The 135698-nt window shown below is 38.6% G+C and overlaps 7 protein-coding genes across 8 annotated transcripts; 6 read left to right on the top strand and 1 right to left on the bottom strand.

The window, feature by feature from the left end:
- Nucleotides 1-18249: 18249 nt before the first annotated feature.
- On the top strand, nucleotides 18250-20463 carry LOC122036845 (U-box domain-containing protein 18-like). Its single transcript, XM_042596261.1, has one exon. The coding sequence runs from the start codon at nucleotides 18304-18306 to the stop codon at nucleotides 20272-20274; it is 1971 nt and encodes a 656-aa protein (XP_042452195.1). The 5' UTR covers nucleotides 18250-18303; the 3' UTR covers nucleotides 20275-20463.
- A 245-nt stretch (nucleotides 20464-20708) lies between these two features.
- Nucleotides 20709-26713, top strand: LOC122036880 (protein LSM12 homolog). The gene is made up of 5 exons (XM_042596312.1): nucleotides 20709-20876; nucleotides 20959-21121; nucleotides 21348-21428; nucleotides 26188-26311; nucleotides 26398-26713. The coding sequence occupies exons 1-5, from the start codon at nucleotides 20753-20755 to the stop codon at nucleotides 26446-26448; spliced, it is 543 nt and encodes a 180-aa protein (XP_042452246.1). The 5' UTR covers nucleotides 20709-20752; the 3' UTR covers nucleotides 26449-26713.
- A 9436-nt stretch (nucleotides 26714-36149) lies between these two features.
- Nucleotides 36150-40011, top strand: LOC122036871 (nucleobase-ascorbate transporter 6-like). 2 transcript variants are annotated; one of them, XM_042596300.1, is made up of 15 exons: nucleotides 36150-36324; nucleotides 36448-36608; nucleotides 36747-36844; nucleotides 36982-37158; nucleotides 37239-37339; nucleotides 37427-37502; nucleotides 37631-37690; nucleotides 37818-38002; nucleotides 38087-38183; nucleotides 38314-38400; nucleotides 38499-38557; nucleotides 38660-38751; nucleotides 39238-39315; nucleotides 39401-39561; nucleotides 39650-40011. In XM_042596300.1, exons 2-15 carry the CDS (start codon nucleotides 36497-36499, stop codon nucleotides 39866-39868), a joined length of 1602 nt encoding a protein of 533 aa, XP_042452234.1. In that variant the 5' UTR covers nucleotides 36150-36324; nucleotides 36448-36496; the 3' UTR covers nucleotides 39869-40011. The 2 variants fall into 2 exon arrangements, with proteins under 2 accessions (XP_042452234.1, XP_042452235.1); XM_042596301.1 differs by lacking the exon at nucleotides 39238-39315.
- A 1223-nt stretch (nucleotides 40012-41234) lies between these two features.
- LOC122036893 (uncharacterized protein YuxK-like) lies at nucleotides 41235-44377 on the top strand. Its single transcript, XM_042596326.1, has 3 exons — nucleotides 41235-41572; nucleotides 43132-43299; nucleotides 43870-44377. Exons 1-3 carry the CDS (start codon nucleotides 41323-41325, stop codon nucleotides 44097-44099), a joined length of 648 nt encoding a protein of 215 aa, XP_042452260.1. The 5' UTR covers nucleotides 41235-41322; the 3' UTR covers nucleotides 44100-44377.
- Nucleotides 44378-44747: 370 nt separating this feature from the next.
- Nucleotides 44748-115855, top strand: LOC122036829 (nuclear-pore anchor-like). The gene is made up of 48 exons (XM_042596249.1): nucleotides 44748-45197; nucleotides 45315-45461; nucleotides 46951-47049; nucleotides 55359-55487; nucleotides 55568-55660; nucleotides 55752-55817; nucleotides 81559-81648; nucleotides 81749-81826; nucleotides 82173-82297; nucleotides 83701-83812; nucleotides 83898-83990; nucleotides 84309-84357; nucleotides 87418-87521; nucleotides 87587-87655; nucleotides 87821-87946; nucleotides 88060-88164; nucleotides 88270-88383; nucleotides 88469-88547; nucleotides 89636-89679; nucleotides 89776-89849; nucleotides 91086-91188; nucleotides 94199-94333; nucleotides 94404-94502; nucleotides 94749-94790; nucleotides 94873-94926; nucleotides 95896-96075; nucleotides 96154-96201; nucleotides 97428-97478; nucleotides 97823-97906; nucleotides 97989-98063; nucleotides 98178-98362; nucleotides 98447-98549; nucleotides 99824-99940; nucleotides 100368-100460; nucleotides 104247-104399; nucleotides 104472-104525; nucleotides 110792-110905; nucleotides 111014-111091; nucleotides 111264-111413; nucleotides 111492-111563; nucleotides 112621-112776; nucleotides 112860-112913; nucleotides 113043-113130; nucleotides 113198-113262; nucleotides 113328-113435; nucleotides 114022-114081; nucleotides 114346-114517; nucleotides 114583-115855. Exons 1-48 carry the CDS (start codon nucleotides 44892-44894, stop codon nucleotides 115485-115487), a joined length of 5700 nt encoding a protein of 1899 aa, XP_042452183.1. The 5' UTR covers nucleotides 44748-44891; the 3' UTR covers nucleotides 115488-115855.
- Nucleotides 115855-118287, bottom strand: LOC122036830 (U-box domain-containing protein 41-like). The gene is made up of 2 exons (XM_042596250.1): nucleotides 116317-118287; nucleotides 115855-115988 (listed from the first exon to the last, which is right to left on the bottom strand). Exon 1 carries the CDS (start codon nucleotides 118199-118201, stop codon nucleotides 116321-116323), a length of 1881 nt encoding a protein of 626 aa, XP_042452184.1. The 5' UTR covers nucleotides 118202-118287; the 3' UTR covers nucleotides 115855-115988; nucleotides 116317-116320.
- A 5928-nt stretch (nucleotides 118288-124215) lies between these two features.
- Nucleotides 124216-125217, top strand: LOC122036831. The gene has a single exon (XM_042596251.1). It carries the CDS (start codon nucleotides 124216-124218, stop codon nucleotides 125215-125217), a length of 1002 nt encoding a protein of 333 aa, XP_042452185.1.
- The last annotated feature ends 10481 nt before the right edge of the window (nucleotides 125218-135698 follow it).

Below are 135698 nucleotides of genomic sequence, written 5' to 3'. Positions count from 1 at the left end.
ACTAATTATTGACTTAGTAACAAATCAATTCTTAACTTAATCCTAGAATAATTGATTATTGATTAATTTAAATAATCTTATTTTATTCAAACTTATATAAACAAGTATATAGAAATTCTTATATAAATAATACACTTGATGAACATAAATGTTACTAACACTAAAACCCGCTAAAAACATTTAGGTACAAAAATATGCCAAGGCCTTGAAATTTAACATATCCAAATCTCAGTGTTAGCTTAAGAAGGAGTGTTCACTTCAGGATGAGTGTTGACCTCAGGGGAGTAATAAATTCAGAGGGAGAATTACTATTCAACATATTTTGTAAAATTATGTTTAAATTTTTAACCTTTTCAAAAGTTCTTTTAAAATTAAAACAATAAGTTTTAAAAATAGCTTTAAAATATCAGTTTTTTTTAAGATTTAAAAATCATACTTAAAGTTTTACCATTCGATTTTTGAAAACTTTCCTTTATATTTTTTTTCAAAAATTCATCTTCAAAAAGGTTTCTAAAATTCTTTGAAAAGTTATAATTCAAAATATTATCATCTTATTTGTGAAAACTTTAATTTTTGAAAAGACATTTTTAAAGCATCTCCTATATCTTTTTCAATATTTTTTTCAAAATGTTTTTAAAAGTTAGATTCATTTTTCAAAATGTTTTCCATGAATATGTTGTTTTTTTTAATCTTCTAACTATGTTCTACCATTTTCAAAATTTTGGAAACCTAATGAAAAAATAGTAAATTATATGAAATTAGTATACTTTGAAAATTATTTCTAACTTCTTTAATGAAAATATTTACTTTTGAATAAGTTATTAACTTATTTTTTAAATTTCCCCCGTTATCAAATATTATTGTTGGTACAAAGTCTAATTAATAGAGAGTAACCTTTAAGTTCATATCTTTTTGTTGGTACAGTCGACTTCTAGGGTTTCGATGTTTGACAATATACCTAAGTTTGGTCAATTTGACCAAGGGTTAATCCAAACAGGACTTGGTGTTTAGAAGAAATAAGTCTAGTCAGGACTAGATGACTAGCAAAGGTAAGCCCTATCCAAAAGATAGGTAGTAGTGGAAGTCAAGCCCTAGTGAGTGAAGCTAGGTAGTGGAAGTCATGGTGAGTGAAGTCGGGCCCTAGTGAGTGAAGCTAGGTGGTGGAAGTTCTGGTGAGTGAAGTCGGGCCCTAGCGAGTGAAGCTAGGTGAAGGAAGTCCTGATGAGTGAATCCAGGTAATGAAGTCCTAGTGAGTGAAGCTAGGCACCCCTAGGGAGAGATAACCCTAGGTTATACTTGAATTCTATTTTACCTTACCATTTTATCTGTTGTGCTAACTCAGTATTGTAGGGAAGTCCATCTAGGTCAACGTGCCAATCGGATAGCTGGCACGAAGTCCAAACATGTCGACGGGCTGACCGGATATCTGACAGGTAAGTTAGGGTAAGTCACTGGAGGAGAGTGACTTGGTGAGGACGCGCTCCCCGTTCGAGGGAACAGTAGGTGTCGATCAAACTAAGAACCATTTCAGGAATCTAAGTTGAGATAATGACTAGATTCTAGTCTCAGTGAGATAGAATCTAATTACTACCTTTTTTACTCTAATTGTACTAACACTTTGTTTTGCAGGGTAGTATAACTTTTATTTTGCCTCGGACTAACATTTTCTTGCAGGAAATTGAGTTGCTAGAAAATTATGGTCCGGGCACCCGAAATGTAAAATTCTATCTCGACCCAACGTGGAGTGCACTGATTGGCTGGGCCGGCGTCACGCTCCAAGCGCCCGGAAGGGATCCGGGTGCCCGAAGCTTCCTATATAAGGAGGCCAACACCTGGAGCAAAGAACAACAAATTATTCTATGACTGCTCTATTGCGCACTGCTCCTGCGACGCTGCGAGGCTTCTTCGACAAACTATGACTCGAGTTTATTTTCCTGTTGTCGGTATTGTTTAAAGAGTTCTTGTACTTACATTTGTAATTATTCTTCAAACTGTTAGTGAATTGCCCAACGAAAGCACTCGACGAGTGTGAGCCTTGGAGTAGGAGTCAACAAATGCTCTGAACCAAGTAAAATTGGTTTGTGTTAATGTTGTACCTTTTAATTTTTTGTTGCATATTCAATTCAATTTTCAAATTCTCGATGACCGCTATTCACCCTCCTCCCCCTCTCTAGCGTTTTCACGTTCCAACACTTATAAGGTATGGTAGATAGAACTGTCTGTACATCTAGTAACACCCTATGTTAAGAGGTGATGGAATAATTCTCATATGCACTAGCAATGGGAAGTCTCATATATGCATAAGTTTATACTTGACCAGATATAGCGTTTATAGTGGGGATGCTAGGCAGATATGTTGATAACCTAGGACCGTCACACTAGAAAGTGGTTAAGAGAGTAATGTAGTATTTATAAAGAATTAAAGGACATATGCTCAAGTATCGGTGGTCAAATCACCAGGAGTGATTGGATATTCAAACTCTAATTTATTGAATTATTAGATAGCTAGAGGTCCACTTCAGATTATATTTTCATACTTTTTAAAGGAGCTATATCTTGGAAGAGCATGAAGTAGACGATAGTAGCCACTTCTACTATGGAAGCAGATTTGGTAGCATGCTACAAAGCATCCAATTATGGAATTTGGTTGCGAAACTTTATCACAGCATTACATATTGTTGATGGCATTGACAAACTACTGAGGATCTATTATGATAATAAGCATCAGAACTTTATGCCAAGAATAATTGCAACTCATCAAGTCTAAGCACATCGATATCAAGTTTCTAATAGTTAAAGAAAGAGTTCAGAGTCGTCAGGTCATGGTAGAGCATATCAGCACAAATTCTATGTTGGTCGATCCACTCACCAAAAGCTTAGTATCTAAGGTATTTCATGTGTATGTTGTGGATATGAGAGTCCTTCTTATGGAAAAACTTATTTAGTGGGAGTTTGTATTTATTTTACTACTCTATATTTGATAATAAAGACAAATATTTTTGTTTTGATTATTGTATATACTTAAATTTTAAAACCTTTATGAGATTTTATTCGTTTGTTGGACATTCTGAATTACAATATCATGATTTACTGTTGATGTTTAGCATTTAGTATTTGTAATTTGTAACTGTGATATAGATTCCTTTTAGAATCATAAAGTTTATATCGTAATTTACTCTTGCTATTTAGTATAAAGTATTTACAGATATAATATGACCTCTTTTGAGGTCACCTTAGGACCAATTGAAATAAAAAATAAAATCTTTCTTATCTTTTAAAGCTAAATTAAGAAACACTTACATAAAAAAGAAACTTAATTAAAGAAAGAAAGAGACAGATCGTTTACTTGGTTACAATCTAGGTGGTTGTTAATCCAAGACAAGTAAAACTCACTACAAGTCTCCTTCATGCGGAGAAGCCTCAAACAACAGTTGAAGCACTCAATTATAAAGCTAAACAGAAAGAGAATTGATTGCAAGTGTTTTTATTTAGCTTCTGGGATTAGATCTGTATTTATAGATCTAATTGGGGCACCTGGACGTGGATAGAATTTTATCCTTATTGATCCTGTCTGAGATCTGCGCAGATGAGTACTGACTTTGATGAATGATGATGACCTCTGATGAAGACGAACTTCAAAGATCTGAAGAAACTCCTCAACGCTCCCGCGCACAATGAGACGAGCCAACAAAGCGTTAGCGACCTAAGACCTGGGTGGGGATCCCTGGCTAGGTGATAACCATGATTTTATTATATTATTTTGATTCATACATGCATGGTTTGATGTGTTTTTCATAGATGAGACTTATATTTACATCATATTTCATGTATTACATTTATCTTGGACTTAATTACGAATTAGTTTATTTTCATGGTATTTGATGTTAATATTTTTTTATATTCTTTGTAGCGATTTAGACTGTTCATCGACGATTGGAGCAGGTCTAAGCCATCTACTGATGACCTAGCTTATCCAACCTAATGAAGAACATATCTCAGTCATTGATGAAGATTCGAAGCTTTTGAGCCAGATCTAAAGTCATCCAGCCGTTAGATGAGATCAGAGCATTCTCAGCCGTTGGATCAGATTGGGAGAGGTTTAAAACCTGAGAAGCTACAGTGTGTTCATTGAGCTCAGGCATTTGTTTCTTCCTCGCGACTTCGGTACTGTTCACCGTCTTCGATGCTTGATAACCATGATTTTACTATATTATTCTCATTCCTACAATCATGGTTTGATGTAGTTTTCATATATAGAACTCATATTTACACCACATTTTATACATTGTATCAATTTTGGAATTAATTGTAAATTATGTTATTACGGCTTTATTTGATGCTAATATTTGTTTGTTATTTTGTAGGCATCAAAAGGGTCATGGACCCGATCAGATCAGGCCGCATTCGGGCTCAAATCTAGGGCTAAACGGAGCGATCAAGCCTTGGATTGATTTGGGTCGTCCATTGAAGATTTAAGCAGATCATAGCCATCCATTGAAGATCCGACTCATCCAACCTAGTGAGAAGTAGATCTGGACCGTAGATGAAGATCAGGGACTTTGGATCGGATTTTAGACTATGTTCCACCGTTGATCAAGCCCGAGAAATCTGGACCGTCCGATTTAATCTGAGGAGTATTTAAACCCGAGAGAAGCTACAGTGAAGGTGGCTCGGTGTGTTCACAACATTTCCACAGTGCATCTTCTTCTTCCTTCTTCCGCGACGCCGAGTTCCATCTCCACATTCCCGATCCGCGAGCGAGATTTCTTCATCACCGGCGATCACTGGGCTCCGACATTCATCGTCCGAGGGTTTCAGAGAGTGGCAGAGGCGTTCCCAGTCCACGAGATTGAGTTCTGTCCCTTGTTCCCGTGATCCAAATTAATGGGCGTTCTCTAAATCTGCGATTTCCATCAATCAACTGGAGCTCGAGAGGCATTCCCAGTAGCTTCAGAATTCATTCCATCTTCATTTCATCTGCTGCACTTGAGTGGATCTGATCAATCGACCGAGTGACACATATTCCAGAATTCAGCCTCTGAACTTGAGCGATGAGGGTGCCAGTTAGTTCGTGAGCTCGAGAGACGTTCCTAGCAGCTGTGATCGTACGCTTGCATTAGTTTGGAGATCAGATCTTCGCTGGTGGTCACCCGAAGGGCGTTCTCAGAGGTGGCTCTATTTTTGGCGGATTGAAGAAGTTTTGGTCCGAGTTTGGATTTGTGGAATGTTTAGGGTTTAGTTTTCTTGATCCTTATCTTTGATTTGTTAATCATCTTTCTCAGATCTGAAGATCTAATAATATAGATTGCATTTTAATCTTTGTTTGCGTTTTCCATTTCAGATTTTGTATGAATTTACTTCTACAATCCCATTTCTGCATTTCCTTTGCAATTCTGTTCTTGATTGAGATCTATAATCCGAACTTTGTTTTAATTGTCTGCAATTTATGTTCATTTTAACTTGCAATTCTGATTATAGTAAGATTGTCTAGTTTCGAGCATTAGTTTAATTAAACCTTGGATCTATGCATCATGATAGTTGTTTAAGCTTGATTGTTCAAGTTGATTGCAAGTATGAATTAGATGCTACCTCTGTTTAACATCAATTGGCTTGAGTTTTTGATTTTAACGAGATCTATGAATGTAATTGAAATGGATTTACTGAATTTGATGATACATTAGTCACTAAACTTGTGAAACTTTATTTGTAGAGTTGAAGCAGATTATGTTTAGATGTAAACAACACTTCTTCGATTCCATTTTGAATTGATCTAATGAATTTTTGAGAATTATGTACAAGTTGAAATGAGAACCGAATAGAAGAGCTTAATAGAACTTGTTGATGTAAGAATTTGATTGGAACCAATTCTAGAATTTACATACACTCACTAGTTATCTTTGGAAAAAAATACGACTTGGGACTCCATACTACACGAGTTTACTTTAGTTAATTGAGTTTCCAATCTTTATCAATTTGGGGTGCCACGTGACATGCAAAGAGGCTAACACCAATGCTCCCTTCCCCATCTAGATCGTGAATTTAGATTCAAACTCCGGCAGCTAAGTTTGCATCAACTGGCGATCAGTAATCAAGGAACAAATCAGATCGATGGGTGTTCCCTAGATCTACGTTTTCTCTTCCACTCTTCACCACTGCAATAGAATTAAGGGTGTTCCCTAGATCTGCAGTTACAGGCATTCATAGAGGTCAGATGGGTGTTCCCTGAAGCTTCTAAATCAACCCACCTTCGCCTTCATTTGCAACGATGGAGTCGATCCAATCAATTGATTGAAGCTCAGCGATCCGTGTCATTGCTCTGTTCTCCTTGTACTCAGATCGCGAGCTAAAAGGGCGTTCCCAATAGCTTGACGCATCCAATCAACGAGCTAGAAGAACTGATTTCGCTGTTGAGAGCTCAATGGGTGTTCTCAAGAGCTCTTTTGCTTTGCGGCGAAGAGAAGGAATTGGATTCCTGATTTGAGTTTGTGGATGTTCTTTTACCTAGATTAGAGTTCTGATTTCCAGTATCCATGTTTTAATTTCTTTTCTCTTCAGAAAACCCCCAATCAGTTTTGAATTTCGTTATAGTTATTAACTGAGATGACGATCTCTGTTTCTTGATGTCTGTTGAGATTATACTTCAAAGTTTCATAGTTAATCTGCATTAGGATTTCAAGTTGCTTAGTTTCATTAGTGATTTAGGAAACTCAGAGTTAGACTTTATGTTCGTTACATTTTTATTAGCTTTTGTAAGTTAGTTTTTTAATTGTTTACATGATAATTCATTTGTCAATTTGAATTCTAGGTTTCGTTTCCCAATTCTGTTTCAACAGGTTCCTAATTTGATTGAGAATAGTTTCAACTGTTTAGGTCAGTTAAGTAGTTCTAGGAGTAGTTTAATTTGAATCAAGATTAATTTCATTTTCAAATTATGAATCTGATTTCTTATTACAGAAATTATGCAACAGTATCCGAGATTGCTATTTGATCACATTGATGCTAAATGTTGATGTCCATTCAATTCTCTAATTTGATGTTGTGTTGTTCGGAAATCTATGAGGGGAGTTGTGAGTGCAAATTTGGTGGGTTTTAAATCAGCCTTAGTTTTCCTTTTCGTGCTAGAAATTTCACTTTTGTGTGAGGATAGATTTCACTCAAATTGTTTACCCATTTGGTTGAATTCGATGAGCAAAGTTGATTGATAGATTTATTGCAAAACATTTAAGGGTATGTGAAGATGATCATCATATCATTAATCTAGAATTTTAATTTAAAGAGCTAAATTTCCATTCTTAATAGAAAAACCCCAAAAGAATTAGGGAATCAAATTTGAACACACACTTACTAGTTATCCGTGAAAAAAATATGACCTGGGACTCCTTACTACAACACGCATCTTAAGTTTAGTTGAGTTCCCAATCTTTATTAATTTGGAGCGCCTAGTGACATGTGAAAAAGGCGACTGCCAAACTTTGGCGTCGTTGCCAGGGAAACGACTAGTAGTGTGTGTCTATTTTGAATTGTGCTTTGATTGATTTTTTTTGTAGCATCTCTATAGATTTGATTGCTTATCTTTTTGTGATTTCATGTCGGCTTATTTCTGAATTGTCAAGTTCTTCTAATGTTCATATATTCATGTGTTTGAAACTTTATGCTCTTGAATCTTCTAACATTGATTGTTAGTGTGTAGTGTAAGAACAGGAGATTTCAGAAGCATGGATTCATATTTTCAGAATTTTGGAGGTGGAATGGAGAATCAGTATTTTCAGCCTGAGCATCAATTTTACCCAAACATGAATCAACAAAATAGGTATGAGTCATTTTCAAATGATTATAATGCTAATTGAGTGGATTATTCATGTTTCAGGTATGGAAATGCACAAGGATAATTTATTGAGCCATATCCATGCTATCAAAATTCATATGGGTTTTAAGAGGTTTCAACATCTTCTTTGCCACATTCGTTTCAACAGAATGATTCTCAAATTGAAGAGTCAACATGGAAAATCAAGAAGATTATGCAACAAATGAGAGAACATCAAGAGCAACAATTCTTAAGGATACAGAATATACAGAGTCAGTTAGACCAAATTGCGTCATCCATCAATCAGTTGCAAACGCAAAGCTCGAGTGGGAAGATGGAAAGTAGAGATTCTGTCAGGCCTGACCCTACTCCCATTTCTTCATAAAATTTTTCTAGTATTATTTGTGATGATGATGTAGTTGTTCAAATTTTCTGATTCTATTAATGTTGTTGCTTTAGATATTGTGAATGATGCAGATACAGATGCAGAAGATGATTTAAGTGTAGGGGATTGCTTACTGGAAGCATTACCTCAAGAATCACCAAGAATAGAGGATGTAAGTGTAGGGACTTGTGCTGTGGAGGCAAGGACCCAAGAATCATTACATGAGGTTGAGCATTCACCAGAACCAGAGTCTGAGCAATTATTTGATGAAAAGGAGGTAACAATCACCACTCTAGGTACCTTTCAACTTGACAAGGTTAGTATTTCTTATGATACATCAGAAAATTTCATAAAGGTACCAATTGTTGACTTTATTAGATGTGATTCATTGTTTGATACATTTTCTACTAAGACTAATATTCTCTTATTCTTTTCTCATCCTATATATGAGTGGGAGAGGTTGTCTTTTATTGATGTTGTAGGAGAATATAAACTTTCGGAGTGGATGCTTGAACTGAACCGCCTTCAACCTCCAGAAAGAATTTTGAAAGGAAAAATGATGAATAAAAAAGATTTGATTGGAACCACAATTATACCACTACTGGCATGGATACTTCTTTTAAATCTTCTTCAACCACCGGGAATTAAAGGGGAGTTGGTTCCAATTTCGCTTTATTTTGCATTTTAATTCATGCTTTGTTAATAAATTATTTTTGTGTGCATTTTTCCTTAGTTTCATATTTTCTTACATTTGCATTTTACTTCCACACTTTGCATTTGTTTAGTATATAGCATGTCATTTAGAATAAAGTCTCTATGGAATTGTTCAAGTAATATTTTTAAGATGATAAAAGTTTCTTAAATTTGATCATCAATTTTAAGCCATTTGACATGATTGGATGTTTTACTTACATGATATTGGTTAATATGGTGGTGAATGCTATTTTGATCAATTGAGTTTGATTGCATGAAAATTACCTAGTGAGAACCACTTTTAGCCTAGACTTCATTGCTTCCTTTTGTGTGACATGTACTCATGACAATCAAAAAGGACATTACCGAAGTCAATGCCCCAACAGGAAGAAACCAACCAAGGTCAAAGGAGGAAGCACAGGTCTAGGGGGAGCTTCCAAGGTAAAAGCCAAGGTATCATTTAACGAACCTATTCCTTTGACACATGATAAAAAGCATGCTAGAAATAATTCTTATTATTTTAATGCTATTTATCATGAGAATAGGAGGCATGATGACACTAAGGGTAAATATATTCCTCCTCATGCTAGATTTATCACACCTAAGGTTAGGGAAGTAGATAACATCTTAGGTAATAGTTCTAAGGATTATAGAGATATGCCTAGATATAGAAATGTTCATAGGAATCAAGAAAAATCCAAATCTATGGATTTAAGAGTAGAGAATTAAGTCTTAAGGTCAAGACTTGATAATTTAGAAAGGACTCTAGCAAGAATGGAAAATATGCTTAAGGGTCAAAATGAGCAAAATCTAGGGAGAATTAGGCAAGAGTCATTCAATGGTCATAGAGGTTTAGGATCATACAAACCCAAAGCCAAGAAGAGTGAGACTCAATACCATAGGGTTCCATATAGCTATGGGACCAACCCTAGGTTTAGAGGTCAAGTCAAAGATACTAGGGAAGTCATCCCTAAGAGTACTTTGCCAAGATCAATGTGACTAAGACTTCCAAGAAGTCTAACAAAATCACAAAGAAGGTCACAAGGGAGGTCATCCCTAAAGTTGACCTAGTAAAGGTGACTAAGGCTCCAAGAAGGCCAAATAACGTCACTAAGAAGGTTACAAGGGAAGTTATCCCTATAAGTGACCTAATAGAAGTGACCAAGGCTTCTAAGAAGCCTAGAAAGGTCCTTAAGAAGGTATATAGAGAAGTCATCCCTAGTGAGTACGTAGAGCATCCAAGGAACATCAATAGGTATTGGGTTCCTAGGAGCATATTATCTACACCCTAGATGGGTTTAGAGAGTGTCAACTCCAATTGGAAGGGTAGTTAACCCAACCTTGTTAAAGTTGACACTTGAAAGCATTTTCAAGGTTTCACTAACCTTTGAAATTGAAAAAGATTATTAGTGTTACTCTTCGAAAGAGTAGAATGTGTCAAAATTTGAGGAGTTAAATCTAATTTAGAATTGACGCACTTAAGAGAAGCAAAAGTAATGTCAAATGTGAAATTCGGCATTTTCTTATGGAATTAAGGGAAATGTAAACCATAATCCAAATTGTCACTCTTGGAAAGAGTAACATGTGTCAAATCTTAAGGAATTATGTGTGAATTAAATTGGCACAATTTGGAGAATCATATGAACTACCAAGTTAGGATTTTGGTATGTTCTTAGGGAGTCAAGGGCAAATCTGGGCTTAAAATATAAGGTGATTACTCCTTTGGAAGGATAAATATGCCAAAATTTAAGGAATGTGCTTAATTTTAATTAGGATAAATAAATCAAGAGATTAAAGAAATGCCAAGTTGGAGTTTGGCACTTTCTTAAAGAAATTGGGCGATCTAAGATTTAATTTTAAGATTAGCTAAGGTTTAAGGACACTTAGATAGGTAATCTAGGTATCTTAAGGCTGGAAAATTGGATCGGTCTGCTGACCGATCCAGTGAAACACTGGGTTATCTGATCAGTCTGTGGACCGATCAGTATCCACACAGAAACTTTCTGTGAGTAATCTGATCGGTCTGGTGACCGATCAGTAAGAAGGCTGATCGGTCCACAGACCGATCAGGGATCGCAGCCAACTCTCTGTGGGAGTTGGGATCGGTCTGGGGACCGATCAGCGTAGGGCCTGATCGGTCCCCTGACCGATCAGATCCACCCTGGACCGATCAGGGTGGACCCTGATCGGTCCAGGTCTAGCCGTTAAGTCACAATGGCTAGATTTCTTCTTTGTCTTCTTCGCAGGTTCATATAAGAAGGCCACTACAGGGAAGCTGACCAACTTCTTGGTTGTTGCTCTTGCTCCTTCTTGTTCCCTGCGATCAAAGCTTTGCTGAGCTCTCCATTACTGAAGCTTCGTGTGAGCTTCCCTCGGCTGAGTTTCCAACTGAACAGTTGCTGCTGTGCTGTGGTTGGCATCCGTGAAGTTGTTGCTTCATCAACAGTCGACAAGAAGGCAAGCAAACTAGTGTTTTTACATTCATATTGTTCTTGGCTTCTTGCTGTATTTCTTGTACACTGATCTTGCTGTTGCAAGAGAGATTGTGGCGAGGTTTCTCCACCCAGAAGGAGTTTTTATTAGCCGGTTCTCCGGGGTCTCATCCACCGACGAATTGATAGGATTCGTCCACCTTACGGACACACCGAGGAGTAGGAGTATCATCTCCGAACCTCGTTATATCGTCGCGTTTGAGGTTTGATCTTCTCCATTTTCGTTTCTATCTTTTATTTCCGCTGCGCTAACTCAAATTGTAGGAAGAAACAAGAATTTGGGGTCGGCTATTCACACCCCCCTCTCTAGCCGCTATCCGAAGGTCCTAACACTTATGTCATATTCCTCGCCTTGCCTTGGACGTCGTGTGGGCAATGATCCTCCAAGATGAATACCATCCATAAGAGCTTCTCCTCGTAATATTCGGCCACCACCACCACAATAGAAAAGAGAGCAAAGGGAGAAGAGAGGGAGAGAGGGGTCGGCCACCAAGAGAGTCTCCAAGCCAAAGAATAAGAGTTGTGTCTCATGAAGCCCCTCACCCCTTCTTTTATATTACTTGCCCAAGCCAAATAAGGAAAAACTTTTTACAAAAAATAAAATCATCCAAGAGTTTTTCCTTTTCCCTTTTAATTTTTCCTTTTCTTTCCTCTTGATTGAATCAATCACCAAATCAATGGTTGTGATCAATCCTATTTGGTTTAGGATTGAGTTTGACCGGCCCCTTGCTTGGGCACCAAGCAAGGTGGCCGGCCACCATGTTTAGGAAAGAAAAAATAATTTGTTTAATAAAATTTTACAAGAAGAACAAATTCTTATAAAATTTTACAAGCTCTCTTTAATAGAGTTAAAAAAGGAAAGTTTTAAAAATTAAAACCAAGTTTTAAAATTTAAAACTTCTCTTATAAAATTTCCTTTTTTAACATGATGATAGAAAATTTTAATTTTAAAACTTAGCTTCCTCCTTTTTTTCTTAAACCATGAGGATGGTTAAAAAATGAAAGTTTTAAAACTTTTAAAACTCTCTATTAAAACATATGACCAAATTCAAATAAGGAAAGTTTTTAAAATTAAAAACTCTCATTTAAAACTCATAGTTTTCTACAAAGAGAAGATTTTAAAAATTCAAAAACAACCCTCCTTGTTTGAATATTATGGTCGACCCCTACTAGATTGGTCACCAAGCAATAGGGCCGGCCCTTTAAGAGGAGATGTGGCCGGCCATTGCTTGGTTACCAAACAATGGACCGGCCCCTTTCTTGGACACCAAGATGGGCCTTTCTTTGGATGGACTTGAGGCTCTAATGAGGCTACAACAGGGACCTAGAGTAGAAATTGGTTTTGGCCTTCCGATGAGCTTGAGTATCCCGTGTTTGCCCCGAACACACAACTCAAGTTCATCGATAATAACTCATTCCACTAGAGAGTTATGATCACACTACCGCACTAATCCCAAATTACATTATAGGCTCCTTCTTATTATAAGTGTGTTAGTCTCCCTGTGTTTAAGATTACGAATGTCCACTAATTAAGTAAGTTACTGACAACTCACTTAATTAATATCTAGCTCCAAGAGTAATATCACTCAACTTTATTGTCATGTCGGACTAAGTCCACCTGCAGGGTTTAACATGACAATCCTTATGAGCTCCTCTTGGGGACATTCTCAACCTAGATAACTAGGACACAGATTCCTTCTATAATCAACAACACACTATAAGTAATATCATTTCCCAATTTATCGGGCATATTGATTTATCGAGCTAAACCTCACCCTTTGATAAGTCAAAGAAATAAATATTAAATATATGAGTTTGTTATTATATTAGGATTAAGAGCACACACTTCCAAAATAACTAAGGTATAGTTCTTTTACTAAGTCAGTAAAAAAGAACTTACCTAAATGGTTCTATTCAATACACTTAAAGTGTATCAGTGTAATTTATTAGTCAAGATAAACTAATACTTAATTACACTATGACTATTCTGATGGTTTGTTCCTTTCTATCTTAGTCGTGAGCAACTGTTTATAATTTATAGAGAATCGACAACATGATCTCCTGAGTGTGATACCACACTCCATGTTATCTACTTTATAAATTAAATGAATAATTATATTTAACAATAAATGCAGATATTGACCAATGTGATTTTTTATTTTAAAAATAAATGTTTACAAAAGCTAGGCTTTTAGTATATATTTTAACAGATATATGATCACTTTATTGTGTAAGTAAACTATAGTCTTGAGCACTTTACTCATAAAGACACTGGTAGAGAAGTGAAAGTCATCATACTTCTTACCATATCTTTTAGGATACGATTGCAACGTTCAACTGACCATTCAGTACTAGGCATGGTATACTGATGTATAATCTCACACTCAACAAGGTAATTTACAAAAGGTCCTGGACATTGTTCACCTAATCCATCATATCGATCATAATATTTATCTCCATGGTTGAATCAGATGACTTTAATTTTCTTACATAGTTGAAGTTCAATTTTAGCTTTGAAAATTTTGAACACATTCAAAGATTGTGACTTCTTACAAATAAGGTACACATAGTCAAATTTGGAATAGGCATCTATAAAGTTAATAAAATATGTGTGTCCATTCTAAGATCCCTTAGGGAATAGTCCATAAATGTTCGTATGTATTAGTTCCAAAATGTCACTACAACAATTAACCCCCTTATTCCTTTTATTGGTGGTCTTCCCCTTAACACACTCTATGCAAACATCATATTCTTGTTTATTTAGAATTGAAATTTTTAGTATTTTCTTTAATTCAATATTGGTTGACAATGATTCCGTAGTTGATAAGTTTTATAAATTGACATGTCAAAGGAATCAAGAATTTCATGTGACGGTAACCTTTCTAGGTATTCTTTGGATATATATCCTAAACGCTTATACTATAACATAGAAGAATTCTCATTAGTCAATTTGTGTTTTGTACCTATACTATACATTATTACGTTGTCAATAGGAATAAAGGTGTTCAATTTATAAAACTTATCAACTACGAAACCATTGCCAACCAACATTGAATTAAAGAAAATACTGAAAATTTCATTTCTAAATGAACAAGAATACCCTGATTTGTCCAAATAAGAAATTGAAATTCAATTTCGTTGAAAAGATAATACAATAAATGTATTTTCTAAATCACATTGGTTCCTAAATAAAGCCTTAAAACACTAATCGACTCGATTTTAGTCTTCTTTCCATTTCCTTTATAGATGTATCTTTCACCATCAAGTGGAAGTCGGCTCTAAGACAATCCTGTATAGTGACACTTATGTAAATAGTAGCACCGATATCTATCCACAAGTGTTAGTGGGAACATAGCTAAATTGACTTTTGAACTAACAAAATCGAGAATTTATCTTTCTTTACACGTCAATTGGTGTATTTGGGGCCGTCTTTCTTCATATGACTTTTCTTCTTGCAGAAGAAACAAGTAGACACCTTATCTTGTTTCTTTTGCATCTTATAGTCATAGCCTCTAAAATCTGCAGTTTTCTTTCTTTTTTCCTTTATTGGTCCATTTCCTCTTCTTGCTTGAACCTTGGGACCTAAATGTTAAGTAAGCACTTACAGGTATCTCCCTTATGTTTCCTTTGCCATTATATCGCATGGTTGCTAACTTCGAAAGAAGTGTGGTAGTCTCGACCTTTCCGTTTACTACGAAACGATCTGCTAATTGGCTGAGGAAAATCCTAACATCCTCTTCCACAGTTATTAAACCTTTAGTGGTGTTGGTATTGAAAGTCTCATGATACTCAAATACATGCGATTTGATTTATCTCACAGCTGAAATTCAACCTGCTCTATAATGCTAGCACTAGTACGATGAGATCTTATAAGACTCTCTGCCCAGACACTATACCCCGTTAGCGATCAGGACATACAACGGATCGATCGATCCAAATGATCATCTGGATAGGTTTAATAATGAAGTCATGCTGCACCAATATACAGATGGAGTGAAGTGTTGAGTCTTTCTCACTACCCTCTTCGGATTGGCGCAGCGCTGGTTCTGAAGATTACCGGACAGCTCAATACAGAGCTTCAAAGACTTCCGAACCATGTTCCAGCACCATTTCGCCAGCAGCCGACGCTATCAAAAGACGAGTATCAACCTCTTTGCCCTAAAGCAAGGGCCCAAGAAAGCGCTTCGAGCGTACATACAACGTTTCAATCCATAGTGTATCCATGGACATCCCTTTTGCCTTTTAATTTATATAAAAGATCAGCCTTTTATATTTGTCGAAGATGGCTCATATTTAGTTGACACGGGGAATGATTGAGTTAAGAGGCATGGCTAGGCCATGTCAGCCGCTGAGGGTATGAGGCACGATGGTGTTGTGAAGCACAGTTAGGCCGTGTCAAGCTCTGTGAGTTTTGACGAGCGCTTCGGAGAAGGTCTTCTCATGGTCATGCTGCAACACGCGACCAAGCTGTGTTGCAGGCACGATTGTGCCACCGAACATGGCTTAGCCGTGTTTGAGTTTGAGGAAATGAACACGCTCGTGTCACAGGCATGCCTAGGGACATGGCTTGGCCATGCCCCGTACTAGAAGCGTCGAGAGTTGCGAGATTTATCGTATTGTTGTACCTTGATTCGATCCTAAGATCCGTAATAAACAAACTGACACACCGTACTTGAGTTTTAGATATAGAATCATTATAAATCTAAACCTAATTCTAATTAAGAGTTATTGATTAGTTTATGAAGTAGGCATATCACTAAATCATAGTAAAATTTCTCTTCGTCTTCTTTGCTCTCTCGATTCTTCTTCTTCTTCTTTGATTTCTACGAATCTTCGATTTCTCCTTTTTACGATTCTTAGCTATTATTTGCTCTCTTGACTCTTCTTCTTTACTTCTTTTTATGATTCTTTGCTATTATTATGGCATGGGGTGTTATCATATTAGATCATAAGTTCAAAACTCGATGTATCCAATCATGTATTCCCTATATTTTAACCACTATACTAATGGCCAGTAACTAGTAACTACTCATGATTTATCTCCTCCGTATTGACTTAGGAACAAGTTGGCGGGGGTACTAAGGCAACTGAATCACCTTTTGTCACATTTGCTATTATTGTGGTGCGATGTCAACCATATTAATTTAACGGTAAATTGCCCTGACATCCCCATGCGAAGTTTCAACTTTATCATTAGTCCCAATGTCTTTCAACTCACTAATTCAATATCTATGCATAATCTTATACAATTATACCTAATTAAACTGTATATATACTTGATTTTAAATATTTTGTATCTAATAAAATAGATTATATATATATATATATATATATATATATATATATGTATGTATAATGCTCAATTGGATAAAAAATATGTTAAATTTTAGTTCAAAGATGCTGAATTTAAGAAGAATTATATCTCATTATGGATTTTTTTATTTATATTTTATCATGTATCTAAAAAATATATGCATAGGAATGATGCTTAATTTAGGAGAAATTATATTTCATTATGAACTTCTTACACTTATATTTTATCATGTATCTAAAAATTATATGTATAGATAGTGTACTAAATTTGAATTTAAATGATTCTAAATTTAAAAATGAATTATACCTCATTCTAAATAAATGATACCTATTTTTTAACTTTTGTGCCAATATTTTATAATCCTTGAAATATGCGTATAAATAATAAATTAGATGATTTAGTATAAATTAAGAAGTTAAAAATAAATATTCTCTGATAATGGCAAAATTAACATTTTGCATGGAAATTGTAAGACAATTTACCCTTAATCTGATGTATATCTCAATTTGGCCTCGAGAGAATTCTTGTTCAGTATCTTTGAAATTCGCACTATTTATCGTTTCAAAACAAAATCCAAATATTTGCTTTTGAAACAACGGTCAGACAAAATATAAAAGCTTCTGCATACAGCAACTTGCAGAAAAATGTTATACATGTTTATTATTTATGTATTTTGTCATTAATGACTACATCCGTTGATGGAGAGGTGAGCTGCCTCCTAATTATTTAACTATTAATTCTGCAAAATTATTAAGTGGTTTGTATTTTGTTTTGTGCAGCTTCTGGAGCCTTTCCCCACTTCCCTTCATCGACCGCAACAAGTAGAAAAAAAAAAGGTTTGGTCGGTGACTTAAAATCAAAATTAAATTAATCTTTCGTGGACGACCACCAATTTTGATATTTCATAAGTTTGACATTCAAAGAGAAATAACTCTGGAAATTCAACCAATAAGCTGTTCTCAATTATAAATTCGATTTACACGACAAGCAAAAACAGAAGTTGAAATTGTGGTTTGTGCTAATTAATCTCTTCGTCCCGCGTAGATAGCACTCCCCGTCCGCCACGTGTCTCAATTATTTCCAGTACTTTTGTTATCATATTTCCATGACAACGAGATTACCTTCCTAACTTCTGTATTAGGATCCGATGTCATCATTCAAACACAAAGTGTTTTGTCATTCTGAACCAATGTCTACACATGCTAATACATGGCACCTGTAAGTTTACCATTGGAAGCCAACGTGGTTGGTACTGTAGAGACAACAGCATGGGTTCGACACTGTCGGCCGCGATTTCAGAAACGCCAAACCAGGTATTGCCTTCTGACGGAAGAAGTCAGTCATCCAATACGCCACGTGTCCGGAGCCGTCCACGCTGACATTGGATCCTGTCGCTAGCCTAAAATATTTGTCGGCTCTACGGACACGTGTCCGTCTTCTTGTGATATCAGTGAGGTCGAGGCGCATGCTCCTACTTCGTCGACCGACACGTGTTTTTCCGCAGCCTCTTGCCTTATGCGTATATATATATATGAATCTCGAATGGCGAAGGGGGCTATTAGATTTGGAGAGCAGATCCTAGATTTGTTGATTCTAAGTCAATTTCAGCATCGCGATGTCAAATGCGACTACAGGCAGCCGTAAGATCTTCAGCCTTCCGGCGGTGACTCCCAGCACCTCCGTCAATTCCGTGTCTCTCATCCACGTTCTTTCCCTGCTCGCCGACGACGTCCTCGCCCTCCGCGGCGCCGCCTTCCCCGTACACCGCAAGTACGCCCGCGAGGCGCTCCGCCAGGTCGTCGTGATCCGCGAGTTCCTTGCCGACGTTGTCGCCGAGGCCCTCCCTGCCTCCGCCTTTGTCGGGCTAGCGGAGCTCCACGTCGCGCTGCAGAAGCTCGGGCATCTCCTTCGCGACCTCGCCCGCCCTGGTGCCCGTCTCTGGGTGCTGGTTAACTCGGATCGGGTGTCGAACAACTTCAGAGCGCTGTTCAGATCCGTGGCCACCGCCCTCGAAGTCCTTCCTCTCGGCGCCGCATCGCCGGAAGTGATGGAGCTGGTTCAACTCGTGGCCGAGCAAGCGTGGAAGGCGGAGGGCGGGACCTTGCCGTCCGACGCGCTCGCCGCGCGGATTGTGTGGTCCGCGCTCGCCCTTTTCGAGAACGGCATTGAGCCCGATCCGATCGATCTCAATGATCTCATGGAACACTTGCAAATCAGAAGCTGGTCGGATTGCAGTGAGGAGATCACCTTCCTCGAGGACTTATTCTTCGATTGCGAAGAAAATGAAGCAGCTTCAATAGGTAGCTTGGAGGCGCTCATGGCCTACTGCCGAGCAACTTTATTCGACGCCGACGACCACAATAAGAGAACCGGTGGAAACCAATTCAAGGCTCTACATCGACCAGTGAATCATGTGAACTTGGACGACCTCCGGTGCCCCATCTCTCTGGAGCTCATGCTCGACCCCGTGACGATCGCCACGGGGCAGACCTACGACCGCGCCTCCATATCCAAGTGGCTCAAGTCCGGCTGCCTTACCTGCCCCGTCACCGGCAAGAAGCTCACCGACACCACTTTTGTCTCCAATTACGCCGTCCAGCATTTGGTCGAACAGCTCTGCGCCAGCAAGAACCTCTCCTTCCCCGAACCCAATTCAAAGCAAAAGCGTGATGGGAGCAAAACTGCGACGCCGCCGAGCTCTGCCGCGGCTGGTGCAATGAAGATGGCGGCGGCATTCCTCGTCCGCAAGCTCGCGTTCCCGACGAGCCTGGAACAGAGGAGGGCCGCGTTCGAGGTCAGGAGGCTATCGAAATCCAACGTGTTCAACAGGGCTTGTTTGGTGGAGGCCGGCGCTGTGCCGTGGCTCCTCCATCTCTCCTCCTCGATGGACTCGTCAACGCAGGACAACGCGATGGCGGCGCTGCTGAATCTCTCGAAGCACCCAAGCGGCGCAAGGGCAATCGTCGAGGTCGGTGGACTCGGCCTCGTTGTGGACGTCATCAGACTAACTTTCAAGGTGGAGGCGCAGCAGAACGCCGTGGCCATCCTATTCTACCTCTCGTTGGTAGAGGAATACCGCGCCGCAATCGGGGATTTGCCAGAGGCGATTCCCTTGCTGGTGGAGTTGATGAGGGAAGGATCTTACCGTGGAAAGAAGAACGCCATCGTCACAATCTTCGGTCTCTCACTCTGTTCAAGCAACCAAGTAAAGATTTTGGAATCAGGGGCAGTCCCGGCGCTAATGGCTCTTCTCTCCGGCCAAGAAAAGGGGAACCTTGCTAACGACTCAATGGCGGTGCTCGCAAAGATCGCCGAGCATCCGGACGGAACGGCGAAGATCCTATGCTACGACGGGGCAATCTCTCGCCTAGTGGAGTTCTTCCGGTCTACGGGGACGTCGCGGTCGGGGAGGGAAAGCTGCGTATCGGCGTTGTTGTCGCTGTGCGTGAACGGCGGGGCGGAGGTGGTGGAATTGCTGCGGAGTATGCCGGTGGTGATGCCGCCGTTGTACTCACTGGTGACCGAGGGGTCGCCGCAGGCAGGGAAGAAGGCGAGATCGCTGCTCAACAGAATACACGAGGTGTGACGCCAATGGTTTTCACATTTTGGAGCATATATATTTTTGTTTTTCTTTAAATTAATCAGATTTAAATCACTGCTCGTATTTTAAAAGAGCTGTGAATTTGAGAGATTATATAATATTTATAAGTATATTAATTGTATAGATATTCTGTATTTATATACTTGATTGTAATTTGATGTATGATTTGAATGCAATAAAAGAGAAATTTTATGCATTTTCTCTTTAGTTTTGGCTACTTTTTAAAAGTATTTATTTTATTTCACTGAAAATAAAAATCAAAGAATAATTTATGGGAAAGAAGATCTTTCTCCCTCGATTAAAATGGAGCATCTTCTCTTCTCGCTAGGCATGCACGGCACATGATCTGTGAGGGCTTGAAATTAGGCCGACTCAACAATTAAATCAGGCCCAATAAGATTGACGTGGCGGTTTGTTTATTAGGGATCCTGCGATCGAATCGGGCTACACCAAGGCGAACCCCATGGAAGGAAGCGTCGGCGAGGAGCTTGCCGTGGGCTGCGTGCTTTCCCTCAGAACCACTCTCAACGACGAAATCGAAGGCCAAATCGTCGCCTACGATCGCCCCTCCAACATTCTCGTCATCCATATCCTCCTCCCGCCTTCATCTTTTACTTCTTCGAATTTGCTTTAGATTTGTATCCTTGACTGCTTGTTGGTGATGCGCACAAGAGGGAAGTTCTAAGGCGGGGGCTCGAAGGAACGTCCGGCTTCTTAAAGCCAACTATATCAAGGACTTCACGTTTCTGAAGAAGGCGGAGGATCCACTTGACGTCGACAAGTGCTTCATCGACCTCGCAGGCCTCCAGGCCAGGGAAGACGCCGCCTTGAGGTGCTATTTATTCCTCTTATATTTGTATTAATTTAGGTTCTTTTGTTTGAGTCTCTTCAACCTTTTGGTTGTCTGTCTGTTGAGGACTTAATTGTTCACAACGTCCAAAGCAAAATTTTGGACAAATTTTGTTAGGTAAATTTGTCAACGAATGAAGTTTTGTTTCCGGTTCAAGGTCATCGGTGTGCATTTTCTTAAGCATGATCTTCTGTGTGATGTGGCGCAGACAAGCAGAGATTGAAGCTGAGAGGATTGGAGTCGGGGTGACTAGTGAGGCACAGAGCATTTTTGATGCATTATCTAAGACGTAAGTAAAAAGTTTTTACTCATTCATCTCTTTAATTCCTGTATTTGCAAATTTGACTGTGAATGGATATCTAGACAGCATTTCATCAAAGAATGTCATAGGAGTAGGTTTTCAGACTAAGATTTGACGCCTGCTGGCCATTGGAACAATTCCATTTTCTTTTTAGTAGAAGTAAAACCTTGTTTTGCAATGTAAGCCATGATTATTGGTATAATGTTAAGAACCTCTAGCAATAGTGACCAAACATGGGTAGTATATTTAGAAGTTAATTGATTAATAAAACCGGGATAAACAGGGGAAGTAGGAGAACAGATGATTTAGAAGCTCACTTCTTAAACTTTTGACTCTCTCGGTCATTATGAGTTCATCTATTTATTTGTCTATGTCTTTGTCTTGTCTTTTAATGGTTTCTTTCTACTACCTTGAATTTAGTTTTTACTGGTTGACAAAGATTTATGCCACAACCAACTCTTGTATTTTTTTTTTGTGGCCACATAACCCATTTAAGCACTCTCAATCTGGTATTTAAGTTAAGGACTGGATCTAGGAGAACAAGACAAATCTGGAGCTTGGAGAACATGATGATTAAATCTAGGGTTAGTCGGTTGGATAACTAAGGTTTTACTGTCGCCTTCAAGTGAATCAATTGCTAAAAATATACTTTTTTTATTTCTAGTGAACTGTCTAGGCTGCCTGCACCCTAAGTGAACTAGGGTTTTACTGTTCTATTCAAGTAAACCAATTGCTAAAAAACTTCTGTTTTTCTAGGCTGCCTAGGTATGTCGTTTGAACTGTTCTTCAAAACAGACACAAAATAGTGAGTGCTTAAACAATAAATGAAGAGGTCTCTTTTCATTTCCTAGGCATAGACAGTCTTTAGAATAATGCTTTCTCAATAAATATGCAAATTGTTAGGAGGTGAATCTCTTTTTTATTTCTACTTGATTAATGGAATACCATCTCAAACTTTCAACTCTAAATCCTTTGCGGTGCTTCCAAAAGTGTTCCGGCATACATATTGTCATGTTCATCTGTCATCTTTTAGTAAGTTGAATCCTCACTTGTCTATTTTTGTTGGTAGTTCTTCTTGTTAAAATAATCAATGCGCTTTTATCCTCCAGGATAAAAAGCAATTGTCATTTTTATGTGCAATTTTTCCCCCATGGGACCTGATAATATTTTTTTTCCCTATCATGTTTCCTATTAATGCTGGTCTACAAGGGGAGATATATTGAAGTAATGATATTTCTCTAGTTAATATCGTAAGAGAGACAGAGTGAGTGCATGATGTTGATACCCTTCATATAATTGATGGTTACAGCCTTACAAGGGACAGATTGATTGATTTATGTTTTTCCAATTCATTTAGCTGATTGCCGTGAGGAGATTCTGCAGACACAACAATTCTTATAATTGATAGCCAGGAGGCATCAACATCCATGAGGCTTCTCTAGATGTTGGTGTTGAGAGGGCCTTTATGCATTCAAGATTCCCTTATCTTGAGTATTTTCTTTCAGTGGAGTTTTCTATATTTACATGCTAATTACCATGAAACTGATAGATATGACAAATGAGAGAAAATTTAAGCTAAGAATAAGACTTTGGATCTCAAACACTCTAGAAGGAGAACATTTTGTACCTAGCAAATGGGTGTACTTTAGAAGGAAAAGTGGATTTTGATGAAACATTTACCCCAGTTGCAAAAGCCAATTCTATAAGTCCCTGTTTCTTGTACAACCATCTTTAAGCTAAGAATCAGACTTTGGATCTCGAACACTCTAGAAGGAGAACATTTTGTATCTGGCAAATGGGTGTACTTTAGAAGGAAAAATGGGTTTTGATGAAACATTTACTCCAATTGCAAAAGCCAATTCTATAAGAGTTCCTGTTTCTTGTACAACCATGTTTAACCAGACACTAAAAGGAAATTAGATCCAAAGTAGGCATTTTCTTGGTGATTATATGAGGCAATTAGCATGGAAATTTCTGATGGATTTAATAGTGAAACAACAACCAGAAAAGTTTGTCATTTGAGACATGCATTATATGGGTCAAGAGTTGATCGATTTATGGAGATGTGAATTCCTAGCATCTACAAACATTTGATCACAGTTTTTCAAGCCTAATCAGGATACGATTGTTATCTTCAATTTATTATATGGATGATATCATTTGCAAAGGAAATGATAGAACAACAACCAAGTCTTATTTCACTAGGTGGGATTGGCTACGATCCTTCTACGCCATTGAGCTCTATCCCCTACTATATAATCATCTATACTTAAATAAATTTTATCTAATTAAGTTTTTTTTTGGTCAACCTTTTTCGCATTTGATGTGTGTATTTGTCATAGTTTTATATTGCGTAATTGAGCATTTATTGGTTGTTAGGTACATGTCCGTACCATCTTAAACATGTCTCTCGAAGTTTTTCCTCAATAGATGCAACTCCGACTTTCTCTCTTATGCTCTCATTTCTTATTTTGTCCATCCGCTTATGCCCACACATCTATCTTAACATCCTCATCTCTACAACTCTCATCTTCCGCTCATGTGCTCGAGTCATAGTTCAATATTCAGTATTGTATAACATAGGAAATCTAACTGACATGATGTAGAACTTTTCTTTAAATTTTAGAGGTAATTTACTTTCACATAAAACACCTGCACCATCCTATTTATATTCTATATTTGACATTTCTTTTAATCCCTCCATCATTTTATGAAAATAGTCTTAAATACTTAATGCTCTCAATTTCAAACAACTCGTCATCTCTTATCTTAACAATTGTCTTATTACGTATAATATTGCTACACTTAAATTTCATATATTGTCTTTACTCTACTAAACCTAAAACCTTTAACTTTTAGTTTTTTCTACCAAGATTCTAGTTTAACATTTACTTCTTCATGTGACTTATTTACCAAAACAATATCTACAAACAACATACACTATGGTATTGTGTCTTGAATGTGTGTTGTCTATGATTGAATGTGTCTTGTCTATGATTAGTGTAAAAAGATAGAGACTTAAAGTCGGTACTTGATGTAACCTATCTTTATTGGAAATGCTTCAGTCACTCTAGTCATTACATTCTCGTATATATCTTTAATTAGTTCAATATATGCTACGCTAACACTTCTCTTTTTTATAGTGTTGTAAATGGTGGTAGGCGGTGGCGGGGCAGTCAATGACCTCCTACTGCCTCGGCAACTGCCTAGGCGGTTGAATTTTTTTACTATTTTTATATACGTAATATTAAATAAATAAATAAATAAATATATATATATATATATATATATATATATATATATATATATATATATATATATATATATATATATAATATATCCCAACTATAGTTAGGAATTGATTAAAATTATTTACCTAAATTAATTTAATTAAACCATAATTTACAACTTACCCGCATATCCTGTTTCGGTCGAACGATGAGTTTGGCACATCACTAGGACCACGCGACGAATTCAGACTCGTCACCATGCCTGGGCGACACATCCAGGTCTGTCATTGGGTCCGAGCGACTCATTCACGCTTGTTGTCGGATTTGGGCGATGTGTTGGGCATGTCGCTGGTACTCGTTGTCGTGCCTAAGTGATGTGTACGCATCGCGATGGCACAGTGGTAGTTCCTGGCGCGACGGTGGCAGAAGAAGGTGAGTTACTGCCTAAAGCACCACCTTAGCTTGAGGCAGTGCGGTTGATGCCCGCCTCCCACCTAGGTGGCCTCCTTGATCGCCATTTAGAACAGTTTTTTTTAGAATTCTCCATATAATTTTTCTTGGATTTATCTTAAATTTTTTCTAAGTCAATGAATATTATTTGTAGATCTCGTTTTTGCTTTTGCTCTAATACTTTTCAATTAGTTGTCTGAGAAGATGTATAGCTTCTATTGTCAACCTTTATAAATCTAAATTGATTTCGGTCATCGTGATCTCCTTCCTTAATCCTCTTTCTATTACTCTTTTCTAAAGTTTTATAGTATGACTTATTAGTTTAATACCCATATAATTTGTATAATTTTATATGTTTTCCTTGTTTTTATATTAGGAAACTAGAGTATTTACCTTCCATTGTTCTCATATGATTTTTCGTTTTCAATATTGTGTTAATTAATTTTGTAAGTCATTTAATACCTTGTTTCTCTAGGCATTTTCATACCTTTATCATCCGAATATGATTTGGTCCAATGAATTTTTCATTTTGCATCCCATCCCATTTAAAGCCATTTTCAAAGGAAAGTTGATTTATCTTTTTACACTCGCCTTGATTTTGTTTCTGCTTTATGATAGGTAGGTACAATCATGCATGATCCTCACGAGGGTCGTATTGAAGCCACTTACACAATTTTGAGATATTGGAATAGTTGTCCGGGAAAAAGCCTTATTTTCTCTCAATATTATGGTTTGAATATAGAATGCTATTTTCTGATGCTAACTAACTGAGCAAGAATTTTTTTATTATTGTCCCTCTACCATTGGGTATTCGACCTTTGTTGGTGATAATTTGGTAACTTGGTGAAATGAGAAACTAGTAGTGCTTGCAAGTTCTAGTGGCATATTGTGGTTAAAATGTTTTTTTTTTTCTACTGAGGAAAAATTCCTTTCTAATTCATTGGATAAATAAGTTGAAATGAGAAATATGTTAGTTTCATTTTAATATGATTTCAGTATAGCTTATTTCCATTTATTTTTTCCTTCTTATCAAATCATTTACTGAATCAACTTTGGTTACATGTCAGGCTCCCTGTCCATTGGGATAAGACTGTTATTGTGGTTATGAATGAAGTTCGTGTTAGCAGCCCATACCTCCCCGAAAACGTCACTGGAGGAACACCAGCTGCCAATGATCGGGTGAAGAAAGTGGTATTTTTCTTACTTGGCCTTTGTGAAACCTTGGTGCTTTCGGAAAATATTTCTGTTGATCTTATCTCTTGTGTCTACCCTTATAGCTTGAGCTTGAAAGGAAAAGGTTACAAGCTCGCAATTCCAGCCAGGTCTGATTGCTTCAGCCTGTGTAGAGTTGGCTTCCTGAATCTGGTATCCTAGGTTTAAGACAATAGAAAAGAACTTGTTTATTCATCGTTGCGCTAAAAATGCACGTTCTGAGAAAAATTGCAAGCGCATAGTGTTTGTTTTACCTTGAAAAATTGTAAGCGCATAATACATTAAACCAAATAAACACTAGCAAGACTTCACTCCATTGTAACAATTCTCCTATGGTTCTGATTTTTGGATAACAAATCTACGTTTGAAATTGAGCCTTTATGTTTCATTTGTATCAGCTCAACTTTTCTGCATCTTTTTACCCCTAATCAATTCCCTAGAAAGGTCATAAGAAGGCTTCAAGCTTGATCCATTCATCATCATTCGCAATTCTTTGTTGATAAACCATTGTTTGAATTAATCATTAAGATAGCTGTGTATTTCATTGCAAGTATCAAAGCTTCTTCAACTCAATATGTATGCTCTAGATTTGGATTTTGTATCTGCTCGTCTCTCATAAAATACTCTTTATTTGATACTTCTTTTCCATGAAGATGCAAATCATGTCAATCAAAATTTGAAATTTCATGAGAATGTGAAGACTGATTCAGAAATGTCAAGATTACTCTACGGATTGCTAATTTGTCTATAGTCCTTGAACTAGCTCCACTTCCAACATCGCTTTCAGCCAAAGTAGTCAATTACTAGGGCATGGTTGCCGCTTTGGAACCTTCAAAAAAAAAAAACATTCCTTTACCGGTATCTTTTTCCATCAATCTTAAGTTGTCAACTCACAATCTTGAATTCTCTTACACAAAACCCTACATTCTCACAAGGCTTCTGATCTAGAAACTAATACAATATTCGTGTTCTAGCTAAATATAGCAACAGTTTATCTTTTGTTAGGCTATGCATTTGCTTCCAAGAAAATGATAATTTACGATGATAGAAGATAACTCAGGTACCCGCACAAGCTGTTCATCCTCTTTGGTCAAAATTTGTAGAGTTCAGATCTGATGGAGAATGGTGCCAAATATGCCATGAAGCTTCTCACAATCCAACCTAAAGCCTCAATCATGGCTTCCAAATTTTCCTAGACAATTTTTTTTTATTTAACAGCACTTTGTGATGATTGATTGGTAGGTCACTTGTCACATCATTTTCACAACTTGGCAATCTCATCCTGCTGAATCCCATTACCCAATGAAGTTACCCAGCTGTGTGATAATTGAGGAGCAGGTATCCCATGCTACTATTAACATCATTTTCTTAGGGGAAGTTTCATTTTGCCACATTCTTTATAAAACTCTCATCATTTCATCTCCTAACTATTAACATCGTTTATTCATTTGGCGGTATAATAGGGCAGCAGACACTATGCCTGTGTGCCACATCATTTTCTAGTCCAATAAATTATGACATTAATGATGAAGGACTGAAGAGTAGCAGTCTACTTTCTCTAATATTCCATGCAGTTTCACTTTATCTTTCAATTAGAGGTAAGTGGCGTTTTGACGTTAAAGTATTGAAATGATACGTATGAGTTTGGAGGTTTTGAGTTTTTTTTTTATGGTTTCAAATTGTGATGGATATTTTTTTAAAAAAAAGAGGAAATTTAGTAAAGAGGTAAAGTTAGTTTTGAGATAGACGCCCTTGGCCCACGTTAAGGTGACAATGAAAAGGCTTTGGTCGGCAAGTGTTGAATGGCAGGTATTAAAGTAAGAGCCCTCTTTTTCTAAATTCCTTAACACACACACACAACGAGGCTGTTTTTTATGTTTTAGTTTTTATTTTTTTAAAATTCGTATATCTAAATTTTGCTAGACTAATTTTAAAGGGACACGATCTTTTTTTCTAAATCGTAGTGAAATTTAAATTGTGATTTGCAGGGATTTAAGACGTAAATAAATTAGATTTTATTTTTGCCTACCGTAATTTTATCTGAGGGGGTATATCCCAAAGTAAGTATTTGTTAGTGAATAATTTACAAATAAAAGATGTCTTGATAAATTTTCTTCCCGCTCCTTCTCCAAAATATCCTATGTTTTTAATTTATCAAATTGTCTCGTTAAGTAATAATAATAATATTAATAATTACAAGCTAGGGGTGTGGTTCCTCGATTGATCGTGCGAAGACTCTATTCCGATCTGTAAAACAAGAAACGTCAGTGCTGGACAGGGAAGAGGTCCTCGGTGTTAGCCCTCCGATGTTTAAATCAATCACCGGAATAGTAGAAAGATGGTGGAGACACATGGTAACAGTGAGAGCAAGAGCACGAATAACAAACATCACCTATCTCCGGTAATGCATGAACCCCCTTTATATAGTGCTATAGTAGGTGGCATGCACTCTCTTCAAGGCGCGAACATGTTTTTTCAACCGTTCTATGAAAAGACATGTCAGAAAAATATCTTTGACACCATACCTTAACATGTAAATCCTTGACATGACAGTAGAAACTTCCGTTATATGATTTACCTATTGACTATGCCCTGTTGTCAACGGCATTACTTCCCAGAGGGATATTACGAAATATGGGAGGGGTTCCTCTATTTTGGTCGAGCGAGATAGCTGCTCGGCTGGGACTTTGCGCCCGATCCATCTCAGTTGCTCTCCTTCGTAGTACCTCGATTCAATAGGTTGTTTTTTGCTCGACCAGCTAAGCAATATACTCAGATGAGCTTCATATCAATCAACAGTTGAAGTCGACTTTCGCTCGGCCCACTTTTGGTGAGCTCGTTGGTTCTCTAGCGTTAATCACCCTGACTTTAACCTTCACATCGGCTGCTGGTCCACTTTTAACTTATACTTCATAGGCACCTTTTACCATCGCATCAATAATAATAATAATAATAATAATAATAATAATAATAATAATAATAATAATAATAATAACGGTAATTTATCAAAAGGTGTACTTAGATTTTTGAATTTACCAAAAGACGTACGCTACTTTAGTATTTGTCAAAGGGAGCACATTTTTATAGTGGTCTTCCCATTCTATCCTCTTAACAAATTTGAGTGTTTTTCGATTTTCTTTTCTCTTCCATTTCTCTCTCTTTTCTCTTTCCTCCTATGCATGTAATGTCTCTTCTCTTTCCTTTCCTATTTCCTCTTTCCTCTCTTTTATATGCATGATAACGTGAACTTAAAAACCATCATGAAAAGCCGATTATTTTAAAAATATTTTACCAATCCTGAGAAGCCAAAATAAACAATGGATAACATTGTTTGACTCTTTGTAGGCTCAGAAATTCATAGGACCTGAAATGGGTCTAATTGAACCTGTGTAGGTCCATCAGTAGGTTTCGGTCAAAATTCACCGATAGACCTAGACATATTCGATTGGATTCATTTTAGGTCCTATGAATTTCTGAGACTGTAAGGAGTCAAACGGTGTTATCTATTACTTATTTTGACTTCTCAGTGGTGTTAAAATATTTTAAGAAAAATCAGTTAAAAATCTCATATCATGCCCACGTCAGGCCTGATAAGGAATTATATCAAGCCCAACGTGAGCCTAATATAGAATCATATCAGGCTCATGTTGGGTCTGATATAGAATCATATTAGGCCCAATATGGACCTGGTATGATTTAGGCTTGCATTGGGATTTTTTGACCGATTGTTCCATCGATATTTAACACCTTTCGAGAAGCTGAAACAATCAATGGATAACACTTTTTGACTCCTTATAGCCTTAAAAATCTACAAGATCTGAAATGAGTCAAATTAGACGTATCTAGGTCCATCAGACGTATCTAGGTCCATTAGTGAATTTCGGTCTTATTGGACCAATTTTATGTCAAAACCCACTAATGAAACTAGAAAGGTTTGATTGGACCCATTATTATTTTTGACATTCTTAGTGGTGGTTCAAAAGTTTTGAAAAAAAAATTTCTTTTCTTCTTTTTTTATTTTCTTCTCAAACCTATTATGGGAGATCAGCCCAATAAAAAGGCAAAAAAAAAAAAAAAAAATTAGAGTGACATGGTGAGGGTGGAGAAAAGAGGGAGAAGCACAGCCAAAGCCCAAGCAGAGGAGGAAGAAACGAGGAAAACTAATTAATAAAATAGAGTAAAATGATATCTACCTCTTTTAGTGGTGTTTGGGCATTTTCCTTCCATTTTGAATTTGTCATTTTAATGTTTAATCAACTCATCTTTAAATCTTAAAGAGAAAAAATTTTCTATTTTTTTCTTTTCTATTTCCTTTCTATTGAATTTGATATGGGGAGATATAAAATCCAACGTGGGCTTAATCTCCTATAATAGGTTTGAGAAAAAAAATAAATTTTTTCAAAACTTTTTAACCACTAGTAATGTCGAAAATAGTAATAGGTTCAATCGGACATTTCTATCTCCATCAATAAATTTTCACATAAAATTGGTCAAATCGGATCGAAGTCTACTGATGGACCTAGATAGGTCCGATTAAACTCATTTCAAATCTTGTAGATTTCTGAGACTGCAATGAGTCAAAATGTGGTATTCATTATTGTTTTGACTTCTCGGAAGGTGTTAAGTATTAATGGAACAATCGGCAAAAAAATCCTAATGTGGGCCTGATATAGAATCATATAAGGTCTAATATATAGAATCATATCAGGTCCGCATCGGACCTGATATGATTCTATATCAGGTGCAACATGGGCTTGATATGATTTTATATCAGGCCTAACATGGGGGCCTGATATAATTCCATATCAGGTTCAACGTGGGCATGATATGAAATTTTTTAGCTAATTCTTCTAAAAATATTTTAACACCACTAAGAAGCCAAAATAAGCAATAGATAACATCGTTTGACTCCTTACAGTCTCAAAAATCCATAGAACTTGAAATGAATCAAATCGGACATGTCTAGGTCCATCAGTGGATTTTGACCGAAACTTACTGATGGACTTACATAGGTCCGATTGAAAAAATTTCAAGTCCTATGAATTTCTGAGGTTGTAAGGAGCCAAATAGTGTTATCAATTGTTTATTTTAGCTTCTCAAGAGTGTTAAAATATTTTTAGAAGAATCAGCTTCTCAGGAGGTTTTTTAAGTTCACATTATCATGCATACAAAAGAGAGAAAAGAGAAAATAGGAGAGGAAAGAAAAAAGATGTTGCATGCAGAGGAGAAAAGAAAATAGAGATAAATAGCATATTATCCTGTCTGAAAATCGTGGAGATGACAAGTTGGGGATGTGGCTGCTGTGTTGATTGGATGTGGACTCCGCTCCGCTCTACAATCATAAGAAACATCAGTGTCGAGTTAGGGAAGGGGTCCTCAGCGTCAGCCCTCTGACGCTCAAATCACTCACCGGAAAGAGAAAAAAGACATAGCAATAATAGATACAGGTATAAATAGTGAATAACGTGTATCTCCACTGGTGCATGAACCTCTCTTTATATAATACCCGAGCGAGCGATGTACATGCTCCTCGAGGCATAAGCACGTTCTCCAATTTGTCCTATGAAAGGGACTGTCAGAAAAGTGCCTCTGACACCATACCTTAACAAGGCATGCATATCCCTGATAAGCCTGTAGAAACTTTTGTCGTATGATATGCCTATTGATCATGCCTTATGTTAGCTACACTATTTCGAAAAAGGATTTTAAGAGATACATCAATGATCCCTCTATTCGGCCAAGCGAGATAGCCACTCAGCTAGGAACTCCTTCGTTCGGACGAACTCGGCTGCTCTTCCCTATAGGGACTTGACTCGGTAGCTTGTTTCCACCCGACCGGACTAATGCTTCGATTGTCCCAACATAACTCTGCTTCATGATAAGCGCCTGATGATCGTGGTTGTATGAGCATTCTGTTTACACTAGCCTTTCCCGGTCGGGCAGTTTGTTCTCGATCAGCCATTGCAGGAGAGCTCCGTTCGACCCCCTTTGGTGAGCTTGTTAGTTTTCTGATGTTGATCTCCTTGAATTTGACCTCCATGTTGGCTGCAATCTCCATCCTTTAACCCACACTTAGTGAGACCCCATTATCATCGCAACAGTCTAGCAGCGACTATAAACTCATGTCTACATCAACAGTCGAGCGACAACTATAAATCCTTGTCTATGTTAACAGTCGAGCGACGATTCTAAATCCTTGCCCGCGTCAATAGTCGAGTGGCGATTATAAACCCTTGTCTACGTCAACAGTCGAGCGACGACTATAAATCCTTGTCTACGTCAACAGTTGAGCGACAACTATAAATCCTTGTCTACGTCAACAGTCGAATGACGACTATAAACTCTTACCTTTGTCAACAGTTGAGCAACGACTATAAACTCATGTCTACATCAACAGTCGAGCGACGACTATAAATCCTTGTCTACATCAACAGTCAAGCGGCGACTATAAACCCTTGTCTTCATCAACAGTCGAACAGTCGACAACTATAAATCCTTGTCTATGTCAACAGTTAAGCGGTGACTATAGATCCTTGTCTTTGTCAATAGTCGAGCAACGATTATAAACCCTTGTCTTCGTCAACAGTCGAGCGACAACTATAAACCCTAGTCTACGCATTAACAGTCGAGCGATGACTATAAACCCAAGTCTACGCATCAACAGCTGAGCGGCGGCTCTAAAATCGAATTGGCGATGAATAAAGCCGAGCGACTTCCATAAAGCCCGAAAGTAAAGTTAACAGGTCGAGTAGTAACCAAAGCAGAGATGCATCGCTATGATATAGCCATCCAGCTTATGCTGGAATGAGCATTCAGCCGTTTCTGAGACTAATTACACTGACGATCGGGAAATCAGTGAATTATACTTAGAGAAATTTCATAAAACGCTAAGTAGTATACTGCCTAATTGTGCCGAACGACAAGGCGTGAAGGGACATTTGGAAAAATCTAACAAAGTGAAGGAACGTCGAACGACAATGTATAAGGGAATACTTGCAAAAAATAATTGAAGAAAGATGTGCGGAATGGGCGACCATGCATTGATACTTAGAAAATTTTATACATAACATCTGGAGGGCGGAGGGAGTGAAAAAGAAGGTCTGCGAAGTAGAGATGGGGATCACTCGAGATAATCCAGTACGTTATCTACAACAACTTGGTCACCTTCTTCCGATTGATGATCTTGTTGGTCACTGTGGAAGGGAGATAACCGCCGTCCTTTAGCTAGTCGAGGGTCCCATTAATGTCAAAGTTGAAGAGGCAGAGCACGCGGTCCGTGAACCGGTCATTGAAGAAGTCCAAACGAAGATAATCTCGTTTGAAGATTTCAAACCGACCGGGCTTTGCATCTTGATAAATTTGGAGGGACGATCGGGATGCTTCCAACTCGCTAAGTGTAGAAAAATTTGCTAAGTGTTGTCGTCAACTATCCCGATCGACACATATATATAACCATCCTGATCACCACAGATACCTGACTGTGATATAGTTGAGCAGGCGATCCATCACCAGCCTTTTGAAGTATCATCCGAGCGGCCGCATACACTTAGGTTAGTAAAATAAATTCGAATAAGATATTTGTCATCCGATCGAGATCCACCCAAGTCAGCAAATGAAGCTGAGCAACGGATCCACCACCAACCTTTTTATGGTATCATTCAATCAAGAGCTCAAGAATAAAGAAGGCCCAATTAGACGTGGAGGTTACCAGGGACACTACTTGTCCAGTCAGTTAGACTTGCAGTCTCCTTCGATTAGATTTGAGGGGAAGGCTTGTGATGCAGTGATAATAGGGGGCCCACTAAGTCCAAGTCAATAGATGGAGATCACAATCGACGTGGAGGTCAAAGTTAAGGAGGTCAACGTCAGAAAACCAACGGGCTCGCCAAAGGGGGCCAAACAGAGCTCTCCTGCAATGACCGATCAAGAACGAATTGTCCGACCGGTAAAGGCTGGTGTAAACAGAACGCCCGTACAACCAAGATCATCAGGTGCTCATCACGAAGCAGAGTTACGTTGGGATGATCGAAGCATTAGTCCGGTCGGGCGGAAATAAGCTACTGAGTCGAGTCACCGCAGGGAAAAGCAGCCGAGTCCGTCCGAGAGGAGGAGTTCCTAGCCGAGTGGCTATCCCACTCTGCCGAATAGAGGGATCATTGATGTATCTCTTAAAATCCTTTTAGGAGATAGTGCCGCTGACACAAGGTATGGTCAACAGGCGGATCGTACTATGAAAATTTCTACTGTCTTGTCAGAGATATGCATGCTCTATCAAGGTATGGTGTCAGAGACACTTTTCTGGTAGGTCGTTTCATAGGACAAATTGGAGAACGTGCCCATGCCTCGGGGAGCATGCACATCATTCGCTGGGGCGCTATATAAAAAGGGGTCTATGTTCCAGTGGAGGTACACGTTATTCACTATTTACTCCTGCGTCTATTGTTGCTCCGTCTTTTTCCTCTTTCCGATGATTGATTTGAGCTTCAGAGGACCAACATTAGCTCGATACTGACATTTCTTGTGATTGCAGAGTGGATCGGAGTCCACATCTAGTCAATGCAGCAGCCACATCTTCAGCTTGCTATCTCTATGATTTTCAGACAGGATCATCAGAGAAAAGAAAAATGAAAAACAGTTAAATTTATCAAGAGGGTAGAATGGGAAGAATACTATAAAAAGGTGTTTTCTTTAATAAATACCAAAATAGCATAGGTAGGTCTTTTAGTAAATTCAAAAATCTAAGTACCGCTTTTGGTAAATTTCTGTAATAATAATATGATTGATACTAAATATGAGTATACATTGTTGAGATAATGCAACTTATTAATTGTCAATTGTATTATTGTAACTATACCTTTATCTTAGTGCTAGAGGTTGAATGGTAAAGCAAATGTTAACAACCATCGCATTCACTTTTAGTTATAAAGTTAAAGTAATTATTTTAATATGCAAAAAAATATTGGAATCTTTCTTCTTCTCTTCCTTTATCATGATACTTAGGCTATGAATGAGAAAGAACTGATTTTTCCATTTTAACTATTTGGTATTGGGTAACTGATTCTATTTCTCTCTAAATTTGCCATCGATGATCATTTGCCTATGTATCAACCATCGAAATCAAATCTCGATTGAATTGGATGCTTAAAAGGAATCCATAAAATAATTACTAGTCACTAAAGTTCCTATTCATTGATCACCAATCAACCTTCATTCAAGCCTTGAAATCCTATCTTTCTTGTCTTCTCTCCTCACACCTTTTTACCACTAAATTGTCTTTTTCACTTAGAATTGTCTGTTACACATTTTTCTTGAAGAAACTACAAAAAAAAAAAAAAAAAAAAAATTCTGAGGGAAAATAAAATAGTTGTTTTCTAGAGAATTTGACTTTAATATGTAAAAAATTGTAAAGCAGCAATACTATAAAAGGAGAATTAGCTACAATAAAAAAGGATCCAAGTGTGGAATAAGATATGGAAATGCATCATTTATCGAAAAGATATTAAAATAAATTATGTAATGATTAAAAGATCAGGTGAATATTGATTAATAAATATCTTTCCTTTAATAAAAATATTTTCCTAAATTAATATTATGTATTCATTTTTCAGTTTTCATTTTTTTAAAGAGTTAGAAACATAAATTTTTCACCAACCAAAGACAAAATCAAAAATATTTTTGACATTAAAAATATATATAAAAAAACATGAGGTATTTTACTAGTAGTATTAAAGTTTGAAAATATTCTACAATAAAAAATAAAAAATTTAAGCTAGCAAATTTTCTTTTACCCCCTTAAAATTCTATATTCCATATCCAAGAAATACAATCTGTAAATGATAAAGCAATTGCCGTAGAGTGAGAAGTGCGGCTGCTCCAGAGCAGATCAAGAGCAGAGCTGGAGTTTAGAGTGCGATCTACCCAAACCCTACTGGATTTTAGCTTCGCTGATCCTTTGCTCTTTGGTTTTTGTTGCTGTTCTCGAGATATTCCAGGTTTGTTTCTGAATCTTCGTCGCCATTTAATCTCTGTCCCACATTTTTGAGCAATACTCGCAGTTGGTGTGCACAATAAATGCAGTGGAAGGACGGGCTTTGGTGTTTCGTTTTGGTTTGCAGAATTAGGGTTCTTGAGTTAAGTGGTCGGTTGAAGTAGAGGAGCGGAGAAATGGCCGGAGGTGGTGCGGCGCCGGCGCCGAAGCAGGACGAGTTGCAGCCCCACCCGGTGAGGGAGCAGCTCCCCAATGTGTCATACTGCATCACCAGCCCTCCTCCCTGGCGTGAGCGCTTCATCATCTTCTTAGCTCCCTAAGAGATCTGATGGCTTTTGATCACCTTTTGAACTTTTCTACTTCTTTTAGTCTTCTAGCTGTTATTTCAGTGGATTTGATCTGGTTTTCTTCACCTTTGGATTGCAGCTGAGGCCGTACTTCTTGGTTTCCAACATTTTCTTGTCATGCTAGGAACTACTGTTATTATCCCCACTGCACTTGTTCCTCAAATGGGCGGAGGAAATGTAAGAATAGATCAGTTTGTGGGGAAAATCTTATTATTTTCCTCCCATTTGTACACATTAGATTGATTATGTTCATTGCTGTTTTTGATTTCTTAGCTTGTAATGACTTGACAAAAATTTCTTCATAAACAAAACAGGACGACAAAGCCAGGGTAGTCCAAACAATATTGTTTGTGTCTGGCATCAACACTCTTTTTCAAACTTTCTTTGGGACACGCCTGCCCGCTGTGATCGGAGGTTCATATACTTTTGTTGTGCCGACCATCTCTATCATCTTGGCTGGTCGTTATAGTGACATTGTGGATCCTCATGAGGTTGGTAGAAGATTTAACTACGGTTCATACTTCATACTCCCATTCTTTGAACATGCTCACACGATTTCTTTTCTACTTAGAAATTTTTACATATAATGCGTGGAACCCAAGGTGCTCTTATTGTTGCTTCAACACTTCAGATTATCGTTGGTTTCAGTGGTCTTTGGCGAAACGTCACTCGGTTAGTAAGCTTTCATCCTGTCTATGCTAGTTGTTGCCTGCTATTTTTTTTTGTTGATCTTCTTAAATTTATCGTGCCTCATGTCAGATTCTTAAGTCCGTTGGCAGCTGTACCCCTCGTTGCGCTTTCTGGTTTTGGGCTTTATGAGTTTGGCTTCCCAGGGGTAACAATTTACCATTTTATGGAAATTTAAGTTTTAAAGTTCTGAAGTCCTATCTTGGTTCTGGTTATTTGTCATTCCACTAGCCATTTTATATCTATGTTCCTAACTTGGTACATTTTGGATGATAGGTTGCCAAATGCATTGAAATTGGGCTTCCACAGATAATTCTTTTAGTCTTATTCTCACAGGTATAGATACATGAAGAAAAAAATAAATTTCAACTGCTTTTGCATTGTTGTATTTGCACTCTTCATTTAGGTTTAGTGAACCATTTCTTAGCATCCATGTTCAACTGCTTTATGTGCTCTATGACAGTATCTTCCTCACGCTCTTCACTCGGACAAGCCTGTTTTTGACAGATTTTCTGTCATATTTTCGATCACAATTGTATGGTTTTATGCATACTTGCTTACTGTTGGAGGGGCATATAGACATTCACCACCAAAGACACAATTACATTGTCGTACAGACCGTTCAGGACTTGTTGGTGGTGCTCCTTGGTAGGGGGTATATATATATATATATTTAACATTCTTATGCTGCCATGTTTGTAGTTTTTGATTTCCTGATTGTAACAAAAATAGGATAAGAGTTCCATATCCCTTTCAATGGGGTGCACCAACATTTGATGCTGGTGAAGCTTTTGCAATGATGGCTGCATCATTTGTTGCTCTTGTCGAGGTAAATTCTCTTTATCTTGAATCTTATGCTTGAATTGACTGGAACTAGGTTCTTATAGTGATTTAATTATTCAAGTTTTCTTAGCCAATTTGAATATCTTTATGATTTTGTATCTTGTTACTCTGGACAGTCTACTGGAACTTTTATTGCAGTCACAAGATATGCTAGTGCAACGCCATGCCCGCCTTCTGTTCTCAGCCGTGGTATTGGTTGGCAGGTATATGATCATCGATTGCCTTTAACTGTTTTATAACAGAAACTATCTTCTTAGTATCTCAATTCCCATGAAGCACATAACAATAATCCAAACTCCAGGGCATAGGCATCTTACTGGATGGAATTTTTGGAACCGCGAATGGCTCTTCAGTGTCGGTGTAAGTTTCATGGCGTAACTTGTCTTTCTGTTGTTTCCTGGTTTAACTCGAATGTATAATTCTTCCCTTGTTATATAATATTTTTTAATCATTTATGTGCAGAGAGAATACTGGTTTACTAGCCTTGACTCGCGTTGGCAGCAGAAGAGTTGTGCAGATATCTGCCGGATTCATGATATTCTTTTCGATTCTCGGTAAGCTTCTTTTTTCTCTAATTTTTGGTTTTCAACTAATTTGCTTCTTGTTTCTGTCTTTTCTCTAATTAAAACTTATTTATTTAAATATGCAGTGTGTCTATAATTTGCTCTTGGTTGTTGTCGTCTATAATTTGTTACATTATATCTTTAAAATATGTGACCAGAATCACCTTTTATTCTTTTCACGTTTTTTTCTCTTAAACAAATTATCTCTTAACATTGAAATGCAGCTCTCCTCTACTCATCTACTCAATGAAGGTCCAAATGAAATTAAAAAAAAAATGAAGGTTCAAATGAAATTGTATATATCTTTTATCATTTAATATGTGTATCTCGTTGCATCATTTAATATGCGTATCATTTGTTTTTGTGTTGACTAATCATTAGGAGAATTTATGTATCACTAGAGAAGCACTTTTTTACATGAACTTGGTTTTCATAATAGTTAGATAGGCTAATCAACTGATTTTCTTTGCCAACTAGGAAAATTTGGAGCTGTTTTTGCCTCCATTCCTGCACCAATTTTTGCAGCTCTCTACTGCATTTTTTTTGCATATGTTGGTATGTAGTTTGATGCAATACAACTTCTCAGTTTCCTCATTCGAGATTATATGCAGCATTCAATTTTGTCTTTATGCTCAAACAGGTTCAGTTGGCCTTAGCTTTCTTCAATTCTGCAATCTCAACAGCTTCAGAACTTTGTTCATCTTAGGATTCTCAATTTTTATGGGTCTGTCAGTTCCACAATACTTCAACGAGTACACTTCGGTTGCCGGCTTCGGTCCAGTTCATGTTGGAGCCAGATGGGTCTGTAGAACTAAGTGAATTCCTAATTCCTTGAGATTGTCCATCCATTGGTTCATTTTTCGTTCTTTCCTTTTTTTTTTTTTTGCAGTTTAATGATATTGCCAATGTGATATTCTCTTCAAAGCCATTTGTCGCGGGTCTAGTGGCATTTTTCTTGGACAACACATTGCATAGGCATGATGCTACCGCGAAAAGGGACAGAGGGTATCATTGGTGGAAAAGGTTTCGAAGCTTCAAAGGCGACGTGAGAAGTGAGGAATTCTACGAATTGCCATTTAACCTCAATAAGTTTTTTCCATCTGTTTGATATTCCAGAAGTAGATGTGACTGTCGAATCTACTACTAATCGAATTAGAGAGTTCTTCTGTAAGAGTCAGTTGTATTTCATCTTGCTTATTTGCCGACTTACTGTGAAGTGAATCCTGAGTTGATGAATCGTTTTCTGTTTTATCCAAGTGTAAGTTTTATTCACTCGATGGAATTGCCAGTGTTACCACTAAACTTAATCTTCCTAGTGACTACTTTTTAATGATGCTTAATCAATTACCCACAGACCTTTTTTTTCTGCGATGGCATCTCATTCAAAGCCCTCAGGGATTAAATCTATGAGGGATTAAATCTATCGGTGTGGTGGTAAGAAATATGATGTAGTTTTTAAATAATGAGGGTTTCTTAAAAATGAAAGAAAGTGTTTGCATCATTGCCTCTGGCATTTATTGAAAACATGGTATTGTCATGTTAATGGCCTCCCCTAACTAACTGTTCCATACCATGGAAATAAAGTTCAATAAGAATCCAAATTGACAAGTATATGCACTGGAGTCCGAGGTGATTAAATCTAAATTTTAATTCCACGATCACTATAATTATTATTCCATATATTTACCAATTAAGTCGGTCGTAGAAGCCAAATCTAAAAAAAAAAAAAAAAAAAAAAAAAAAAAATCTAGTTAACGTCATTGATTAATTATAGGGGTGATCAATCTGGTCCATAAAATTTTTGTATCGACCATTAGGGAATAAATCAGAAAGCATACGAGGCGTGCAATCTAGAAGTATAATATCTTTTAGTCGAGCATCCCATTTGGAGGAAAAGTTCATACAAATATATCATAGCTGGGGATCGAACCACGGGTACCTGAATGATAACCTAGATATCCTACTACGGCACTATAGTCCCGGGGACAAATGATAAACCCAATTAGCTTCATTGAATAGCTCTAGGGTGACCAATCCGACCATACAAAAATTTTCCACCCGTCACCAGGATAAATCGGAAAGCACGCGTGGTGAACAACCTAGAAACCCTTGATTGTGTGCCTAATTTGAAGAAAAACTTTCTATAAATATATCATAATTAAAGATTAAACTATAGATACCTAAACAATAATCTTAATATCCTATCGTGACATTATAATACGATAGCCCCTGGACCAGAATCAGGATCTCGAAGCCAGATTCAAAGTGATAAAAAGACAAATACACTCATCCAAGACCCGCCAACCCGTGAGATTCAAGCATTTATGGTTTGCCGTTCATATTGCACATCATCATATATTTGAGCCACCTCTTGATATCATGGGAACGGAATTAGACCGGGCAATGAAGCGGCTCGATCTGCGGCTTCGATAGAAAAATCTAGAACAGTCAAAATCAGACCGGAAATCACTTGATCTCCTACAGCAGTGCCCGCGACTTCTGTATAAAAATTCCCTCCCGGTCTCAGAAACCCTACCAGCATGATCTGAGTTAGATCGGAAGATGATCCGCAACGGCCTCTCTCGAATATCGCTTCCCGCCATCGTATCGTCGTCGTCGCCGACGACGGCAGTTTCTTCTCTGCTGGATTCCACTTTGCCGTCGTACCGTACGCCAACCCGGTTCGAGTTTGCCAGCGTGGTCGATGCCTTGGATGTCGACCGCCAACCGCTTCCCAAGGTTGCCGCCGAGCCGACCCTCCTCCAGCCGCGCGTTGTGATCTACGACGGCGTCTGCCATCTCTGCCATCGAGGTGGAAAAAATGTTTTCCTTTGGTGGAATTGGGATGGGATTTATGGTGTTTGTCGTTGATCGATTTGTTTTGCAGATTTTCTTGCTGTTAACATCATACTGTTGATAAATATGAAAACTAGGATGTATGCAAATTAGGAAACATAATAATCCTTATTGATCCAGCAGTAAGAATGGGAGTCCCCATTTAGCAGAGTCCCCATTTAGTAGAGTCAACGCCACGTGGAGGTTGAAAGGTAAAATGCCAACCAGAAGCTTGGCCGAGCGGATAATGATGGTGACGACCGGCTGAAGCTTCCGAGCGGAGGCAATACACCCCGGCGGGAAGTCGGGGTTCCGACACTCATGATGAACAGTATAGTAGTGCCGAGCGGATGACCCGCTCGGCCGAAGGAATAAAGTATCAACACTGCGAACAGTCCAGAGCACATGACCAGGAATACCCCGAACGGACGTATGCCTTAGTCCGGTCGGACGTGATGGGACTGCCGAGCGGCATGCCGCTCGGTGCGGAAACAGAAGGGTTAGAATGACAAGACAGAAGATTATGCTATCTCATCAGAAGATTATGCTGTCCCATCAGAGACGTGCTCGGACTGTAGCAGTAAGGGGTCAGACAAGCTCCTCTGACAAGCCTATACTGGGTATGGGCTGAGGACACGTGTGTGCCTCGGTGTATGTGCATCAGCCTCCTCAGAGCTCTATATAAGAGCCCGCAGACTTCGTCGGAGGTATGAAAACTCTGATCTTCGGAGCTATTTCATCGTCTTCTTCTTGCCTGACTTGAGCGTCGGAGGGTCGTCGCCGGGACCCCTCCCTGGCCCGACTTCTGTGCAGGTTCGCCGGAGGTCTGTGTAGCTGGTCGGAGATAGAGGAGAGCGCCACGTGCCCAGCGTCCGTCGATTCAGCGACTCGGACAGGATCACTTATCATCTTAATTAATTGAGTGCAGTGAAGCAAGAAATTTGGGAAACACAATAATCTCAATTAATTGACTTTTGAAAAAAAAAATGCAAACCAAAGTAATTTCCGCATATTGGAAATTGAAAATTCAATCAAATTATATGTTGATTTGTGTCAGGTGGCTTTTGTAATGTAATTTGAGAAATAGGAAAGAGCAAGGAGAATAACCATCTTAGGCTGGTAGAGTGGTAGTTCACTATCCAATGACTGTCGTGAGCCTCATTTTTTTTTTTTCAGAGTTCATCCTGAGTATCATGCACAAGGAGAAGAGATCTTTCAATACTCAATACTTTTTGATACCATGCTGTACAATGTAACTAAACATGACCAAGCTTATTGCTGTTCGATCATCAGTTCGTGGTCACTTGTGTGAATTTGTCAGTTCAGCTCAGTTCCTTTTTCATTTTGCTGTTCAGTAGTTTATGAGATTTTCTTCCTAGATTTTAGGAGTTAAACAAATGATCTCTCTCTCTCTCTCTCTCTCTCTTTTTAAGGCCTTAAGAATTTCTATCATAAACTCCAAAAAATATCACTATGCAATTTATCCATTCACAAAAGCTGACACCCAATATCTTTGTTGTGGATATTGGATTACAGGGGTAAAGTGGATCATCAAGAAAGACAAGTATAAGAAGATTAAATTCTGTTGTGTCCAATCAAAGACTGCTGAACCATACTTCAGATTATGCAGTGTGGATCGAGGAGATGTATTAAAACGTTTTATGTTTGTCGAAGGACCAGGAGCATATTATGAAGGATCCACAGGTTAGCATGCATGAAGCCTGTTGATTGGTTACTTGTTCACTTGTGCATCTTGTTTCTTATTGACTTAGTTAAAGATTATTTTGATCCTGCATTGCTTGATGCTAGAAGTTTCACAAGTTGATTATTTTGATCCTGCATTGCTTGTGCATTGCTTGATGCTACGGTGTTATGAGTTTATTTTGTAACTAAACATAACAATATTTATACCATAAAATTTCAGAAAGAATAAAAGGATTGCTTCTTTGAATGAAATTTGCCATTGATAGTGTAAAAACTTACAGTTGAACATGCATCAGTGGAACATCAAAATCACACAGATTAATATGTAGCATAATAAATGATTATTTCTTTGAACCAAACTACTCTCATTAGTGTAAGCTTATAGTTGAACATGCTGAATTTGAAATAATTGGAATAGCCACTAACAAGGTTCGGAGGGCTCAGTAAAATCAAACTTTTAATATATAAAGTACAATCATTTGCTGTTAACAAAGCATGATTACTTGCATATAATCTCCCAAGTTTTTTCATCTTCCAGTAGCTAAACTCTCCCTTTTACTCTCTTTTCAGCTGCACTCAAAGTTGCTTCTTATTTGCCATTCCCATACTCAGCACTGAGTGCTATGCTGATTCTCCCTGCACCACTAAGAGATGCAGCTTATGATTATGTTGCCAAGCATCGATACAATTGGTTCGGGAAGGAGGATGAGTGCATTGTGATGCAGGAGAAGGATTTGCTTGAGCGTTTCATCGACATGCATGAGTTGCTCGACAATGGTGGTGGTTGTGCTAGCGGCTAATTCTTTTGACCTCACGCAGCATACACTTGTTTTGTGGTTCTGATACTTTGGCGAGATCGCCTCTTTTGTCCGAATTTACTGAACAACCTCAAAACTTTTGGATTTTTTAATGATAGAACACAGTTTTGTTCATTATCTATTGCTTCTGCTGCTATAGATCTTGAATTGGCTGAGAGTGTAGTTATATATATTGTGTTCCAACAAACCTCACTTGATTTGGGGCCATTTTGAAAATGTACGATTTAATATAATCTCATTTATGCATCTTTTGATTCCTAGAGTTTTTTGTATTTCCTATTTTTTTTGATTCCTAGAATTTTTTGTATTTACTAATTTAGTTTTGTAAACAATAAAATTAATTTATTTTTAGAAAAGTACAATTTACAAATGAGAAGAATATACGAACAAACTGAGTTAAAGGATGTGTAAATTGTGTTTATTTGTTTTAATTTTAATTAACAAAATATTTTCGTGTCGCATAATAAATATGAGACTATCCTTCTCTTCTCTTCCTTTCAAACGGCTGGAAAACGGTGCATTATATCCTCTTGCAACACATATTTAATGGTTCCGATTTGATCAAGATGATCCAATCCCGACGATCCGCACTGTCAAACTAAAGCATAAATATGGGCTGTGGCCACCGCCTCGCTTCTTCTTTGTCCCTCGCTCGTCGCCTGTTCTTCGTGGTCGAATCCCTCCGCTTCCAGTTCCATTAACACTTTTCCTGGAAATTTCCAGATCTAGCTTTCCAGATCGCTGATCTCCCACCGCTTGGCGTGGTCGCCTACGATGCCTCTCTTCCTCTCGGAGGAGGAGTTCCGACTCATCTCAGATGACGCCACTGCTGTCGCACAGAGCGCTGACGCCGCCATCCGCGACCTCCACCGCCAGCTAGACACCTTGAAGGCAGAGTCCGATGCCTCTTCCATTGCAGCTGAGCAGAACTGCGCCCTCTTTGAGCAACGCTATGAGACCCTTTCGTCCGACTTGGCGCAGGTTCGAGCCGAGAACGCTCAGCTGTCTTCATCCCTCGAGAAGAGATTTTCAGAGATTGCGGATGCGCAAGCTGAGAAGCACCAGCTCCATCTCAAGGCTGTGAGACCTTTGTCGCCTATCCTTGCCCTGTTCCTTTTATCTGTATCGTTTCCTTTTCTACTCTGAACATTTCCACATCTTTATTTTTAACCATCTACTTATTTTTTATGCTCTCAGATTGCAAAGGACGGAGAGACTGAAAGGCTATCATTAGAAGTAGGTGAAGTCAACAAGTCTAAACGACATTTGCTGGAATTGCTGGAACAGAAGGATGCAGAGGTCAGAGAGAAAAACACCACACTTCAGAGCTATTTAGACAAGATTGTAAGTCTACATGCTCCATCGTTCTGATTTTTTAATGAAAAGAATGTGTCCTTCGGTCTTCAATTTTGAGGATCCACCTTCGGAACATGAGTACATATTTTTCATTTTAAAGAGCAAATTGTTTTTTTTTTATGTCATGGTTTATGTTCCACATTTATAGGTCAGATAGTTTGTATATGGAACTTGGCTAATGCAGTCAGACATGTATCCTAGCTTATACTATAATTGAAATTGAACCATGGAACATTCTCCTCCACCTTGTTTTCTGAGATATTAAAATGCAATTGCTATGCAAAATTTCCTTTAATGCAAAAATATGGGCGAACATTGATCGAGTTACTATGTCAAGAAAGGTCCTTATTGGCAGGTAAAAGCTCATTTTATTAAACTTTTCTATTTTTACTTTCTCATTTTTTTGGTTATTTATAAGAACACGTGAAGGTGCATGACTTCTTGGTGAAATCATTTACAAGACCTAACCCTAATAAAATCATATGATGGTGCTGTATCAAAAGCATCTGTATCTTGTGACTTTATTACTATTCAATAATTGCTACATCTAACCAATAACCTCAGGTGGCTAATAAGCAGGTGGAATTAGTTTGTTTTTAGCTTTATGCAGTGTCCTGAAGCTGTTGCTAGATCATGAGGTAGCACTATACTTTGTTAGAATTGCAGTCCAAAGCTGCAAACAAAGCCTTCTCTGCTGGCTAACTAGCCTTGACTTTATCAGTATTTTTCCTCATATCACCTAGAAGGAAATAGAGTGGAAATAGATGTTGTCTTAGTTCGAAAGGAAATTGTATGTCTATTGATACGTCTTGTAGCAATGCATTCTATTACTTTCATTTTAGTCTCCAGGTAAGGTTGATGACATGATTTGATTTATAAACTGTCAAAGTTTGCTTGTGTGGTCTTGTGGTTGTGTATGCATTCTGGATTAACTATCTTGTTTTAGTTTGTGATTTATGAGTTGATAATGTAGAATTTGTTTGTATCAAAATTGTACCATTAGAGGAAATATAGCTATATTTTAGTTTTTAAAAGTCACCCCAATCAAGCTAAATTCAATCTTTCTGCAGTACTGAGTTTTGATCGTACTTGCACTAGCATTTGATTTTTATTTGTGACCTTTTTGCTGTATTTTTATATCAGTGCATTTGGCTCGCACGTACTGGACTTAACTAAGTTGTACATGTTTATGTTTTTTCCCTGACGAACTCTCATTATCTGTTGGCAGCCAACCTCCTATGTCAATAATTTTGATCAATATGCATTAAATCTGTTCTTGGACAATTGTTGTTGCATTCAGCTTATCTATGCTGATTGTGTTCCAGCTGAGGGTCATGGATGGTCATAGATTGAGAAAATTAAAATTTTGGTAGACTTGGTTGTGTTGTTTTTTTTTTGTTTCTGGTATATTAATTTGAATGGTCAGAAATCAAGTAAATCATGATTATGCTTGAATTATATTGTGTTTTTTTGGTAGATTAATCTCACCGAAAGCGCTGCTGAAAAGGAGGCAAGACTGTTAGATCTAGAAGCGGAATGTGCACGCGCTCGTTTTACTTGTAATTGTGTCAATCAGGTTTGTTTTCCATATTCCAATTGGTATGGTTGACTGTACAGATAATCTATTTTCTTGTAAATGTGTTATATTTCTCTGTTGCATGTCTGTGAGATGAGATTCTATCGTGTGTTAGCAGTTGCTACCTTGCTTTTCTCATTGCATATACGGTCACTGATGTTGATGACCTATTTCATATTTGAATTAATCGCAATAATAATGTCTATATTACTAAATATTTTAGTTTATAGCATTTTTAATGCTGTGACTTTTTCTATCTTATATATCTTGGGTAAAACTTCAGGTTGGACTTATTGTGTGAGTGGTTTAATGTTAGATAGGCTGATGGTCTGTTTTTTAATTTCCAGTCAGTTTAATGTCAAAACCATGTAGCCTTGTTGTGATATTTTTTTTAGAGATCAACTCATTTTATCACTTTCCTATTTTTGGTAAACAAACCCCATATTGTGTTTTATAACGCTCGTCCATTAGTTGTTCAAGGATGTACTTCTTCTAATGACTATCTATGCAACAATAAAGTCACTTCACTTTAGGTAGTTCTGCCTTGGAACCTTTACATTAATGGACTTCTCAACATAGTCGTGTTTCTCTTTAATTGTTGTTCAAGGGGAGAGTTTCATGTTAGAGGTATCCATCCATGTAAAGTACTTGTGTCATGCTTTATAACATGTCATATAAGCATGCAATCTTCTTAAACAATAACTTAACAACCCTGTTGTTTCACTACTTCTGTTTATTGCTTATTACTTTGATGTTAGTGTTAGGGTCGATTTGTAGCTAGAAGGGAGGGGGAGGGGGAGGGGGAGAGGGGGGGGGGGGGGGAATAGCTCGTCGCGCTCTAGTTGCTTGCTTTGATGATGTTGTTGTAGCGGAAACCACTCAAGAAACTCTCACAATGCTAACACGTAGATTTACTTGGTATCCACCTCAAGAAGAGGTGACTAATCCAAGGATCCACACGCGACACACACTCCACTAATAAAAACACTTTTTCATGGTAACTACCGAAGGCGGAGAAGGCTTGTACAAACTCTCAATAAACAAGAAGAAAAGAAGAAGCGAATACAAAGAATCTCTTACAAGATTTACACAAATGAAAACCCTAGCTCTCTTATTCTCCTTGTGTGGAACGCCTCTTGACCTTGGAAGTGCAGCAACACTTTGCTCCAAGAAGTTTCAAGAACTGGCGGAGAGTTATGGAGAAACTCGCGTAAAGATTGGAATGGAGCTGGCGAAGTAGTGACAAAGAAATCGCTCGCTAACGACTTCAATCTGCACAACGGTCACATCCCAATCGATCGGCTGATCGATTGGGGAAGCTGAATCGATCGGCTGATCGATTCAGCCTTCTTTTGTGCTTCTCGCGGCTACTCGAGAAAACTAGCTCCAATCGATCGGCCGATTGATTGGCGGTGCCCAATCGATCGCCTGATCGATTGGCGGTGTTCAATCGATCGCTCGATCGATTGGCGGTGTTCAATCGATCGCTCGATCGATTGGCGGTGTTCAATCGATCGCCCGATCGATTGGTGGTGCCCAATCGATCGGTTGATCGATTGGGAGCTCCTCTGTGGTCACGATTTTGCTTCCCAATCGATCAGCTGATCGATTGGGCCAACCTTCACTCGCGCACACAACTAATAGATCGACTGATCGATTAGATTACGGTCCAATCGATTGGTTGATCGATTGACCTCCCTTTGACTCGCTTAAATCAAGTCTAGGATCCCCAATTCCAACATCCGGTCAATCGTGACATGTTGGAACTTCTCATGCCTAGCATCTGGTCAACCTTGACCTGCTGGGATTTCTTCACCAACTGTCCGGTCAATTCTTAGATCCACTTGGACTTATCGTCTCGTGCCAAGTGTCCGGTCCTCCATGACCCACTTGGACTTCCACTAGATATCCGGTCACACTTGACCCATCTGGATTTCCTCGTGCCAAGTATTCGGTCAATCCTTTGACCTACTTGGGTTTCCCAACACCGGTCAACCTTGACCCACCTGGATCTCCAAGTGCCTGACTTCACTCACCAGTCTTTTCATCTGCCTAACTTCATTCACTACGACTTTTCATCTGCTTGCCTTCACTCATTAGGACTTTCCATCTGCCTAGCTTTACTCACTAGGTCTTTCACCTGGCTTCACTCATCAGGATTTCCCAACTGCCTAGCTTTACTCACTAGGTCTTTCACCTGACTTCACTCACCAGGATTTCCAGCTGCCTAACTTCACTCACTAGGTATTTCACCTGGCTTCACTCACCAGGATTTCCAACTGCTTGGCTTCACTCACCAGGACTTCCCCTTGCCTAACCTCTAGTTAGGACTTTCCCAGTTAAGTATTCGGTCAACCTTTTGACCTACTTGACTTTTCTTCACATCTGGTCAAACCTTAATCAGAGGGAAATTGCTCCAACAATTTCCCCAATCAGACGATTGCTCCTGCAATCTCCATATATTGTCAAACATCGAAACCTAAACATTAAGACTCATTGAGCCAGCTCAAGTTTAGTCAAATTGGTCAATCTTGACCTAAGGATATTACACCAACAATTTCCTTCTTTTTGATGTTTGACAATACCTTTTAGTTAGGCTAATCCCATGGCCTCAACTTTTTCTTCATGCCAATGCATGAATGAGGGTTTGCTTCATTCTTTCCCTTTCCAAGAGGGCAAACTCCTCCGTTGGATAAGGAAGGCATAATTTAGAGCTTACATTCTCCCCCAAACTTTTCTAGAGATACAACGGCCTAACTTAAACCCTACATTCTCCCCCTATTGATACACATCAAAAACTCTCCCTGAAGAGTTATTCAATGTTGTTCACAACCTCACATGTTGTTCACAACACTACAATGAAGGCCCCTTATCCTTCACTGTATCCAATGCTCACCCTTGAGCATTAAACCACGTCACACTGCATTCATCATTCCAACAATGAAGGTCCCATACCCTTTATTGTAGCCAATGCTCACCCTTGAGCATTAATCCACTTCATAATGCTCATCCTAGAGCATTCACAACTTAACAATGAAGATATCCACTCTCTATTATTTTTCAATGCTCAACCTTGAGCATTTACTCTAAAGAAGGTTAAATGACTTTCCATGGTGTTTAAAAAAAATTAATTTTCATATCCTTAAAGAGTAACCCCCTAAAGACATGCTCTAAACTTCTGTCATTGCACCAACAATGACTTGGAATCCCTAAACCTTTAGGAATCCCAAAACTTGAAGTTTTGAGGTTCAAGAGATTCAATATTGAAACCAGCCTCATCGTAAACTTCAATCTAGTGGTCCTTAATCATTGCTCCTTGTTTTCATTATGAAAACTACCTTTAAATGTATATAAATATATTCCAAGAGGTTAGGAGTGGTTAAAGGGGCTAAAAATGGCTTAAAGTGCTGAAATAAGACTTTCCCACCCAAAATCAGTCTTTTCAATCGATTGGGTTGGGGCTCAATCGATTGCCACTCGTTTCAATCGATCCACTAATCGATCCGCAACTTCTGCTCGCAGAAAACCTGCTTGAGTCGATCGACTGATTGATCCAGCACAGTTGAATCGATCGGCTGATCGATTTAACGAGCTTCTGCTCGCGATAATACCTTTCTCAATCGATCGCCCGATCGATTGATCGATTGGAGGTCTGATTTCCTGAAATTCAATTTCAACGAAATTCAGAAATGCTCTAAAATTTTTACAAAATTCTAAAATTTATGAAACTTCTTGTAGACATTATTTAGGGTATATACTATCATGAAAAAATAGTTTTCTAAGAAAATACACCTTATTTTTAAAGATTGACACAAATTTGAAATCTTATAAAAAATTCAATGTTTCTTCCAAGTTTGTGTCTAACTTTTATGATTGCTATAAAAAAAATAGCCTTCACCAAGGTTTTCCAAAGTTATTTAAAATGTTTTTCAAAACCAATTTTCAACCATGTTCTTTGGATTCAATGCATATGACTTATACATTAGCCTTCCCAATGATTGGAGTACACATAACTATGTGTTTAGATGAAATCAAAACTCAAATAGATGCACTAAATCAACATCTTGAGTCTTGTTCATCATCCTATCATCTCACTTGTATCTAATGTGCACTAAAACACATACAAGTCACCTTATGGTCTTTGTGAGATGTAGATTTTGGTTTTGCTCTAAAATAGGGATCATGCATATCTATCTAGGCATTTTAGAAATTTATAAACATCTACCTATGATGTCACTTGTTAGTAAATGCCACTATCCATAATTACAAGGAAATTAAAATAATGCATGATGAGCTATGACATACATTAAAAAGAAATAATTTTCAAAAGAAAATATACTAATACTACATGATGTATGCATGACACATGATATTTTTTTTTGTTTGTTTTTCATAATAAACATGAATGCAACATATGATGTGCATATAATGGGCAAACAATCATGACAATTAGCATAAATAAAATATACTTAGATATTCTATCTAACTGTCCTTAATCTTTAGCTAAACCTAAAATTGATCCTAGATTGCCCTCATTTTCTCAAGAAAATGCCAAAATTCAACTTGACATTTCTTTTGTCCTTTTCCATTTGTGCCAATTAAAATTAAGTTCAATTCCTCAAATTTTGACATATTTTAATCTTCCAAAGAGTAATCGATTAATCCTTATCATTTTTAAAGGTTAACAAAAACCTTGAAAATGTCTCCAAGTGTTAACTTTATCAAGGTTGGGTTAACCACCCTTCCTATTTGGAGTTGACACTCTCTAAACCCATCTAGGGTGTAGAGAATATGCTTCTCGGAACCCAAAACCTATTGGTGCTCCTTGGATGCTCTAGGTACTCACTAAGGATAACTTTCCTAGATATCTTCCTAATGACCTTTCTAGGCTTCGTAGAAGCCTGGAAACTTCCTCTAGGTCAACTCTAGGGATTGCTTCACTTGTGACCTTCTTAATGACTTTCTTGGACTTCTTAGAAGTCTTAGTCATGTTGGTCTTTCCAAAAATACTCCTAGTGATAACTTTCCTTGTACTTTTTACTTGACCACTAGACCTAGGGTTGGTTCCATAACTATATGGAACCCTAGGGTATGAAGCCACATCCTTCTTAGCCTTAGGTTTGTATCCCAAACCTCTATGGCCATAGGATGACTCTTGTTTATCTAAACCTAGGTTTTGCTCATTTTGACCCTTAAAAATATTTTCCATTTTCTTTAGGGTATTTTCTAATTTATCAAGCTTTGACCTTAAGGCTTGGTTTTCCAACCTTAAATCCTTAGATTTTGGTTTTTCTTGATTCCTATGGATATTTTTATTTTTAGGCCTATAACTAAAATCCTTAGAGTTATTGCCCAATTTGTTATCTATTTTTCTAGCCTTAGATTGAGTGGTTTTAGCATGATAAGCTACATAATTTTCATTAACTCTATCATGCTTCCTATTTTCATGATAAATAACATTAAAATGATATAAATTATTTCTAGCATGCTTTTTACCATGATTTAAAGGAATTGGCACAATAAATAATACCTTAGGTTTGCTTTTGAGAGCTTCCTCTTGATTTGAGCTTCCTCTTTTTACTTTGGCCGATTTCTTCCCCTTAGGACATTGACTCCGATAATGTCCCTTTTGATGGCACAATAAATACACAATGTGTTTCTTGCTCTTCTTTGTCACGGGGCTAGTCTCCTTGGGCTTCTTCTTGCCCTTAGGTGTCACTTGACCCTTCTTCTAGTCCAATTTAGGACACTTGTTTTTGTAGTGCCCTCTTTCCCTACACTCAAAGCAAATGATATGATTTTTATTATTAACAATTGAAATTGTTATACCTTTGCTTGTACGGGTGGCACATGATCCTCTATTTGATTTTTCTTGATTTGTGGAGGTGGCACCATCTTTTTCTTCTTCATTTGACCCGGAGGTGGAAGCTTCTTCTTGCTCCGGTGTCAATACACGACGCTCCCCCTCAATCCTAGAGATGGAGGCTTCTTCATCTTCATCCTCTTGCTCATTGAACAAAGAGTATGCTCCCTCTTTGCCCTTTTTGTTGTGCCCCGTTGAAGATGAAGCTTCTTGGACCTCTAGATCTTGATCCAATGAGTCACCCTCTTTGGATTATTCTTGGTTTGGTAGAGGGGATCTCATGGAGTTTAGCCAATTTGCTCCATAGCTCCTTAACATCTTCAAATTCTCCTATTTGTTTCAAAATGTTGCTTGGCAATATGTTGACCAATACTTTGGTCACTTTGTCATTGACCTCGCTTCTTTGAATTTGCTCTTAGCTTCATTTGTTTTTCTTGAGAATTTTGCTTTTTGAATCTTTTGGAGCTTCAAAGCCTTCATTAAAGCAAACCATTGCTCTATCTTCATCATGAAGAAATTCTCAATTCTCGATTTCCAAGAATCGAAACTTGTCATTGATGTGAATGGTGGAGGCACCCTTGTGTCGAATCCGAGTCTATCTCGGAATTTCATCTTGAAGTTGAGCCTTTGATGAAGTCTTTGACTTGTTGAAATTTGCTTCAACTTCTTCTCCCTCTAGAGGAGCTTGTTGCCCTTTCCGGTGATGATTCCGGTGAAGAGCGACCTTGCTGTGATACCACTTGTTAGAGTCGATTTGTAGTTAGACCGGGAATGGGGGTTTGAATAGCTCGTCGCACTCCGGTTGCTTGCTTTGATGATGTTGTTGCAGCGGAAAACACTCAAGCAACTCTCACAATGCTAACACATATATTTACTTGGTATCCATCTCAAGAAGAGGTGACTAATCCAAGGATCCACACGCGATACACACTCCACTAATAAAAACACTCCTTCACGGTAACTACCGAAGGCGAAGAAGCCTTGTACAAACTCTCAATACAACAAGAAGAAAAGAAGAGGCGAATACAAAGAATCTCTTATAAGATTTACACAAATGAAAACCCTAGCTCTCTTCTTCTCCTTGTGTGGAACACCTCTTGACCTTGGAAGTGCATCAACACTTTGCTCCAAGAAGCTTCAAGAATTGGCGGAGAGTTGTGGAGAAACTCGTGTAAAGATCGGAATGGAGCTGGCGAAGTAGTCACGAAGAAATCGCTCGCCAACAGCATTAACCTGCGCAACGATCGCATCTCAATTGATCGGCTGATCGATTGGAGAGACTGAATTGATCGATTCAGCCTTCTTCTGTGCTTCTCGCGATTGTACAAGAAAACTGGCTCCAATTGATTGCCCGATCGATTGACGGTGCCCAATCGATTGGGAGCTCCTCTGTGATCACGATTTCGCTTCCCAATCGATCGGCTGATCGATTGGGCCAGCCTTCACTCGCGCACACAACCAATCGATCGACTGATCGATTGGACTGCGGTCCAATCGATTGGTTGATCGATTGACCTCCCTTTGACTTGTTTAAATCAAGTCTAGGATCCCCAATTCCAACATCCGGTCAACCATGACCTATTGGAACTCAGTTCCAACATGCCTAACATCTGGTCAACCTTGACCTGGGACTTCTTCACCAAGTGTCCGATCAATCTTTTTACCCACTTGAACTTTTATCCTCGTGCCAAGTGTTTGGTTAACCTTGACCCACTTGGATTTACCGTCTCATGCCAAGTGTCCGGTCCTCCATGATCCACTTGGACTTCTGACAGATGTCCGGTCACCCTTGATCCATCTGGATTTCCTCGTGCCAAATATCCAGTCAATCCTTTGACCTACTTGGGTTTCCCAACACCAGGTGTCCGATCAACCTGGATCTCCACATGTCTGGCTTCACTCAGCAGGTCTTTCCATTTGCCTAACTTCACTCACTAAGATTTTTCATCTGCTTGACTTCACTCACTAGGGTTTTCCATCTGCCTAGCTTCACTCACTAAATCTTTCACCTGACTTCACTTACCAGAATATTTCCAGCTGCCAGGCTTCACTCACCAGGACTTCCCCTCGCCTAACCTCTAGTTAGGGCTTTCCAGTCAAGTTTCCGATCAACCCACCTACTTGACTCTTCTTCACGTCAGACTGGTCAAACCTTGACTAGAGGGGAATTGCTCCAATAATCTCCCCAATCGGACGATTGCTCATGCAATCTCCATATATTGTCAAATATCGAAACCTAAACATGAAGATTCAAGCTTGATCCAACTCAAGCTTAGTCAACTTGACCCTGGGATATTGTACTAATAGTTAGAACTCTAAGAACATTTGATGTCAAAAGTGTATACTTTTTTTTCTTTATTTATGGTTCTCACAAATTTCCACCTGATTTCTTCTGATGATCATCATACAATCCTACCTAATCATTTGTTCAATTTTTTATTTTTAGGAGAAGGAACTTCTTGAAAAGCACAACACATGGCTTAATGAGGAATTTTCCATGAAAGTTAACTGTCTAATTGAAGAACGAAAGGCACATATGGAAGTTGTAGCAGATTTATCCGCCAAACTTTCTGAGGCAAGCGTTCTTGCCTGAAAAATGTTTCAGTGTTCTAGCTTCAGAAATTTGCTATGATTTTTTTTCTACATTATCCACAGTCTGAGAGGCAGATTAATGAGTATTCTAGTTCACTTAAACACAGTACTGAAAGGGTGGATGAGTTGGAGCTTAAAAATGCTTCCTTGGAAAAGGTAATCTATTCTTTTGCAAGAGTTTCTTTAATTCACGACTCTCCTGACAGGTTACCGACAGTTAACTCATGTCTTGCCTGAAAATATGCAGGAACTTTGTTCATCCAAGGATTCTGCGGCAACCAATGAAGTGCAACTCACATCTGAACTCTCAACTGTCAGTATTATCTTTGATTCAGTTTGGTACTATTTTGTGGATGCTATTCTGATGTTTGGGAAATATCATGAGAAAAATTGGTCTGCTTTTTCTATGTTTGAGCCTTTGTTGTTTATGAATATAATACATGGAGTTGATTTACAGTGGAAACTAGGAATGATGATCACGATATCAACTGAGCTAAACAAAGTTTAGGTTCAGTACATGATAGTACTCTAAAAAATTTAATGCAACCTATGACCACTCAAGCTATTTCATAGATTGGAAATATGCATGTGGTCAATATGAAGAAAATATTTAAAACTGATTTTTCTTAATAGAAGTGCATGACATGACCTTGCAAGGTTTAGTTAGGAGTAATTTGGTGTAATTAAATGTATTTGTGTTATAGTTATGTGTGAACTGGGATGTTTAAAGTCAGATTTTAAGTAATTAAGTTCCACTTATGTCTAATTTGGGTTTAAAATGACTGATTAAAGAATATGCATGAATCAATTTGGTTAATTTAGGATTGACCCCAACTTGAATTAGTTTGAACCGTTTGATTCAGACAAACTCAAGTTCAGTTAGGGATTTTTTGGGTATTAAAATTTTTCCTCTCTTCCTCCTAATCTCACTAGTCCCCTCTGTTGGGACCGAAATGTAGCTTGGGGGGGGGGGGAATAGCTCGTCACGATCTCGTGCTTGTCGTTGCTTGCTTCTTGTGATGATGTGCAGCGAAAAATACAAGAACAACACACTACAACGCTAACACGTAGATTTACTTGTATCCACCTCAAGAAGAGGTGACTAGTCCAAGGATCCACACACTCACACACCCTCCACTATGAAAACCCTCCTTTACGGTAACTACCGAAGGCGGAGAAGCCTTACAAGCTCACGATACAACAATAAGCAAGAAGGAAGCCAAATACAAATAACTCTTACAAGATTTTATACAATGAAACCCTAGCTGCTTCTTCTTCTTCTTCTTGTCGTAACTCGCCTCTTGACTTGGATGTGCCTCCAAGAATCTTCAAGACTGACGGGGAGAGCTGTGGAAATCGCCCTTGCAAGCTCGTGTAGAAAAAAATCAAGTTCTACCGAAGAAATCGCACGCCAATGCCTTTATCTGCGTCAACGATCGAATCCCAATCGATTGGATTGCTCCCAATCGATTGGGGAGGCTCGATCCAATCGATTGGGGAGGCTTTGGATTGATCGACCGATCGATCCAGAGCGCCTCTGTGCTCTCTAGAAATCCCCTGAATCGATTGCCCAATCGATTCACTGTGTTTCGTGCGATTTCCAGAGATATCGCACGAGAATCCAACCTCCCAATCGATCAGCCGATCGATTGGAGGCTTTCTGTGCGATCGACCGATCGATTGGGAGGCTTTCTGTGCGATCGGCCGATTGATTGGGAGGCTTTCTGTGCGATCGGCAAAGACTCCCAATCGATCCATGGATCGATTGGGAGAACCCTTTGTCGCGGGTGCTCTCCCAATCGATCAACCGATCGATTGGGCATGAGCCAATCGATCGGTTGATCGATCCAGCTCCTGTGGACTTGCCCAATCAAGTCCAAAGCCCCCTAAAATCAACATCCGTTCAATCCATGACCTGTTGGTACATCATGCCTAGCATCCGGCCATACCCGATCAACCTCGAACTAGCCTTCTAGCCTCCTCCATCAGCCTTGTGTCCCTCAGATATCTCCCATCCTTCACGCCTTGCCTTCAGGAGCTTCCTTCGGCCTCATCCTAGTTGTCGGATTATACCACCACACTCGACCAACCTCGAATTAGCCTTCTAGCCTCCTCTATCAGCCTTGCGTGCCTCGGATATCTTCCTATCCTTCACGCCTTGCCTTCAAGAGCTTCCTTCAGCCTCATCCTAGTTATCGAGTTCTCCTTGCCAAGTCACACTAGGACTTACCTTGCCAAGACCATATGCTTAGACTTACTACCTTTGCCTGACTCCTCACCAGGACTTCCCAATTGCCTTTGCCAAGATCACACTTGGACTTTCAGTTGCCTGGCTCCTCACCAGGACTTTCCAAATGCCTGACTCCTCACCAGGACTTTCTCCACTGCCTAAACTCTAGTTAGGACTTCCATACGTCTAACCTCCAGTTAGGACTTTCCCAGTCAAGTCTCTTGTCAACCTTGACCTACTTGACTTGTATTCTCATCAACCTGGTCAACCCTTTGACCATCTCCATAACCGGACGATTGCTCCAGCAATCTCCTTATATTGTCAAACATCAAAACTAAAGTCCCGACTCAAGCTTAACTCAACTCAAGCTTAGTCAAACTGGTCAACCTTGACCTGGGGAAATTGCCCCAACACCCTCCTCACTCCTTGTATGGCATGACACAAGCTTTCTCTAGGCCCTCCTTGCTTGTGAGTGCTCCCACCCCTCCCTTCCTTCTCCCAAATTAGTGCAGGAACATGCTTGCCCTTGCGCTTTTGGCTTGTGGCCAACTCTCCACCTCATGCAGCCGGCTTACATGACCTGCTTTGCAGCTTTTATTGTTGTAACATTATTTGTTGTGCAACGTCTGCTCAATGCCGATGCTACCAACTAAGTTCTTTTCCTCACGTGAGTCCAAACCCCAATCCTCTCATCTTCTCTATTGAGATAAGGCAAACTGGCTCTCTCCTTCCCTTTTCTTGTAGCAGCCTGACCTCTCTCGTTCAGGAAGCAGCAACCCCTCCAACCATTTTCTCCAGGTGCTTCTGTAGTCCCTTTGCCAGACTGTCACAAAAAAAGCTGGCACATCATTGGAGTCATAATTGTTTCCCTTGTTATGACCTTGCAACATCTCATCTCGTCAGTATGTCATAGCAGGTTTATGTTTTCAGTGATACAAGTATTTGTCTTTTAATAGCAGGTCTCATCTGATCTTGTCTGTCAATCATATCTTTTTGTTTGATAGGCTGAATCTCATAACAATAATTGGAAACCAATTGAGCTAATATGCTTTGGCCTTTGGGAAGTGAGCTAATGCCTCAAGCTAGACCTTTTGTGCTTCGTTGTTGTAGGCATTCTTTGCAATGACTGTGTTATAGATCGTGGCATTTATTTTCATATTTATATTTGATTAATTAGAGTCGTTAACATTCAAATTAAGTATTTTGAGTTAACCTAGGAGTGAGAACAAATGTTTTTTCATTGTGTATTGACCCTATTGAGTTGGTTGTCCAGGCACATAGATGGAGCTAATGATGTAGAGATGGATGATCTGGTCGTGATGACAATCTTTCAAGCTTGATAACATTAAGGTGATATACGTTGGTCATTCTATTAGGAGAATGATTGAGGTTATGGTGAGAATCATGGGAAATATTTGGATGATTTTGGGGGAAATTGTAGGTAATATTAGTATTGGCTTATTGGATCAAGATGAATTATTTTTGCAGAGTGTTATATAATATTATGGAATCATGACTGTGCATAGATTTGAGTTTAAGGGAGAATTGTTTTAAGTTTAAAAATGATTGATTATCACAAGGTTGAATTGTGTGGTCATTGAGCTGGACCGGTATTGGAGAAATTAACTTTGATGGTGCTTATGTGTAAAGGTTTAATATTGATTCAAATTGGGAATCAAATCAGTAATTAAGGTTTAAATTGTCTTAATCAAGAAGTATGAATGATGTGGTAACTTTGAGATTTGAGGCAAAGAATATATTAGGGTGATCATGATGGAGGTCTGAGGTAATATAGTATTAATTTATCAAATCAAAATGATTTATCGTGGAGTGTTATCTAATATTATGCAATTATGATAATTTATAGATTCTGATTTTATGGGACAATTGCTTTAATATTTAAATTATTGATTATGATGATGTTGAATTGTGAGATCATTGATGTTACTCAGGATTGGAGAATTAACTATGATTGTGAGTTAGTAGATTTACTTATTGAGGATATGCTACTTGAGAATAGATTGGTTCAAATTTTAAATCAAATTAGTAATTAAGGTCATAATTATCTTTACCGAGAAGTATGAATAATGTGGTAACTAAAAGATTTGAGGTGGCATATAGGTGTATAAATTTGATGTTAGTGAAGAGGGTTATAACAGAAGTCTCTTGGGCTTTGATCTCAACATATCAGATCTTAGTGAGAGTCCAATTTATGTTTTAATCTGTCAACTTGGGTTGTTTGGTGACTTTGTATTCTTATTCCTTTGTTGTTCATATTATTGTTGATTTCCAATGATTTGCTCATATGTGAGATCTCATGATGTATGCTCATGTAATATATGAGTGGCAACATGTGATATTTTATATCATGCCATACCATTATTTGTTAAGCCATTCATGCTGGGTATTATGTCATGTATATATGATGTTTTATATGATTGGTTTTATATGACATTGTTTTAGGTGGTTTAGCAAGTGGGAATATAGGCTAATTATGTTGTTTTTGGATTAATCATGTAATGTAGTTATTTATTTTTTTTGTAAGTGCTGGTTCATATTTACCAGGTCAGGTAGCTAGAGTTATAGGTTAATATTAGATAATTTATTGGCAGATAAGGATCTACTAGCGGATGACGAGTCTATTGTAGATAAGTGCTTCAGTGGATGATGACTATTAAGGATGGGATGAGGCCTTTACGGATGATTACTCTATTGTGCATGAGGCTTGTGGCCTGTAGGATGATTTTTTTATTTTTTATTTTTTATTTATTTTTTGAGTATTTTAGCAATTATGCCACTTTCTAGCACCTTGGTCATACATTGTCCATTTTATTGACTGATGGATGCAGGACGATTATGCTAAATTTGGTAGTTATTAACATGGTAGAGCATATCGACACCATTCTCTGTTCTAGAGTGGGAAATTACAATGATTCACCTAATGGGTGCAACTATGCTTGTTATTTAGGTTTGCAATCAATATATACTGTGCTGATAACAACTTGGAACAATGTATATCCCTTTAGTAGATGTGGAACTCATGGAGTTAGCCATTGCATGGTTTGCTTTGTGCGGTGTGATTTTTTGTAGTAGATTATGTTGGAGTTAACATAGGGTAGTCATGATAGATGTTCATTGCAGTGCCAGTGATCTAATTTCATCTTGTCATTTATGTCATGCATCATTGACGAATCTTTGCTGTGACTTATTCATACCTATATTCATGCTGCTGTTCACTTTCCTTATATGGCCTTCATTTCCAAATTTTTCTATCAAGTCAGTTTCGGTATATTCTCGAGGGTAGCAGTTGCTTCTTGATTTTGTTATATTTCTTGTACTGACATTGCTCTAGATCGTGCACATTGAAGGAAGTTTGATGTTTGACGGATTAACTTTAGGTAGTGCCAAGATGCATGTAAGGGGCTAACTCTAAAAAAATTAATCCCTAGGTATCTCCCTAGATACATATATTAGGTCAGAGCATATATTCTGTAGCAGGCCCTCAACCCTTCGTCTTATGCTGTTTCAAAAATATATTATAGAGCTTTAGATTTAACACTTATTATAAAGTTGTCTGACCATTCATCGGGACCTTCGCATTGGTGGGTGCTTCGTGCATCGATTTGCCCTTTATAAAGTTAAATTCTTGGGTCTCTTAGAAGCTTGATCATGAAATCCATTGGTCATGGGAACAAAGATAGAATGATCGTTTTAATTGCACTTTTTACAAAATAACAATATATTTAATGAATTTCATACTTTTATTAAAGTTCAATTTGAAAGCAATGTGTCTAATAGTATTGTTTAAAGTTTTGTTCTCTGCTAAATATTTTGTTGCACCCATTCATCGACATGCGAAATAGTCCAAAACTCTCTTGCATGACTTATTTAGCTCCTTGGCTTCTCCTCCATGCGGTATGAAATTGACACACACCACACTCACTCTGCACTGCTACTCCACATGGAATGAACCAAACTAAGCTCCCTTTTCATGCAATGAACCAAACTAAGCTCTTCTTCCTCCACACAATACCTCCTCATCACATGGAATGAAAGTGACGCTCCTCTTCCACTGTATCCCTCCTTCACACAAAACAAAAGTGCAAGCCACCACCTTCCACGGTCACTTCTCCCCCTCCGCATTGACTCTATGTTGAAACCCTAGGTATGTCAGGTAAGTTTCTCATCCGCACTCTTCTTTTCTTTGACCTTCTTCCTCCTCTCCTTCCCTATTCTCTTACGTCAGCATATCTTCACACTGATACCGATACTGACGACACCATTTGAGCTGGCCAGCGACAAAGCCTCGGCTTAACTTGAGATTTCAAATCATGCATAATAGCCTCGTCTGATTATCATAATATATCTTCATTGGATCAACAAGAACATTGTATAGTTCATTTGTTAGTTGATTATGCCAAACAAGCTTGTATTGATCAAGGGCCATACACATATCAGATCTTCTCCTCAGATAGCAAAGTAACTTAGTATGTATGGGATCCTTTCCAATCTGAATTAGTGTGTTTTAATTTGAAGGTCTCTTCGATCATTTGAAAAATTCTCAAAGCTATCTCCTAATGGTACTCACTTGAAAACTCAAGAATGCTACTAGAGATGCTTATAACAATGTAGTTGTTTGGTTCATTTGTAATTTGTCAACTATTCTGCTTACTTTCTTGGATTAGATAACGTTCCAGTATCTTGATTAGTATGATATTGGGATTCATGGAATTGTTAGCTTCTCTAGCATCTAACATTCCATCATTTTCAAGCATATCAAGAGTATATTTTTGCCTGGAGTGCCTACATGAAACATTAATGTTTTTATATATTCTTTGGGTTGCATACGAACAAGATGACTGATGAATGGTGTTTACCAGAGAGAGAGATTGAAACGTACTGTTGTTGCCTTATAATACCCAGATGGAAATATCAAGTCATGTTTTTATATCAGCACAGAAAAAAGAAAGATGGAGACAATTTCAGAATGTTGTATTGTTAAGAAAAACCATGTCATTTTTGAATAAACACCAACGAAGGTCAAAGCATACTAAAAAAAATTGAATCCAGTTCTGGAGATTCACATATGGAAAACCCAAAATTTAGATTCTATTTTACAGAAAATGTGCATTAGCAAATTTATTAGGGTGATTAAGAAACGGACTGAGAAATGATTTCCTAGTTGACAGGACTCACATTTGACACAGATTATATAACTAAAAATCAACATCTGTAATTTGGAGTCTGAGATTTCCTGAGTCGATGCATATTTGAAGAGGAGATATCTCAATCATTAGAGCAGACAAAGTTGAAGCCACAATCAATTAATTCAATGGTAGAGACTTTTGCCATGCTAATCACGCTCCTAGGCTGTTGATCTTAAATAAAACATACTGAATGATACATAAGAATTCCATAACATAGCAAGTTTATTTACAAATATTAAACATAGGTATACAAATTGAGGAAAGTGATGAAGATGGAGTAAGAATATTTTGGCCATACCTTTGAATAAGAGTGCTTCACCATGAGAGTTACATTGCTATTCTAGGATGTTGATGTAATGATATAAAGAAAGTTTTTACTAGAAATGTGCACAAAGGGAAGATGACCTTTTATTTGAAATCCAACAATTTGATCTAAAATTCTGTTAGATAATCTGTGGGAGTACTTCTATTGACTAAGGAGGTTACAAGCTGAGATTGTCTTCCATGAAGTTTGTAAACCAAAGTAATCATAAATATTCCTTGATTGTGACAGGCATAGTCTTGCTAGTGTTGGGGTTCTGATTGGACAAAGATACCATCTTATAAACGTTGTTTAGATTGAGCCATATTAGCAAAATGTGTGGGGAGTACTAGTGAGAAGCCATTTAGAATGCAACATATTTCCTCTACTTGTCCCAGCTTCCACAATTAGTGCACTCCCTTTCCCATGGCCTCCACGAGCAATTTGACTACCTCCACTACCTCAACTTCATCATGGAGTAGAAACAGATCATATCTAAACTTCAAGAGTTGATCTCAGTCCAGGTTCAGAAGGTGAGATGGTTTGTGATAGTCTCACAACATGCTCATGTAGGCATCATGTAGAGGGTATAAAAGTGCCTCCTTGAAATTTTAGTTTTGACCAACATAGATTCATGTGAAATTGTGTGAAAAACCTAATAAAAATTAGCTTATTGGTGTTACAACTTGATTTTAACATTTGCTATGACCTGCTATAACTCTCTAGAAGTATGAAAAAGTTCTGAAATTGATTGAAATAAGTGGTTATCTCTCAGAAAAATTCTGAATTATCTTATATGCAGGCCACTTAAGTATGGATCCCTAGCTTGTTTCCATGTCCCATAGCATGAGAAAAAACATCAATAAATGCACATGGGAGTAGAAAGAGATATTATGTAGTTTTTGAAGAACTTGGTATTATTTGGTTCAAAGATAAGCCTTATAATACCATGTGCATATGGAGGATAATCAAAAAAGAGGAACAATGTATAGCACCAAACTATGTATTACCATTGAAGAAGAAGACTTGATTGACAATGGTGACAAGAAGAGGACCATGTTACCCTAAGGAACGCGCTAAACACGTGAAAGCGCAGTGGAAAACATCTAGTTCCTTTCCAGAAGATCCATGCAAAAGGAAATCATATACTAAATTTCTCATAAAAGGAGTCATACCTTTGGCGCGTACCCTTCGCAATCCCAACAACAACGTTTCTTTAGATACAGATCTTAACGCGATCAAGTGGCCGCGCCTCTATTGTATCCACACGAACAAGCCTCGTTTGTCTCACAAACTCACAAAGTGGAGAATGAAACAACCAAAGGTTGTGCTAGCAACCCTTCTTGGAAGTTTCGGCCAAGTGAAGAGAGGAGGAAAAAGAGCAAGAACACCAAAAACTCATCATAAAAAATGAATAAAAAAATCTCCTTTTATAGATTCATGAAAGTACCTTATGCCTTAATGTCAATTGCCTTAATTGACATTAATATTTGTCTTCATCCAATGAATCCAATGCATCCAATGCGAGCAATTCAAATTGTTCACTCTTCATCTAATGCATCCAATGCATGAGTGATTCAAATTGTACACTCCTCTTTCTTCATGAATTCAAATTCATGAAATCACTTAATGAGTCCAACTCATTAATCATCAGTCCAATTGACTCAATGAGTCTAATTCGAATTGGACTCAATCCAATAGTTGGATCAGTCTAGCTCAATGAGTCTCATTTGAATTAGACTTATTCAATGATCCATCATATGAATCCATCTCCATTGACTTGTTCTTTGTGTGTGACCCAATAGGTTCTCATAACGTTGACAATGTATCCAAATCAACATTTAGATACATAAGCAATGAGTGACATCTAGCAAGGCATCATTGTTACCCAAGCGATGAGAATGTCGAGATCCGGTTTAACCTTTTCGTGTCTATTATCTTGTATGACTTGGTCTCTCTATCCTTGATATCTAGATTGATCAATGAGGCATAGATCATGTCATCTTATCAACCTTTGTGTTTCTTGATCCCTAAGTAGACACACTCAATCAAATAAGCTCAATATCTCATATTAACTAATTTGAGCATGGCCAAGCATTTTGTGTCCTACTACAGATATTGCTTCCGTCATATGAAAAGGATAAATCCCATCTACATCACTCACATCCCTCCGCATAATTTATCGCATACCCAGTGATCGACTTTATAGTCCACCTTGTTACAAGTGATGTTTGCCGATACCAAAGTACACAATGCCTTATGTAGGGAACCGTAGTGACTTCAGGTCTAAAGACTATTTATACCAATAGTCACATGAGAATATTTATGACACTCATATAACGATCCATGAAATATTTTCATAGCGGGTCATTCAATATATATTCTCTAATATATACTTATGTGTCAACATGATATCTTATACCCATGACTTGTGAGACTAAGTCATCCATTGATTGACATGCTAGTCTCAACGCATTACTATTGTCTTTGTATATTAATGTTTGACTAGAAATAGTTAAAAGTAGTGTTCTATGTATATTTACAATATCTCACTAAATTCAACTAATTGATAAGTTGTAGATTAGAACATACTACCCAAGGACATTATTATACTTATTCATTCAGCATTGAACTGAAATAAATATAATAACCAACTTTGCCTTTTATTAATAATGGAATATGATACAAAATGAGTCATTTACAATCATCTTATAATTGGTACTAGGGCTAATACTAACAATCTCCCACTAGCACTAGTGCCAATCACTGAGATATCGAATACCCAGTGACCTAGTATGACCATCATGCTTCCTTTTTGCCAAAGCGTTGGTCAAAGGATCTGTAATGTTAGCGTCGGTTGGTACTCTACATATCCTCGCATCTCCTCTATCGATGATCTCTCGAATGAGATGAAATCGTCATAGTATGTGTTTGGATCTCCGATGAGGGCGAGGTTTCTTAGCCTGTGTAATAGCCCTTGATCCGGTGGTAAGGACGGGGGATCCTCGTTGGCGGAAGGTCAACGACACGTGGAAGTCAAAGGTCAAGAGATTCAACCCTGAGACCCGACCGACCGGACTGAGAGGGCCGATCGACCACCCAACCGACTGGACTGAGAGGGCCGACCGACCACCCGACCAACCGGAATGAGATGGCCGACCGGCCGGGAATCCCCCGAGCCGAATAAAAGACAACCCGACTAGAGGTCGGGTTTCCGATGCTCAATGTAAAAAGGTTTCAGGGCCGAGCGGACTGTCCGTTCGGCCGGGGCACAAGGCAACAAAGATAGGCAGGAGCAATCTCATTTGAGCATACGACCGGGAGTTCTCCCAGTCGGACCGATACCTACAACCGGGACAGAAGTGATATGCCTGCCGAGCGGCCGAATAGCTCGGCCCTGGAACAGACAAGAGGCGCAAGAGGACAAAGGAGACAGGGATAACATCATCCTCGAGACGTCTGCCGCCGACAGGCAGCAGGGTTGGCGACCAAGCCGTACACAGGATCATACGGTGGAAGCTTCCACCGTCACATCTGGGATATGCTCGGACGATTGCGGAATGACGTTAGAGGTACTTTTCTGACATGGGCTCGTTAAGGTATGTTTGGGGAAGCGTACACGCATCGAGAAGCGTGGCCGTGCCTCCCGGGGTCCTATATAAGGACCACCAGACGTCGATGAAGGTATGCGCAATCCTCACTGTAGCCACAGTTACGCTGCCTCTATCATTTCTCGTTGCCTGACTTGAGCGTCGGAGAGTCGTCGCCGGGAGACCCCTCCCGGCTCGGCTTCTTTGCAGGTTCGTCGGAGATCTACACCACCCGTCGGAGACAGCGGAGAGCGCCACGTCCCCAGCGTCCGTCGACTCAGCGCTCAGACAGGATCAAATTGGCGCCGTCTGTAGGAACCGTCCCTGAATCCGAGCCTAGAAGATGGAAGAAGCTGGATGTCAACTTCTGGTAACGCTCTCTCCTGAGGAGCTTGAAGCGCTCATCCAAGCGCGAGCAGCAAAAATCGCAGAAAGCTCAGGCCGAGCGGGCAGCGCAGCAGGCGACATCAGCATCGGGGGGCCGAGTGCCACCCGAAGAGCGGCCGGAGCAGCTCTCAATATGGGGGCAAAATAAGGGACCGACCGGCACCCAGATGGGGGCGCCGCCCGCCCCGATACCCTTTCATAGGGCTCTGTTCCAGACGCCCTCGGAGGTCACGCAAGCTAATCAGGACAAAGGATCTTCATCGGACGAAGCACCCGTCCGGGACGTCATAAAAGGAAAAGTGCCCCGAACGGACGCGTCACCCGAGCGGATCAATCGGCAATTCTCAGATGCCATCCTGTGTGATCCCCTGTCGAAGCATTATGTGTCCCCTGCGATCGGGGAATACAACGGGACAACCGACCCAGACGACCATCTGGGTAAGTTCGACAACACTGCCACTCTGCATCAATATACAGATGGTGTGAAGTGCCGAGTGTTCCTCACCACCCTCTCGGGATCGGCGCATCGGTGGTTCCGGAGGCTGCCGGACGGATCTATCACAAGTTTCAAAGAATTCCGAACGGCGTTCCACCATCATTTTGCGAGCAGCAGGCGCCACCAGAAGACCAGCGTCAATCTGTTCACCATCAAGCAAGGCTCGAGGGAGTCGCTCCGAGCTTACATCCAACACTTCAACCAGGTGGCCATGGACATTCCAACGGTCACCTCGGAAACAATGATGAATGCGTTCACGCAAGGGCTCGTGGACAGTGATTTCTTCCGTTCGCTCATCCGGATGCCGCCTCGGGACTACGACCACATGCTGCATAAGGCCAATGAGTACATCAATGTGGAGGAAGCCCAGGCGGCGAGAAGAAAGGAAGCCCTGAATGACCAACCAGCTTGAGCCGAGCGGAAGCAACCCGTCAGTCACCAGCCCCCAGAGGACCGCGAGCTGAAGCCGCCCGTCCTCATCAGCACACTCGGCCGCACGCCGTCCAGCAAGTAGTGGCTGATCGACCCAAGCCCAAGGGGAAGGTATGGACCCCGATGTTTTGTTCACTCCATCAGTCAGCTACTCACAACACCCGTGACTGTCGGAGCCTCCCCCCCATCACTCATCCTGCGCCAAGGAGCTACCGCCGCCGATCACCTTCACCAGACCGGCGACATCGACAACGGAGCCCCGTTCAAAGAATAGAAAGGAGATCCCCCGAGCGGCAGCATCGTCAGCAACCCGGGGCCCACCATCGGGCGTCGCATGAGCGACCTCGACCATCCGCTCGAGAGGAGGAGAATAGGGGCAACGCATCTCGAGGCGAGATCAACATCATCGCCGGAGGCCCGACCGGAGGAGACTCCAATAGAGCCAGAAAGGCACACGCAAGGCAGCTGAGGATACACGCGGTCGGCTGTAGCCAGGAGAGGGCGAGCGGACCCGAGATCAGCTTCGGGCCTAGGGACCTCGAAGGACTCGAAGTCCCGCATGATGATGCCCTGATCATTCGAGCGGTAATAGCTAACTTCACTATTCACCGCATTTTCATTGACACAGGCAGCTCGGTCAACATAATATTCAAGAAGGCCTTCGACCAACTGCAAATCGACCGAGCCGAACTACTGTCAATGACAACCCCCCTCTACGGGTTCACTGGCAACGAAGTCTTGCCGGTCGGCCAGATTCGACTGGCTATCTCGTTGGGAGAGGAGCCACTCAGAAGGACAAGGACCACCAGCTTCATCGTGGTTGATGCTCCTTCGGCATACAACGTTATCTTGGGGCGACCGACTCTCAACGAGTTCCGGGCGGTCGTCTCTACCTTCTGCCAGAAAATCAAGTTCCCGGTGGAAGATCAAGTAGGGGAGGTGCGGGGAGACCAGCTGGCAGCTCGAAGATGCTATGTGGAGATGGTCCGAGCCGAAGCCAAGTCCGCTCGGAAAGTGCCGTGAGTCGAGGTAAATGCTATAACCGAAAAACCACCCTCTTTGGTTTACGAAGAAAAGGAGGAGGTGCAGATTGACTCTTCTCGACCGGAGGCCACCACCTTCGTAGCATCCGACCCGGAGGAGAACCAGAAGGAAAAGCGGATCACATGCCTCCCCCTCAGTAGTTGGGTTTCATCCCGATCGGACGACGTGGCACCTGAGCGCAAAAATTCCATGATGGCTGTTCTCCAATCGCACGGGAATGTGAGACCTTCCATCCGGTCTACGTGCGTTATCAAGGATACTTGCTCGATTGGTTGCTTGATGAAGATCGGCGATATCGAACTTGCGAGCTTGGCTAATTCATCTGCCGCCTGGTTCTCCGTTCGGGGTATCTTCTGGACCACCACCTCGGTGAAGCTGGTCTTGAGTTTTTCAAAGGCCTCCGCGTACAACCTGAGTCTTGCATTGTTTATCTCAAAGGCGCCTATGAGTTGTTGAGCGGCTAGTTGGGAATCCGAGTGGATCACCACCCGGCTGGCTCCAACATGCCGTGCGGCCTGCAGTCCGGCTATGAGGGCTTCGTATTCTGCCTCATTATTTGTTGCTCGATAGTCCAGCTGGACGGACAGATGCATCCGCTCTCCCTAAGGCGAAAGTAGTAGGATCCCAATTCCGCTTCTGAGCCGAGTGGACGATCCGTCCACATATACTTTCCATGTAGTTTCGGGCTCAGGCTTTTGTACCTCAGTCACAAAATCTGCCAAGGACTGTGCCTTGATCGCCGAGCGGGGTTGGTATTGGATGTCGAATTCGCTTAGCTCTGTCGTCCACTTGATGAGCCGTCCGGATGCTTCAGGGTTTAGGAGTACCCTTCCCAACGGGCTATTCGTCATCACAATAATGGTGTGCGCCAAAAAGTAAGGGCGCAACCTCCGAGCGGCAAGGACCAAGGCGAAAGCCAACTTCTCGAGACCGGTGTAGCGAGACTCAGCATCCTTTAAGATATGACTTAAGAAGTACACAGGCTGTTCTTCACCGTTCGGCCTTACTAATGCCGAGCCTATAGCATGCTCGGTTGAAGATAAATAAATGCGGAGTGGCTCGCCTGCTGCCGGTTTTGCCAACACGGGTAAGAAATTCAGGTAAGTCTTCAGTTCCTCGAATGCCCGATCGCACTCCTTGTCCCATTAAAACTTGGTAGCTTTACGCAGAATCTTGAAGAACGGCAGGCTCCGGTCGGCGGTCTTAGAGATGAACCTTGACAGCGCCGTTATCCGACCGGTGAGACGCTGTACCTCTCGAAGATTTCTGGGAGGCGGCATGTCTTGCAATGCCTTTATCTTGCTGGAGTTCGCCTCTATGCCCCGCTCGGTCACGATGTAACCCAGGAAGCGCCCGCCTTTTGCTCCGAAGAGGCACTTCTGAGGGTTAAGCTTGACTCCGTATCTTCTCAATGTTTGGAAAGTCTCCTCCATATCCGCATAGAGATCTGCCACTCGGAAGGACTTGATAAGTATGTCATCCACGTACACTTCCGAGTTCCGTCCGATCTGCTCCCTGAATACCTTGTTCATCAGACGCTGGTAGGTAGCTCCTGCATTCTTCAGCCTGAACGACATTACGTTGTAGCAGTAGGTGCCGTCCGCCGTAACGAAGCTAACCTTCTCCTGGTCTTCTCGGGCGAGCGGCACTTGATGGTAGCCTTGGTATGCATCCAACATGCATATCAGCTCGTACCCGGCCGTGGAGTCTACCAGTTGATCGATCCGGCGCAGGGGGTAGAAGTCCTTCGGGCATGCCTTGTTCAGGTCCCGAAATCGATGCAAACTCTCCACTTGTTACCCGGCTTGGAGACCAGTACCACATTTGCGAGCCAACTCGGGAATTGCACTTCCCTTATGTGGTCGGCCTCCAGAAGCTTCTCTACCTCCGCCCGGATAATGGCATTCTGCTCAGCGCTAAAATCCCTCTTCCTTTGCTTCACCGGCCGAGCGTCTGGCCATGGTGTAAGTGTGTTTTCTTCCGAAGTCCTTTACGCCATCTTTCCGATCAGCTATTAATACTCCTGTTTATGTCAGAGATGAGTGGAGGAGATCGCTGTCTCCAACCGACTGGCCATGGTGGACGAAGAGCTGAAGAGGCTGAAGAGTTCGGGCGGTCCGTCCTCCCAGGGCCCCTCATATGCCGAGCTGCAGAAAGAGCTCAAGAAGACTAAAGATTTGTTGGAGGCTGAGCGAAAGAAGACGACCGATCAGGCCTATACGCTGGCCGAACTCGAAAAACAGGTCAAAACTCTTGACCGGAAAATAAGCCTTGCCACCGATCGGAAGAAGCAGGCTGTCGCCGATCTGGATAAGAAAAACGTCGAGGCGCGGGGCTTGGAGCAACGAGTTAAGGAGTTGATGGAGCAGCTGGACGGCGAGAAGAAGGGCCACTCGGGGGGGACGAAGATAAAAGTAATACTCCTTCCAGTGTTTATTGGAGGAGGGAAGTTTATCAAAGAAGACTAGGCCGGGCCGAGCCTGGAATAGATAGGTACCCAGCTCGGACTGTTTGGGATAATAGAAATAATAAAAAATTTCCAGGCGGAGAGGAATGCGGTGTATCTTGAACAACACCACCACTCCACACAAAAGGCGAAAAGTGTTGGGAACTAATTGGGCGAGCGGAAGACCAAAGAAATTGCAAACGTCGACGAAGAAGTGGTGGAGAGGAAACCGCAGACCGGCTATGAATTGGTCGCGGAAAAAACAGATAGCTCCGCTCGGCGGTTTGTGAGGCCGAGCGGATGGTGAGGGTAAAACGAGTTCAAAGTCGGACGGAATATCATAACCATCAAGCAAGGCCTCGGCGTCGCGCCGATCGAAGCGAGACTTCATGATAGTATACCAGGGGCCTAAAGTGAGGTCTGTGGGTCGAGAAGAACTGGCCATTGTCCGACCGGGCAAGAAAGCAAAAGGCAAGAAAAAGACACACGACAGAAGGAGGAAGATGATGAAGGGGACAGCGACCAGAAGACAAGAACTTGACAAAAAAACACAAGGGCGCTGAAGGAGGCGGGGAACCTTACAAAGAAGCTGGGGATCGAAGGAAGGAGGCGGGGAATCGTTAGAAAACGGAAAATCAGAGTCGTCGGAGCGCTGAAGCACCGAAGAAGGTTGCGGGACACGCGAAGGCAAAGGTGCGGCGGAGGAAGAAGGTGACGGCTTTATAAGGTCGGGCTCGATCGGCCTCGACCGTCGAATGCAGGTCACAGGAAACGAGGCCCACATCGGGCCGTTCATTTCAAACTGCTGATGTCCCATCGGACACATCGCCGAGCCGTACGATGACGTCAGCAGAGGCGCCACGTGGCACCATGCCATAGGGGCGCATTTAATGAGCGCCATTACGGCGCACAGCGCGCGTGCTTGGTCTTAATGGAGAGGATTTACACGCATCCTGAGGAGATCCGAAGGGCGTCAGCATTGACCGTCGACACGGTAGCAAAACCAGCGGCAGTAAGAGGCCGAGCGGCCGTGAGGAGGAACATTCTAGAAAGTGGCAGAGCGGTGTCACTCCGGCCGATCGGCAGTCCAGTCAGTCGGACTTAGCGCCTCCTTCGACTAGACTTGAGGGGGAGGCATGTGATCCGGTGGTAAGGACGGGAGATCCTCGTTGGTGGAAGTCAAAGGTCAAGAGATTCAACCATGAGACTCGACCGACCGGACTGAGAGGGCCGACCGGCCACCCAACCGACCGGACTGAGAGGGCCGATCGGCCACTCGACCGACCGGAATGAGATGGCCGACCGGCCGGGAATCCCCCAAGCCGAATAAAAGACAACCCGACTAGGGGTCGGGTTTCCGATGCTCAATGTAAAAAGGTTTCAGGGCTGAGCGGACTGTTCGTTCGGCCGGGGCACAAGGCAACAAGGACAGGCAGGAGCAATCTCATCCGAGCATACGACCGGGAGTCCTCCCAGTCGGACCGATACCTACAACCAGGACAGAAGTGATATGCCTGCTGAGCGGCCGAATAGCTCGGCCCTGGAACAGACAGGATGCGCAAGAGGACAAAGGAGACAGGGGATAACATCATCCTCGAGATGTCTGCCGCCGACAGACAGCAGGGTTGGCGGCCAAGCCGTACACAGGATCATACGGTGGAAGCTTCTACCGTCACATCTGGGATATGTTCGGACGATTGCGAAATGACGTTAGAGGTACTTTTCTGACATGGGCTCGTTAAAGTATGTTTGGAGAAGCGTGCACGCATCGAGAAGCGTGCCCGCGCCTCCCCGGGGTCCTATATAAGGACCCCAGACGTCGACGAAGGTATGCGCAATCCTCACTGTAGTCACAGTTACGCTGCCTCTATCATTTCTCGTTGCCTGACTTGAGCGTCGGAGGGTCGTCGTCGGGAAACCCCTCCCGGCTCGGCTTCTTTGCAGGTTCGTCGGAGATCTACACCACCCGTCGGAGATCTACACCACCCGTCGGAGACAGCGGAGAGCGCCACGTCCCAAGCATTCGTCGACTCAGTGCTCGGACAGGATCATCCCCATTGTTATCATAATAGAGGTCTATTGGGTTCGCTATACTAGGAACAACATTAAACTTTGTAATGAACTTCCTGATCCAAACAACCTCCTTTGCTGCAGCTGAAGTAGCAATGTACTCGGTCTCTGTTGTTGAATTAGCGACTGTATCCTGCTTTGAACTCTTCCAGCTCACAGCACCACCTTTAAGCAAAATACATACCTGACTGTGATCTTGTCAGTTTGGAAGCTAGCTTCGGTGTACCCCTTTACAACAAGCTCTTCATGACCTTCAAAGATCAAGAAATAATCTTGAGTCCTTCTCAAGTACTTAAGAATATTCTTGACGGCTGTCCAGTGACCTTCACCTGGATCTGATTGATATCTGCTTGCCATGCTTAACACATACGAAACATCTGGGCGAGTACAAAGCATGGTGTACATGATAGACCCTATAGCGATGTATAAGGAATCTGATCCATGCGGTCCCTTTCTTCCTTAGAAGAGGGGCATTGAGTTTTCGAAAGATTCACACCATGTGACATAGGTAGGAATCCCTTCTTGAAATTCTCTGCAAAACATTTAAGCACCTTGTCAATGTATGCACTCTGGTTTAGACTAAGTAATCTTTTAGATCTATCTCTATAGATCTTAAGGCCTAAGATGTAAGCTGCTTCACCTAAGTCTTTCATTGGAAAATAATTCCCAAGCCAAGTTTTCACCGACTGAAGAGTAGGGATATCATTTCCAATGAAAAGTATGCCATCTATATACAATATGAGAAAAATCATAAGATGACTGTGCTCCCACTAACTTTCTTGTAGACAGAAGGTTTATCTTCATTCTTAATGAAACAAAACGTTTTGATTGCATCATCGAATCGAAGATTCCTTCTAAAAGCTTGCTTCAATCCATAAATAGATCTTTACAACTTACAAACATTTCCAGCATTTTTGGATCTACAAAACTCTCAGGTTGTGTCATGTACACATACTCGAGGAGATTTCCGTTAAGAAATGTAGTTTTGACATCCATCTGCCAGATCTCATAATCATAATAAGCTATAATAGCAAGCATGATCCGAATGAACTTGAGTATCGCAACTGGTGAAAATGTTTCATCATAGTTTATACCATGAATTTGCTTGAATCCTTTAGCTACCAATCTATCTTTATAGGTATGCATATGCCCATTTATGTCAGTTTTCACCTTGAAGACCCACTTACACCCAATGGGTTTGATCTCTTCAGGTGGATCAACCAAAGTCCATACTTGATTAGTGTACATTGATTTCATTTCGAATCTCGTGGCCTCTAACCATTTCTCAGAATCTGGGCCTGTACAGTTTCCTGATAAGATATAGGCTCATTGAGACCAACAAGCACTACATCACCATAGTCAGATAAGAGAAAAGAATATCTCTTAGGTTGACGACGGGTCCTATCAGATTTGCGTAGAGCTTGTGCTACTTGAACAGGTTGTTGCTCTACAACTTCTTGCAGTGTAACAAAATCATGATCCACAATATTTTGTGGTACCTGTTCAGTTCCATTAAGGTTTCGGTGCTAGTTTGTGTATCTTGAATTTCTTCAAGATCGATTTGACTCTCACTAGTTTTTCTAGAAATAAACTCCCTTTCTAGAAAAACACTATTTCTGGCAACAAACATTTTGTCTTATGTGAGATTATAAAAGTAGTATCCCTTTGTTTCCTTGGGATATCCTATAAAATAACACTTGTTCGATTTGAGTCCTAGTTTATCTGAGACTTGTTGTCGAACGTAAGCTTCACAACCCCAAATCTTCATAAAAGACATCTTGGGACTCTTCCCAGTCCATATCGTATTTAGTGTCTTTATGACGGTCTTAGTTGGAATGCGATTAAGTGTGAAAGCGACCGTCTTTAGAGCATGTCTCCAGAAGAAAGTAGGAAGATCTGTTTGATTCATCATCGATCATACTATATCAATAAAGTACGATTTCTCCTTTCTGATACACCATTCCATTGTGGTGTTCCAGGTGGAGTGAGTTGAGAAATTATCCCACACTCAACGAAATGGTCATGAAACTGTTGGCTAAGGTATTCCCTACCTCGATCTGATCGAAGCATTTTAATACTCTTACCAAGTTGGTTTTGTACTTCATTCTTGAATTCTTTGAACTTTTCAAAGGATTCAGACTTGTATCTCATCATATACACATAGCCGTATCTACTGAAATCATCAGTGAAAGAAATGAAGTAATGATAGCCTCCTCTAATTGCTATTTTGAAAGGGCCGCATACATCAGTATGTATGAGTCATAACAAGTCATTAGCACTTGCGCTATGTTCACTAAATGGAGTCTTTGTCATCTTGCCTTGAAGACAAGATTCGCATACCTCATATGATTCAAAATCAAATGAGTCCAAAAGTCCATCCTTATGGAGTTGGGATATGTCACTCTTATTTATGTGACCTAAGCGATAATGCCAGAGATATGTGTGGTTCAAATCATTAGACTTGAACCGTTTGGTATTTATGTCATTGATTGGGTTGTCAAAGTCTAGAACATAGAGTCCATTCATGAGATGTGCACTACAATAGAATATTTCATTGAAATAAATAAAACAACATTTGTCCTTTATTATAAATGAGAATCTTTTCTTGTCCACAAGAAACAGAGATGATGTTCTTAGTTAAGGCAGACACATAACAACACTCTTCAAGTTCTAAGACAAACTCAGTGGGTAAAGATAAGGAATATGTTCCTATAGTGACAGCAACAACTCTTGCGTCATTGCCTACTCGTAGGTCCATTTTGCCCTTTGTCAATGTTCTACTATTTCTCAAGCACTGCATATTAGTACAAATGTGAGATGCACACCCGGTATCTAATACCCAAGAAATAGATAGATTGACTTTTATAATATATATACCTGAGGCAGAATTTTCACTTCTCTTCCTTTTTACTTCCTCTAGGTATAATTTATAGTTTCTCTTCCAATGTCCGGTCTCAGCACAGTGGAAACAGGTTCCTTCCTTAGCTACCCCACCTTTGGATTTCAGTGTATGAGTCTTGCCCTTGCCTTTGACTTGGGTTTTAACCTTACCTTTATGCTTCCACTTGCCTTTGCCCTTTGGCACCATGAAAATGGTGCTAGGCTTTGCCTTTTTAAGGTTGAGTTCAACAGTTCTCAACATGCTTAACATCTCAGGCAATGACTTGTCAATTTCATTCATGTTATAGTTTATGACAAATTGACTATAACTCTCAAGCAATGACTGCAGAATTAGGTCAGTGGCCAATTCTTGGCCTAGTAGAAATCCCAATCTTTGTAGGTTCTCCACATACCCGATCAGTTTGAGCACATAAAGCCCTACGAGACTTCTTGCATTCTGCATTAAAAGAGCCTTGGAGATCTCAAATCTCTCATGTCTTGCTTGTCCTTGATATAGTTGTCTAAGATGTTCAACCATATCATAAGCATCTATGTTCTCATGTTGCTTCTGAAGCTCAGAGTTCATGGTAGCTAGCATAAGGCATGATGCATCTAATGCATCATCTTGATGCTTCTTATAAGCATCCTTATCAGCTCTAGTGGCAGTAGTGGAGGGTGCTTCAGGAATGGGTTGCTCTAGGACGTACATTTTTATTTCTTGCTTGAGAACTATTCTTAAGTTTCTATACCAGTCCAGTTAGCTCCATTGAGTTTGTCCTTATCAAGGGCAGATCACAGAGATAGAGTATTTGACGTATTTGACGACATGATGATCTACAATAATAAAATGCAGAAATAAGTATCATATTTTCATCATTTAACTAGGCCTTTAATTAAATGATTCTCCCACTAAATTGTAAAGCTTTGGTGAGAGCAAGACATGGAGGTGGTTTTACCGACACTACTAGTTTCAAATTCAATCGCGATAATATTCATGTGGGACAAGATCCATATTATACTGCATCTTGAGTTAGCTTTGGCTAATCACCCAACACTTAGTATAACTTAGGTAGGTAAAATTTACCAATTACATCATATGTAACTCTTGTATCATTGTGTGAACAAGACTATTTGTTCATTTGCCCATCTTATAAAATGCACATTATAACTCATCTTGAGTTAGCTTTGGCTAATCGCCCAAGACTAGTATAATTTGAATTTTATCGTATAGGATATACCTCTAAGTTCTCAACTTAGTTAAGTCACACCTAAAGTTTTAGTAGTTGAACATCACAATTGTCCTGTCGTACTCTAGCAAGATAAATCGAGTCACTTTACTTTGACAAAACCTGACTACAATTGATCGAGCTAGAAGTGAGTACCAAACTTTGATAGGCATATTTAAAAAGACCTAATCATGATTAAACTACACATGCATCGCATACAATCATAGCATATCGTGACATACATCACATATATGCATAAAAGAAATCGTGACATGGTTATGACCCCATTTTCTATGATCCTCTCAAACCAATGAGAAGATCGAAAAGTTAACCTAGGCAAAAACATCTTCTCCAAGTGCTTCCTTGGTCGTCATGTGTTGTTATCCTTCTCCCTTCTCACCGTCGTTAAGTAGACTTATTCTTCTCTAATTTGTACATTACAAAATCTAAAGAAAACTCGAGTTACATTCGAGTGTAGTCTAAATTTACAACAAGAATGAAAGAGGAGAGGCACGACACGCAGGACGTATTATGAATTACAACACACGCATCCAATCACATCGGGGTTTAAGGGCAATAACCATGCACCATGTCATATAACATTCACAATATATTATGGCATAAAATTTACTATGATTTAAACAACTAATTATGAGTCGCAATGCCACGATGGTCTCGCTAAAAACCTCTTGGCCGAAACTTGCTCATAATCATGTAAATCATAATAAACATGTCATGTAATTTCTATATCACATATGAAATTCTAACTAAAACTTAGTATATGTCTTTGCAAGAGGCTCTGATACCACTTTAAGGAACTAGAGTGCTAAATACGCGAAAGCGCAGCGGAAAACATCTAATTCCTTTCCAGAAGATCCATGCTAAACCATATACTAAGTTTCTCATAAAAGGAGTTATACTTTTTGTGCGTGCCCTTTGCAATCCCAACAACAACATTTCTTTAGATGCGGATCTTAACGCGATCAAGTGGTCGCGCCTCGGTATCCATACGAATAAGCCTCGTTTGTCTCACAAACTCACAAAGTGGAGAATGAAACAACTAAAAGTTGTGCTAGCAACCCTTCTTGGAAGTTTCGTCTAAGTGAAGAGAGGATGAAAAAGAGCAAGAACACCAAAAACTCATCATAAAGAATGAATCCAAAAACCTCCTTTTGCTACATGAAATTGCCTTATGCCTTAATGTCAATTGCCTTAATTGATATTAATATTTGTCTTCGTCCAATGAATCCAATGCATGAGCAATTCAAATTGTTCACTCTTCATCTAATGCATCCAATGCATGAGTGATTTAAATTGTACACTCCTCTTTCTTCATGAATTCAAATTCATGAAATCACTTAATGAGTCCAACTCATTAATCATCAGTTTAATTGACTCAATGAGTCTAATTCGAATTGGACTCAATCCAATAGTTGGATCCAACTGAGTCTAGCTCAATGAGTTTCATTTGAATTAGACTTATTCAATGATCCATCATATGAATCCATCTCCATTGACTTGTTCTTTGTGTGTGACCCAATAGGTTCTCATAACGTTGACAATGTATCCAAATCAACATTTAGATACATAAGCAAGTGACATCTAGCAAGACATCAGTGTTACCCAAGCGACGAGAATGTTGAGATCCGACTTAACCTTTCCATGTTTATTATCTTGTATGACTTGGTCCCTCTATCCTTGATATCTAGATTGATCAATGAGGCATAGATCGTATCATCATCTTATCAACCTTTGTGTTTCTTGATCCCTAAGTAGACACACTCAATCAAATAAGCTCAATATCTCATATTAACTAATTTGAGCATAACCATGCATTTTGTGTCCTATTTAATTAAGGGGCTGCAGATATCGCTTTCGTCATATGGAAGGGATAGATCCCATCTAGATCACTCACATCCCTCCGCATAATTTATCGCATACCAGTGATCGACTTTATAGTCCACCTTGTTACAAGTGACGTTTGTCGATACCAAAGTACACAATGTCTTCTGTAGGGAACCGTAGTGACTTCAAGTCTAAAGACTATTTATACCAATAGTCACATGAGAATGTTTATGACACTTGTATAACGATCCATGAAACATTCTCATGACAGGTCATTATATACCCATGTGTCAACCTGATATCTTATACTCATGACTTGTGAGATTAAGTTATCCGTTGACCTACATGCTAGTCTCAACGCATTACTATTGTCTTTGTATATTAATGCTTGACTAGAAATAGTTAAGAGTAGTGTTCTATGTATATCTACAATATCTCACTATCAATTCAACCAATTGATAATTTGTAGATTAGAACCTACTACCCAAGGACTGAACTGAAATAAATATAATAATCAACTTTGCCTTTTATTAATAATGGAATATGATACAAAATGAGTCCTTTATAATTATCTCATTGATAATAGGGCTAATACTAACAGTTACTTTTGTTACAGATGACCTACACTTGGCTAGACTAAGTACCTAATCTGCCTTTTGTGATAGGACATAATGGAGAATGTGAGAAACCTAGAGGAGGTGAAGTCTATTGTGAAGTGTTAGTGTTTGATTTATAAAAAAATTAAATCAGCACCAAAGATACTTCATAGTAATCTGTTTCAAATCAGTGAGCGGGGTCGTAGTTGAATAGGAAAGTTGTTGAGACCAAACTCGGGGATGGTAATGCAGCTCACTTGGGTTTGACTGAGCTGTAGCCGAAGTGGATACTGGCATGCTCACGTTTGACTGGGATGGAACCACTTTCATCGAGGAACTTGACCAGGGTGGTAGGTGCCCTAGGCTGAGGTGGATGTTTACGGTTAGAGATGCTCAGTGGCTACCTGATGATCTGTGCAAGACTAAGGTGGTCTAGGCTTGGCCGAAGTGGTTGAGACGTGGCTGTGATGATTGACCTTAAAGATGGTTGGCTTTCTTTGTCTTTTTCTACTGATGGAAGTTGCTAAAGCTTCTCTAGCAGATGATGGCAGAGGAATAACATTGCAAAAACTGTCAAAACATTCTTCTACTGCTGTTTCAAACCTTACACATAGGAACTAGGAAAAAGCACTCCAATTATGTGCCGCCATGTGTTGAGATCCTGTCAATGATGGTGTTTCACTCTGGATTGTTGGAATGCTCACTTTCCTTTCTCCTTACTTGCACACATGATATTAATTTGACGGTGCTTCCAGCTTTAGTGGCAGTGGTAAATTTCCCTACTATCACGAAGAAACCATATTTATGTCACTTGGCTGTGATGGAAACACTTTGACATTCTTTGCACTGAAGTTAGCCCTTACAGTAGTACCTGCAGCCAGGCAAACAAAAGACTGGAACACTAGTATACTTAAACCAAACTGTATATTTACCATGAAGAGGGCAACCTGATTGTGACTACAGCAACCAGAACATGATCATGTGGCTTCTGCAACAGAGGTCTATCTTGGTCTAGAAAATGTACTAAATCTGCCTTCACAGACAGGCTGAACTGCAATGGAGAAGAAGATATTGGATGTGGTAGAGATGAAGTCTGTTGTGAAGAAAGCAGATCTGTGAGATTAATTCAAATCTACTGCTTGGCTGTTTTGGATTTTGACATCTTGATTATCTTGTTCCAGATAATTTGAAATTCTTTTTATCTTTATGTATTGCAGTAACTACTAAAGGCTCAGTTAACAATTGTTTAATGAAGTCATTGTTCTTTTCTTTAATAATCCAGAAAGTTTTTGCTTTCTTAAAAGGTAAGAAAACTTGCTGAGCTTTATAAAGAAAGATCCGAGGAATGGTCCAAAAAGTCTGGGGAGCTTGAAGGTGTTATCAAAGCCTTAGAGGTGCTTATTACTGTAACAAATTTGATAATTTATTATTCGTATTATTATTTTTCAAACTCATCCTGTGATGTGAAATTTGTGGCATATATATTTCATGCAGACACATCTTTGTCAAGTTGAAAATGAATACAAAGATAAACTTGAAAAGGAATCATCACAACGGAAAAATCTTGAGAAGGTATGAATTTCTTGTTGATGCTGGACTACACTAAGGATGCTTTTTTAAATTGACAATTACCTGCCCTTTTATCATATTGGTTTCGTGATTCCTGAATAAGCTACATGTTCCATTGGTCTTGTTGGCCATGTAGCAATTATAACTGTGACTGTTGTCCATTCTTGTGCACCAATGGATATACCCATGGATGATGCGACAGATACATTTTTGTATTCTAACAGTAAAATTACAGGCATGTCACAATTCCTGTGGCGCTTGTTACAGATGGGTATCATAAATTTGCTTATAGGTAGTTCCTTTTGAAGTTCTGTGATACTGCATGGCAGTGACTTTTCTTGTCATGCAGGATGCTGCAGACATGAAAGGGACAATAGAGAAATATGAAGCTGAACTTGAGAACGCAAGAAAATCTAGTGAAATAAGTCTTGTTCCGGTGGCCAATTTTCATTCAGATTCAAGTTTAAATGATCTGTATGTCCTTTTTCTTCTGCTTTCAGCTTTTGTTTTAAATAATATTTTTCTTCATATTATAATTGTAGGGATAGGATTTCATATTGAAGGCAAATAAACTTCCCATTTGATTAATGTGAAATATATTAATTGAGATGCAAATGTGAATTTTTGATTGGAAAGAAAAATCTTGTATGTGTATCCAATATGGGTGCGGATTTGAGTCTTCTACATGGCTATTTGTAAAGGCTTTGCATGTGAACAGAGATATTAAGTGCCAACCTTAGTGCAGGCAAATTGTGGGTGCCTCTGCAAATCTTATATTTCTTTTTCCAAGAATTATATCAATGTGAATTAGGGATTATACAAACTAGAAAATTGGCTCCTTGATGCAGAATACTTAATGGAAGTGGAAGGCTGTAGTATGCAAGATAAATATATGCAATCTAGCTCAACAATGAATGCCATGTAAGAAAGATTATCAACAAAACTGGCAGTAGTTACATTTCACTTATCTTATTTGTTTGCTTGTTTCCATTACTTTTTGATATGTTCTTAAAGAGTTGCTTTCTTTGAAAGACAATTCTCTATACATGTTTGTGGAGATTCCTTCAGATGTTACAGGTCCTCAACATAACTGGTAACCTGAGGGCTGGACCCTACTCAACTTGGAAGTTTGGTTAGTTGTGGGTTTCCTTCTCCCAGACTCGAACTTAACCAAAGCATGATTTTAGAAATCTACCAGTTTGAAATTTTGAATTAATCTTTTCTAACCTTGTAATCTGTATTTCATCCTGAAAAATTACCTGTCTCGTCTCAATTTGGAAGATAGTCAAGAATATTTAGGTTATGCAAATGCCAACCCTACTTATGTTCTACCACTCGGCCGACTCACCTCAATTTTGAAGATACACAGGAATATTTAGGTTACCAAAATGCCAACCCTACTTGGTTTTGGTTGTGTTTTGACCAACTTGTTTTTTATTTAAGTAGCATAACTAGAAATTTCATGTTTGTTTCTTATGGTCCTAAACTTGATCTCACCTCTGACCACCCTACTTTAATAAATTTCTCTTGAAGGCATCTCTTTTTCAACAGTGGTATTTGATCCTTTAGTGCTGATTTTGAAGGTTCACAAGCTCGCTTCTATCTTGCTACAACCTAACGTATGCCAACTTTGGATCTCCACCCACATTAGAAAACTCGCTTTAGTACTCAATGTACCTATTTCTAGTTCCATCAAAGAATTTGCTTTGCATAGAGTTGAATTGGAGAGCATGTGGCCAACTAAATATTCAAAAATCTTGCTTGTTTTTCCCCCTATTATCATTGAAAGTGTGGGATGAACTTGATCATACATTCCTCTATAAAGAGAAACATAGTTCATGTTATATAACCTAAGCTTCTATTTTCTGTTTTAACAGAACAGTTGCAGAAACCACCAACAATGAGAATAATCAGATTCTTGTCCCTAAGATACCACTTGGTGTTTCTGGCACAGCATTAGCGGCTTCCCTTCTACGTGATGGCTGGAGTGTAAGATTGTGAACTATCATCATTTCTTTTCTGTTTTTTTTTTAAAATTAAAGTTACTTTCTCTTGAAGGTTTTTTTCTGTGTAGCTTGCTAAGATGTATGAGAAATACCAAGAAGCTGCTGATGCTTTGCGGCATGAGAAGTGGGGTCGGAAAAATGCAGAAGCTGTTTTGGCACGGGTACTGGTTCTGGCTGTTGTACATGTTATATCATTTATTACTTTTTTAGCACTGACAAATTCTGTCTTTCTTTTGTAAAGAATCCTTGTTTATTCTTTTTGCATAAGCTTCTAGCATATAAATTGCTCTATTACAAAACTTCTACATGGTTGCTATAGATGTCCGTGTAACATACACATGCGTTGTGACTATTCAAAAAAATCTACTAAATTACCTGAAAGAAGCATAAAATATGTGATGTTTACTTTATATGATTTTTGATGATGTCTCTTAATTGCTTCTAGTTTCTTTGTGTAATTATTGTTTTTTAATGTGCAGGTTCTGCATGAAATAGAAGAAAAAGCTGAACTAATCCTTGATGAACGAGGTAATTCTTATGATCCTATCTGATGCTAAATTCATGTTTTTGTTTATTTATTTCTTCGATATATTGTCTTCTTTCTTTTCGTAGAATTTGGTGAAGAGAACATTATATTACTTTTCTTCAGTCTTCCTCTTCCTCGTTTAATGTACATATCTATTATAGTTTCATATCGCCTAATTGGAGCATTTATTAGTCGTCTAAATATATGTCTGTACCATCTTACATGTATCTCTATTTTCTCTCTATAGGTGTAACCTCGACTTTCTCTCTAATATTCTCATTTCTTATCTTGTCCATCCTCTTATTTACGTATATCCACCTTAACATCTTCAACTCTTATTTTCTGCTCATGTGCTCGAGTCATAGCTCAACATTCAACTCCATGTAACATACCAGGTCTAAACTGTCATTTTGTTTTTAGAGGTGCTTTACAATCATAACGAACATCTAACGCTCTTCTCCATTTCAACTATCATTTTTGAATTTTATGTAAGACATCTCTATCAATCCCTCCATTATTTTACAAACATAATCCTAAATATTTAAAACTCTTTAATACATACAACTCGTTATCTCCTATCTTAACAATTATCTCATTACATCTAATATTATTAAACTTAAATTCTATATATTTCGTCTTTACTCTACTAAGCCTAAAACCTTTCGCAAAGTATTTTCCGTCAAGATTCGAGTTTCGCATTTACTTCTTCATATGACTCATCTATCAAAACAATATCATTAACAAATAACATGTACCATGATACTGTGTCTTGAATGTGTTTCATCCTCGATTAATGCAAGGAGACTCGAAACTTGTTTCAGATGTTGCAGGCAAGCTGTAGGCTTGGTGGTGCATGTTTAAGGGAGTTATTGGCATGAAAAGTTTTGTTGGATTAGTCTCTTGCATAGAGGTCAAACAGAAGAGCTTGGGAGGTCACCCACAATGAGATTATCGAAAAGATTAATTGTATAAGTTGAGGCCATTGTAGCAGTGGCAGTGACACCCTCTAAGGGATTTTGTTTTTTTGGGAAAATCTAACTTGAGAAGAGTGGTTCTGATAGCATTTAGAATTTGGGAAAATAAAATATTGTATTGCTTTGGTAAGCTAGCAATTACAAGGTATATACCTAATAAGTAATAACCCAAACCTATTTCTAAAATACCTAAGCAGATTAAATCTGATACACCAATGACCCTATTAGTACTAATACCTTTACAATTTTCTTTGTTATAGGTATTTTTTCTTGATCTAGTGGGTTTTCAGTTGCTATATCTTGTTTATATTCTCAAGTGAGGGAAGAATACTTCTTAACTCTTCAAAGAGCTTCCATGTGTTTGCATGCTGATCAGTGCATTACATTATGTTTCCTTGGCAGTGAACACATGCCTATAGAAGACAATGGGCACACATAAGTGACTGAATTGAGCTCAATGGATCTCAGTGAAAGCTACAATTCTCTCTCATTTAAAGTACTCTTTAAGACTAGATCACTTATAGAGGAAGATTTCAACTTGCTGCTATTTTCATGATTACCTGTACTAGTCTGTTTATTTCTTCAAATATGGGGTGAGCCTATGTGTGCTTCAATTTATTTGTTATATTCAGTTTTTTGTTTACTTTTTTTTTTTTTCTGAAGCAGTCCAATTGAGATATTAAGTGTTGGAGCAATCTAGGTGCCCTAAGTTTTGATGTTTAGACAATGTTTAAATTAGGTTATTTATTGTATTTGATATGTACTTGTGAGTGTGCAGGATGCAAGTACAACAAGGCAAGTCTAAGTGGAGTCTTGGCAATGTAAGTCCAAATATGTAGTCTTGGTAACGTAAGTTCAAGTGTGACTTTGCAAGGTTGAAGTCCCGGAGCGAGGAGCTCTTGGCAATGGAAGACCCGACAACAAGGACAAGGCCGAAGGAAGCTCTTGAAGGCAAAACTTGAAGGATGGGGAAACATTTGAGGGATGCAAAGCTGATGGAGGAGGCTAGAAGACAAGGTTAAGGTTATGCGAGTGAGGACGAGTGCTGAGAGATTGTACTCGGGGTAAAATCCTAGGTTTAGGGTTTACCAGTCGACTGGTGTATGTACCAATCGACTGGTGGTTGGACTGAGAGAGAACAGAATGCTTCTGTTCTTTCAACCAAAGTGGACCAGTCGATTGGTCCGACACTAGTCGACTGGTATCGAGCCATTGGAGTTGTAACAGTCGAATTCCACAACACACCAGTCGATTGGCCAGTCGACTTATAATGGCAGAAACAACAAGTTGTTCCTCCCGAGCTCTATTTAAGAGAGGGTGAGTGGCTCAGGTTAACGAAATAGGCTTGGTTAAAGTCTATTAGAAGTCTCCCAAGTGCTCTAGTAATCCAAGGTGTGCTTAAGTGTTCTTGAGCAAGATTGTGGTAAGGTTTCTCCACTCACAAGGAGATTGTGCCAGAGGTTTTCCGGGGATTGATCCACCGAAGGATCACAGATCATACACCTTATGGACACGCCGTGGAGTATGAGTAAGTTATCTCTGAATCATGTTACATGAACGTGTCGGTTTGTTTTCTTGTTTATTGTATTCTAGGGTTTAGCTTTCTACTTGTTAGTTTTGTTTTTGTATTCCGCTATGCGCTAACAATTGTAGGAAGCGAACAAAGAGGGTGACCGTCTATTCACCCCCCTCTAGCTGGTGTCAAAGGTCCCAACATGAAGTTCCTAAAATGATCTGCTTTTTCATTATTATCATTTTTATGTTATATTTATTAGATGAATTCTGGAGTTGCTCCTGGTTTTGAAACATGCAACCTCTTTATTTCTCCTTTTGAATTGACTGGGGTTAAGAAATCTCTTGTTGAAAGTTCTGTAGTCTGTTATTTTGGTTTTATTCTGAACTGTTGTCCAATAACTATACTAGTTATGGTGGTTTAATATATCATTGTTGTTTCCTGCTGGCTGTGTTAATACATGGTACTTACTAATGCAAATATATGAAATTATATAAAACGTACAATATATGAGAGTTGCTTTTTGTAAATTTTGTTGTTATGCTAGTTGGTAAAAGCTTCTGGCTTTATATCAGATGAACATGCAAGGATGATAGAGGCCTATAATTTGATGAACAAAAAATTGCTGCAGTCATTGGAGAAGCATGAAAATTTTGAGAATACAATTATGCATTTGAAGGTATTTTGTCTTTCACTATGGAGCATTATGACACCCTTCTGTTTGTTTAAAAGATTCTTTGTTAGGCTGAGTCGAGAAAGTGGGAGTGTGAATATACAATTGCCCAGAAGGAAATTAGTGATCTAGAGAAGCAGGTTTGTTGTTTGCCTATCCTCGTCAATGATTGACTTGATTCTGTTTCTGGATCTTAAGGTTGTCAGTTTTAGGTGTCAAATTACTTCCTAGAAAAGAGATTGTAGTTTCTTAAGAATGAAAATTCTTAGATAATTAATTTTGGTCATGAATTGACTTTGCTGTAGGTAACACTACTCTTGAAGGAATGCCAGGAAATTCAAGTTCGCTGTGGTGTTACCCAGTTATGCAATAACAATCCTCTTGCAAGTGCAGTTAATATTGATGAAGGAAGGTCAACTTCTGAACATCTTGTATGCCATCTATCTTACCTTCTATGGCGATTGTGAATTTTTTTATCCTTGGTCTCTTCTAAGATATAGCACATCATTGTTGGATATTGATGTTCTGTGATTTGTATTAACAGATTTCTTTTAAGGACATAAATGAACTAGTAGAGCAAAATGTTCAACTTCGAGGTCATGTTGCTCGACTTTCCACTGAAATGGAAAATAAGGAAACAGAATTAATGGTAAAATCTGAAAATATAATCTTCTTTTGTTTGTCCCTTGGAGCTTATTTGTTTCCTCGCTAATTTATATTTTATGATTTACTTGGTTTATATTTTCTCTTCAAGGATGCTTTCCAAATTCAGCTCCAAAAGATCACTGCTGAGGCAGCAAGCAAGGTTGAAGCAATGCTTAAAAGGTCTGAAGAACAAGGGCAGATGATTGAATCTCTTCACAGTTCTGTAAGTCTTTGCAACGTTATCTTGTTCATATTTGAACCTATGAAAAGTGTCCACAATCAATTGCTTGTTGTCCTCCCACTTGTAGGTTGCTATGTATAGAAGGTTGTATGAAGAAGAGCAGAAGATATCAGCATCTACTCATCCAAACACTGGTGATCTTGCAGGTATTTTTGTCTAATTTTCTACACTTTTTAGCAATGTCTTTAAGAAGGAAACACTTGATTTCATGGATCTTTCATAACCCTTACTATTAGGTGTGTACTCTGAAACAACCGCTTTGCCTTTTGGTGTGCTATTGTATGGATGCTGACCTCTTTGTTGATTAGATTTGGTGCTCACTTTTGTTAGGATGATCCTACCATGTTATTGATTTGCTGTTTTCACACTGTTATAATTTTCAGATTTCCCATCTAGATTTCCACTTCTTTGGTCAAAAGTAATAAGAGTCTGAGCACTAAAGTTGTCATCCTTCAAATCTTCAAAAGCTAATTAGCAGCACTATGGGCTTCCTCAAACATGAGGTTGTGTGAACAATGAACTAACTCCGCATTCAGCAATGTGCACCATGTGTAAATTGTTGAAGAACTAAATGGTTTTATTGCCTAATGCATAAAGTCAGAAGAATTAGAGGTTGGTTATATGTGCATGTGCTGTAATCCCTTTTCAAGACATACATAAAAACCTATCTAATTGGTATTAAACACTCTTTTCCTCTCCCTTTCCTTGCCACTCTATCTCCTCTGCATCACCCTCTCTTCGTTTAATTTCATCTCTTCACATGTCATGATCCCTAATTCCAACTTAGTCCAAAGGCCACCCACTGCCTATGTCCTTAATGCTTCCCTTTGGTTGAATTTGCCCTTTTGGACCTTTGCACAACATCATTCCTACCGGCAATTGCAATCTTTCCTACAAATAAGTTGAGCTGGATGTAAATCACCTGATCCATTCTTGGAGGCCAAAGAACTATCCAAATTTACCAAGAGTATCTTGAATATGATGTTTTACACATTTAGCACTTCTGCTTACAAAGGCTGCCACCTGTATGGTCGGATCAACCAACAGTCATTGTTAGTTTCACTTTGCACGAATAATTGTTGATCCACCTTGTTATTCCATATCTTTTTCCCTTGAATCATTTCTGTCTCTCGCATATTGTTTTGGAGATAAAAAAGATTTCAAGCTTGCCTTCACGAACGTGAAAGTTTCCTTATCGAACATTCTGACATTCCTGTATTCAATATTTTTGTAGGAGATAGAAAAAATGAGCTAATGCTTATGTTTGAGGGTTCTCAGGTAATATTTTTTTTTTTATGTATCAACTGAGATTATCCCTTTTGTCTCTTGATTTTAATTTTTAGATTCACATGGTCTTTCTTGCACTCCCATCAGGATGTTTCAAAAAAGGCCTATGATCGACTTGCTGAACGCTCTAAAGGTCATGAGGAGGATTTGGCAAAATTTAGGTATTGTCGATTCTCTTTGGTGCTCTATATCTATTTGTTGAAGCAGAATATTTTGCTCTATGACACAATACTTCCAGTTGGTAAAACACTTGTATTGCAGCAATCTAATGTTTTGAGAATATGTAAGCATATTGCTTGGGCATTTACTATGGGCACTGCATTGTTCATTAGTTTTTTTAAAGATCTATTTAATGTTTACCTGTATCCTAGTATTAGCCTCACCATTAATCTCTCCTACTGTTTTTCCTTATTTTATTATTTGGCTAGAACATGAGTTATTTGTAAGCCTGTCGTAGCCTCCATTGATCAGTTTTACAACTAATAACTCATTTCTGTGTTTAATTCTTGACACAGTGTATGCCCAAGGATTTGTAGCTCACTATTCTCCGGATCATCAACCGACACCTTAATTTTCTAATAAAAATGGTAGAAGTAGTTCCTCATGAAACTGATCCAAACATCCTTGCGTTATTGTGTGTTATTCAGTGTATTATAATAAACCCAACTTACAACCAAAGAAGTTACACTTTTTACTTATTCAGAGAGTTTGCTCCCCATTATCTTCTATCTTTCTGTAGTAATTTGCATAAAAGATTTTTTTTTTTTTTTATCTCAAGTCGATTCATATAGTATTTTTGCATGCAAATATGTAAGAATTTGTCTTTGATTTTGAGGTGTATATTTTGGCATATATACGCTCTAAACTTTTGACTTGTCAAGAGGTGCCACTTTAGCAGTGCTTTATATGCTTCAGAATTTAGGGTTTTCTAGTTCAGCACTTTGTAATATTCATTGCTGAATCCGATAGGGAAATTGTTCAATTAAAACTTTCTGTAGATGGCATCATGAAACCTTTTACTTGCACAAAATTAAAATACCTGTCATGTGCAAGTTTCAGTAACCATTTGATGACATGTGCCAGTTGTCTGGTACTCCTTATGAAATATTTTGGTTTCGTGTACAAGAATACCCATGTGAACAGGGCTTGTATGCCTATTCTAGGCCAATCAAGAGTTTTTGAAAATTATGTCTATGCCATATTGCAACTTAAGTTTCTAGGAGTGGTTCTTTCCATTCGGGAAATGATGTTATTCATTGCAATTGCATGCAAAATGTTAAACATAAATATTTTTGTAATATGGAAATTGTAAACACTTTGATCAGGACTATTTGTCTTGCTTATTTGTGTTATTTTTTTCTAAACTGTGTGATTCATGCTTTCCTTCTTCATAAAAGGGGTGAAGTCACACTATTAAGATCAGAACGTGATAAAAAGGTTCTGGAAGCTAACTTCGCTAAAGATCAAGTGGATGGGCTGAAAAAGGAAATTGAACACCAGGTAGGATTTTTTCTAAAACCAGCACTATAAGGCATCTTATTCACAGTCTGTCATTGTATTGCTAATTGCCAGACTACTTAGTTTACTGTCCTTTTGGCTACCTGCTGTAACAGATTTTTCTTATCTTGTTTCTTGGATAAGTTATTTATCATCAATGCTTGTAAGTATGTGAAATCCTGAATATTTCCTAAGATGCATTTGTGCAGCATTTGCAAAACTGTAGTGCACCATCTCTTGTTATGTCCATCTTCTGTGATGCTTTCCTGTTTCATAACCACAGTAAAGTTGACCCTTTGATCAGTGTGTTTCTGGTGAAACCAGTACAAGTTGCCGGTTTCACTTCTGCCAAGGTGTTAGGCAATTATCTGATCCAAGTAACTCTCGATTTCATAAAGTAGGCACTTCTATGTATGATCACTGGAACACAAACTATTCGCACAATATTCAAGACTTGCTATCTTTGAAATGTTTTTTTTGGCTTCATTTCCTTGAAAAAATATCAAGGTAAAACAAAACCCAGTTAGTTGATCTATGTATGTTCACAAATGTAATGATCTAGTAATATTGAAGGTTTTTAACTAATCCATCATGTTGACAAGTCTAGTTGTATTCTTGCTTTCGCTTTTGATTTTGTAACTTCGTTTTTCTGTTGTATAACTACTTTTCTTATTTTCTAAAAAGTAATGTGACTTAGAGGCATGGGTAGAGGGAGCAAGGTTTAAAGTCTTTATGTGAGCTAATGTATTGGTTTTCAGTTAGAACAAGATCTGATGACCATGCCAAGCCATGTGTGGGTCCCTATGTTGAGCCCTAAAAGCAGGAGGAGTTTACCTGGAGAAAGAATCTACTATCTATCCCTAGGAAGAGAATGCCTGGAGGTGGAAGAAGCTTCTGCTGAGCCCTGGGAAGGAGGAGAAAGAGGAAGATATTACCTAGAGGAAGAAGAAGCTTCCTTCGAGCTCTTGCTTCATTGAATGCTGAACAGAGGAAGAAGAATCATCCCTACACTGGGCCCTAGCTTTGCTGGGCAGAGGAAGATGTTTATGTTACTAATAAGCAGCAGTCTAGTTGCACAGGAAGGAAGAGCAATATGTTTCAGGTTGGCAGAGGATGAGAAGGTTAGTTGGGGTACAGGTCTTGTAAGGTTATGCATGCTGGCTGAGATGCAGAAGGTCAGAAGGATATGTTTCACCTTTGCCCATCATCATGGAACAATCTTTCATACCTTGAGAAGGAATAAGAATAATGACTACCCTATTTTATTTTCACTGTTATTTGTTTTTGTTGCTGTAAAGAAATGACTCTTGAAGATCCAAGTCGTTGGAGGGATGGGTTAGGAAAATTTTGCCATCCCAAATGTAGTTAGGGTAATCTTGCATAATCCCATAGTTGTGAAAGGTGTACGCCTGGCTGACCCAGACGCATTGCTTGAAAGAAGCACGCTAAGCATGCGCCTTTTGAGAGTCAAAGGGCACTTGTAAGGTGCGATTTTTCTTGCCTTATTGAAGCAAATTTTCTAGCCCCACAGCTACAGTGGAGGTGTCATGCGAGCCTTGTGGCAGCGGCAGACGCGTCTCGTGAGCCCCCCGCGGTCGTGGGTGGCGCGTACAAGAAGTAAATTAGTAAATTATCTTTTAATTAAATAAAAATTTAAATTAATAATTTCAATCAACTCCAACTCCTAGTTATAGCAGGGATAATTTAAATAAGCTTAATTAATAAAATTATCCCATTAATTTAATATATATATATATATATATATCTTTTAATTTTAAATATTTAGATTAATTTTTTTTAGTTAATATATTTTATATTTATGCGTATAACGTATTTATTTGAATTTTGTGTATAACGTATTTATTTGTTCGTGAATTTTGTATTTATATTATTGGTTAATATTTTATGGACTATAATTTTGTTAGTGAAATATTTTGGTAGAAATTTCCTATATAAGTTTGAATTGTAAAAATTTATACCCAAACTACCTTACTTCTGTAAGGTGTGCACCTCACCTTGCGCTTAGCGCCTCAAGCCCCACAACACCTATGCGCTTTTGGGCACCTTATGCCTTAAATAACCATGCATAATCCTAGGCTCTATATTTAATGGAAAGCACCAATTCCCTCTCCTACCCTTGGCTATGTTGGCTACCCAAAACACTTGGATGATTACTCAAGTTACTCTTAACCATAGTGTCTCAAGCTGGTCACAGTAAACATCGACTGAACTCGTCTAGCCATAAACTGATAGAATAATTAATTGAACCAAATGTGGTGGTATGAATGTTGAGTCTTAAATCAACAAGGAAAAGGCTCCATCATCCTTGATTCCTATTCTTTCAAGATTTATGCAGCATAATCATTTACATTTTATCCAATGAATGATTTGACTAAGTGTACTAATGCAAGCTGGAAAGAGTTATTCTGGTGGAAATTGGATTTCCAAATAGATTCAGTTGTTCCTGAATCTACTGACAATGTAACTTAGCAGATTCTAGCTGCACTTGTGATCTTTAACTGTATTTAGTATGCCTTTTTCTTCACAGATGATTTCATTTTCATTATTAATAAAATTGCTACTGAATTTACAATTGATGCAGCCATTTGTTAAACTTTGGGACCATTATATTTTTTGCAATCCTACTTCCTAAATCAGTTATGAGCAACTTTTTCCTTTTAAGATAATGATTGGCAGGTTTTACTTTCAGAAACCTATTTCCAATTATGTTATTCAACACAATCAGTTGTTAATTTTTTTTTCCTTTTGAATGATCTGAAATGTTCTCACAGTTACGTTGTGACATTGATATGAATTACACACATACTGTCATTCTGTTAACTAATTTTGATGACATAGACCAGTTTAGTAAATAAATGAATTCTTGAATTTTTAGCGTGTTGTTTTTTATGATAGTTTTATTTTGATTTAAAACATTTTTAATTTTGGAAGTTGTGTCTCTAGTTAACTTCTTGTTTATATTCTTGTTTTTTTTTCTTCAAAATATCTGCAGAGGAAGGAAGCTAATGCTGTCTCAGCTAGAAATGTGGAACTTACTCAGTTGGTAGTTGATTTTCAGAAGAGGCTCCGAGAATCTTCTAATTCTGTACAAGAAGCTGAGGAGATTATAAGAAAGCTATCCATGGAGGTTGGTTAATTATGTGTTACATTTCTTGTTTAGAGTCTGGGCGCATGAGATCAATAGGCCTTTTTTCCAGGTGTCTATTCTGAAGCATGAAAAGGAGATTTTGACTAATTCAGAGAGGAGAGCCACTGATGAAATTCACAACTTATCTGAGAGAGTACATCGTCTTCAGGTGATGTTTACAATTAATCTTCCTATTCATAATTTATAGCCTTTCTTTTTCTTGTCATTTTGTTGTTCTAGTTGTTTTGCATGTCATCTTTCAATTCAGTTGGGCAGTATTCTATGCTTGTCTTTCTTTAATGCCAGAATGTAGTCATGAATATTATGCCAAGTTTAATTGTGAACTGTTGTGTCAAAATTTGATACGTGAGTTCATTTTATAAGCTATTGAGATATTCATTTGCTTTTGATACAGTCAACCTTGGACACCATTCAAAGTGCAGATGAGGTTCGGGAGGTATTTCTTTTTCATGTGTAGTTCTTTTGACATTATTTCTTAGGACTTCATTGTATATGGTAACATTTTTCTGTTGATTCAGAGTTCAAGAACAGTTGAAATTAAAAAACTTGAGGAATACGCAAAACGGGTAGAGGTATGGTGATATTGTTTATTTTTTTACTTGATTATGCATTCTTCTGCCATAATTTTTTGTCATCTGTTTTATTTTGTTTGTCTATATATTTAAGCATTCTTTTCTCTCTTTCTCTTGCTTTGGATTGACAACATGGATGGCGGGTCTGTGTTCTCTGTAATTGCTGATTCGATTTTGAGATGCATGAAAGACCATTTCAGTGTATATTTCTTGAGTTTGGTTTGTGCTCTATATCAGTTTTTGAATCATTTTCTTTGCAGTTCATATAAGTTTGGTACATGCGTATGTCACCTATAAATATGACATCTCATTTTGTGAATGCAATGTCATTTGCAGTTGGTTGAACTTACCAAGCTTATTTGTAGCTGTCGTGTTACCATGAATGAAGTGTTGAATTTCTTTTTTTGTATCAGTTTTCATTAAACTATCTTTGATGCTGTTTCTCTCTTTTTTTTATATATATATTTAGCTGCTTTATAAATTCCAAAAAAAAAAAATCTTCTTTCTAATAACTTTTTCATGCTGTAATCTAAAATTCTGTCATGTCTTTGTATAGCTGTAATCTTCATTTATGGACTGTTGACGGCATTATACTCATCAATTAGTCTATTGAATTGGCTTGTTAAGGTGCTTTCATCATTGATTTGTTTGTTCTCTATTCATTTTTTTTTAATTGTCGTCTTATGTTCCTCCCCTTTGCTGATTCTTTTGAATGCTATTTCTTTTATACTGAAGTTTGATTCATGTTTAGTGAGATCAGTTTGAGTTTGGGCTTTGATTCAGCTAAGGGCTAGTTAAATCAGGTTCAAATGTGTGGCTTATTTAAGAAGATCTACTTATCTTCTAGCTGCAGCTTATCTGGCTTCAACTGAGCTTCTTGACAATTTTGGATTGAATGTTTCTGGTTACAATTTTTTTTGTATTTGTCACGCACTCTACTGAGTGGTTATGTCCATTCCATCTTACCAGAGAGAATGGGCTGAAGCTAACAGAGAGCTACAAGAAGAACGAGATCGTGTTCGTGTTTTAACAAATGATAAGGATAATGCACTTGAGACTTCTATAAAACAACTTCAGGAAATGAAGAAAGAATTAACTGATGCTTGGGCTACTGTTACTTCTGCTGAATCTAGATCTGCAGTAGCTGAGGTTTTCCTTTAAAAAGTTTAACTATTTAGTTCTTGTACTCATTGTTCAGATGAATTCTCATGTGATCATATCTTTTAGGCCCGATGTTCTGAGATTGAAACAAGGGTAATGAGTGGTGAACAAAAGGTAGATATGAAACCTTCATCTTTTTTAGTTTATCTGGCCCCTTTGATACGTCTTCTATCATTTACAAGCATAATAGTTGTATTTTAAGCTAAACTTGCTTGGTTGCACAATGAACTTTAAAAATTCTATTGTTTTACTTTTTTGCATTGACATTTTAAATGTTGACCTAAGACAGTTCATTTTCAGATGTTAAAGGACCAGCATTATTTTGTGTGCAATTAGCTATTTTATCTTGAATCAAAGAATGACTAAATAAACAAGAAATCCAAAGGGATTATTGCAGAAACCAATAAATCTTCGATATGAAAAAATTTAATGGCCTGTTTTGGGCTTATAAAGTGATTTTACTTGCAAATGAAAAAATTAATCCTGTTTATTTTTGGACTAAGTTCGAAAGCTTCTTCGAAAGCCTTGTTTAGTTATTGTTTCAGATGAGCAAATTCTACCTGGTCCTAAGTGTTAAGTATGTTTCATGTTGTGAGCAAATATCATTCGAAGTGGTTCATTGAGCAAATAGAATTGGTGTCTGTAGTCAAAACCATGGTTTAAAGTGTCGTGCCGAAATGGGCGAAACGTCTCGTTCCGCGCGGCGACCGACACCGGCACAACCTTGGCACCAGACTCACGACAAATGTGACGTGTTACGCGACCCCGTGGTCACAACAGAGGGTTGCTCGACCTTGCAACAGTAATGGAGAGGTCGCATAACCCTTCCGCTGCCGCTGTGGAAGCATCGTGCGACCCTGCGCTCACTGTAGAGGGGTCGCACAACCAACATGGTCGCGCCGAAGGAGTCATGCAATCCCCGCAGCCATGGCTGGTTGCGCAACCCTACGACAACACCGAAGTCGTGTGGGCTCGCGAGTGGTGTCAGATTTTAGATTCTTTTTTAAAATTAAACTTAGGTTAATTTTTTTAATCAACTCCTAGACTTTATTAATTAATATATTTTATATTTAAAAAATACCGAAACTATATCGGCACGGCATGATACGGTACCGAAACCGTATCGTTCCAGTTCAGGACCGAAACCGTATTGTTCTAGTCCAGGACCGAAACCTCGGCACGGGTCGAAATTTTAAACCTTGGTCAAAACTATGATGAACTTACCCATTATAACTGAAATTTATCCCCTGAATCTTCTTGATGATATCTAATAGCAAATAATTTTTGACTAACATGAAAATATCTTTATACGATTCATGTCATTTTTTTAATCCATACAGGATGGCAAGGGCGATGCTAGATATGACCATCCAATGTTTTCTACCAATGAGGTATGTGCTGGCTTTTATTTGTTTACAGTTTGACATTAATATCTCATTTCTATTTCATTCTATCTGCTACGATAATTTTATTAACTTGTATATAATATAAATTGGTACATCTGATAGTACCACAGCTTCATACTTATTTAGTATTTTTTAAGTTGATACAAATTTTATGTCTTATTTTTACATCCTTAAACGAATCCGCATGAATATATTTGTTGTGCTCATGCTAGATCTCTCATCTTTCTTTTACAATAACAGTATGCACTATAAAGCATTCTCGTACATGTATAGTTCTGGGTGAAGATGATTGGCTACATTAATTCTATTTATTCTTCTTGTTCTAATAGGATTCTGGAGAATTGTGGAGGGTGAGAGAGGAATTGGAAAGACTAAGAGAGGAGTCACAGGCTAACAAGGATTATATGGTTCAGGTACTTTGATTCTTTGTATTTTAGGATTATGGTATTTCTTTCATTATTGTATAATTATTTGGGTATGTTTCTTTTGGCACAGTATAAAGAAATAGCTCATACAAATGAGATGGCATTGAAGCAAATTGAATCTGCCCATGAGGCATACAAATTAGAGGTGATTTAGTGCTTGGTTAAAAAGATTAGAAGCTTATTTTTGTCTGTCTTTTGTATATTGTCTGTTAATTACTCTTAAATTAAGAGTTTGCTGCTTTGTTTTTGATGGCTATAGGCAGAAAAAGTGAAAAGGGCATTAGCTGATGATGTCTCTGCCCTCAGAAATAAGGTATCTGAGATGGAGAAAAAATACATATTGAAGTGTGAAGAAGTTGCTTCACTTATTGAGGCCAAAGATAGGGAAATCTCTGCTCTTTTTGCTGAAACTTCAAGTCTAAGGGTGGAAATTTCTCAGAAATTGTATGTTTTCACTTTTATATTAGGGTATATGCTCCTCTTCAACATACTGTAAATGCTCATACTATTTATTCAATCTCATCATAGGGCTCAAATAGAATCGTTGGAAACACAAGTATCTTCCTTGAAAGAAGACCTAGATGGGGAACACAAGCAATGGCAAATTGCCCAACACAACTATGAGAGACAGGTAAAGTGACAAATTAAGAGACAAGTTTTTTATTTCTTCGAAGATTTTTTCTTTTGATGGCTGAAATGTTTATATGGGTTGAAAATTTATTTGAAAACTCATGAAACATTAATGTGACTTCATGTATAGTTCAAAACTCTGGGTTTATATTGGTAGTCTAGTAGTATGCTTTTTACATAATCCACTTGCATTGAGCAAAGTTCTGATTTCAGCTGACTTTTAGCACCTACTCTGATAGCTATCAGTACATTGGGGCCTTCTTGTTTTGATTCCCATGCTCGTCTTCACACTGACATATCAGTTTCAAGCCAAGTAACCTGGATATTGGTACTGCAGAAAAGGAAAAAAAAAAACTTTTTTTATGTGGAATAAATTTCAAGTTGGATTTAGGTGGCCTCAATAATTTGGATGGTATTGAACTGGTTGTTTAGGCTGGACTCTGCCAATATAAGCTTAGAGTGAATATGTTCTTGGTGAATTATGTTTAGTGACCTAGGAAGAAGGCATGAGTACGAAGAGAAGGCTGGAGACAAGCACAAGTATATCTGTGTATGGCTCATTCTGTCATGCCCAACTGGTATGGAAATGAGTGATTTCTAGGGAACCATGCTTTTTATATTGCAAGTTCCACTCATCTTGTGGAAGGCTCTTTGTGAGTGCATCCACATTACAAAATTAAGTGAAAATATGTTTTAAATTCATTGTAAATTCTTTAAAATTCATCATTTGAAGATTATATCAGTGATTTAATGTGCCACTCATGTTTTATAAGGATTTATTGAGTTTGAGATTCCTCTCTGTTGTGTGATCTTAAAGAATATAAAGATGAACATTTATAGTGAGTTTTATAAATTAGTGTCAAAATTGATCATGATTTATGAATGTCAATATTTATCTTATACCTATATACTAATTTTTTTTGTCATTAACAGTGTTTATTTTTTTCTTTGGAATCCATTTTTTTCAGCCCTACATTGAACGCCACAACACAATTTGGTACTAATACCTAGTTTATGTGCACTTAACTTATTGGATTGCATGAGCTTAATATTTTTGTTATTGAGATGCCAAGCTTAGTAACATTTTTATGGTTAGTTCAGTAGAGTTTTTCTAAAACCTTTTTATGTTTATTTAATTTTTTTAATCCAATTAAAATTTGTATTTCTTCTGTAAATTTAAAAATTTTTGACTTACAATTACTTCTACCAGCTTCTTGCTGCAATAAAATTTGTGAGTGAATTTTGTTTCTCTTAGTTGTTTTCTTATGCTTGCAGGTTATGCTTCAATCTGAGACAATACAGGAGCTGACTAAAACATCTCATGAGTTGTCTTCTCTGCAATGTGAAGTTGTAAAACTTAGGGAGGTTTCAGATATGCTGAAAAATGAAAAGGTATACCTTTTTGATCTTTAATGTGTAAAGTTTTGCAGCTCTAGTTAGGATTATTTCAGTTTTACTTGGTTGGCATTTATGTTACTTTGACAGTAATTCAAATTAGGAATTTAATTTTTAAAGTTTTAAGATTTCGAAATGTATATATATCTTTTATTTAGGAGAATAAGTGAATTAGATAATTTTTTGTTTTGGTTATTATGGTACTTAGAGTATAGGGGATTATTCCAAATTTGATAAATCCTTTTAGCTATAAGATTATTCTTTTCTAGATAGTTTGTTTCTTTTTCATTTAGGTTAGATGCTGTAAAAAGGATTCCAATCTCTCATGTTACTAATCATTTTCTTCATAATAAAATTTGAATTCCGAGAGTTTGGTTTTGGAATTACATTAATTTCATTTTTATGATTGTTTGTTTGTTTTCAGGAGATCCTAAAGTCATCTTGGGAAAATGAAAAGACAACATTACATGCTATGAAGGATGAGTCTGACAAGAAGTACAATGAAGTGAATGAACAAGTATGTGTTTCTTATTTATTATTTATTTTTAAAAACACTATATAGAAGGATTCAGGGTCTGTCAGGCCTTGCTTTACAATGACTTAGATCTAGCTCATGATTATGTGCAATAAAATGTCATTCCAGGTACTCTTCATTTTAACAGCACCGTAGTATTTATTATTAATTAAAATTATGTTCATGCGTGAGAGTAGTTGTGATAGGTAATTAACACAGTTAAAATTAACAGTTTTTGCTAATGAGCATAAATATGAAAGGAGATAAGATTGAAGCTGCAATAGTCTGAATTCTACTATCTTTGCTGAGATATTGATTACATGTACGACACTCTTGTTGAGATGTGGGAGAGATTTTTTGCTTAAACTATAATGGCCAAAATTACGTCCAAAATGGCTTGGAATGGCCTCCCCAACAGCCGCACTCCAATCTCTTATGAGCCTGCTATGCTGGTACCAAAATTTTGTTGGAACAACACTATATGCAAGCTCATGCTATTAATAGTGTAACCCACAAGAGAGACACGAAGAATAATTTGGATATATCTAATTGCAAATACTAACTATATCACATTTGAAACGTTACAAGATAAATTTGCAAATCTAAAAGCAAATTGAATATATAGATATGAAGTCTCTTAAACAACTTTGAATAGAGAAATTTGTAGTAACTTTGATGCCTATATCTATCCAAACCTATGAAGGAAACAAAGATATTGACTCAGCTTGTTTGCTGAAAGATTAAAAAAAAAAATAGGTAAAAAACTTTTTAGGGAAGAGATATTATTTTCTACTATTTGAATGTGATATTAAAATATATTGAAAAATATTTTTCTGAATTTGGCACACAAAGGGAAAATATTCCTCCTTCAGGTCATGATGGTTGGGCTAGGTGTCTTGTGCCTAGCCCGATAGGACAACCAATCCCTAGCAATTGATTAGTCCTCAACAAATTAAAATTCTAAGCTTTCTTTTCTCATGGACCTAGAGGCAAGAGAAGGGAATCACATGACTTCCACATGTAAGGTTACTAACTTGAGATCATACCATCAAAATCCATGAATACCTCAGTGCAATTTAAATTATAATTGATAAACTGCTAAGTTACATTCAAGATGGTAACACAGACATGGGTATTACTCCCTGCAGTCCAAGATTGTGTCTAGTTTGACACGAAAATTGGTACCCAGTTGGTGGCTTCTGGCAATGCAAACAAAACTGTGATGATCAATGATCATCAAATAGGCCAATAGCTTATCCAGAATCAAATTCTTATAGCTATGTCATTTTGTATCTGTACTATGTCCTTGCAAAATGGAATTTGTCTATTTGCCTATTAACATATACATAGGTATCAACATACTTTAAGAAGGAACTTTAACAAATAGCACATGAACCACAAGTTTAAAATCCCATTTATCAACCGTCATTGTTACTGCATAGAAACAGTGTGTGATGATAACAACATATAAAACAAGTTATGATAATGACATGTAACATAATAGTCCATATGAATTATAATTAGCATGATGGTGACATCATATAAAATAACTGAATGAATAATTTGAGCACGTTAAACAAAAGAATTGCCCTAAGACCACACCAATTTTCTGATTCAATCAGTAAAATGCCAATATTTGAACTTACCATTTACCACAATCTCTCACCTCTAACCTGTGTGAACTCTCTTTCCTTTTAAACTTATTAAGTACCAAAGAACTAATCACAACAAACCTCCATTGAAGCCCCTTTATTTCTGTCCAACGCTACCTTTGTGAACCTTAACCCAACCCTCACCTATGCCTCTCACCCTAATCCCTTGACAATCTACACAAGTTATTCCATAGCAACAGCAATACTCAAACTTAGGTCGACTCTTTCCTCCCATGATGATTTCTACCCAGTTGTCTGGATCAGTCATTTCATTAGACTCATACAAGTTGGTAATCATGCCAAATCTGACTTTTTAAACATAATTGATGCTTAATTCAATGGCTTCCTTACTGTGAATACCTACAAGATCAAGTCAATGTCTCCCTATGCCTACAATTACCTTGCAGATCTGCCTGATTCATGGATAGGAGAGAAAGAACCCATCGTGTATATGTTGAGTAAGGTGTGTTGTTCAGGTACGTGTGTGGTTTGGCAATTGCAGGTGGTACTTGCAGGCAAGCTGGTGCAAAGGAACAGGAGCACAACTTGGATCGGAATGGAAAACCATCCACAGAAAAGATATTGGGGTCTCCTTATTGCTAATTGGAATCCCAATATCTCTTGTGGTGGACGTTTTATGCTGCTCCCATGTTGATGAGTTGTTTGTACTATTGATGGAGATCCTCATGTGTAGTTGGTGTCAGCCATGTGCAATGGTCGAGAGGGGAGGGGAGGTGTCAGCTTAGGGTGATGGTGTAGGGATCGAATGATTTGTCAAAAAAGAGGACTTTTAACGACCAACACACACTTGGGCTAAGTTTATCATTTCTGCTGCACCAGTTCCTTTTGGTTTGACCTGATTAAACCTCGCTTCAATCATAAAAGTTTCCCACCCTATATAAGATTGGTTAACTTTAAATGATTAATCCCAAAGTACCCACTAATCTCGCAGGTTCAGCCTTATTTGACTGTAATTATACCTAATTAACCCTTCTAATCACCAACTAATTGTTAGTAAAATATCAGAGTATATCTTAAGTATTTTAGTCTATCTGGGGCCTGGGATTATGTCTGCGAAATACAAATATCACAGTAAAATTTATATCTGCAATTGTGACTTAACAAAAAAAGAAAAAAAACATAATTATCATATTTGAGTCTTCTTAGACTCATGATATGATCTTTTCCTCATCTTCATTTATCAGATTTGAACTTTGATGCTCGGATTCTTCTATTACACTCCAATACCCATGTTAACACAACACAGGATGTTGGATGTGAGTTTGACACTTGAAGAGAGGTCAAACTCTGTTTGTGAACTCTGTGGACATACACAAAAATCTGTATAATTTTACAACATATGTTTGCAGTTCTACCTCCTCAAAAACATTTAAAAAAAACTAATGGCAAACTAAAATTGAAAAAGAAAAACCTGAAATCATGAAGAAAAGAGTGGATCTTCGACCTTCATTTCTTATGGTGTGTTGTATGTAATGTGGTTGGTATATCACCAAAGAAGCTAGAAGATATGCTGAAAGGTAAATAGGTTGGAGCAAGAAGAAATGATTTGTTATGTATGAAGATGAAGAGAAAGAAGGTAATGGGCTGGAATAAAGGATGGGATGGAGCATGAAATGAAAAGTTTTTTTTGCTTAATAGAGGGAACAGTGCATCTTTGTAAGTGAGAAAGAAGCAATCTCTCATTTTTAATGCTCTATTAATGATTTGGATAAATAGGAATAGATATGATGCATTGAATATGCACCCTATTTTTAAGGCATCAGGTAATAAACCCATTGACTGTTGTGTACAGTATAGTATATTAGTATCACTAGCTATTTAACTTGTAACTGATTTATTTTATTATCATTTTTCATAATTATAAATCTTTATTATAATGACTAAAATATGTCATAATTAATTCTATGGTTTACATTATCCCTGTATGTGTCCAAAATCTGATACTTTTTCTAGTGAGTTCCCATGCTCTTATTTTGGAAAAAAATATATATTTCTCACAGATTCATGTCCGTACCGGATATCCAAGTTTGAGTACCTTAGAATTAAATATCATTCCCTATTTTATTGAGATATCTTATTGCCGATAGTTTTGATGCATTTACCCTTTTTCTATCAGAACAAAATATTACACAGTCAGCTGGAGTCTCTATATGCCAGATTTGGTGAAAAGGGACATAATTCTGCTGGAATTGTCTCCCAAACTGTAGATTCAAAAGCAGAGAGTGATTTGCATACTGTTATCAGCTATCTTCGCCGATCAAAAGAAATAGTAAGTGGACTTTTTTTTAATACATTTAATTATGATTTTAGTTTTGTATCATGATAAACAAAAGTTATGCAGGCAGAGACTGAGATAATCCTGTTAAAGCAGGAAAAGTTACGCCATCAAACTCAAGTATGTTATGTTCACTGTTCCTTTTTTTGGTTCTACCTTCAAATATTGTCTATATAGATATACATATAGAGAGAGAGAGAGTCTTGATACCCTACTTACCTTATGGTGCTCACCTTGACCTAAGCTCTAAAACAAATAAAGAAAAAAAATATACTTGGTGCTCACAAGGTGAGCACCATAACAAGTAGGGTAACATCCAAACCCTAAATTCTAAAGACTAAACCCTAAGCTCTAAAAAAAATATACTTGGTGTTCACCTTGTGAGTACCATAACGTAAGCAGGGTAACATTCTTGTATATATATATATATATATATATATATATATATTGTGGAAAATCAAACTATCCTAATTTAGTTAATTCTAATATTCTGCTACACATGTTAATATCTTGTATTTATAGCTATTCCCTGTAATTAGTTATCAATCACGCAATTAGTTTCCTATTAATTAGGATTTCTGTATTTAGCTTTATTTTAGGTAATACCTTGTGTACTTATATTACATCTATCCATGAATAAGATGTACTCTGTTTTTCCTTTCAAAAACAACATAGTATCAGCGCCTAGGTTAACCTAGGACCCACTGTAATGACTGCAGCCCTAAACTGTAACGTCTCCTCTGCAACGACATCGTCATCTTCTCCTTTGCAGCGCCAGCGTCTTCTCCTTTGCAGTGCCAGCGTCTTCTCCTCTGCAGCCATAATGCCCCTTTCTCCTTCTAATCGTTTGTCTCAGTCTTCATGGCCTATTCCAACCAAACCTCCGACGATTCATCTGTCACAAACCCTCATGTTTCTTCCCATATACCAAGCAGTTCACAAACACCAGTTGATTCCTCCTTTGCCCTTAACATCGGTCACAAACTTGATGGCCACAATTATCTTCAATGGTCCAAGTCCATGATGATGTTTGTGATCGACTGTGGCCGCGATGACTATCTCACGGGGGCAGCCGTCGAACCTGTTGTTGGTGATCCAAATATCAGAAATTGGAAAACAAAAAACAATCTTGTTATGTCATGGCTCATCTGTTCCATGATCACCGAAATAGGAGAAAACTTTCTCCTCTATTCATCAGTGAAAGAAATTTGGGATGCTGCTCGTGAAACATTCTCAATCAGCGACAACACCATAGAGTTATTCCACGTCGAAAGCACTCTTCAAGACCTACACCAAGTTGATCCCTTCTTCTTCACATTGGCAAGGCTTGGGCAAAAATTGGATCATTTTGAATCTCATGAGTGGAAGTGTACTGACGATGCCGCATACTTCAAGAAGATTATTGAGACTAAACAGGTATTTAAATTTCTTATGGGACTAGACAAGTCTCTCGATGAGGTGCGTGGCTGAATTCTCAACGTGAAACCACTCCCTAATCTTCGAGAGGTATTTTTTGAAGTTTGTCGTGAAGAAAGTCGGAAAAGGATCATGATGGGAACTCCAATCGAGACACTTTTGTCTGAGTCTTCTGCCTTAGCTACTGCCATAGAAGAATTCACATCTCTTGCTGCTCGAAAACAGCCTCAAAATTCTGCTACACAAAGAGGACGACCACGATGTGAACATTGCGAGAAACCATGAGAGACTTGCTGGGATTTGCACAGCAAGCCAGCAAAGTGGAAGCCTACGCGAAAGTATGACTATCGAGGTAATACTACTACTGTTGATGTGCCAAAACGTTCTCCCTTCACCAAGGAACAAATGGATGCTCTCAGGCATATCTTCAAGTCTCAAGTCACTGCCAATACAGTCAAGTCACTATAGCAGCCGCTGAAGGTTCTCAAGGTACTGACCATTTTGCCTTTCATGTAACAAATCAGCACCCATCCTCCTCTTGGATAGTCTACTCTGGCGTCTCCGACCATATGACAGGTGATAGAAGATTATTCACTACATTTGTTCCATATTATGGTTCTCAGACTGTACATATAGCTAATGGGTCACAATCCAAAGTCTTTGGAAGTTACGCCTGACACCATGTCCCAAAATTAGATTGTAACTTGCTCTCTGTAAGTAAATTTAATTCTGACCTTAATTGTGAGACTAAATTTTTTGCTCAATCTTGTGTTTTTCAAGCATTGGATTCAGGGAAGATGATTGGCAGTGCTAAACTCTGTTCCGGATTATATCTCTTTAAAGCAAACAATCCTCTCATTGGTAAACAACTCAGCTCTCAGTGTCAACCAATCAAGTATCTTAAGACTTGTTTTCATTCCAATAAAGATAGTAACATTATGTTATGACACTATCGATTAGACCATCCAAATTTTATGTACCTAAAGCATCTGTTCCAATCATTATTCATTAGTAACAAAACAAATTCATTTATGTTTGCCAACTCTCTAAACATACTCGTAGCACATATTCCCCTATTACATATAATCCGTCTCATCCGTTTTCCCTTATTCATAGGGATATTTGGGGTCCTAATAAAATACCAAATCACACTGGGGCTTGTTGGTTCTTACTATTAGTCAATGATCATACCCGAATAAGTTGGGCATTCCTTATGAAAGATAAATCTAAAACCAGCAACATTTTTAAAAACTTTCATGTAATGATTAAGAACCAATTCCATACAGATATCCAAGTTTTCAAGTCTGACAATACCCATGACTTCTTTAATTCCAATCTTGGTCCATTTTTGAACGACCATGGCATTGTACATCAAAGTTCCTGTGTAGAAACTCAACAAAACTTGATTGCTGAACGCAAAAATCATCACATATTAGAAGTAGCCCGATCCCTGTTGTTTCAAGCTAATGCCCCCAAAAAGATTTTGGGGTGGAGCTGTTCTTATGGCAACCTATCTGATAAATAGGATGCCTTCTTGTGTCATCAACTTCCAAACACCACTCTAAGCCCTTGTCCACCTATACCCAAACTCTCATCTTATTTCAAAAATTCTGATAAAAATCTTTGGTTATACTGTCTTTGTCCATGTCTACCCCCATAATAGAGGTAAATTTGATGAACGTGCAATTAAATGTGTGTTCATTGGGTACTCCTTGAATAAAAAGGGTTACAAATACTTATCGCCTATAACCCATAAATTCTACACTACCATGAATGTCATTTTTTTTTAAAGAAGTCCATTCTTCTCCAATTCTGAAATTCAGGAGGAGAGTCATACACATGAATCTCAGAATTGGAGCTGATCCTCCTCATTGACACTACTGCTTTTGTCTTAGCAACCTACTAATAATCAACCACCTTTGGTCGACCAATCTGCTGTCCAACTTCAGCCTTCAGATGGTCCACTTAGTTCAATCTTCCATATAAGTCTATTAAAGTTTACACGAGGAGAAAACACCTCGAACAGACTGAGCACAACCAGGAGACAACTCTAAATCTAGTGACAAACGAAATAGCACAGGTTGAACCGACAATTAGTCCACAGTCAGAGCTCGTGGATTCTAAATCACTAGATAATTCTATCTCCAATTTGGATCTACCAATTGATCTTCGGAAAGGTACCAAATCCTACACAATGCATCCAATTCAGAATTATCTTTCATATGTCAGTCTCTCACTGAAGTTAGAGCTTTTGTGTCAACACTATACAAAATCCAAATCCTGATGTATTTGAAGCCCAACAAAGTCCTGCAAGGCATATTGCTGTCCTTGAAGAATATCGGGCTCTAATGGTGAATGAAACTTCGATATTCACACCACTACCACCTGGGAAGAGAGTTTTTGGATGTAAATGGATTTTTTCCGTGAAACATAAGGCAGATGGAAGTGTTGATCGATCTAAGGCGTGTTTAGTTGCAAAAGGATTCACACAGTCAGGATTGACTATCTTGAGACTTTTGCTCCAGTTGTCAAGTTTAATACTATAAGAGTTCTCCTATCTTGCATCGTAAATCAAGAATGACCAATATTTCAACTGTATGTGAAAAATGCATTCCTAAACAGGGATTTAGCTAAAGAAGTATATATGAAAATTCCACCATGATTTGAGAATGGTCAGACAAGAGGGAAAGAGTGTAAAGAAATCTGTATGGATTCAAGCAGTCACCGCGGGCGTGGTTCGAGAGGTTTTCCAAGGTCCTGAAGCTGGAAGGCTACTATCAATCCCAAGCCGATCACACATTGTTTGTTAAGCATGGCCCCAATGGTAAGGTGATCATTCTAATTGTATATGTCGATGATATAGTACTCACGGGAGACAATGAAGAGGAAATAAAACTACTTAAAAATGTCCTATCCAAGGAATTTGAGATGAAGGACCTAGGACTTCTAAGATATTTCTTAGTATGGAAGTTGGTAGATCTCGTCAAGGAATATCAGTCTCTCAACACAAATACGTGTTAGACTTACTTCGTGAAATTGGTATGAGTGGTTGTCGTCCATCGGAAACACCTATGGATCCTAATGTCAAATTGGAGGCTAGAACAAAAGAAGAAACTGTTGATAGGGAGCAGTATCACCGCCTAGTAGGTAAATTGATTTATCTCACTCACACATGGCCAGATATTAGTTATGCAGTGAGTTGTGTTAGTCGGTTCCTCACCAATCCTTCAGTCGATCACTTGAAGGTTGTTCATAGAATCTTAAGATACTTGAAGGGAGATCCTGAAAAAGGACTTTTCTTTAAGAAAACGACAAATCGATAGTGGAAATCTTTATAGATGCTGACGGGGCAGGATCTCAGAGTGATCGAAAGTCAACATCTAGTTATTGTTCATTCGTATGGGGAAATTTGGTCACTTGGCGCAGCAAGAAACAGTCAGTAGTTGCTCGTAGTAGTGCTGAGGTAGAATTTTGAGCCTTAGTTCAAGGCATTTGTTAAGGAATATGGTTAAAATGATTGTTAAAAGAGCGCAGAATTAGTTTCCAAGGTCCTATACAGGTGATGTGTGACAATCAGTCAGCTATGGCAATGACTAAGAATCTTGTCTAACATGATCGATCAAAACATGTTGAAATTGATTGGCATTTTCTCAATGAGAAGATACAAGATAAGAGTGTGTTGATGAACTATGCCCCTTCTCATCAACAAGTTGTGGATATTCTCACCAAGACTCTAGTCAGATCCACCTTTGGTGAACTTATTCTCAGGGCCGGCTTAATGAGTATCTATCGCATAGTTTGAGGGGGAGTGTGGAAAATCAAACTATCATAATTTAGATGATTCTAATATTCTGCTAGATATGTTAATAACTTGTATTTATAGCTATTCTTTGTAATTAGTTATCAATCACGCAATTAGTTTCCTATTAATTAGGATTTCTGTATTTAGCTTCTTATTTTAGGTAATACCTTGTGTATTTATACTACATTTATCCATGAATAAGATGTACCCTGTTTTTCCTCTCAAAACCCACATATATGCACACATATTCTTCTAAATCTGTACTCTTTCAAAGATGATAGTATGATCTAATAATTCTTTGAATATAAATATTATTTTTTAGGCTATCTTTTGTATAAATTAAGTGTTTTTATGATGGTGTTAATTTTACATTTGTCATTTTATTGTTAGAAGTTATAAGTAGAGGTGTGTATATATTCTATGGATCTGTTTCCATGTAGCAATATTGCAGTTTAATCATTTAAACTCTCAACATTCAGAACACTTTCTGAATTCTGATTATAAACAAAATTGGTTTCAGTGACAGCAAGTTGCTACCATTACTATTGTATTCAGTTTTATGTTGGAAGAGAGGAGAGATTCAGTATGCTAAGTCAATATGATGGGATAATGGCACAAGAACGTTATGAACTGGACCTCCTGGGCCTCAATTAATCTAAGTTTGTTAGAAACCTGACATCCTGTGGAATAATCAACATTTGGAGATAATAGGTATTAGCTTAAATAAGATCTTTTAATCGTTGATTTTCAACCATTTTAACATTCTCATTCTAGAGTAGCTGGTCTCAGAATTATGAATTGTTTGAGCTCTTAGTTTATTTTATCAAGTATTTTAAAGAACCTTGGCAACTTTTTTTCCCATCTTCAATTGGATTTGGGTTCAGCTTCTGTGTTTCTAATTGTAGAAACAAAAGCACTCTGCCTTGACTCAGTAGAATTCATCTTATCATTTAACAAATAACTAGTTTTTAACAACTTATCTGGTCCATAGAATTATTGGATATATTAGACCAAGTGTATCCATCTTCGAATTTTATTTACTATTGACATACTCTAAATCTTGTAGGTTTATGATTTTTGTTTTTTTTTCTTGTTATGCTCTTAATATTGAATGCTTTCAATAAAAATAGGTTCTTTATTTATCTAAATTACCATTTTAATTCCCTAGCTTGAAACTGCACTTAAGGCTTCTGAGACAGCTAAAGAGTTGCTTCAATCTAAACGTGAGAATGATAGAGCACTATTGTTAAAAGATGAAGAATTGAAGGCTCTGCTGATTCAGGTAACAATTTTAAACTTCGGCATTCTTTTACCATATTTAGTTTGTAGGTGGATTTAGCATTGGTTGCTTGTTGTTAATCTCATTTTGAATGATATTTACTCCATGCAGTTAAGAGAAATAAATTTGCTTCGTGAAAGCAACGTGCAGCTTCGTGAAGAGAATAAGCACAACTTCGAGGAATTCCAGGTTCGGTAAAACATACATTGCAATTGCTACTATCCTGTTGGTGTTGGGTATTGTGTGTCATCTTGATTTATGTACATCTAATCAAAGTCTTGAGGTTCATGATGGCTGAAATAAAATCAAGATTTCTCTGCTAGGAATCTTTCACATGAAAAATTTTCTTGATTTTGCACAGAGATATCTCAATGAAGCACAAAAAGCTAGAGTAGATGCTGAAAAGTTTGAAAATCTTTTAAGGGAGAAACAATTGCAGTACGATGCTTCCCAGAAAGAGGTTGATGTGTTGAGGACACAGATAGACCATTTAAATATTAGAATTTCTGAGGTGCTGTATATCCCAAAACATTAATTATGAGAAAATGTGAGAAATATTTGTGTATGGAATCTTCTTTTCATGTTGCAGTTAGCTGAATGTTACAAGAATATTGATCTTGTGGAGTATGAAAAGATGAAAGATGAACGAGAGAAGCTGAAGGCAAGTTTTTTTTTTTTTTTTGTCTATGTTGCTACTTTTGCTTTAATCAACTTGTTAGATGATTCTTTTAAGGTCGTTATTAACAATATAAATATATAAATTACGCCCTTTTTCTAACAGCTTGACCTTTTGAGAATAGTGGTTAGCCAATCAATTTAACATGGTATCAGATCGTGGTTGGGGTGTCAATCCACTTGTAAAAAAAAAATCTAATCATTTCAGGTGTTGAGGTTGGTTCAATCAAAGTCAAAATTGTTAGGGTTGCAAGGTTACAAACATAGTCCCACATTGAAAATACATGGGAAAGATTATGAGTTTATAAGAGAAAAGATGTCTCCATTGGCATGAGATCTTTTGGATAGAGCCCAAGAGAAAAACCATGAAGGCTTAGGCTCAAAGTGGACAATATCATACCATTGTGGAGATATCTAAATTCTTTTCGATTCTACAATTGATATCAGAGCCCGGACTGCCAGAAGGTTACCTCGAACAAAGAAAGTGGGGGCTCCTATGTTCGGATCAAGAGGACCAGACATCAGGTAGGAAGTCCTAGTTGCGGTTAGTAGGTCGGGTGGACCGAGGGGCAGGAAGACCTGGTGGGTCGAGGATCTGTGGGAAGCCTGTGGTCCTTTATTTGAGGGGGAGGGTGGGGGGATTGTTAGGATTGCAAGGTTGCAAACATAGTCTCACATTGAAAACACATGGGAAAGATCATGAGTTTATAAGAGAAAAGATATTTCCATTGGCATGAGGCCTTTTGGATAGAGCCCAAGAGCAAAACCATGAGGACTTAGACCCAAAGTGAACAATATCATACCATTGTGGAGATATCTAAATTCTTTTCGATCCTATAGTATATGTATGATATGGTAAACAATTTTGATTAGCACCTGACTATGATGACAAATGATGCACTCTCCAGACTTTGATCTTTTACAACTTTATTCATCTGCGCAAATTTTCACCATAGGATGATCTGCTCATTTGGGATGCTGTTGTTTTCTTTATCTAAATAATTTTATTTTCATCCATTTTACCTTCTGTTTTTTATGGTTAGGTGTTTTTGAGGAAATCTGAGACGGAGATTGAACTGACAAAGAAGCTTCTGTCAGAGAAACAAGAAACCATAGCCAACTTGGACCAAAGTCTTGCTAAATGTCAACTTGATTTAGCTGAACAGGAGAAGAGAGTTAATAATGCTGTTCAAGCCCAAGTAAATCACCAAATATCCTTCTGTCATCCTGTGTGGTTTGTGTCTATCTGAATACTAATGCCATGTAATTATGAATATTTCAGGGAACTATCAAGCTAGAAAATGAAAAACAAAAGAAAATTATGTCTGTTCTGAAGGTTATATTTTCTCCTATACTATCCTTTACATACTCTGTGTTAATATTTTACAAGTGTTCTATGGCTATTTTCTGGAATCTTTATTCTTTGATTGTAGTCATACTATAATTATTATATTTCTTCCTTCAGAAGAGAAACGATAATTTAATGAAGGAGAAGGAGGAACTGAACCAGGAAAAAATGGTTCTTCTAAAAGAGATAGATGACTTTAAATCAGGTAAACACCATATAAATTTTGCTTGTTAACTCAACTCAGCATGCTAATTTGGTCAAACTTTTAATAGGTCAAAAAACCTCAGTTGAGACATCAATTAAACAGGCTACTAAGGAAAAGGACACTAGAATACAGGTTTGTGATTTATTCTGAAGATTGAGACTTCTAATTGATGATATGACTCTGACTTCAATTATCAGATCTTAGAGAGAACATTGGAAAGAGAGAGGGACGAGAACAAGAAGCAGAAACAAAAACGGGAAAGCACAGAGAAGACAATTTTTGAACTTATTCAGAAAATCAGTAAGGTGAATTCTGATGAGATTCATCCATTGCCGTAAAAGACATCTAATTTTTCTATTTTAAATTAGTGGGCTGCTAGCTCTGATATCTAACACTCAATTTAGTCACATAGTGAGTTGTAAGCTAACAAAAAAAAAACTTTACAAGCTCAGATGACTGAAGTATTATTACTTTGGATTTAAGCCTTTTGAGCTAGTGGTTGGACTAACAAGTGTCTCATATAAGTGGGTCATAGATTAGTATCAAAGTAGAGGTAATCATAGACATAGATGTTGGAAAGGATTGCCCACATGATAGTGTGACCAACATTGTGTCTCACATACCACTAATTAGGGATGCTTTTGGGCTAGAAGTTTGACTTTGGATTTTGATGGATTATCAAACTGAGGAAATTGTGGCACCTTCTAAGCTTTTAGACGTGCCATTTACTATTAATTTGAGCTTAGGCATTCTGAACTAGTAGGTAAGCTTCATGAGTTGACGAGTCGAATTTCTCATCTAAATGGGACATATGCCACCTGATATATTAGATCCAATCTCCTGGATTCTTTTCATCAACTGATCACCAATGATTTTCATGACAAATTGCAGGAAAAGAAAGCATTATCTGAGGAATTTTTAAGGCACAAACTTGCTGCCGAGGCATTGAAGGTACAGTTCATAAGCCTCTTCTATAGCCAATATGTGAACAAAACTTGGATGGAGTCGACCTTCACAGAATTTTCTAAGGCCTCATTCCAATCAAAGCACAAATCAATTTTATGACTCCTTTTACCCAAGTTTTGTCAGAGCTTTACTTTTTTTGACTGTGGAAGACTTGTATGATTTTCATGCGCATAGAGATGAGAAACCTTATATGCTATGAGTTCTAAATTTATGCATTGCTTTTGATATTTGCCATTGATTATCTTCCAGTCTAGCGGAGGAACTACTTCTCAACTTCCGTCAGAGACCACATTGAGCGAACAGTTTGATCGATACATTCAAGCTACCGTTCAGCTTGAAACTGCCCCAGGTTCCATTGCTGATGTGGGGCCTACCGCAGCAACCGATACAGTGTCTGTGGATGCATCAATTGCTACTGCAGGTTCTGTCTACGATTTAACATCTCCTCTAAAAGACCTGTTGCTGATTAGGGTTATATATTCATAGGACGACGAGTTGCTACTCAGCCAACCAGGCCCTTGATTCCTCAAGTTAAACCTACTGTGGAAAAGGAGAAAGATTCTGCTGTGGTTCAACCGACTTCTAGTGCTCGAAGGATAGTAGGAAGAAGGATAGTTCGTCCTCGTCTTGCGCGGCCGCCCGAAGAGCCTCAAGCTGATGGCGGAACATCTGGGGTGGAGGGTTCTTCACTAACAGAAGACGAGAAAACTGGTACATCCCACGAGCATGAATCTTCTGGTGACAATTTGTTTGGGCACCCTGCATCTTCTGGCTGCAAAAATATTGCCTCGACATCCAATGAGAATGAAGATGTTGCTCCTAGAGATCTCGGTGCTGATGCTGGAGCTCCGCTAAAGGAAATGGACTCTGATGAAATGTACGGTCCCACTTCATCAGCACAAGTTGCGCCTACTGATCGTAAACATCCAGCCTTAAAAACATTGCAAAAAGATCTTGTCGATGCTACAAGAGATGAACTTGGTGCCGACGTGGTGCCACCTTTAAAGAAATCGAAATATACAGATGGGTTGCAAGACCTGACCCAAGATATAAGCAATGAACAAGCCGTCTTGCCCTCAGCAGTAGATGTTGAAACAACTGAAGCTTCCTTTCCATCTGTATTGCATCCAACCTCTGAGGAGATTGAAGTGGATCAGGTAATGGAAGAGATTTTGGATAGCATGGCAGAGGAATCTTTTGCCAGCGACCAGCAAAATCCATCTCTAGATGAATCAGCTGTTACTGAGGACTTTCCGGACAAGCCTAAAGAAACATGTGAATTGTTGGATGAAAGCCTAAGAAGCAAGGCGGTGAATGAGATCACAGAAATTCCTGCCGATGAAGATGATAGGGAAGAGGGAGAGCTACCAGATGAAATGGTACATATATGATTATACCTTGCCACTGCCAGTAAGATGTTCGGAACTCGTCCTTGCAGAACCATTGTTGGAAAAAAAAAAATGCATGTCATTCACCAAACTGTTCTCTGCACCGAACTTTCACGTGCAGAATTAATCTGGATCTTTAAAGTATTAGATGATTGTGAAGGATCTTTCTCAAAGGGATAATATTAAATAGGTTTAGTATATAAGGTTATCACAAGTATTATTCGTTCGCTTCGAATGATTTGTTCTAAAAACACCCAAACTCAACTTAACCACTGACTGAGTTTGGCCGTAGGTGACTCTTCTGTTCTTCGACGGTGTTGAACCTTTCGATAGTGCTGGTACATGAAATCAACTATTGGAAATTTTTCGCATCTTCTTTGTTAACACAGATCTACGAATTCCATTTGGCAGGTGCCTCTTTATTGCCGTTTGACATGTTGATGTGATCTCCTCGAATGTTGTTAGGTCTTTACTGCACCCCCTCTATGGTCGTTAGAGTCGGATCTGCAAAAATGTCCATAGGTATTACCTTGTAGAGGAAATTTAAGTACATACTGCATATTAGACTAGTAACCAAGGAAGAAATTGTCTACATTTTCTTATTCACTCTTTATAAGGGAATTTTTCACACGTTTAAACAATTAGACTCAAATTTCCAAACGACTCAAAAAAATAATAATAAAAAGAAATAGCAGCAACCATAGTATACATTATACAAACAAAAGACACCAATGAGCCTATCTTAATTGTAAAAACAAAAAAGGCAAATTAAGAGCTAAAATGTTTTTTTTTTTTGAAAAAAAAAAGGTGCAGAAGAACGATTCGTCCTAACTCGGTTAGAATTCGGCCGAGTTCAAGCGCGGTGCGTTGTTGTAGTGGTTGGGACGTCGGCGAATCGACATCATGCCTTCCGACACCACGCTACTGTCTCCGCCCATCGGGAACGTCGGCGCCGACGAAGATGTGGTGTACTCGTTGTCTTCCTCGCCCCGCATCGCCCTCAGCACCTTCTTCGCCATCTCCCGCCTCACGTCACCCTCGCCGCTCTCCGCTATCTGCATCAGCACCCGCTCCGCCCCCACCGCCCTGGCTAGACCGCGGAACCGGAGACTCCCGCGGCTCATCCCATAGAGCGCCGCCACGCAGTACTCCTCCTCTGCGGCCGTGGCGGGCGATCTCATAAGGGACACCACCGCCGCGACTGCCCCGCCATCCATCAGCGCTGCCCGCCCCTCGTTGCACCCTGCCAGATTGCACACCACCATCAGCGCCAGCCTCGCAAGTCCCGGCCCCTGCGCCGAAGCTTCTGCATCCTTCTCCATGGAAACAGCGAGCAGCGAGCGCACCGCCCCCGGAGCTCGCGCGATCTTGGTCTGGTTGGCGACGTTGAGGGACAGATAGTAAAGCGCCATCCCGGCGTCGCGACGGGCGTGGGTCGCATCGGCAGCGGGGACGCAGAAGAGGTCGAGCAACGGCGAGATGACTCCAAGCACGGCGATCGCCGCCCGGTTGTCCTCCGCGAGGGAGAGACTAAATATCAAACTGGCCGCATGGCCGCGAGCCTCCGGGTTGCCTCTCTTGAGTACCTCCACGAGCGGCGGCACCACGCCCGACCTCAAGATAAGGGCCCTGTTCTCACGCTCCAGCGAAAGATTGACAAGTGCGGCGGTGACGTTGTTCTGAACGGCGGCGCTGCTGGAGAGAAGCATGGAACGCAATGCGGCGAGGATTCGAGGTTTGCATAGTGTGATCCGTTGTTCCCCGCTCTCCCTGGTAGCTTGTCGGAGCAACACCAATCCGAATTCCTGCTCCGACAGCTCCGTACCCCCAAATTTGTTCAGCAAATCCTCTTCCGAGATGCTGGCACCGGAGGCCGAAGACGCAGGCAGATCAGGAGCCGGCGCTTGTGGTTGCGTTTCTTTGGGCGATTCCTTGACGACGACCTCAGTGGCTGAGGAAGAATCATGCCGAACGGAGGAAGCGGGAGCTTGCCTGGAAGTTGCGTTAGGGTTCGTCGACTCCCAAAAATTCTGGTTCTGGTTCTGGTTCTGGTTCGATCTAGTTGATCTGCTGCCGAAACTCTCGACTTTTGCGTCGTAGTACGCCGATGAACCTCGAAAATCCTCCCCTTCTTCATCGTATCTGCTGCCGCGGGAATTCGAGGCAGCTCCCGTTACCTCCGGCGGCGACATAAAGGCATCATCTTTTTCCTCCTCAGCTGCTTCTTCCACCGATAGCGACGCGAATCGCCCGACGAATTCCCCTCTCAGATCTCTCCCTCCGGAAACATAAGGAGAGCGCGGCGGGTTACCTGAGGAGGAGGAAGGGGACATGAGGCGGCGGACGAGGGCGTAGGCGGCTTCAGGGGGGACGGGTTGCGGGGGCGGCACGCCGGAGCGGTGGCACCAGCCAAGGATGGTGGAGCGGAGGGCAACGTTGGGGATGAGACAGAGGGCGGCGGGGTCGAGGTCGAGGGATAGCCCCGGCGGGGACAAGGCGAGGTCGGCGCAGGCCTGGATGCAGGCGCGCTCGAAGGTATGTCCGGAGGGGGGCACGATGACGGGGTCAGCCATAAGGGTGCGGGAGACGGGACAGAGAAACTCCACAGGCATCGCCTCCGCCATCGTTGGGAAGGCCGTCGGCGACTTGTCGGTGCGAGAAGGAGCTGAGCGGTGGCCGTGGATGGAGAACTTCCAGAATGGCTTGCGGCTCCCCATTGACTTCTCTGCCAGTCCACGCCCAATCCCAAGGTTAACAACCGTATAGCTCCTTCTACTTCTATATCTTTCAATTTTTAAATATTTTCTTTTGTGCTTTCCTATTTCCATCATAATGTTTTTTTTTCTTTTTCGTTTTCAATATTTTGTGCGCACTCAACATTGACATCGAATTTTCAGTCACAAACAATCTAAAGAAAACATGGGCATTTTCAATCACAAACAATCTAAAGAAAACATGGGCATTGAATTTATCTTATTATTATTATTTTTAAAAAAAATACAATCCCATATTGGATATACTGTACACAATCGCAACTTTATCAATTCTTCAATCTCCCTTTCAAAAAGAAAAATAATACAAAAATAATAATAATAAAAAAGAAATGATTAGAGTATAGAAACAAACTGTAGGCATTGAATGGGTTCAGCTTATGGTTCAGAGATGGCTTGCACATCCAGTAATATAGATACCAACCATTGACTTTTAAGCAAAGTCTTCTATGTTTATTCAAGTTCCTATAAAAAAAAATCATTTTTCAATTGCAACCACAATGCCTTCATCTCTCGTCATTTACCTGCCAAAACTATTTCTTATTCAATTTCCAAATTCATCGTTTACCTGATACTTTTCAATTTACCAAGCAGAGCTTTGGAATTTTGATTTCCCAACCATTCAGATAAAAGTTAGCTACGTAAATCTTTTAACAATTTGCTGGAAGTTTCGTTAGTTGTAAATGTTTGCATAGGGACGACGAGCCTCATAAATTGTCAACGAGTGATTGCAGCTTTTTATGACTATTTCTGCTCCAATATTGAATAGATCACTAAAGTTGACTTAGGCCAGGTTCCTTTCCAATTGTATTCGATCGAACCTACGAAGGTCAATTGTCTTTGTTATTTGTTCATGTTTAGAGAGCATATGAATGTCCTCCTTAATCCATGTGAAACTTCTTTTCTAATATTGTTTTCCTGTTATAACTTCAGTGCTAATCTAATTTATTTGGTCGCGGTGACGTCAATAAAAGAAGGATGAATTATTTATAAAAAATTAAATAATCCTTTTTTCGTTCTTTAGATTTTGATTAATAAACATAATTAATTAATTAATTAAAATAATTAATATGAAAAAATAACAACTTAAAAAATAATAAGTAAGAATGCTGAGATTTTTTACTTAGTTATAATCTAGACAATTATTAATCCAAGAAAGTCATAATGTATCATTAAAATATCTCATTTATTGAAAGCGAAGAAGTCTCTTGCACTCTTTGAAAAACTCAAGTATTAATTGGGAATTGAATATAGAAGTTGTTGTCTATTTCCTAACTCAAGGGGTCTTTTTATAATCCATGAAAAACTATATCCGAAGTTTGAAGGCACATTCAATTGGGTTCAAGGTGTCTTTATGAGAGAAGTTTTATCACCGAAGATAAAACTTTATCTTAGGTCAATGGTCATCTGAAGGCACCTCTAACAGACTGGAAGGCGCCTTCCATGAACAGTGTCGAAGGCGCTTTTCATGAACAGTGTCGAAGGTACCTTCTAAGCCATTGAAGGTACCTTTCCTAAGGCAGATTGACTCATTAGCTGATCTTCTTTGCTTAGGTGATGCTTCCGCCTTCAGAGTTGAGCTCACTCGGACCCAACTCCAGCCTTCTCCTCGAGCAGACTTATGTTTCGACTTCTCATCCCTTGGAAGCGCCGCTCGTGTCCTCGCTCCATCAACGTACTCTTCCGTAACCTTTCATCCCTTGGATGCACCAAGTTCATCAACTCAATTCTCGTGTCATCCTTTTTGTCTACCACATCTTTTGCTTGATTTCTTACGTTCTTAAGTCTCTGTACATTCAGACATAAGACATCAAATAATACAGAGTCTAACTTAACTTGATTGATCATATTAAAATTAATACGAAATATTTATAGTTTTTCTTATAAAAATTAGTTAGTGAAAGGGACTAAAGAAACCTAGAAAAAAAAAAAGGTGTGAGATCTTTCCTTTAATCAAAAGCTGCGAAAGCTTTAAAGCAAAGCTTAGTGTTTGTCCGGATAACTAATATAAAATACCAAAAAAACATACAATTTTTTCTACACTAAAAGGTTCTGTTGAGCTGTGATATAGCTTCAAATAAGATTAAAGTAGTTAATAATTGAAAAATAAATATATGTTTTTGTGAGCTGGTGCCAACTAAAGGGAATAATGTTGAGAGACTAATCCCACATGATGAATTAGTCCTCTGCTTTATAATTATTTGTTCAATGGCCATGAATCGATTGTGTGTGTGTGTGTGAGAGAGAGAGAGAGAGAGAGAGAGAGAATGTGTGTGTGTGAGAGAGAGAGAGAGAGAGAGAGAGAGAGAGAGAGAGAGAACAAACTAGACCGTCCGAACTTCTCTATGTGTGTGTGTGTGAGTGAGAGAGAGAGAACAAACTAGACGTCCGAACTTCTCTATGTGTGTGTGTGTGAGTGAGAGAGAGAGAACAAACTAGACCGTCCGAACTTCTCTATGAAAACTGAGCCAATTCAACTGATAAAAAGCTAGCTAATTAAATTGTTTAAAAATTGAAATAATTAAATTCTTAGATAGTGAAATCCACCAATCGACTTTTAGTCAAGTAGTTAATTGATCAACAACTCTCTAGACAAGCGATGAGCGTATGACTTAAGAATTTTAAACTCCGATTCGAATATGGCATTTAATTGTTATGTGTTTTATTGACAGCTAATAACATAAGTGATATGGTGAATGATGTGGGCCCCTGAACTCAAGGCAAAGTCTAAAAAATTGACTAATGTTATCGTTAAAGTTAAATATAGGTCAATACTCAGGGGTAGAATAGTCGAGCCCCTCAGTCAAGTGGTTATTTGATTGGACTCTTGGGATGGTCAAATTCTGAATCCTTCAGTATTAGTGAAGCCCCAAGCAAAGTCAGTATCTTTAAGAGTCAAGTCTTCTTCATCACTCGGGGATAACATGGTCAACTCTTCCGACTAAGTGGTTTAGTCGATCGGACTTATGGTCCAATTAGGCATGTTGGACACTAGGACCGACCAGATTCATTGACCAAACAGGTCAAGCGAGGACCGAGTCCCTAATAGCATTAATTGAATATGACCTGGTCATTTCTGAAAACGACAACCAATCATATTACAGAAGGTGCTCGGACAGCTTGCCAGCTAAGCATATTAAAGGACTCTAACCCAACGGTATAACATTCCTTCCCGTTATTTTTAGTGATAGTTGTCAAAGAATTAAGGAATATCTCTTATGTAAGTTGTATATTAGAAGTTTCTACTTTATATAGCACAGAGATTACGGGTTCATTTTAAAAAATATGTCAAAACATCTTTATGGCCTATTCCTTTTTGATAATGTATTGAGATTCGTGCACAGATAAACAATAACACTATAAAAGAGAGTCTTCATTTATAGACGTAGATATAATTTTACACGCTTACATTACACAAACAACACTCACATCCACGGTTCATTTTACTACTGTTCATTGCTTCAACCGGTCACTGACTAAGCATCAGAGTGCCTATGTTGGGACCCCCTCCCTGTCTAATTGTTGACGTTCTTTTTGACAGACAAAGTTGTTCGAAGTCATTTTTTGCTAGCTCAAAGTCTTCGCACGATCAACATCAAAGCCATCTACCCAGCACGTTATCTTTTTCGCTCTCAGACGGGATCAATAACAATTGACTGATTTATTCGATTTAGTTTGTTTAATTGAATTTAGGCTTTTAAAACCATCAATTAAATCGATATTTTTTAAAACATAATGTTTCGAATTAACCATACCATACTTTCAAATTCAATAGAAATCCTTTGATACACTTCACCCAGTGAGCTTCTTCCTCAGTTTCACAAGTTGCTAGCAACTTTCTTCAAGAACTAGCGTCTTGTACAATTATGAGCGTTTTCGTAGGTTCTAGCCGCGAGCGGTGGTGTGAAGTTTATTGTGTCGATAGTTCGTTTTTTTCTCCAAGTGATCAAATAGGAATATGAATGAGCTATTTTGCAAATAGATTGCAGTGATCAGTTTCCTCTAATGCTCATAATTATTTGAGTTGTCGAAATCTGTAACATTTATCAGTTCAGTTGACTGGAAGAGTATAAGATCTACGCTCCTGTGAGTGTCAATTTGAGCATGTGCGAATGTTTACTCGAGTTAATGAGACTACAATTAAGAAGTTTTTTAGGACATGAGAAATCGAATGGACCTAATTCTAAAGTAAATTGATTAAATTGAGTTTTAAATTAAATCCAATGGGCTTAATTGATTTGAAATTCTAATTAAGCATTGGTCAAAAATCGGCTGCGGAACAAAAGCCCCTCGATCAGTCAACAGAGAACGAAAGCACATCGATCGATTGTGGGATGAAAGAACGACGCTTGGTTGCATACTGTCAACGAGATTTTTGGATGACGACATTTTTTTAAGTCGCTCATAAGTATTTCTCGATATAGTCTGAAGGTCCATGAAAAAGTTTTGTAAAATTTAATCGGATCATTTCAAATTTTCTATTATCTAATCATCAGTTACTTTTTTTTAATGGAGAAGAAACCATTGTTTCTCCTTTTAAATAGAAATATTTCATTCACAAATACATTAGAGGAGATAAATCATAGACGATTATTAATTTTTAGAATAGTGACTAGCACATAAGAGATATATTTATCTCGATTTTATCAAGATTCAAACCCCAAATTTCATTATAAAAACATCTCATGCGCTAACTATTGGACCCATCCGAGAAGACATTGGAGACCCATCCAAGATTATACATATGGGATAAAAGAAGATAAATAACGGAACGTTTTGCTAGCTCTGAGTCAAGTGACTTATTACAATAATACCCTATCCAAATAAAAACTGTGCCGGGGGCATCTTTGACTTATACCCTCAACTACTCATCGACGACGAGGCGATGCTATTAATTCATATGTGTATAGGCCAAGAGATAGATCTCCTACTGCCATTGACTATAATTCATGAATCTGCTGGAAATTAAATGGACGAGAAGGTCACCTACATCGGCCTCCGCGGTCGTCGGCGCCGCCGCCTCCCCTATAGCACAAGCACCGGCCTTGGCCTGAGCTCACGCTGGTGCCGCCGTGGCCGCTTCCTAATCGGAGGCATCTCTGTGCCCCGACTCAAGCTCTGCCTCCTCTTCCGGCGATGCCTGCGGGTGGTTAAACGAGGCTTCTTCGGTTGGCCGCGAGGCGTCGACGACGACGACGCCGGTGGCAGAAGAGCCGGAGTCCGGCGCCGAGCGGCGGTGGAGCGCAGGTCGTGCAGCCGATCCAACTCGGAGGCGATCGAGGAGTGTTTGGAGTTCATAAAGAGGTCGAATTCCGGACATCGGCCGATCTGATTAAGTTTCTTTGCGATTTTCTACCATTTTTAATTTCTAGTTCGATCATGATTCAGATCGTGTCGTATTGTAACATCTTAATTAACCATGTTAATATCAAAGTGCATAAAATCGGTTATATGCTTCCAAAAAGATAGTTTTACAGTGCATAAAATCGGTTATATAAGTATTTACTGAATAAATTATGATTATCGTGGAAACGAAGAACATGTTATAGGTGAGAAATATCCCTGTTTGATTCATTTAATCATTAATTATCATTTCCCTGGTGGACTAGAACTTGATTGTTGATTAAATTTCTTAGCCGCCTTAGTGCGGGGGAGAGATTAGTAAATTCGACAGCGAGAGGAAAAAAAAAGTGAGAATACTGAATGCTTGAGCTATTAGATTCGCTGCGGCCCAATAGCTGCGACATTCATTTCGGCCTAATGCCCACAAGGCCCAACAAGGCTGTTGCTCTCTATGATATCACACGGAGAACGTGAACGAAAAGAAAAAGGGCAAAAAAAAATAAGGAAAGAAAGAGAATACCCGCCGCCTGTCATCGTCCATTTCCCCAAATTGCCAACCCTAACCTCGATCTATCTTGGGAATCGATCGAATCGTTGCGAGATCGCCGCCGGCGACGATGAAGGCGTCGCTCAAAATCCGCGACGACGGCAAGCCCCTGGTACGGGCCAAGGTCCCCATCACTATCCTGGGACTCCCTTTCGTCTCCGGCCTCGGCTCCGCGCTCGACGACGCCCGCCACCTCCGCCTCGACCTCTCCACCGCTTTCGCCTCCGGTCCCTCCCTCCGCCTCGCCTATCGCCCCAACGATCCTGCCTCCCCCTTCGCCCTCGTCCTCAAGACCGGCCTTGGCGCCCTCGGCTCTCCCGATAAAGGATCACCCTTTTCCATGGCCGCCGAGTTCGGCCTCCTCGCTTGCCCCGGAGGAGCCGGCCCCGTCTTCTCTGTGCGCTTCAAACCTCAGATCGGGGACTTCGCCGTCAAGAAGACCATCACTTCTGCGACAGCCGCCGCCATCCCGGCCAAGCCAACCCCGAATGGCGACGGGTTCGAGGCGCCGATTGCGGAGAACCACTTCGAGAAGAAATCGAACGGTTTTTTCTCCAGCGACGACGTCGCGAGCGGGATTCATGGACTCCTCTCCGGGTATGAGGTCACTGCGAGCACCGTCCTCCCGATTCGGGCGCATACCGCCCTCAAGTTCAAGTGGGGGCTGACAGTACCGCCCGAGCTCCGCGCCGCGATCGGCGCGAGAACGGCCGGCGGCATTTCGCTCAGCAAACTGCCACTCCTAACGATGAGCAAGATCTCGATCGAGCGCGGGAGCGCAAGTGGGCGTGCCAGCGAAGAACAGGACATCGAATCGCCGGAGAGAAGTTCGTCGGTGAGGAGAGAGTTGGAGTCCATGCGGGCGGAGAACGTGGCGCTGAGGAAGGCGGTGGAGGAGCTACGGAACGAGGTCGGGGGTTGGAAGGCAGTGGCACCGGCTGTTGGAAGAGGAGGAGACAGCGGGAAGAGTAGAACTAGGAATCCAGGTACGTCGGTTGAAAACGCGAGAGAGGAGTTGAAGAAGGCGTCGGCGATGGGATCGGCCGGCGCCGGGCGAAGCCCTTCGCCGTAGGTTGCAATGGCTTTAAAGTGACTGCCGCAGCCCGTAGGTTAGTTAGGCTTTTGGTTCCCACGGTGTAAATATTAAATAATTGATGGGATTGATAAAAATAAAATAAAGAAATGGTTTTGTAAATTAAGGCATAAGTAAATGATTATAAGTCATTTGGTTCATCATCAACTATTGCCTATTGGTAGGAGAAAACTCTCTCCCTCAATAGCTTGGACAGTTGCTTACCACCACGGTAAGAGAAAAGGTTAAGTCGTCATATTAAATCATAGAATCAGACCCAAGACCTATTAGCATGATATCGATTAGTTCATCATCTACTCTGGTTTATGTGACAATTATCAAAATGCACACTTAAAATTGTAAAATTCTTAAAGACATATGTAGCTTTTAAATTTTTTAAATGACATTTATTTTTCATTTTACCTTTTTGGTTAATCATGATTATATTCCATGTTAATATTGCAATGTTGGATTTTAAAAAATAATAATATTATGACATTGTATTTAAGAAATCAATATTTGTTGTATGGTAATTTATCAAAAGGCGTACGCAGAATAAGAAAATTATCAAAAGTCGTACGCAGAATAAGAAAATTATCAAAAGTCGTATCGTAGTTGTGTATTTATCAAAAGGTGTAGTTAAGTGATGTGTAATTCTCATTTTAACCCTCTCGTCAACATCCTCTCTTTAGTCGAGATTTTCCAGACATTCGAACCACATTTTGAAATAATTTGATTTAAAAATAAATATGCGATCATTTTTCTCCTTCCCTCTGTCAACTCGTGCATGCCTGGGTGTTGTTCGTAATTCTTCGATTGCAGCTCCAATTTTGTGGTGAAATCGTCCCAGCAGTGAAACCCTACGTACTGTCTTCTTGTCTCTCTCAAGCGGCATCAAGCATATAGACATAAAAATCCACTGTGTTCATGAGACCCGGTGAAGGGTTGTAGGGCTTCCGTCAATAATCTCCTTTCAGAATGGCGCAAAGAAGTAAATCGGGTGTATCATCCTCTCCACTTTAATTATCTGTAAAGGTATCACCTTAAATTCTTTGATTTTAAAACTCTGTTATTTTGAAAAAGCTCAACGAGTATGAATAAAATTTTTAAAATTTTCTAAATGGTAGAGTTCAGTTGATGTTGGATAGAAACTGCAATGGAACAGTGTTTTAAGTCACTTTAAAATTTTTTTCAAGCATCCACAAAGAAAGGAAGGTATCATGGATCTGTTATTTTACATGACCAACACATAGCATTGATCAAACAGTCACCCTTTAGTATATTTTTGGACATACAAGATATGCAGCATATCCGTGGTATATCGGTCAATATATTTCAAAATTGGGATTCAAGTACTCAAACTTTTAGATTCTCAGGTACAATTTATAATTTTGTAATTTAATCACGAAGCAGTTGTATAGTAAAATAAAATATTTTGCAAAGGTGAATAATTTAGTCAGCTAATGGCACTGATAGTGGGGTCTTATGGCAAATGAGGGTCTGATACGATATAATATCTGGCCTAACGTAAGCCTGATACGATCATATCATGCCTACGTTAGGCCTGATATGATATCGTATCAGGCCTAATGTGGGCCTGATACGATATCATATCAGGTTCACGGTTTACCCAATACTTATGTATATATTCATAGATGTCAACTAATCATTTAACTTGGTTAGGTGTTCCAATTGCCTTCACAAGAAGAGACGTTTCATTGCTGCTTGGTATTGCAGACTCAGGAGCTTCGATCCCGATCAATTCAAATAAAGCATCCAGCGAACTCTAACATACTTCTCAAACAAAAAAGAAGCTACTAGATTAAGAATTGAGGAGTTGCTTAAATTTTATACCAATCGCGTTGAATAAGAAAATGATGTTTTATTATTTTACAAATTCTATATTTTGTATATATTTGTCTGTGTCTTATTTTCTTCTAGTACATATAAGGTTCCGTTATGTCTTATAGATATAGTAGATGATTTTGAGAATCTTGCTAGATTCAATTGGGTTGAAGCTATCCATGAATTTATGACTCCACAATTACCTAAGATTGGAGACATATTTTCATCAAATCGGACATTACATTCTAACCCCAACCTCCCTTACCTAAAGGGTTTTGCTGGTCTTTTGGCAGTAAGTTTATAAATGATGTTAAATTTAATAATAATTTGTGGATATGTATGAATAGTTAACACTTGTGATGGTGAATAAGGCATGATTTTTGGAGCATGTTCCAATTCAAAAATCATACAAAATAGAAGGAGCAAGAATAAATAAGTGGAGGAATATTTCTTCATATATTAATAAGGTGAGAGATTTGTTCAATCGAGTCTCATATGAAGATGTAAATTTTCATTACTATGACTTTAGTTAGGTTAAAAATCCTTTTTTAACATGTGTTATAATAATTTGACAGATTATGATTGACCTAATCCCTACCCAATATGAGAAATCATTGGTTGAGAACCTTGTTGGTGTTGATAACATTCCATGTGCAATGGAGACATCACAATTTGAAGTAAATGAAGAAGGAAGCCAAAGTAATAAGGAATATTGTAATTACATTATTCAGGCAAACCGAATTAAGGAGCTAACAATGGAGAACATGCATTTGAATGATAGGGTGAAAGAATTACTTAAAATATTAGAAAATAAAGGTATGCAATCTCAATATTGCGAGTCTGTAGATGATCCTCAATGTGAACCAGTAGCTTTTGCAACAAGAAGGAGGAGAGGACGTGATAGAAGTCGCTATGATTATAGGGATACTCCAATTGATAGTCCATTGTGGCTCCAATTTTTACATAAAAGGCAGTAGAGAAATATACAAATATGTGAGCCTGCGGAGAACATTTCAAGACAAGGAGAGGGAAAAAAATGTTTAAAAGAAACTGATGTTCTGGAGAATGGGAAAGGAAAAAATAATGTGGATGATATGGAAGAAAAAATAGACATTATACAATTGAAGGAAGGCAAATATGAAGAAGAGGCAGAGAAGGATGCAGATAGGATTGCCAAACATAACAAAATGAGGAAACAAGTCATTGATGTGAGTAGATATTTATAAATTTTATAGTAATATGTTTGATTGAATTCATTATTTAAATTCCTTTTATGTTGATGGCCATAGTTTGTGAAGAAGCAATTTAAGACTTTGAAGAAAAAAAACAAGATGAAGATGTGGCGTACTTGTTAAAAGTGTTGGAGAAACTAAAGTATGTGAATTACATAGGTGATTTAATTAATTTATAAGTCAAGACAATTATATGCTTTTCTAATTTGGATAATTATATGATTCTCTAATTAAATTTTATGACTTATAATCACTAATTTACTTTGTAGGTTTACAAATGATTTAGTTTGGGAGGAATCACCCTTTGCTTTAAATGTGTATTCCCTCTTATCCGGTGTGAATGGAGAGATGCTGACAAATGGGGAGGTGATTGACACGTATTGCAAAATTCTATTTAGAGGGGCATCCTCGTCTGGTAGGATATACAACAAGTATATTTATTGTTCAACATTCTTCACAGTAAGGAATCAATTTGAGAATAGTAAAAATTTGAATACATTTTATTATTTGGTTAAGTATGTATGACTTTGCATATTTGTAGTCATTAATAAAATTCTCAAGAAAGGTTGCCTTCCAACAACTGATAAAGACATATACAGAAGATGGAGAGGTTAGGTATATTTTTATACCTTTGTTCAGTGATAATGCACACTTCCACTTGTTGATGGTGGACATCAAATCAATGACGTTCAATCATTACAATTCTCTAGCAAGTGGAAGAAAATACAAATATGAATTTGGTGCAGCAGTGAGCATCCAATATTCATGTGTATGTTTGTATTGTTGTATAAATGCAAGTTGATGTAAAATTTAAATTTGCTCTTCAATCTTATAGGTATCAGATTTAAAACTCTAAAGTCGTGAGTACTTTACTGCTATTGATCCAAAATTTGAAAGGCATCACCCCTTCGATCAATGGATGTCTCGCACAATAGAACGCCCACAACAAGAAGCCAGGTAAGTCGAGCAAATAGTGTCAATAGAAAATATTAATATAAAATATTGAACATTAAATTGATGATGTTATTTACAGCCTTGACTGTGACGTCTTTGTGATCCAATACATTCGATGTCTTCTATACGATATGAAGATGGACTCAAACAAGGGGACATGAAAAACATTAGAATTGATGTAATTGTATCAATTTTAAGGGATAAGTTCTATAAAACATTGGATTACATATCCATAGTGTTGTACGGCAAAAAGTTAGTAGGGAATGTAAAGGTACAATTACGTAGTGTTTGTAGTTTTATATCTTTGTATGTAGTCTATGTTGTTTAAAACACTAGTATGTATGATATGATAAGAGTATACTAAATTATCAAAGGAATAATAATACTATTGCATAGTGATTAGTGAACTAAAAATCACAATATCCAAATTATCATGTTGGTGCTTATCAGTGAAAAGAGACATAATTTATATAAATTCTATTACACGCCATAGCTATCTTTTGAAAACTAAAAACTTTGTAATAGTTGGGATTTTTCAGAAATCCAAATAGGATAGGTCCAACACTCGGTTTCAAGTGTACAAGGTTTGCATCGAAATTTGAATTAGGCATGTAATTATGGAACTCCAAAATAACTAAGTTATGAGTAAATAAAAATATTGTGTGTTAGCCCTGTACCTCCAAGTTGCACATGTTGTGTGTCAAATGGCACAGAGCAAGAACTTCTTATCCAGGGTGTATAACTAAGGTTTAACATCAAATATACCATTTCCCTTCTCAAACCTTCATAAGGAACGTGACTTCAAGTAAATCCAAGTAGAATAGGGACATAAGTGAATTTTTGGTCAAAATCCACTGATGGACCTAGACACCTCTGATTGGACCCATTTCAAGTCTGGTTAGATTCTGGTATTGCAAGGACTCCAAAAGTGCTATCCATTACTGTTGTACAGCTCTCTAGGGGTGGCAGCACGTTTTGGAAAAAAAACAACGTCATATTGGACCTGATATTAAAACATAGACAAATTGATTGTTTTAAACTATAAATAAGTTAAGACTTAGACAAAATGATTGTTGTGATGCTTAAAAATAAAATTAGACACCGGTTGTCGTTTAAAAAAATAATAATAAGTGCACTGTTCCGTGCCAAATGGCACGGAGTAAGAACTTCTTATCTAGGGTGTATAACTAAGGTTTGATACCATATATATCATTTCCCCTCTCAAACCTTCATAGGGAACGTGATTTCAAGTAAATCCAAGTAGCGTAGGGCCATCAGTGGGTTTTGGTCAAAACCCACTGATGGACCTAGACACCTCTGATTAAACCCATTTCAAGTCTGGTTAGATTCTGGTATTGCAAGAACTCCAACGGTGCTATCCATTACTGTTGTATAGCTCTCTAAGGGTGGCAGCACGTTTTGGAAGTACCTAGTAGCCATATTTTTGTAGTTGTATATCAACTTGCTATCCATCACTGTTATACAACTCTCTAGGGGTGGCAGCATGTTTTGGAAAAAAAAAATCAGCCTCATATTGGGCCTGATATGGTACAATATCAGGACTACGTTGGGCCTGATATGGTACTATAATGGTTTCATCAAGGGTTTGTATTAATGTTAAGGGCATGTTCGAATAAGAGCATCATCGTTATTACAGAATCTAATAGTTATTTTTCTATGTGTGATTATATGGTAGCTAGGTTTAGAATGGCTACAAAAGGAGTGTTAACAAGTGGAAGTGCTGCTTGATCAAATTATCCAAGTTATGTCAACAGAGAGAGAACTAAAAGAATGAACTGGAAAAGTACCATTTGTCACTTCAGAAAATTTATTTTCCTGTTAAACCGAGTATAGAACAAGAACAGAAGATTCGAGGCACACCTTTTTCATGGATCCTCGACCTTCCTAGTAGTTCTTTTGTAAGAGCTCAGGTCTAGAATATGTTTGATAATTGGGATCAAGCGGAACAAAAATATATCTTCCATGGGAAGAAATTAAACTTTACAATGGTAGATGTGGCACTGATTTTAGGCCTACCCAACAATGGAGAGATAGTTCGTCTCGATTTAAATGAGGCCTCCACCACGCTGTACATGGAGTTTTTCCAAGATTCTGATTGTTCTGCCAAACATTTGGGGAAACTGATAATGAAGTCGAGATCAAATGAGAAGCTATACTGTCAGCTGTATATCCTGTATTTTTTTACAATTGTTATGTTTTGTGGTAGTAGCAGTGTTTTAGAATACTCGCGCTCTCCCTAATTGACTGTGTAGATGATTTTGACAACTTAGCTAGGTTTAACTGGTGCAATGCAGTATACAGTTTCATGACTCCTCAATTAGAAGTCGTTGTCTTGGAGCTTACATTGAGACCAAAACCACTAGTTGTTGATTCAACGCTCAAGGCCCCCTTGCTCAAGGGATTTCCAAATATTTTGGTTGTAAGTTCGATTACATATATCTCACGATATTGGTTATGAATATGATTTATTTTGATAATCATATTGTAGATATGGGTGTGTGAGCACATCAACATCATTGATCCAGACCATCCTGAGCAATTTCCTAGAATACTACGGTGGAGTTGGCCTAACTATCATGTTGACACAGTCAAAAAGTTGATAGACTATGTAACTGTAGATAAAATTTTAGTAAATTTAATTTTGGTAGAGTCAGAGTTGGATTTACTACCAAACTTAGCTCCGCCAACTAAAGCTCTTGAGTTGGTTGGGCAAGGCTCTCCACATCAAGCCGAAGAAGGTATATTGCAGTGTGTAGATACGGTAGATTGTAGTCAGTGCAAGGAAAAGGGAGAAAAAATTGAAAGTTTAAATTAAGAATTACATAAAGCTACTAAAAGTTTGGAGGATATTATAAAAGAAAAGGATAGTCTCTTAGCAGCAAAGGATATTATAATTGTTGACATGGAGTCTATGCTTAAAGAAAAAATCTACAAATAAGTGAACAACGTGAGGAATGGGATAGGAGTGGCAACAAGACTGACACTAGCATTGCCGATGCTGAAAATAAAATTAAAGAGCTCTAAAAAGTCATACAAAGCAAGGTCTCAGCAGAGACACGAGCATCCCCTACCATGGATAAAGAAGGCATAAACCCTAGTCTGCCAATTAATATTGTACTAGGCCCCAAAAGAAAGAGAACTCAGAGAAGTTTAAAATCAGATTGTAAAAAAAAGGGCAAACAGATTGTTCAAGCTGTAGAACCTGATGCTCCTGCTGTTGGAATGTATACTGAAAGCCTAAGCTTTTGTAAACATTTATTTTGAATAAATAATCACATTTGGTCAAATTGTCTACATTTAGTTGTAGTTGTTCAATTAATTTATATTGTAGATAACATAGTATGTGGTGCCACATACAGAAGAGGATGTTATCAGTACCTTATAAATTATAAACAGTAGCTCACGACCAAAATGGAAAGGAACAAACCATTGGAAGGTCGTAGTGTAATTAGGTATAAGTTTATCTTGACTATATAATTACACTAGTACACTTAGAGTGTATTGAGTAGGACCATTAGAGGTCGTTTCTTTTATACTGACTTTATAAAGGAACAAAGACCTTAGTTATTATGGAAGTGTGTACTCTTAATCCTAATATAATAACAAGCACATATATTTGATATTTATTTCTTTAATTTATCAATGGGTGAGATTTAGTTCGATAAATCAATAAGCTCGATAAGTTGGGAAATGATATTACTTATAGTGTGTGTTGTTGATTATAGAAGGAAACTGTGTCCTAGTAATCTAGGTTGATAATGTCCCCAAGATGAGCTCATAAAGATTGTCATGTTAAACCCTGCAGGTGTACTTAGTCCGACATGACGATAAGGTTGAGTGGTACTATTCTTGGATTAAGATATTAATTAAATGAGTTGTCAGTAACTCACTTAATTAGTGGACATTCGACATCTTAAACACAGGGAGACTAACACACTCATAATAAGAAGGAGCCCAAAAATGTAATTTGGGATTGGTGTGGTAGTTCAATAATAGTTTTCTAGTGGAATGAATTATTATTGATAAAATTAAGTTGTGTGTTCGGGGCGAACACGGGATGCTTAATTTTATCGGGAGACCAAAATCAATTCCTCCTCTCGGTCCCTATCGTAGCCTCTTATTTATAGAGTACTATACCCACTTATACCCACCTTCGTACCCATGATATAGGGGCCGGCCAAGCTAGCTTGTGGTTCAAGCTAGGGCCGGCCAAGCCTTGGTTCATGGGTGGCCGGCCCTAGCTTGAACCCAAGCTTAGGTGGCCGACCCCCATTAAATTAAAAGGAATTTTAATTTTAAATATTTCTTATATGAAAGATATAATTTATTAGAGAGATTAAAAATTAAAATATCTTTTTTAAAAGGATCTACAAAAGATTAAAGAAAGAGATTAGATCTCTTTCCTTATTTGTAGATTGGAAAGATATTTTATTTTTTTTCTTTATAAATTATTCACATGTAGAATAATTAAAATTATAGAAATTTCTTTTTATCAACCATGAAGGGATTTTAAAAGGAAATTTTATTTTTTAAAATTTCCGAAGACAAATAAGGAATTTTAATTGGTGATTGAAATTGCTTTGTTTGGTCTTGTTGATGTGGCCGGCCATATACAATTGATTAGGAAATTTTATTTAATTTTTCTTAATTAATTGTTATCAAGGAAAGTTAAGGAAATTTTATTGTAATTAAATTTCCTTATTTACCAAAGCTAAGGAATATAAAAGAGGGGGTTGGGGTGCCTTCATGAGACACAACTTCTATTATTCTCTTCCTCTTTTCCTTGGTGTTGTGGCCGGCCATCCTCTCTCTTTCTCTTCCTCTTTGTGGTGGCCGAAACCCTTCTTTGTTTGGAGCTCTTGTGGTGGCCGGATACTACTTGGAGAAGAAGAAGAAGGAGGAGAGAAAGCTTGCATCCCTTGGAGCTTGGTTGGTGTTTTTTCTTCATCCTTGGTGAAGCTTTTGATTTGGCCGAACCTAGCAAGGAGGAGAAGAAGGTGCTTTGGTGGTTTCTCATCTTGGAAGATCGTTGCCCACACAACGTCCGAGGTTAGAAGAGAAATATGGTAGAAGATCAAGAGGTTTTTCTAAAAGGTATAACTAGTATTTTTCTTTTCCGCGTCATACTAGTTATTTTTGGAAATAATACCAAATACAAGAGGCATGCGATTCTAGTATTTCGAATTTATTTTCGATGTTGTGTTCTTTGTTATTTTTTCTTTTCCTTGTGATTTGATTGTTCCTTTCGGTTAACCTAAAGTTATTTTAGGAAATTAAATATTAGCTTTCCTTAAAAGGTTTTCTCTAGTCGGTGGTGGTTGCTCCCATATCCAAGAAGGTCATGTGTCTCGCCACGTCAGTACTGGGAACCAATTATGGAAATTAATATTTAATGGAATTAATAACTTAGGTGATTTGGATCGAACGTGTTAAGTTCCGCAGGAGATCCAAGTTAAAACCTAAAAGAACAAATAGATTAAACTTTGGATCAAACGTGTTAAGTTCCGCAGGCGATCCAAGTTTAATTTAAAAGAACACATGGTAGCTAGGAAAAGGTTCAGACCTTTGTACAAAATTTTTGTACAGTGGAACCATTAGGTTTTCCGAGTAGCAACAAACACCTGCACCATCAAAGACCGAAGAGACAAGTTCATCACATATAGAAATAAAATGTGATGAACTTAACAAGGTCAAGAACAAAATATTGAAGGTATAGTCGAGTGTTGGTAAGTCGTTATTTCATAATCATTAATGACATGTTCGTATTTTAATTATGTCAGCAAGTGAAGATATTTTTTAAGAAGACTAAAGATGGTGTGATAGTCGATGCATTATTGAAGCTCAATGAGTTAAAGTAAGTTAGTTGGTAGCGTAATTGCATAATCATATTAACGATTGATAATTTTTGGAGTTTAATAATATTTATTAGTGCTTGGAATATTCTTGCTAATTTATTAAATACCATTTTCTGTATATTTGTATGTAGGGTGACGGTGCTTCCAATGTGGTCGAACGATACTTTCTCTTTAGATATACAATCTTTTATGACAATATTTGACTGGACTCAATACACCAATGGGGATTGCATAAATGTTTATTCGGATATTCTTGCTAATGAAGCCAAAAACTCTAATTCACCATACTACCCATCCATATTTTGTGGGGTTGGATTTCGAGTATGTCTTTTATCTCATTATAGATTGTTTTTTATATAGATTGGATGCAGTCTACTCATTAGATATCTTGTTTACATAGCAAATGTTTGAAATGATGCATACGGATGTATTAAAACAAAGTGCAAAAATTGATGAAAACAAGGTCATTAGATATATTTTCTGTCCTCTAAATAATGAAGATGATCATTGGCATCTAATGGTCATATACCTGGAGGAAGGTCATATAATTCATTATAATTCTCTCGGCGTCACA

The sequence above is a fragment of the Zingiber officinale genome, unplaced genomic scaffold (genome assembly GCF_018446385.1).
Source record: "Zingiber officinale cultivar Zhangliang unplaced genomic scaffold, Zo_v1.1 ctg222, whole genome shotgun sequence".
In the NCBI taxonomy this organism is placed as follows: domain Eukaryota; kingdom Viridiplantae; phylum Streptophyta; class Magnoliopsida; order Zingiberales; family Zingiberaceae; genus Zingiber; species Zingiber officinale.
This window is presented reverse-complemented; position numbering and strand designations above follow the sequence as displayed.

Excerpts from the sequence above, each read along its gene's own strand:
- LOC122036845 (XM_042596261.1), top strand. The coding sequence starts at position 18,304 with ATGTCAAATGCGACTACAGGCAGCCGTAAGATCTTCAGCCTTCCGGCG.
- LOC122036880 (XM_042596312.1), top strand. The coding sequence starts at position 20,753 with ATGGAAGGAAGCGTCGGCGAGGAGCTTGCCGTGGGCTGCGTGCTTTCC. Across the intron at positions 21,429-26,187 it reads TTTGATGCATTATCTAAGAC|GCTCCCTGTCCATTGGGATA; the intron begins GTAAGTAAAAAG and ends GTTACATGTCAG. Across the intron at positions 26,312-26,397 it reads ATGATCGGGTGAAGAAAGTG|CTTGAGCTTGAAAGGAAAAG; the intron begins GTATTTTTCTTA and ends CTACCCTTATAG.
- LOC122036871 (XM_042596300.1), top strand. The coding sequence starts at position 36,497 with ATGGCCGGAGGTGGTGCGGCGCCGGCGCCGAAGCAGGACGAGTTGCAG. Across the intron at positions 37,159-37,238 it reads ACATTGTGGATCCTCATGAG|AAATTTTTACATATAATGCG; the intron begins GTTGGTAGAAGA and ends TTTTCTACTTAG. Across the intron at positions 37,340-37,426 it reads CTTTGGCGAAACGTCACTCG|ATTCTTAAGTCCGTTGGCAG; the intron begins GTTAGTAAGCTT and ends GCCTCATGTCAG.
- LOC122036893 (XM_042596326.1), top strand. The coding sequence starts at position 41,323 with ATGATCCGCAACGGCCTCTCTCGAATATCGCTTCCCGCCATCGTATCG. Across the intron at positions 41,573-43,131 it reads CTGCCATCTCTGCCATCGAG|GGGTAAAGTGGATCATCAAG; the intron begins GTGGAAAAAATG and ends ATTGGATTACAG. Across the intron at positions 43,300-43,869 it reads ATATTATGAAGGATCCACAG|CTGCACTCAAAGTTGCTTCT; the intron begins GTTAGCATGCAT and ends CTCTCTTTTCAG.
- LOC122036829 (XM_042596249.1), top strand. The coding sequence starts at position 44,892 with ATGCCTCTCTTCCTCTCGGAGGAGGAGTTCCGACTCATCTCAGATGAC. Across the intron at positions 83,813-83,897 it reads TTCTACGTGATGGCTGGAGT|CTTGCTAAGATGTATGAGAA; the intron begins GTAAGATTGTGA and ends TTTTCTGTGTAG. Across the intron at positions 94,334-94,403 it reads TAAGAAAGCTATCCATGGAG|GTGTCTATTCTGAAGCATGA; the intron begins GTTGGTTAATTA and ends CCTTTTTTCCAG.
- LOC122036830 (XM_042596250.1), bottom strand. The coding sequence starts at position 118,201 with ATGGGGAGCCGCAAGCCATTCTGGAAGTTCTCCATCCACGGCCACCGC.
- LOC122036831 (XM_042596251.1), top strand. The coding sequence starts at position 124,216 with ATGAAGGCGTCGCTCAAAATCCGCGACGACGGCAAGCCCCTGGTACGG.